Raw genomic sequence first — 144,179 nt, forward strand, 5'->3', positions numbered from 1 at the left:
CTCTAAATATGTTCCTGAGGTCAAAATATTTTTAGAAGCATTTTTTGATAATGCATTTTTCAAGGCAGAAAGACCTGGCCAGAACTTCCGGACCCCCGTACCCGGAAGTTTCTATTAGAGCGGGGCTAAGCATATTCCTAGTTTTTCCAGCAAGCACATAACCGAAAGTTTCTAATTAACATCACAAATACCCTAAAATGCAAAACTCACTATATGCACATAACCGGAACATCAACATCACATCACAAATTTCACATATGCATATATCACCACATCACAAATTTCACATATGCTAAATATAAAACAGTAAAAAATGGCTTACCAGAGGAGGTGGTCGGCCAGCGGCTTGGGGAGGTGGTCGGGGAGGCCGGCGGTGGAGGAGGTTAGCGAGGAGGCGGCTTGGGGAGGAGGTCGGCGGCATCGGCGACTTGGGGAGGCCGGCCGGCAGCGTCGGCGGCTTGGGAAGGACGACGGTGGAGTCCTTGGTCGGGGAGGCCAGAGACTTGGGGACAACGACGGCGGTGGCGGAGGTCGGTGAGGCCGGCAGCGTGGAGAAGACGGTGGCAGCGGAGGTCGGGGAGGCCGGCAGCGTGGAGAAGACAGCGGCGGCGGCCCAAATCTAGACGGGGAGGGGGAGTAGAGGCGGCGGCGAGGGGGATGGAGGAGAGGGAGGCGGCTGCGGCGAGGGGGAGCGAGGAGAGATGGCAGCGAGGGGGAGCGAGGAGTGGGAGGTGGATGGCGGTGCCGGGGAGTGGGTGGGGGATAGGAGGCCGGTGAAGAGTTGGGGGTGGAGGCGAAGGGTGGCGGTGGCCCGGATCTGGCCGGGGACGAGGGGGAGGAGAGGAGGCGGCGGCGGCCTGTTGGTGGAGGAGAAGAGGCAACGGCGTTGGGGGAGGAGAACAGACGGAGAGGAGGTGGCGGCCGGCGGCGAGGGCAAGGAGGAGAGGAGAGTATATGGCGTGGCGGTGTGAAATTTTTCGGCAGTTTGGCGGCGTGAAATTTTCGTCCCCCCGCCCTCCCTTATATGCGGAACACCGCGTGCGGGTGACCTAAGCCGCCCGCACGGGATAATCGATTATCCCATGCGTGCGGGTGAGGTCACCCGCACGGGATGAGCTCATACCTTAATTTTGTTTCAAAAAATATAATTTAGATTAGAGTTATTAATTTTAAAAGTTAATATAGCGCAATTAAATCTAATAATTAATAAATCTTATCTAAATTATAATATTTAATATTCACAAAGAATTAACTAGATGTGAATTTTATTCGCATCTAATTATTCATCGATATGATTAATATAAATAAAGTATTTGACCATATAAATTGAGAACGACATATAGTACGAATAAACATGGAACTACATTCATTCGCAAAATAAGTTTCATCCATTAATCGTTTACAAATTAAGTTGTACACACCAACATATGTACTAATGTTTAACAATTTTGGAAACTTCAAATTAAGTTGTACACACCAACATATGTACTAATGCATGGTCAAAAACTTCTCTTCGTCAAGGGTTGTCTCAACTTGCTTGATCCGATTAGGCAGATCTGTGAACAATGGGACGTCATCATATTGGTTGTAATCTGACGCGTCTTCAATGCTATCAATGCTAACAATGTGTTGCTTTCCTGGCACAGCAATGTCCATCTTATTGTCGGATGGCTCCTTCACATAGAAAACCTATGCAACACGCTCAGCAAGAACCCACGGATCATCCTTGTGTCCTAGCTTGTTGCGTTCTACAATCGTAAGGTCGTAGTTATCGATGGATACGCCTGTTGTGTCTCTGACCCATTGGCATCGTAGCACCGGGATCTGGATGTTAAGGACATAGGCAAGCTCCCAAATGTCTTGTGTGATCCCGTAGTAAGACTTCTTCTCGCTTGATGCGTCAAACGCCTCCATCCGAACTCCGCTATTCTGAGCTGCGCTTTTCTTGTCCTTGCATATCGTGTAAAACCTATATCCACCAATATCGTACCCTTGCCATGAGGTCACGAGGCTACTTGGGCCATTTGCTAGCCTGTGCAATGTTTTTTCCTCGAGTGATTCACCGAATGTCAGCTCTTTCTCCTTCAACCATTCAGGAAATTTGCGTTTCTGTTCCTTAGAGATCCAAGTGGCCGTTCTTCTAGGATTGTTGGCTCTTATCTCGTTCATGTGTTCCTCAATGTACGGCTCAACAATGGCGAGCTGTTGCAACACGCTGCTATGTGCTTCTGCTACAGCTCTGTAGTCCTCATCATAGAACCTTTTCTTGCCTATGATCCCCGTCCCAGCTAACCAACCCTCATGTACAGGGGGGTTATACCAATGGGTTTGGCGTCCTTCATGTAATCTATGCAGCATTCAACCACCTCCTCAGTTGTTTACCCCTTTATCATTGATCCCTCCGGATGAGCTCGGTTACGGGCATACCCTTTCAGAACCGACATGTACCTCTCATACGCCCACATCTGGTGTAGGTATAGGGGACCAATTTCGATAATCTGAGGGACGATGTGGACAATCAGATGCTCCGTCATATTGAAGTAAGCTAGAGGGAAAAACATCTCAAGCTGACCCGCTGTCTCGATTGCAAAAGTTTGAAGGGGGCCTAACTCTTCAGGATCAAAAACCTTCTGTGATACTCAATTGAAACAGTAGCACAACTTTGTTATCACTAACCGAGTGTGAATTGGCTTGACCGCTCATATAGCAATCAGTAGGAAGACTGTTAACATCTTGTGACAGTCACGAACATTGTACCCAGAGATGGTCAAATCTTTCAAAGATACAAGTTTTCTGATGTTCGATGAGAAACCAGTCGGGACTTTCACACTATGCAAGAATCTACATAAAGTTTTTTTCTCTTCTGGTGTCACTGAGTAGCACGCCGGAGGAATTTCGATCTTCCCATTTGCCAGCTCTTTTGGGTGAAGCTCATGCCTTATGTCCAAATTGATGAGGTCGGTACATAACTTCAACCCATCTTTCGGGATGTCCAGTAAAGTGCCAATGGTGCTGTCGAACACATTCTTCTCGAGATGCATTAGGTCGATGGCATGACGAACCTCCTGGTCTTTCCAGTATTCCAGATAGCTGAAAAATATTGAGTGCTTATTGAAAGGCAAGGCAGTTTCCTCATACGTTGCGTCTGTATTGTTCTGATCCATCCGTTTCATCCTCCTGACGGCCTTCTTCTTTCCCTTCCTGAACACGACCTTAATGTTCTTTGTCAGCTCGAACACTTGTGCACCAGTTCGTGTTTCAGGAGCTAGATCGTTCTCTACTGTCTTGTCGAATAATCTGTCCTTCGCACGCCACCTGTGCCTCTGAGGTAAGAACCAACGATGACGCATGTACACTACCTTGCCTATGGAGGTGAGGTACTTGTACGACGTCTTGTCGATACATATAAGACATCCGAACTTCCCCTTAAACTGGTCCTGAGAGCGAAAAGTTTGCCGGTAAGTCGTTGATTGTAACGAATATGATGGCACGCAGAGTAAAATGTTCCCTACAGTACTCGTCCCATAGTCATAACCCTTCCTTCCACAGTTCTTGCATGTCCTCCATCAATGGTTCCAGAAAAACATCTATATCAATCCCAGGCTGTTTTCGACCTTGTATAAGGATAGACAACAGAATATACTTTCGCTTCTGACAAATCCATGTAGGCAAGTTATACCCGGTGAGCAGCATTCGCCAAGTGTTATGTGCGCTGCTTAGGTCACTGAATGGGTTCATTCCGTCCATGCTCAAGGCAAACCTTACATTTCTCGGCTCCTTTGCAAATTCCGGGTGTAATGCATCAAAGTTTTTTCACTGTTGAGCATCGGCGGAGTGTCGAATCATACCGTCATTTTTCCGACCCTCCTGATGCCATCTCATCAACTCGACATCGGTATGGTTCAAAAACAATCGCTTCAGGCGATCTTTCACGGGGGGGGGGGGGGGTACCACATCACCACAGCCGGAACATTTTTCTTTGAATCCAGCGATGTATCTTGGTCTACCACCTCTCCGTCCGAGCCTCCGTCGGCCATCTTGTACCGACTTGTCCCGCATGTTGGGCAACTGTCTAGATCCGCGTATTCCTTGCGGTAGAATATATAATGATTTACGCATGCATGAATCTTTTGGACACCTAGAGATAAAGGACATATGAGTTTCTTGGCTTGATATGTGTTCGTCAACAACATGTTCGGCTTAGGAAGCATAACTCGCAAAAGATCCATCAAATCATTGAACCTAGTGTTCGACCATCCATGTCTGGCGTTCAATCTGAGAAGTTCAAGCACAGAGTGCAACACCGTATAGTCCTTGTCGCATCCTTTCGCTTCGTCGTAAAGAAGTTCCTTCACTGTTTTTTCCAACACTTCCCAATTGTCCAACCCTCATCTGCTACCCGTTAGGACCTCTGGTTCAACGTGCCGCAACATATCTTCCAGATCAAAATCAATATATGCATCATCTATACTAGAGCCACCACATTCCGGGGTCGTTCCCTGTGACATGTCTTCGATTATAAAATTTTCTGCATCATGAAAGCAGAAATCCTCAGCCTCTTCGTTCCTACCGGCGACATCGCCATGAAAAGTCCATGTCTCGTAACCCTTCTTAAATCCACGCTCTACGATGTGCGACAATACATCATTCGGTTTTTGCAGCAACATTTTGTTCTTGTAATCAAAGCATGGACAAAAAATGCCCCTTATATTCTCCATCACAGCATGTGCCTTTGCTAGCTCAAGAAATTTGGATGCTTCCTTCAAGAACGTCAGAAGAGCTCTTTTTGTGTTGTACATCCATGCCCGATCCATGACCTAGAATACATCTTTTCATGAGTATATTTAATCATATGAAAAAACGGTACAACTTAACCGGACATCACGCTCCTGGCGAGGCTCCTCCGGCGACGTGTCCTGCGTATCGCGCTCATCGCTGGAGGCACAAGGCCCGGGGGTGGGCAAACCATTGGCGCCGGCCGGCTTCCGAGTCGCCTAGCCCTATATCGAGCGACAAAGCTCCGTATCGACCGTATTGGTCCGATTTCGGCGTCAACACACATCTAAAACTTTGTATTTTAAAACAAATTGAAAACTTTATAATTTCAAAGTATACATTTTAAATTTAGAAACTTTGTACTAACATATTTAAGTCTTTGTAAAGCTTTGTAATTTCAAATTTTATTTCTAAAATTTAGTAACTTTATACTAACAGAATTAAAAAATATTGTATTTTAAGATTTAAAACTTTGTAATTTCAAACTTTACATTTCAAATTCAAAAACTTTATACTAGCAGATTTAAAACTTTTACATTTTAAGATTTAAAACTTCATAATTTCAAACTTTACATCTGAAATTCAGAAACTTTATTTTAGCACATCTAAAACTCTATATTTCAAAAAAAAGATTTAAAACTTTGTAATTTTGAAGTATACATTATAAATTTAGGAACTTTAGAATTTAGTAACATTATACTCATAATTAAAAACATTGTATTTCAAGATTTAAAACTTTGTAGTTTCAAACTTCACCCCTAAAATTCAGGAACTTTATAATGGCACATTTGAAAACTTTTGTAATGAAAACTTTACACTCCAAATTTTGGAACTTTGTACTATCACAGTTGAAACTTTGTACAAATACGCACTAAAATTTATAATCCTGTAAATTGTTTCGAAACGTATCCAACATAGGTCTAGTTTTATAGATATTGTCATAATGAACGTAATGGAACAAAATTAAAAATAGATGTTTAAAGTTTGTATATCATTTACTGTAAAAAAATGTGATAGACTGACACACATCAGATGTGTAAGCACCAAGCTTTATAATCCTATAAATTGTTTCGAAAAGTATCCAATGTATCCTTAAATTGAATTGTTAACATGGGTCTTGTTTTATAGATCTTGTCATAATGAACGTAATGGTGAAAATGAAATTAAAAATAGATGTTTAAAGTTTGTATATCATTTGCCTAAAAAAACATGTGATAGACTGACACACATCAGATGTGTCTCCCTCCTCCATGTCCATTGTCAGCCCTGACAAGCTCAGACCCGCTATTAGTGTCACGCGTCCATGCGCTGCTAGGTGCGCGCAGCGTACGCACGCCAAATAATAATTTGATGTCCTAACGTCCGCCAGGCTGCCGTATTTCCTTTTTTATTTACTATTATTAGTAGTAATTAATAAATTCACAGAAAGTACTATTAGGTGAGCAATATTCCAAACGCCAAACATGCATCAGCCCAGGCCCACCGCACCCCACATCCTGTCATCCTACTCCTACCGTTGTCGGAATAAACGATTTACTCCTATCGCGCGCCTCTACCTCCACCTTTATTCAAGTAAACGATTTACTTCGAAAATAAAACAACTCCCCTGCTTCCGATCCCACCCCACGACCCGCATCGTACTCCCACCATTATCGGAGTAAATGATTTACCTCGAGAAAAATAACTTCTCTGCTTCCGGTATATATTCTATTTTTCCCGTACCCAACCAACCACTCTCACCCCCACTTCATTTTTTTCCTTTTTTCGGATCTGAATCGATCCACCATCACAGCCCACAGATCGGCGACACACCATGGAGGAGGACGACAACACCGTGGCGGTTGATGGCGGTGGCCGGCGAGCGGTGGCCGGCGGCGGTTGAGGTGAAGGCATTGCTTCGGGCCTCGTTGCCGGACGCTGGTAGCACCTTAACCAGCAAGGAGGTGTTCACCTGGGCCAATAGCAACAACTAGCGGCTGCTCCACGTCGGTGACATTGATAGAACAAGCATGTAAGGAAATAACACTCTAATTTGCATCTGCATACTCTCCTTCAACTTCACGTATGAAGTCCCAATTTTTTTTTGCAAATCAAATTAATGTGTAATCTCCAATATTACCTGATCTCAATTGATGGGCTGCACAGGTCCTACATTTGCACATCGTGCTCCATGTGGCTGGCCGCAGAGGATAGGGTGGAGTCCGCCAGTGATGATGGTTGTTTGCTATTTTTCTTTTGCTCGTCATCTCTATTGACATGAGCGAGAATGTTTTTGCATTTTTTTGGTGCTTGCTACATGATGGATGGCTGCTACTGCACAACGTCGAGCTCATCTCTATACCATACCACTACATCCTTCCATGATTCCATCGTCAACTACTGCTCGCCACCCGGTTGCCCTCTCCGTTACCAGTCACAAGACATAGACCATCCTCTTCATCCTTATAGCAAGATCCAGCAAAGCCACCAGATGGATTTTTGGCTGAATCATTTTTTTTCTTTTCTAGTTTGATTCACATGTGTGTAATTTTCTCGCTTGTGTGTGATTGAGGCTGTAATTTTTTCATTCAGACGACTATTTTTGTGAAACAGATCAACAATACTCTTAGTATCAGTTTGTAGTCTTATACTGCATATTGAACACGTCAGTAAACATATTACTACACTATGGCTACGAGATCATGGCTATATCGAGAGGAAGGTGGTAATTGTTTTACTCGCAGACCACGAAATCTCAGTTTTTACTCTTATACTGTGTATTGAACACATCAGTAAACATATTACTATACGGTGGCTACGAGATCATGGGCTATATCGAGAGGAAGGTAGTACTTGTTTTACTCACAGACCACGAAATCTAAACAATATTTATAATATTAGTAAAAGAATTACTAGCGTCATAAGCTGGCAGTAATTCTTTTACGACCATCTAGGTATGGCGTCATACTATATGGAGGCATTCATGCGAGTAAATTTATTACTTTTGAATGAGCAGATGCGGGAGACTGGGAGTAAATGAAAAACTCCACGGAGTAAATTCGTTACTTTTGAAACGTGCGGAGATACTACAAAAATGGAAAACTCGGAACAAAAAACTAGACGGTAAATATTTTACCAAAACGCAAAAACAGAAAAACTACAAAGAAGGAACGAAAAATAGAAAAATCTGGATGGTTAATATTTTACCGGCCCATCCGGATAAGATGGAAATGATAAAAAAGAAACACGGGAGGTGGGGTGGTAAAAAACGAAAAGAACGAACCGAGAAAAGGTGGTATGCGGAGGAAAGGCGAGGTAGTAAAAAATGGGAAAACCGGAAGGAGAGGGAGTTGTGCAGCTCTCAACTAATATTCCGCGCTGCAGCGCGCTGATTAGCGCTACCGTAAATTCTCATAATATTTTTTATTCAAAATTAATAATAGTTTTTATATCAATTTACTAAATAGCTTAGCTATACATAGGAAATAAGCTGTTGACGGTAGCGTCCACATGTGGACGTTGTTAGAGTTAGAGATATTTCTGGAAGGATTCACATGCAATAATACATGTCATAACAGAATAGGAGATAGAGTTAGGTTTGGATTGTAACCGAAATCTCTAAATATCTAAATATCCGTAAGCCACGTTGGTGCTGTTTCTAACTCATATCAATATACGTGCAGCCTCGAACAGATGTGATAACGCTTCCTAAACAATTATTGACATGACGTGAAGAAGATGAAGGTCCTGTTTAGATCCCCTGGCAAAATTTTTACCCTGTCACATTGAATGTTTAGACTTACACATAGTATTGAATATAAACGGAAAAAATAACTAATTACATAGGTCGTGTGTCATATGCGAGACGAATCTTTAAGCCTAATTGCTCCATGATCTGACAATGTGGTGCTACAGTAAATATTTGCTAATAACAAATTAATTAGGCTTAATAAATTCGTCTCATAGTTTACAGGTGGATTCTGTAATTTGTTTTGTTTATCAATCTACATTTAATACTTAAAATATGTGTCTGTAAATCCGATGTGAACGCCAAAACTTTACACCCCTGGATCTAAACACAGCTGAAGACGCTATCCCAAGAAAGCTTGAACAGCTACTGTCTGAACTTAATTACCTTGCGTGACCTCTAGACAACTGATCAAAACCTAATTCGAACTTGTTTGCAGACAGCGACTCGTCCGGTCGTTATCAAGTGCATGAGCATCGCAGATGTGTGATAACTGATCAAAACCTAATTCTAACTTCCTTGTGTCATGACAGGAACTCGTTCGGTCGTCATCAAGTGCATGTGCATCGCAGGTGATAACTGATCAAAACCTAATTCTAACTTCCTTGTGTCATGACAGGAACTCGTTCGGTCGTCATCAAGTGCATGTGCATCGCAGATGTGTGACAACTGATCAAAACCTAATTCCAACTTCCTCGTGTCATGACAGTGACTCATTCGGTCGTTAGATGTGTAGGCATTGATGTGTGGCAGTGACTCGCTCGTTCAATCGTCATCATGCAAGTGCATAACACAAGGAGCTATATATTAGCCTATCCAAACACTGGCACCGGTGCAAATACGGCCATATACGTCGCAATGCTCGCAGTGCAAAATCTTTGTCGTCCCGGCCGGTTCCTTTAACGTGAGCATGCAACTGATAACCGGCAGAAAATTAATTAAGATGCAAACTAATGACACGGCCGGACTGACCTGCCAAACCTGATGAACAATTAATGGCGGCGGCGCAATAATCCGATCAATATTAATCCTAAGAGAGCAGCTAGCCAGCGAGTATATATAGAAGCGCAAAGTCGCAAGGAAACTGGGATTTGGGTTTTAGTTTTGTCTAGAGTGATGCAAGGTAGGTAATAAGTTCAGGTTCATGGCTGCATAAGCGGTTCAAGCCAGGCAAGGGGCGTTATTCTTGGGATAGCGTCCATAGCTGTCTCATCTATTCCTGGGATAGCGTTCATAGCTGTCTCATCTATTCTTGGGATACCGTCCCTAGGTGCGCCCTGATCTATTCAAGGGAATAAGAAAATATATGGAATATATAGAATCTGATAAGCAGAATTTCAGAACAAGGATCAAATGCTAAGAAGTTTCTGCAATCTGCTGGATGGAAATTATGGCTAAAGCTGAAATCTAGAAATAAACTTGGATTGAGGTATAGTACTCCACATGGGATGTCCTACAACTCTCTAGTGGCAGCCCGTAAAGCATATACCTAGAAAAAGGGTACCAAGACAACAGTGATGATTGAGGGTCTGTTTAGATCCCGGTAAATTTTTACGCCCTATTACATCGAATGTTTGGATACATGTATAGAGTATTAAATATACACGAAAAAATAACTATTTACACAGATAGCATGTAAATTATGAGACAAATCTTTTAAGCCTAATTGCGCCATGATTTGATATGTGGTGCTACATTAAACATTTGCTAATGACAGATTAATTAGGCTTAATAAATTCGTCTCACGGTTTACAGGCGGATTCTGTAATTTATTTTATTATTAGACTATGTTTAATACTTTAAATATTTATCCGTATCTCATATATGACACGCTAAAACTTTACACCCTTGAATCTAAACTTTACACATATATGGTTCAAGACTTCAAGTGGAACACAGGATATGCTTGTTTCAGTTGCAGACAAATGTAGTCGCGTGTTTACCTTGTGTACACGTCATGGTAAATCGAAGAGAAGAAAATCATCTCTTCCCTTCTCCTGTGAACCATATATGTGCGGGCCTTCATTCAAGACATGGACAGGGCGCTTACGTGTCAGTTCGTGCTAAGACATAAGAAGTGATGGGTCTGGGATATAAAATGCATGTAATGGATTAATATTCACCCTAGCGAATTTCGAGGTTCATGCTAGGAGAAGTAATCCATTACTTTCTGTTCGTATGTTTCTAAAGGTTGCATTGAAAGATCCCTATCCCAGTGTCTGAATTCATGGGTAAAAAACATGCAAAACCAGAGGTGCACTGCATAATCGCTTGAAGGGAAGATACTCTGATCTAGAAACTGATTAATATCATAAGATTCGGCAAAACTTCTCACCTCCTTGAACACAAAAGAAGCTCCTTGACCCATAGTTAAAGTTTAAGAAATACCGAATCTATAAACAATATGCTTTAAGATAAAGTCAATTACCTCCGTATATGTAATATTTTTGAATAGCACGGCTTCGGCCCACTTAGTGAGGTAATCCGTTGCAACTAGCACAAACCGATGCCCGTTTGATGACGAAGGATAAATTTGACCAATGAAATCCAAAGCCCAATCTCGTAACGGCCACGGTTTGATGATAGGATTCAATACAGCGGCGGGCGTCAATTGAACATTGTCGAACCATTGACAAACCTCACACCCTCTATAGCACTTGAAACAATCATCAATTATTTTCGGCCAATAGAACCCAACTCTTCTAAGCAACCAATTCCTCTCATGGGCCGATTGATGAGTTTCACAAATCCCTTCGTGAACTTTTCCCATTATCAACTTTAGATTGATCATCATCTAAGCACTTCAACAATACTCCATCTATATTTTGGCGATATAGCTCTTCATCAAGCAAAGTATATTTAAACGCTTGCCGCCGAATCTTCCGATCAACCTAAAGGCTAGGATTCTTTCAAATATAGAATCAAAGGAATTCTCCAGTCTTCTTATTATTCCTGGGCACGAATGTCTGAATTTACAATTAATTCGGCCTTTGAACCATTTGTAACGTGCCCCCCAGCTTCCTGTGTAATGCCCTAGAAAAAAATAGAATACCGTAGAGAATATATTGGAAGTCCATAAGGTTTTGGTGTTTGAAGTTAGAAGAAAAACAATATGTATATGCTAGCTGGGCTAGCTTTTGGCCAGCCCAAGGCCCAGCTGCCCCCGGACATCCCCAAAACCCTAGGAGATCCAATCCACCTCCCCCTAGCCGTCATTTGGTACCCTGGGGCGCCCACCTCCCTCTCTGGTCGATGTCCCCCATGCCTGCCCTACTACAGACCTGGGAAGAAGAAGAAGGGAAGGAGAAGAAAGGGAAAGAAGGAAGCAAAGGGAATCGAGGTGAAGATGGAAATGAGGGGTTTGATTACCGCCCATGGACGCCAAGGTATCAATACATCATCTTTTCCCCCTGTTTTGGTTTTCTATTAGGGTTTAGATCAAGTGTTGGAAGCGAGTAAGTGTGGGATCCACCGATTTATTCCTCAGCCAGGTTTTTGCTGATCTGCCCCCCCGCGCAGTTTTGTTTTGGATGCCTTTTCGGCCAACATAATGGGATTTCCTACGAAAAGTCTCTATACAAAAGTTGTAGATAACGTGTAGACCTATCTTCTGACCAAATGGCATGATTTTATATCAAGTGGTTTAGGAGGTATCAATTTCTGAAGTTGGCTGTCTGAATGTCGATGCATTTATCTGTAGTCGAGGTTCAGAGGGATTTTAGTGGATCTTAATGATGGAATCCAAGAATCTTGTGTTTACAGAAGTTGTAGCATATGTTGTGATCTACCTCCTATAAAAAATTGTTTGGATTTATCTTGTTGTTTGTCGTCAGTGCTCTTTTGAATGGTTATTACACAGTTTTCTGGGCAGATGCAGTTCTCTGTTTTGTGCCATGTTTTAGGCCAGATAAATTGAAGAATTCAATTTTGTTATCTAAATGAAAGTTGTAACTCTTGTTCTGTAGATGTCAGAAATGATATATTTTGCTGTGTTATGTGATGTAGAATTAGAGGTATCGAATTGTTAATCTATGCTGCTTTTATAGGAAGATTATCGGTGATTTGCGTTATGTTGTTTGGGTGGGATCCCAGTGTAGGAAGCGTATGTGTGATTCTTGAATGATTATGCATGTTGTTTGAGTCTGAGCCGGTGTTTATTCAGGTGATGCCACTTCGGAATGCAACTAGTGTTCATCTCATCATCAGTGAAGGCAAGTAAACGTAGCGGTGGTTTGCTACAGCTTTGACTTGTTATTTGATTCTACCTCCACGTTGAAATTATATATCATCAACCAAGATTATTATATGTTACACAGTGGATTTACCTATCTGAATCATACTTATTGATTTTACAATGTTTATGGTTATACTTTATGCTCTTGGTTATAATAACCTTATATTGATTTCCATCGAAGGAATGTGGTTCCGATGTTATACTCTGGAATTTGTACTGCATTTGCATCACACTTGCATTGCATTTGAAGTTATGTCGTGAACCTATGGTTGCGACCGTACCGGTACAACATCGTATATTGTCGTAATACGATGCAGCTTCATACCTTGTTGGGTGTGAAGGCAGGAGTACATATCATTGCACTGCATATGCACATATTCCACTTGTTGGGTGTGAAGGCAGGAGGATATATTATTGCATTGCATATGCACATATTGCAGGATGTTATGAAAATTATCGATCGAAGATGTCTTTGAGAAGTGTTTTCTTCTGGGATTTGTGAGTATATGGATTTGATTGGTGACATCATGATGTTTTAGTCCACGGATATTGAATTTGACTTATGTGAATCACAACTTGGTATTTATTTAGCTATACAATAAACATGTGGTTTAAATAGCTTGTTAAAGCCGTTTGCTTGCTGAGATTTATTCTCACCCCCTTATAGTCTTTTCAGGTACTTGATGAGACATGTTTGCATGAAGTGATGGGATGAGCTACACTGTCGCACGACATGATCTCACATAGTTATGATTATTGTAATATGTTGATAAGATTGTGTGTGTTTAGACATCACGGGTTAATTAAGTACTAGAGTTGGTGACCATTGATTAACTACTTTTCTCAAGGCTATCCCTACGTGTCAATCAATTGTTGTATCATAACCTTAATCTCTATGCTGATGCTTCCGCGATGTTTTCTTGTCTATGGTAGTTGTTGCCGAAATTTGCTTGTTTTGGCACTTTTGTATGGCTGTTTAGTGGTATCCCAAGCTTGTGTAGTTTTCTGGGGTGTTACATCCTGTCTGGGACCTGTCAAACCGCCCTGTCTACCCGGTCAGACCGGCCATACAATGCCGGTCAGACCGTCGGTCATCCGTGGTTAGACCGGCTATAATACGCCGGTCAGACCGCCCCCAATCTGGAACTTCGCCAATTTTGCCCAAAGATTTAAAATCAAGCACCGGATTTTGTAATATCAAAAATAATCCTTTCTTTGAATAATAACCAGATGCTTGGTGTATCAAATTATTGGATTAAAATTCCTTCTTTCTAGACATATGAAAAATTATAACATCCAACTAATATGTCTTAGATGAATACTAATTCAACTGGTTTTTGAAACAATAATCATCAAGATATCAAAACCACTTAGCCACTTAAAGTATGATCAATAATGAATCACTAGAGTCATATGTGTCATATGCATAGATTCCAATAAAATACAAATGTAAGTAATCGGCTTGAGCATATATGCAAAATATTAACAATGCCAATGTTCCTAAAGAAAACAACTCTAGAACAAATGACCATTGACATTAGCCGAACTACTAATAAGCAAAACTTTCATGGTGCAATAAATATGAAATCTATATATTATACGGTGATCCATAAAAACACGTATAATTTGGCTTTAGATAAATATCAAAGACTCATGAGCCAAATCATACTTTAAACAAATTATATGCCAACTTACCAATTCCACTACTCAGAACTGGCATTTGCAACATGTATATCTAATATCAATATGTTGAGCATACACATGTGCTAGATAGCAAGCAAAAATTTTGACATGGCATAGGCATATCATATAACGATTAACACCATAAACCCATACCTTGCCTTAGCATCCAACGAACGGCGGTCCAAAGATGTAATGTTGTATCCATCGCCGTTCCCATCTTTTGATTTCCTCATAAGCATATTAATGTCTTGCCCCCCGAGCAAAATAGGCTTTCTTGATTGCACGATTTCGAAGGCAAGATGAATACCACACTAACACCCATAGCATCATGTGAAGGAGACTTATCTCTAATGACCGATGATTCTTCTTTCATCAAATTGGATTTATCACTACTTCGGGAAATCACCGATCTCTTAACTTTTACCTCTTTGGGTCTCCACACTTGCCTAGGTGCTGTTCGAGGCTTCAAATCATCACATGTTTTGTCCTTCACATCTTCGGCCTCCTTTTCTTTTTTGACCTATGGCTCGAAGGCGCTGTAGCCTCCTCTTCTAAGAGCAAGATAAGCCAGAAGGTATCTACTTCGGCTGTTGTTGTTTTCCAGGAGCCAAGCAAAGATTCTTGATATATTTAATCGAAGTAGAAGCTCCTGTGTCGCCCTCAATCTTCCCACTCATCTCTAATGCCCCCCGGTCTAACCGGCCTCTGGGCCCGGTCAGACCGGCTACAAGCCGTCGGTCAGACTGTCCAGTAGGGTCGGTCAGACCGGCCACAGGTTGGCGGTCAGACCAGCCAAATGCCTCGGTCAAACCTCCGCTTTTGACATTCATAGTGTCGGCTTCGATCTCCTTTGCTTGTATGGTTTCCACCGCATCTCCAGTAGGTACTTGAACATCTTGAGACTCCTCCTTGATAGTAACGACCTCTAGAGCTTTGGCTTCTTTTCTCACCCACACCTTCTTCACCATTTTCACCTTTGATCCACCGGACCAATTCTTTTGTGGGAAATGGTCTTGTCTTGAGTTAGAATGACTTGGTACTGTCCTAGGTGATTGCTTCCATTCTTGATGACACGGCATAGGTGGTTGAGGCATCCACAGCATGTAATACATAAAAGGATAACCATATAGTGACATTGGATATGGATACCATGGCATCACAACCGGAGGTTTATATGGAGTTGATATTGTTGGTGTCTCCGATTGCTTTGGTGTTTGACCAAATCTCTTCCTACGAGATGATCTTGGTCTCTTCGAATCACTAGTTTGATTATCAAATCGTTGACCGGCTAACCTTTCTTGTACTTAGCCATAAGCATCTCAAAAGTGAGCTTCGGCTTTTTAGTCTTGTTGAAACTAGGTGATTCATCTTTTGCAACTTTATGATCTTCGGCCTTAACATTATTGATCCTAATTGTCTCGGGCCGAGGATCCTCAATAATAACACCTTTCCCTTTCTTGTTGTCAAAATCAATAGGAGCACTAGGGAGAGAATCCTGAACAATTCTGGTCTTAGCGATGTGTGTAACCAAAATAGTATCACAAGTGACCAATGAATTATCAATCGATCTTTGCTCCATCAAGCTTGCATCTTTGAAATAATCATGAAACTCATGCTCCATTTGTGACCATGTAGAAATTGAATTAGGAGCAAGTAAACTAAACCATGTAGATGCAGAGTTTGACAAAGAAAGAGGAAACAATTTTAACTTAAGCAAACCATCACTACCGGCTTCACCACATTAATCAATAAATTGGCCGATATGCTCCATTGTTGTTCTAGCATCCTCACCTGTGAATTTCGTGAAATTGGGCACCTCAAATCCTTACGGGTACGGGACCGAATCTATGTGTTTAGGATACGGCCTTTGATATGTATGCATGGTTACTTTGGATTTTATTTCAGTACTATCCCGCGAGACATTGTCACTATCTTTTCCAACATCCACATGACCGATTTGTGACTCGGTCTTAGGTGACAATACTATTTCACTTTCGCTTGTGATATAATCCGAACCGTCATTTAGTTCGGCTATATTTTCAATGGTGCTATTGTCTAAACTAGCAACACAATCCGAACCCTCACTTGGTTCGGCTATTCCATCATTGTCTAAACTAGTAACACAATCCGAACCAACACTTGGTTCGGCTATATTGGTTATTCCATTATCATCCAAACTAGTAAAACAACCCAAACCAACATTTGGTTCGGCTATACTCGTTATGGCATCACTGCAAAAATTATTAACACAATCCGAACCATCGCTTGGTTCGGCTATACATGATATTGCATTATCATCTAAACTAGCATTTAAGCTATTGTCATCCACTCGGCTTTCCTGAGCTAGAGCTTCATGCAACACTTTACAAATATCAAGAAATTGTTGGCCTTCTAATCTTTCTTTAATAGGAGGAATTAAACCATTAAAAGCAAAATAAGCCAAATCTCTATCACTTATATTCAAGTTATAACATCGGTTTTTAACATCCCTAAATCTCTTGATGTAATCAATGACAGATTTATTGTATTTTTGCCTAACCGATGTCAAATCACTTAGCCTAAGTTTAGTTTCACTAGTATAAAAATAATCATGGAACCTTTGTTCTAATTGAGGCCAGTATGAATAGAATTTGCCGGTAAAGAAGAAAACTACGTAAAAGCTGTACCGGACAAAGATAAAGAAAATAAACGCAATTTATATGTATCCACATTACTAGCCTTACCACGTTGCGCTAAAAATTGACCTACATGCTCCCAAGTGGTCCTACTATCCTCACCACTAAACTTGGTAAATTCGAAAACTTTATAACCACGAGGATATGAGATATTGTCATAATAATCAGGATACGGCTTTTGGTACTCCCTAGCACGATTCTTTTCTTCAATCCCAAATTTATCCCTAATAATGATACTAATCAACTCCTCCATATTTTTAGGCCTATGTTGATTTAGTGGTGGGTTTGGTGGCCTAAGAGGTGGTTGTTGCGGCACAATATTATTATACTGGCCATACCCAGTGTCATGAGGATATCCTCTATTAGGATCATTGTAAGCATTAGGGATATGTGGAGTAGCATGACTAACAGTATTAACAGGTGATGAATAATAATTAAAATCAGTACTGCTAGTTGTAGTATGAAAACCTGGAGAAATTCCCAGGGAATCGGTCTGACCGGCTATAGATAGCCCGGTCTGACCGGCCAAGCACCCGGTCTGATCGGCCCATGGCCCGATCTGATCAGTGGTCAGTGGTGCGGTCAGACCGGCCACAGGAGGCACGATCAGACTGAAACAGGGCGTGGTCTGACCGGGTGGGCACGGTCTGACTGGCCATGATGGGCACGGTCTGACCGGTATAGGATGCGGTTAGACCGGTGTCACGACTGGTCATACCGTTAGCTAGGTTTTGCATATAGCCGATTTCTGCGCAATTGGCTGTATAAACACCCATTGATCCCTCCGTAGCATTATAACCATATTGTATAGAAACAAAACGAGAAGTAGTAGATGTATCTACATAACGATCATTAACTTTTTGAATAGCAAGGGATGGGTTGGGCGAATCGGAGATTATCTTCTCAAAGGAGAATTTAGGAAGAGGTCCAGGCTTGAGAATCACACCATGATGGGTTCCGATGCACGATCTCATCAACATCTCTTGTGTAGCCACCTTGATGTGCTCCTCCATGATTTGACGTTGCTCCTCATCAAGATCCTCCAATGTGACATTATCGATCTCGTCCCTACTCGTCATGGTTGATGAAGAAATTCCTTGATTAATTTCGGCTATATAGTTTATAACCGAAATCGTCGACCGAATATATTAATATACTGTCCTGATTTCTTGCGTATGTATCAAATAATTTAAAGAAATCGAAGCTTCACAGAAATAGCCGATACAGTAGGAATCGACTTTGTTTTTTGAACACGTAGTAGATCGGCTTGGATAGCCTGATCTTTTTTAACACGTGTAAGCAATAAAAGGAAACAAAGCTCCTGCTGCTTGTCTCTCGGCAAATCGATCTTTGATCGAAATTTTTTTTTCTCCCTGTTGCCGTGTGAAGCAAAAGAAATTGCCGAGCCGGCTGCTGCCTCCTGCCGATTAGATTGGCCACTACCCCGGTCAGACCGGAATAGGTACGTCGGTTAGACAGGCGCAATGAACAGTGAGATCGGCGATCAAAAGAACAATGTAGCCGATCTAAACCAATCAACCGAGTGATCAATGTATTTGCTTGGTGGCAGTAAATTGATAGATTAATTTCGGCTGTTTAGCCGAAACTCTCGATTTCGACGAAACAGTAATTACTAGATTAAACGAAATTCGGCCGTGATATAGCCGATTAGATCGTTCCCCGGCGGAGTCATCAAAAATCGTGTTGGCAACGTTTTTGACAAGTCGACAAACACGATCGCAACACCTAAAGCTTTGCGGTGATATGGAGTCGCCAACCACCTCGATCTAGCCAAAAGGCTAAATTAAGATGGGTTTTTGTAGAAAACAGCTAAACCGGCTAGCGAAGCCGATTTAGAGATCAAAATCAGCCTCTAGGCCGATTTAGATCGATATGAGGATAACTACCTGTCTCGTGGGCAAACGGAAGGTTTTCAGAACAAATCTACAAAGAAGTGTCGCACTCTCGTAGTGGCGGCGGACGGTTTACGGCGCAAACCGACAAAGATGGACTAAAACTAGGGTAAAATAGAAAACATAGTAAAAGAACGATTCAAGTAGATTGGGTTACAATTGAACCGGTCTTATCCCTTAAATAGGGGTTGGTCTTGCCCTTTACAGACCCTCCTCCATGTCCAACTCGGGATAGAAACCAAAGTAAACCCGAAACATGCCTTCCCAAGTAAGAAAACCCAAGACCCGATGAAAACATACTCGGGCTTAGACTCTGACGGTCTGACCGGCCACATACCTGCGGTCAGACCGCCCACATACCTGCGGTCTGACCGGCCCTCTCTGGAGGAAACCGACATAGCTCCAAACTTTGGCAATCTTTTCTATTTCAATCCTAGGTGTCAAATTTGGGTGTAAACAGATAGCATGGTTCCTCATTTTACATTGCAAATACTGTTTTCGTCAATGTAGATTGGTATTTTAAATCGAGAGTGAGCCGTTCTACCTTTTGGTAATATTAGCTGCTGGACACCCACGATATTATTTTATTATATTTGAAGGACATGGAGATAGAAATATTTGTTTTAGACAGGTTTGCCCATGGAGTTCGACACGTTCCTCAATCTCCTGTTGGATCAGAGCAGCAACCATGTGGGCATCGACGTCAACCCCATCAGCTCCAAGGCCTACACAAACGTGTCCGATGGTCTGGTCTCGGAAGACGCCATTATGGCTGCGAGCATCAGCTACATATATACAACAACCTCACCGGCTTCCCGGCTTCCTAGCTGTTCATCTCCAGATCGGCGACGGCAAGCCGTACAACGTCAGTGCGCCAGTGGACATCTGTGACGGCATACCTCTGATGGGCCTATGAACTGGTCAGAGATGACCGTCACCTTTGACGGGTCGCTAGGTTTGCCGTTATCGGTGGGGAATTCGGCCGCGACCCGTCATAGGTATCCCATCACCTGTGACGGGCCGGAAGGAAAAGCCGTCATAGGTATACTAGTGACGAGTTTTGCTTCCAACCCGTCATTGGTATCCCCTCACCTGTGACGGGCCGGAAGGAAAAGCCGTCATAGGTATACCAGTGACGGGCAACTCAATCGAAGCCTGTCAAAGGTATGACCAATACCTTTGACGGGCTTTTTTTACCTAACCCGTTTAAGGTGTGTTGGGTCTATAAATACTCCCCAAACCGCCAACTGCTTTCCATCCCGACCAGTTCACTGTTCACAAATCGGTTGGGAGGGCAAGAAGGTGAATTTTTGCTAAAATTCAAGGTAAAAAACACATTATTCTTCCCTTCATTCTCAATATATCAATCATCATATATTTTTCTTCCTATGTTGTTGATTTCAGATGGATCGCAGTTGGATGTACCATGTTCATCGTTCGTCTACAGAGTATAGAGAGGGGGTCACTGAATTTGTCACATTTGCGGAGAATGACAGAAAAAGTAGGATGAGCATGTACATATTGTGTCCATGTAGGGACTGTAGGAATGAAAAGATGATCCTTGATAGCTCAAAAGTGCATTCTCATTTGATAACGAATGGATTCATGAAGAAATATACCTGCTGGACTAAGCATGGAGAGCAAGAGGCGCCGGATGTCGCAGCTGAAGAAGTGTTGGATCTGGATGTAGAGAACACCGCCGCAGCTCGAGAAGGCATGTTTGTACCTTCTCCGTTAGGTGGAGAGACCATAGATTTGGACACTCAATGTCTATCTACAATGTTGCATGACATTGAAGACGCAGAGGATAACGACAGAGATTTTGAGAAGTTTAGTAAGTTGGTGGAATATTGTCGGATGCCCTTGTATGATGGATGCAAGTCGAAGCACAGCAAGTTGTCATGCGTGTTGGAACTCATGAAGCTTAAGGCTAGTAATGGCTAGTCGGACAAGAGTTTTACCTAGGGTTGACCTAGGGTTGGACCTCTTCTAGATCCAGATCGACCACCACTCTCTCTCACTCTCACTCACTCTCTCGACCGCCGCCCTCCTCTCCACCGCCGCCGCTCGCCCTCTCCGCCCTCCTCTCCACCGCCATCTCCTCCATCTCCGTCCATCGAGACCGCCGTCCTCACCGCCCTCCTCTCCACCGTCGCCGCCTCACTCTCTCCGCCCTCCTCTCCACTGTCACGCCCTAAAAATCGTCTAATGTAAAAATACATTGTTTAAATCATTCTTTAGAAATTAAATTAAAAGCCTACAAGCTAAACTCTAATAATCTAGGAAAATTTTCAACATAAAAAGGAGCTAGATAAAATTTTATTAAATACTTTGCTTGTTCCTCTATTTTCTAGAATTTTCTGGGAATTATTTGAGCAAGGGAAGTATTTTTAATAATTGGAACAATATTTCACAAAATATTTTAATTAAAAAGTTCAAAAAAACCCTTCCTTAAGTTGTTGGGCCGTTTTTGGCCCAACACTCCCTCTCTCCCGCGCGGCAAAGCCGGCCCAGCCCGCCACCACCGCCCCTCCCTCACGTGGAGGCCGACAGGTGGGGCCCACCTGTCGGTGGTGTCTCCTACCTCCGGCCGGCTGCAAGCCGAGCCCGAGCCGGCCGAGCCGCCGCCTTCCGCCTCTGATTCCGCCCCGATCTCTCCACCCCGAGTCCGGGTTTTTGAGGGGTTTTTATCCCTACATCTTCCTCTATCTTTCCCCTCAAGAATCGGAGCAAGAGGTTGAGTATTTTGCCCGAATTGAACTCGTTTTCGAGTTTATCTCCAAAACCGAGTTTTTGATTTCCCGAAGCGATTTCTTGCGGGAGGAGTCCGATCTCTTCAATCCATGGCTATAAATAGGACCCCCTAGTCCTCCTCTTCCGTTTGCCCCCTCTCCCGTGGTCTCTCGTGCCTTGTAGCGCCGTCGCCACCCGCCTCAACCCGCCGTCGCCGCCGGTCATCCTCCATCCGCGCCGCGCCGCCGCCTCCGCCGTCGCCGTCGCTTGCCGTCGCTGCCGCTGGTTTCGCCAAGAGGTGGGGAAGCTCGGCCGCCTCCTCCCCTTCGCCGCCGGCCGCCGTAGCCTCGTCGCCGCCGGTCAACCCGAGCCGCCGCCGCCGCCTTCTCGACGCCGGCTAAGGTCGGTGGTCGTTCGGTGTGTTGGTAAGTACCGTTGCGTTCGTCTCGTCGTCCTCTACGTGTACATGTCCTCCAAATTCGCAGCCGACCACCCTAGCTCCGGCGAGGGTGCAAACCGAGCCGGCCACCATTGATGATGTCATCATGACATCATCATCTTTTCCTTTTCCCGTTTTTCTAATAGATTAAATCTTTGGAAAATCATAACTAAATAACCGTAGATCCGTTTCAGGTGGTTCAAGTTGCTAAATTTTTCTAAAATCAATATCTACATGTTAAAAATATCCACATGTACTGTTTATGCTTGTTTTTGTACTGTTTTGTTGATTTTTGTTTAATTGCTTTAGTTTCCGACGTTCCGGAGGAGAGCGTTTCCGTTGAGGAAGGTTCCGAAGCGTTTGCGGAAGCCCAAGGCAAGTCACACAGATCCCAAACAACCCTTTGAGCATGTTGAACCCGTTTAAAGCTATTATTTTATTTCAACTATGCATTATTTTCGAATGTCATCGGGTGGTGAACCTTTCCCAGTTAGTTATTGGCCGAAGATGACTTTATTTTCCTATGGGTTATAATTTGATTAGCGTGAACCTTATATATTGGATTGGTTCAGCTAAATGCTATATGTATGTTTGCTTAGCCATGCCTAGAAACATTAGCTAACTAAAGGGGTTAAATATAAATTATACTATACTGTGATTATTAATGATGGTTATAATAAATGGTAGCTCACGATGGTTAATCGTGTGATGTTAATTAATTGATAATTAAAACCTGGTTAAGGTGGGTTGTGAGCATATGGTTTTGATGGTTGTGCTCATGACAATTAAGGACCGGTTCGCGAGCTACTGTTGTGAAACATTTATCGTGCCAACCACAAGCCAGCGTGGGCAACGGCTTTATCTTTTGTATAGCATGATTCATTATAGTGTGCCAGACTGTGAAGCGGCGAGAAGTCCGTGGGGGTCGCTGGGGAGTCCATTGCCTCTGGTTTTGAGGGGGAGATTATGATCCAGGAACGGTGCACTGTGGTGAGTTGTGTTGTGCAAGAGGTATTGTCACAGTTCCTTTCCGAGGTACCGTGGTGGTACTAAGGCGCATGGTAACATGTTGTGGGATTGTGTCTTGTGGGTACAGTGGTACACCTCTGATCAGAGTTTAATCTATTCGAATAGCCGTACCCGCGGTTATGGGTGAGTTGAGCAATGTTTTTCGTGATTAGTCTCATATTACACATTAAATGGTAACGGTGTTAGTTAATGTAACTCCTGGTTTGGAATGGTATATTCCTAGTTTGGAGGTTTAATTTGTTCAACTGGGGTTGGTTGTTCAAATGAGGTTGGGCCTATGCAACACGGGTGTGTTGTATGGTGTTTATTTAATATTGATTAATTATACAACTGTTTTACTATTCTCTTAAATATTTGTTAAATGCTGTTATGCAAATGAGCTATATTATGCCATCCTTTGTTATCCTGTGCACTTGCATATTTGCTGTGTGGCTTGTTGAGTATGTCATATGCTCATTCTTGCAATATTCAATCATCAGAAGAGGAGTATTTTAGCGAAGGTGATGATCTGGAGGATTGAGCTTGTTCTGGTTAAGATGCCTGTGGAGTGGAGTCGCCATAGCTGTTCCGTAGTTTGTTATAGTTTTATTTTTTCCGCTGCATAGAATGTTATTCTTTGAGAGGAACTATCTACCTCTGTGATAATTTATTATTTGCGAATATTAAATAGTTATTTATTTGTACTCTATTATCAATTTGTTATTGTGTGCCTCGGTTGATTCCTGGACGAGGGTTTAACACACATGTAAGCGTTTGGAATTTTGGATAGAAATTCCGGGCGTGACATCCACCGTCGCCGCGCGCCCTCTCCACCGTTCGTCCTCGGCGCCGCCCCGCCCTCCACGACGCCGAACCTCGACGTCGCGTCTTCACCGCCGAACCTCGACGTCGTCTTCGCCGCTCTCCCTCTCCGCACGCCATCCCCGCCACGACATCGGACGTCGGCCGCCACGACGCCGGGATCCACAACGCCGGGATCCAGGACGATCGGGATCCACAACACCGGGATCCACAACGCCGGGATCCAGGACGACCGGCGACCAGCGCCGCCATCGCCTCTCAGACCTCTTCTCCTCGGCCAGTTCTCCCAGACCAGGTACGCCGCCACCCCTCCTCCTCCTGATGAATGGATTGATTTGAGTCAGTGATGGATGATTTTGGATCCATGTGTATGATTCGGATGAATGCAGGACTAGATGAATTAGCTTCTTTGTATTATATGATTTTGAATGAATTTTGATGCACTGGATGAATTGCTGCTGCTGCTGCTGTTATATAACCCTATGTTATAGAATGAACTCCTGTTATAGAATGATTGTTATATACACTTGTTCTTTTTTTTTTTTTGATGAATTGCTGCCCCTGCTGCCCCTGATTGCCTGATTTTGATGATTGTTATAGAATGAATTTGCTGCTGCTGTTGCTGTTATAGAATGAGTGTTATTTTTTTATGCATAAGAACAGATTATCTACACTTGTTCATTTTGTTATGTACACTTGTTCGAATTGCTGCTGCTGTTATAGAATTGTTATATGATCGAATTGCTGCTGTTGCTGCCCCTGCTGCCCCTTGTTCAGTGATGGATTATTGCGATTTGATGCATGAATTGCTGCTGCTGCTGCCCCTGTGCCCCTTGTTCAGTGATGGATTATTGCTAAATGGCCAGTGATGAATGCTCAATAACATTATGTCTAGACTTGTTCATTTTTTTATGTACACTTGTTCTTTTTTTTATGAATTGCTGCCCCTGTGCCCCTTGTTCAGTGATGGATTATTGCTAAATGGCCAGTGATGAATGCTCAATAACATTATGTCTAGACTTGTTCATTTTTTTATGTACACTTGTCCTTTTTTTTTTTGATGAATTGCTGCCCCTGCTGCCCCTGTGCCCCTTGTTCAGTGATGGATTATTGCTAAATGGCCAGTGATGAATGCTCAATAACATTCTGTCTAGACTTGTTCTTTTTTTTATGCATAAGAACAGATTATCTACACTTGTTCTTTTCTTATGCATAAGAACAGATTATCAACACTTGTCCTTTTTTTATGCATAAGAACAGATTATCTACACTTGTTCTTTTTTTATGCATAAGAACAGATTATCTACACTTGTCCTTTTTTTTATGCATAACAACAGATTATCTACGATTGTTCTTTTTTCTGGATTGATAAGAGACTATATACACTTTGGGTCTTTTTCATCCTAAGAGACTATATACCATATCTTTCATGGTATATAATGCTAATTAGTATAATGATAGAAAATTTATAAGCTTTTTCGGAAAAATTAGACCATGACAACGCCCGGCGCAAACCCGTCTTCCCTGACACCTGCGAGGATACAAGAAGAAGCAAACCCAGCCACAGAGACTGTTGCCGAAGGTCATCCCTCGACAACGGCGGTCGAACAACCCGAAAGTCATGGTAATTTATAGGATAAATTTTCACTACATGACCACATAAATTTTAGCTAGCACCCCTTAGCATATGTTGCCTTCTGTGTGCTGCAGAATCGCCCCAGCAAGAACATACGTCAATGTTGGGCGGGACAAGTGCGAGTAAATCGAGTAGAAACCCCCCGGACACAAAATATATGGCCGACCACAGTGCAAGTTATAAGAGAGGTTGACGCTAGTGGTAGGCCCACGGCGCCGAGGACTGTCATTGGAAGATGGTCTAACTGCTACGGGCTGGCGGCACGTGTGAATTTCGGGATCCTCCATAAAGATATCGGCAAGGTCACAGAAGCCGAGAAGGAGCGAGCTTGGACGGCAATGGAGAAATGGCTCACATTTACGGCTAAAGCAAAGGATAGGCTCAAGCGGAAGTCATTCCATAAGATGGGCAAAGCTTGGAAGAATTGGAAGTCGAAGCTCTTCACCGAGTTTGTCAACCCGCCCGGCAATCATACGCCGTTCGATGTTTACCCTCAAATAACCGAAGAGGTGTGGGAAGAATTTTGCTCTCTGAAGAACACCCAAGAGTTTAGGGAATCAAGCGAGAAACATCACCAACTGCAACAGCGGAATGAGCACCCGCATCGGCTGGGCACCGCAGGGTACATCGGCAAGGAGCCAATATGGGCCCAAGAGGATGCTGCCACTGCAGCAGCGAATGTCCCTGCCCCGTTTTCGGACATCCCTGAACACAGAGCTCGCAACTGGGCGCGGGCAAGGGGTAAGGTCAACCCGGACGGCTTTGTCACATTTCAGAACAAAAGTGATGTCGTCGTCTATCAGGAATTGGTGAGTTCACTACTTAACCTAACTAATTACCATTCGTATGAAGTAGAAGTTTGTATAAACGACTCTTGTTGTTTATAGTTGGGGTTGGTTGGTGAACAAGCTTCACAAAGCGAGGTTGAGTCCGTGCCGAAGAGGCGCGAAGATGACATCCTCACAAAGGCGCTCGGAACCAAAGAACATACTGGCCGGACTCGGGGAATTGGCAGCGATGTGCCCTGAAAGCACGGACTCTCGCAGTACAACTCCCAATACAGGAAACGGAAAGTCTCCAACGAAGAGAGGGACGCTCGTTTCAAGGCCGAGCTTAAGGTGGAGGTCATTCAAGAACTACAAGCTAGCATGGAAGATAGGGTGGAAGAAAGGGTTAACAAGGTCCTCGCCGACATGAATATACCCCGAGGCACAACACCTGCTGTGCATCCAACTCCTCGTGCACAACACGACGCGAGTCTGTCATAGCGTAGGAGTAGTTGTGCATCCACAGAGGTGCCGGCCCCAGGTCTCCCGATCGCACCACTAGCTGCAGTGGACCACATAGAGGTAATTGATGTTATCCGATCCATATCTAATCAAAAACATTTACACATTCCAATATTAAATTCAAACTTTTACATATGCAGGGCGTAGCACAGTGTGTCCTACTGGCGAGGATCCACCAACTTTCGCTCCTGAAGTCGCTGAGGGCATGGCTTTCAAACCCTCGGTTACAGATAAGGTCCACGGCGCAGACCTGCTAGCTGGGTATGCCAAGGTGTCCATCGATACAGTAAAGGACACCTGGTCAGGCTATCCGTTGCCCATGCCCCCCAATGATGAAATCATGACTTTGGGCGTTGGGCGCAAGACGTTCATACAATGGCCCAAAGAAGACATAGTTGTGAAGATGACTTCTCGTCCAAATCGACCGACGGAGCTTACACCTCCCAAATCTAAGCTATCAATTGAGGCTCCCCGTGGACCGGCATTGTCAGTACCTCCTTCTCCTGATGGAGATGATATGGACTTGGGAGATATAACTCAAAGCTTGGCTCCAATAAAGACCACAAGAAAGGCCGATAGCTCCCCACCACTTGTGAAGGGCCAGAAGCGTGAACGCGTCAAGGGGAAGGTCGGGGAGTTAGCGCCGGTGCCAAAAAGGGGCAAGGCTGCGACGTTGATGCCGGAGAGCAAAGCGGGGGAGGTCGTGAGGGCGCCTGCCCAATTTGAGCTAGGCATGCCATTGGTGGAGGACAATGTGTTAGCCGTGATGGGTATTACTTGCCGAGAGCTACATAAACAATACATGGAGCTAAGCAATGCCTAGCGAAAAATGAGGGAGTCATCCATAGTTGGACATCACAACCACCAGCCGTTCCTATCGTCGCCTGCCTATGTAACTATAGGCTTTGATGACCTCTCCAACCTTTTCAGGATCCGGAAGTTGGACACAGGACTTCTAAAATGCTACTCCTTGTATGTGCTGACCTTCCATACTTGTGATATGATTGGACTATATCTCCTAATTAAATTAGTTCTAATACGTAAATGTTTTTAGGTTGTGTTGGATCGAGAGTCGTTGCCATGGTAAATAGGTTGGGTTCCTTGATCCATCCATGGTGAACGAGGTCAATTTACGCCAGAGCTTCACTGATGTGGTTGACTATGTCAACCGATGTTTATGGGCCCACCAAGACAAGGAGTACATCATGTGCGCACACAACCAGGAATAAGAGGACAATACCCTTCGTGTATATTGTTTTTGAAGTTAAGGTTCTTATTACTAACGCTACATAACCACCGCGCAGGCGACATTGGATTCTCTTAGTCATCGTACCTAAGTAGAGTAGGGTTTACTACCTTAACTCCAATAAGACGAAAGATTATGATTTCACTGATATCACCAAGGCCTTAAATATGGCTTGGGACCCATATGTGGAAAAGGGTGGTAGGCACAAGGAGGGCAAGGACGAACTCTATTATGACACTAAGTTTGCATGCGCACAACAGATCAGAGACCAGTGTGGTTTCCACGTGTGCACAACATGTCAACACTACTAAGAGAGGTGAAAGATTTCGACCCTGAGATTGTTACTAATGGCGAATAAGCTCATTTCAATACCAATATTGCTATTCTAAATGTGAAAACATCTGATTTATTAAACAGAAAGGTAGAGCTGGCTTCAAGATCTCACCCATCAACCCCCCCGCTATCAGAGGCGAAGTGTGCGCCTTCATTCTTGCAGAAATAATGAACAAGAAATGACGTTTTCACGTCAAATAGACTCATGAACTTGGCTAGATAATTTATTGTGATATAAAAAAATTGTTTTTATTATGGAGTGCAATGTAATTTACTTTCATATGTGCAATATTTATGGTAGTTCGCTAATTTGTCATCAAATTTGATCAACTACGATTTACGTTGTACTATTCATTTGTTTTCTGCTTTTTTTTTTCTAATTGACAGGTCATGGAGGTCGAGGACATTATGACTTTAATCCATTTGGTAAGTATATATGCAGTTCTATGAGCAACGACCGAAATTATAGCTTTCAATGGGTATGAATTTGATGTGCAAAATTGTGGCATTTGAACTGCATATGTGAATGATGTCAATTTTTAGGATGGATCTGTGATGTTATATTGGGGGGTGACTAGAATATATCTGTGATGTTTCTGTTTTTCAGAAGGCATGGCTAGCAAATCCTGAGGCTAGCCAATATTTAGGATTTATTTTTTTTCTGTGATTAACTCATCAGTGACGGGTCGGAACCAAAATCCGTCACAGGTGACCTCACATGTGACGGACTCGCAAATAAAGGCCCGTCAGAGGTGACCTACCTGTGACGGGCCTTTACTTTCGGGGCCGTCACAGGTAGATCACCTGTGACAACTTCTATCTACGGAGACCATCACCTCTGACGGCCTTTATTTAAAGGACCGTCAGAGGTAAATCACCTGTGACGGGTCCTAACTGGCCCTAGGCTAGCGGAGACCAACACCTCTGACGGCTGTCTAGTAACTTGCCCGTCAGAGGTGGGTGTCACCTGTGACGGCCGACCACCCGTCAAAGGTGACTGGACTCACCAGTGACCACTGATCACTGACCATGCTCAAAGCCGTCAAAGATGAGGGTTTGGGCCCGTCACAGGTGACCTTGGCCAGTGTAGTGTCTGCCCGAGGAAGTAGCGGTCGGCTTCTCCGCGGTCACCGACGCATGCGTCGAGTTGCATCATGATCAGGTGCTGTCCTGGTCGTTCATCTCCACTCTAGAACCAGCCACAAACTCAACTAAAATTTTCCACCCTGTCACATCGAACGTTTGCACAGAAGTATTAAATGTAGACTAAAAAAATAACTAACTGCACAGATTGTGACTAATTTGCGAGACGAATCTATTAAGCCTAATTGCTCCATGATTTGACAATGTGGTGCTAAAGTAAACATTTGCTAATGACGGATTAATTAGGCTTAATAAATTCGTCTCGTAATTTACATGCGGATTTCATAATTTGTTTTGTTATTAGACTACGTTTAATACTTCAAATGTGTGTCCGTATATTCGATGTGACACGACGAAATTTTTCACCCGTGGATCTAAGCCCAAATCTCGCGACCATTGCAGCTTTGACAGACACCTCCTCTTGGCCAGATAGGTAGTACAAAATAATTAATTACTACTCCCTCCGTCCCATAATATAAGGGATTTTGAGTTTTTGCTTGCAACGTTTAACCACTCGTCTTATTCAAAAAAATTTTGAACTTATTATTTATTTTATTTGTGACTTACTTTATTATTTACAGTACTTTAAGCACAACTTTTCGTTATTTATATTTGTAAAAAAAATTTAAATAAGACGAGTGGTCAGATGTTGCAATAAAAACTTAAAATCCCTTATATTGTGAGACGGAGGGATTGTGAGACGGAGGGAGTAGCAAATGACGATGATAATCTTAGTATTATACTCATTTTGTTCAACTTGGTTGATTAACAGATACAGGATCATCCTAGGTCTCGGCTCTGCGCTACGCTACCTCCACACGGAGTGGGATCAATGCATATATATTGCACGGCGACATCAAGCCAAGCAACATTCTTCTTGACTCTTTCAGGCAGCACCAAGCTGGAGGATTTTCGGCTGGCAAGGCTCGTCGACTATGGCGCCGACCCACGGACTACGATGGGCACCACAGGGTATATTGACCAAGCATCGAGCTTGACGTCTACAGCTTTGGTGTCGTCATCCTGGAGGTAGTCTCTCTGGCCGCTGGCCGGAGATGGAGCAGACGGACCAGGTTATCCCGCTACTACAGTGGATTTGGGATCTGTACGATCGGGACGCAGTCACGGATGTGTACAATCGCAGTACGATCGTAGACACGAAGCTAGCTGCAGGAGGTTGGCCGAGAGTGTGGCACCGTAGACCGTGACTGCGATTGGCAGCTCCAGCGTACGGTCACCGTCGGGCTCGAGTGAACGGCCGTCCATTACGAGAGCCATGAACGTGCTGCAATCAGACGATGTGACTCTGCAGGTCCTGCAACGGCGGCAGACTTCGTGTCCCGACGATTTTTGCAGATTGCATAGCGGCGGCGACTGGTTGTCATCAGCTACTACTAGCACGGGCAGGTGACAGACGTGTAATGTAGGGACCTGGGCTAGATAAGTACTCCTCCGTTTTTTAATATACGCCGCCGTTGACTTTTTCTCACATGTTTAACCATTCGTCTTATTTAAAAAATTTATGCAAATGTATAAGATAAAAATCACACTTAAAGTACTATGAGTGATAAAACAACTCATAATAAAATAAATTATAATTATATAAATTTTTTGAATAAGACGAATGGTCAAACATATGAGAAAAAGTCAATGGCGTTATCTATTAAAAAACGGAGGTAGTACTAGATAGCCAGCTGCCAGCACTTGCACATTCTAATTTTATTGGCAACTATACATTTGTGACGCCATTTTTTTACTAAAAATAATCTATTCGTTTTTACTTTACGCTTACACTGTAAATTTCAGTAGTTATATGCTATAAATTTTCTAATACACATTACACATAAGAATTATGATAGTAAATCAATCCAATATGGGATATAACATATTCTACTATTACGAATGTGTTAAAGAGCTAGTGTTATTCAAACTTCAGAGCTGTACAGGCTAACGAGTAGGATTCTAATCGACTAAGGGTGTGTGTTTAGTTCTTTCGGTGTAAAGTTCTTAAAGTATACGGACACACATTCGAAGTATTAAATGTAGACTAATAATAAAATAAATTACAAGTTCCGCCTGTAAACTGTGAGACGAATTTATTAAGCACAATTAATCCATCATTAGCAATTTTTTACTGTAACATCACATTTTCAAATCATGGCGTAATTAGGCTCAAAAGATTTGTCTCGTAATTTACATGCAAACTATGCAATTGGTTTCTTTTTTCTTACATTTAATGCCCCATGCATATGTCCAATCATTTGACGTGACATTTTTTGCCAAAATGTTTCAGGATCTAAACTAGGCCTAAACTAGGCCTAAGTAAATAGTTATTAAAAAAATTGACCAAATAGATTAATGTGTAATATATCACTTGACAAATTTGCAAGTTCAAAATCGACTTCTATAAATTGTAACAAAAATGACAAATTAAACTCTAACTAGTATAAGTATATTTATAGTCAAATCTGTTATTTTTGTTACAAATTCCAGTAGTTGAATTTAAACTTACATTACATGTTTGTAGAGTGATATATTATTATTAGTATTCTATATTGTCATTTAAAGAAAAACATAACCAATTAGTTCATATGCAATGAACAAGTACTCCAAATTTGAATTCTTTTGATACTGCTTGTTATCACTACTTGGATCTGGACCATTTTGTTCGGTCTTGTAAGATGTAGGTTAGATGCAATATGTGTTTTGAATTGGGCCACATTAGGTAGTTTTGCTCTCAAGCTTGTTCTAAATGGGCCTTTTCTGTTACATCCTAATTTTCGTTTTAGGATTTATAAATTATATTTATAATTTATATTAAATGTTCATTAATTTACAAGTGAAGTTAGATGTGGGAAATAAAATTTTCTAAATATAAAGCATGATTGGATTTAATTTTTATTAAATTCTCCATGATTAATTATACTCTCTGAAATTTTCTCGGATTTTTCAGAGCTCAATTCTTAATTTTAATAATACAAAGAGCATTTCAGAAATTATTTAAATATTAAGTTAGTAATTAAATGGTTTGATTATAATCTTGTTAAGTACTTTGAGTGTTCAATTAGTTTCAGGATTTTTCTTGAAATTATTTGAGCATTGGAAATATTTTAACAATTCGAAGATCATTAATTTAATTACAAAAGTAAATTAAATCCCCTTTTCCTTTTCGGGCTGAAACTGGAAAAGTTCACCTTTAGTTCTCGGCCCATTCTCCCTTCCTTTCAGCTGCCTTTATTCCTCCTCCGAAGTCCATTTCTTGTCCCTCCTTCAATCGGGCTGGATAAAAGAAGCCCAGACAAAGTCTAATTAGCCTTCCTGCTACAGTGTCGTCTTCAAGCTTGGACAGAGCCCGTGCAGCCGCCGAGCCGTGTGTGCCGCTGCCGATTCCTCCGCCCGATTTGCTCGATTCTCTCAGCCGTTTCTTGAATTAGTTGAGGAGATTTGTTTCCCTTATCCTCCTCTAACTCTTCCCCCAAAAATCCTATTTTATCCCTTTGAATTCGACGCGAATTTGGATTCGTTTTCGAGTTTATCTCTCCTTTTCCCGGCGCGATTCCATCCGTTCCCGAGCCGATCTCTCCCTCTTCCGGCTATAAATAGCAGCCCCTAAACCTCCTCTTTCGTTTTCCACCCTCGCCCGAGCTCGCCGTCGCCCGTAGCGCCCTAGCCGCCTCCACCCTAGCGCCGCCGCCATCGCCGTCGCCGAGTCTCCAGCCGTGCCGCTCGTCGCCGTCCATCGTCGCCTTCGGTCGCCGTCGCCACCACCGGGTTCGCAAGGAGGAGCTGCACACCGTCCACCCCTCGGTCGAAGCCGAAGCCTGCCGGAGCGCCACTGACGCCGTCAACCCGAGCCCGTCGCCGCCTCAATCTCGTCGCCGGCCGTTTTCCGTCATCGATTGTCGTCGCCGTCACCATCAGTGAGTTCCTCTCGTCGTCCTCATCGCGTAGATGTCCTCGGTTGGCCCGGCCGAGTCCTCCATCGCCGGCGGTCATGTGGTCCAGTGCCTTGTTCCGGCAATGATGTCATGCCGACGTCATAAAGCCCCTTTTTCCCTTCTAAAAATAAATCTTAATTGTGTCATAAATCGTAAATCCTTTTCCGTATAAGGCTAAAATCAGTTTAATCTTGTAAAATTCATAACTAATTCATATGAAGTCGGAATGAGGCCGTTCAAGTCTCTAAATTCATCTAAAATCATGATCTACATGTTTGTTTACTTTTTATGTACTGTTTATTTAGTTTTTATTAGTCTTTTTCTTCGTTTTGCGTGTTAGCTTGTCGTTTCCGTCGTTGCGAAGGTTCGTGAGTGCGTCGGAAGTGTTTAAGAAGACTAATTGAAGACCGATTATTGCAAGGCAAGTCACACAGATCCCAAACATAATCCTTTGAACATGTTGATCTCATATTTAAATTCTCTATTTATTTCAACTGTGCATTTATTTTCAAATGTCAACGGGTGGTGTGAACCTATTCCTTTGTTATGGCCAATTTGCATTGAATACCCTATTACTTGATACCTTGGGTAATAAATTGATTAGCTTGAACCTTATATATTGGTTTGGTTTAGCTAAATGCTATATATATATATATATATATATATATATATATATATATATATATATATATATATATATATATATATATATATATATATATATAATTGCTTAGCCATGCTTATAAACATTAGCATATGATTGGGATAACTAATGTTACACTACCACTTATGATTATATTTAATGGTAGCTCACGATGGTCAATCGTGATTGGTTAATTAATTACGTGCCAACTAAAACTTGACAATGGTGGGTTGTGAGCACATGGTTTTGAAGGTCGTGCTCATAACAATTAAGGATCGGTTCGCGAGCTACTGTTGTGAGACATTAACCGTGCCAACCACAAGCCAGCGTGGGCAACGGCTTTAGCTTTTGTATAGTATGGTTCATTGCGGGGCACCAGACTGTGAAGCGGCGAGAAGTCCGTGGGGGTCGCTGGGGAGTCCATGCCTCTGGTTTTTGGTTTTTGAGGGGGTGATTATGATCCAGGAATGGTGCGCTGTGTGGATTATGTTGTGCGAGGGGTATTGTCACAGTCCCGTTTCGAGGTACCGTGGTGGTACTGAGGGCATGGTAACATGTTTTGGGGCTGTGTCTTGTGAGTACAGTGGTACACCTCTGGCCAGAGTAATATTTTTCGTGATTAGTCTCACACCTCTCACAATAATTATTGATGCTATAACTGGTAATAATTTGCTTAGCTCCTGGTTTGGAGTTAGATCTGTACAGCCGGGTATGGTTGTTCAGGATGGTTGGGCCTGTGCAGCATGGCTGTGCTGTTCAGTGTTGATTAATATTGATGATTAATTACTCTACTGTTTTACTACTTCTAAATGTTTGCTAAATGCTGCTTTTGCAAATGAGTCTATATTATGCCATCCTTTGGTATTTTTGTGCACTTGCATATTTGTTGTGTGGCTTGCGGAGTATTCCATGTTCTCACCTTGCAATAATCAATCAACCTCAGTTGAACAAAAAGGATCCAGAAAGAGAAGACGTTTGGCTTATACCCCAGTTGAGCTGCCTGTGGGAGTGGAGCTGAAGCCATCGCTAGACCGTTTTTTCCGCTGCAGTTTTTTTCTTTACTTTTGTAAGTATGTAACGTTATCATTATGATGGATTTGTATATTAAATTGTCAGTTTGTGTACCTCGGCTGATTCCTGGACGAGGCTTTTATGCACAAATAAGTTCGAAAATTACTAGTGAATTTCTGGGCATGACATTTTCTAAACCTAAGCCCACTAGCACGGAGAAGGGAGGTTGTTATTGGTTAATAAATCTGCTGGGTCTCAGAATAAATAGTTTGGGTAAAAGAAAAGCTCCCCTCTTCTCCTAGTGTCTTTCCTCCTCCTCCTGCAATAGCAAAACCCCAATCCAATCTCACCTGATCGCCGGTGAATGCTGTTATGGCGAATACCAACGCTACTGTAGAAGTTATCTTTGCCGGGATGGCGAAAATCACACTAGTCCCGGTCAAATAGGAACTGGGACTAAAGAACATTTTTAGTTGGATAAAAAAGGGCAATGGAGCTTTATGATTTTTAGTCCCGATTGGTGTTACCAACCGGATTAAAGACAGCCGGGGCTAAAGATAAAAACATTTTTATACTTCTTCTTCCTCCTCCAGCCCGAGCCATTGCTACAAAGGTTTGGAGGAAGAAGGGAGGTGCTACCAAATTTTTTTGTGAAAGTGTTTCGGTGATAATATACAAATCGAAGGAATCTAAAAGGTTAGCAACTCCATCCTCTGATAATGTATGCTTAGTATATTACATTTATAGTTATGGTTATATACATTATTGTCTCTGAAAAGGTTTATGGAAAATGACAAGAGAGAAAATTTGTTAGGATAAAAATAGGTTACTTTTAAAATTAGAAACATGTGGATAAAAATGTTATAAAATAGATGACAAAGGAAAAATATAGAAAATTAAGATAAAAGAATAGAAAACAAAGTTAATTTAATAAAATAGTTAGAAAAAGTACAATACATTAAACATATCATTAGAACTTTAAAAATAATTAATAATATTAATAATATGTGGGATTATTGTATGATTATTTGTATATAGTTATTGTATGATTATTTAATTAGCTTGACTTTCGTGGATTTTATTTTTACGATTTTTGTGCATTTCAGGTAGATGGATCGGCAATGGATGTACACCGCGGAACGACGGTCGACAAAGTTTATTGAAGGCTTGCATTATTTTTTGAGTGTTGCCAATGCTAACAAGCATAAGGGTTTTACATGTTGTCCATACAAAAAGTGCAAAAACCAAAAGTAGTATTCTATATCATGAACTATTTATGCCCACTTGTTTCAGTCGAGGTTAATGCCTAGCTAAAATTGTTGAACCTCGCACGAAAAGTTAGGGGTTGCGATGGAGGAAGATGACGTAGAAGACGAGAACATTCCGGACTGGGCTCAATACGGTGGATTTGATGAAAATACAACAAACGAGGCGGACGAGTGTTGACGAAAAATACGAGGCCTGAGAGATCTGCTTAACTCCAGTGCAGGTCCAAAACTCGCCTTCGGGTATGCTAGCGTGCCAGTTGATTTGATCCTGCAATCAACAAGAAACAAAGACAAAGAAACCGTAGTTAAATCCATAAATGATAGCCGATCGGCTGAGTGCCGATGACATATCATTTATCTTTGGGCTGATGTCATATATGAATCGATCGGCAGTCCTTAATAAATAAGAAAGAACTACATCTACTCGATCGGCTGTAGATATCACCAATATATAATCCTGACGTCGATATATACTTAAATCAAGTGATTGGGATAGATCGGTTGCCATGCCGAGACAGTATAAATCACTTAGATCGAAATATGTACTAACAACAAGATTATATATGTTCATAGCATAGCCGATCAAATAGATCTAGCATGTATCGGCTAATTCTCCGATACCACTCTATATTAAGATATTAAAGCAAGTAGAATATACCAAACAGAAGCCTAATATACTTAAATGCAATAAGATCTTGACATAAAGGGCAGATTTAATATGTCAGTAAAGCACATAAAGCAAATATAGTTAAACTAGGTAAGATCGGCTGAAACCCTGATACTACCCTAATCGGCAACCAGAAGACAGGGTAGAGATTGAAATTCTAAGCACGACTTAATAGATCAAACTCAACTGATGCAGTATTAAGTATGAAAAGAAGAGCAATATCTAGACAATCAAGTCGTTGGATGTTTCATAGAGTGGTGGATATCTTATATAATCCAAGCTAACGTCGCTATTTAACCTAATCGGACGCCTTCTATTAACAGATGTTAGCCGATTGTAGGTTAGATGACGATATTATCGAAGATTATATAAGATATATGATAACTCGACGAATTACATAAACAAGATTAGAGTGTCATAAAGATGGAAGCACTAATCCCGAGAACGCAAGCCGCCATAACAAGTTTTACCTCTTGTTGAAGATCGAAACCGATGCAGCTCAACCCGAAAGCAAGAACTCGCCGAAATAAAACGAAAGCAAAAAGGGTGGCGATGCGCCGAAATTGTATTGAACGTGTGTTAGTTTGATTACATGAGGTTCGGGGCTATTTATACCCGAGAATTACAAAACATGCCCATACCGGACACGACTCTTATCTCTAACAAACTCTAAGATACCATAAGTCTTTACGGCAGACATTTGCCCAAGCATATCTCTAAAGAAATTACATAAAATATCCTAATTAATAGATACAATTGCCTTCCCAGGACTCCATCCATGTGTGGCAATCATCTTGAAGCACTTCAACCCAACCCGATGTTGTACACCAAGTCGTATTGTCGGAATCGGCTGCATCACCTAACCAAGTCTGACTCCAACTCAGCCGATCCAATCGTAGCCGATCCGGACTCCAGCCGATTCTTACTCTGTTTCTGCGACAATCTTCATCTTCGATTTCGCTTCAATCTAGTCTTCATCTCCGATACTGATATTACCAAATTTGGTCGTTAACACATGCCCCCCAAGTCCGGAATATTCGATAATGTTTCGGATTTGCCGCATATCGACTCCGAGCAAGTTTCGCACTCCGCCGTTTTCCGACCGTTATCCTCCGTGCTTTAAATACTAACCGCCACCCTGAAAAATCTTTACCCCGTTACTTCCGTTTTCACCGCCGAAGCAAACCCCGTCCTCTCTCTCTCCGGCGATTTCCTCGGTGCGCGAGGCGATCCCCAAGCGACTTCATCTCCGGTTAGATCTCCGCCCGCGACGATGTCTTCTTCCGCCAGCCCGTCTACCGCACCGTCAGCTGAGTACGCTGAGGTAAGTTCCCGTCGGCTAGATCCCCTTTCTCAGCATCAGATTGATCTTCCAACACCTCATCTTGTTTTCCCCTTCTTGGTTCTTTTGGATTTGTAGCATCTTTCCAACCTAGTTGCAATTCCCAGCCTGTCGCACGAAAATTATTACTTTCTCGGCCCAGTCGGCAACCCTGATCCCACCGAGTTCATTATTGGCGAAACCAATAGGATTACTTTCGGATTGACCAACCCAGATTTAGGTCACTAGAAAAACACTTTCAAATCCTGGCCATCCCTTGAGAAAACCTCACCCGAGAAAAGTTGGATCACATGGTTCAAGCGCATGTCGGCTAGCAAAAGATTTCATTGGGATGAAATTGGAATCGGCCAAGCACTTGATCTCACCATAGCCAACTCAGCTAAAGACGAGCCCCTAATGGCAGCTGCCTCCTATTTTTGGTCCAACCAACACCATCAATGCCTTCTTGTTCAATCAAGGGCCGATGACTCCAACTCTCATAGATATCATAATGATTACGGGTCTGGATGTCACCTCATCGGCTAACCCTATGAGCTTGAACACGAAGAACCAATATGACTTTAGGACCAAGAGCATAGGCGGCTGGTCAGGCTATGTAGCGGCATATATGGGCCAAGGTTCTGTCACTCCTCGAGAACATGTAGCTTTTCTGCTAATGTGGCTAGAAAAAATCCTCTTTTGTGGATCAAGTTGTGGCCCTACAACCAACTGGCAGTTCGCAGCCAAAGCCTTGGAGACAAAGAGACAATTTCCTTTAGGCAAAATCCTCCTCGGCTATTTGTACCAAATGCTAAACAATACATCGGCTAAGTTGGCCGTCGGCTCAGTAGTCGGAGCAGGTGGACCATGGTGGCTATTGCAGTCTTGGCTGAATCTAGTAGTTATGAAGTTTGTCAATCGGCCATCTGTAACAGAAGCCGAATTCCCAAGACTGGAACCGACTGTAGATGATGATGGAGAAGAACGCACTTATCGTAGATGCACATCTTACGGAGAATATACCTCCACACCAACCGATGCAGGAGCAAAGCTATCGGCTGAACTGCTCAAGGACTGGTTCTGTAGTTTTTATGAGGGTTTCCAAAAAGACACTCGAGTTTGGTTCCTCTACGAAGATTCAACACTTCTGGAGAATCCATTGGACTTTAGGTTCGAAGATATCAATCATGAAAGATATCAGAAACCCAGAGAAATCTTTTCAGCTGCAATCAGTCCATGTATCCTCCCTGTTGGCATTCATCATGGATGAAACATCCAAGTTTCTTATGAGTTTTATCACCCAATGAGCTCAACCAGACAACTAGGAATGGGCCAACTCCCAATCGGCTTATTCTTTGCTGATAAGATCCAGTGCCGAGGGGAAATTTCATCAACCTTAATGATGGATCGGCTGCTTAATCTCCAAGGACCCCCTCTAGGCAGCATTGACAACATAGAGCTGGCAACCTTCAGGAGCAAAGCATTTGACAGATGGTGGGGCGAGTGGAAACTACACCTATTCCATCAATCGGCTTCTATGTATATGACAGACCTCTTTCCAGATGTTGTCCCTCAGGTATGTCTTGACTTGCTTAATTTCATTTGAATAATTGTTTAACCGACTAATCTTGATTAATTTTCCTTTTAATTTGTAGACAACAGAGTCATCTCCTCCTCACTAGAGCAATAGTGGCAGAAATATTGAGTATGCCCCGGGGCTGATTCCAAAGGGGGTGGACCATCTCCTCCTATTATTGGTTATAATGCCCCCAGGACTTCAACTCTCCTTCAAGGGCTCGTCAGAGAACCAGCCGATGCCGGTAAAAAGAGAAGAACCAGATCATCGGCTGTGGACACATCGGCTCCAGCCCCAAAGAAGAAGGTTAAATTAAAGAAGCACAAGCCAACCGATGATCTGCCTGCCCTGGATCCGTCCATCGAACAAGCTCTGGACGAAGAAGAGATTGAAGAGGACATTGATCAAGCGGCAGCCGAATTGAGTGATATTGGAGGAAAAACACCGTCAGCCTCGCCCAAGCAAACTCCCCCAACTCCTGTTGCACCGGCTGACTTCTCAAGGGTAAACATCTCTCCTTAATTACCTTTTGCAGTTATCCTATTCATAGCCGATCACTCATAAAACTTGTTTTTGCAGAAAAAGAAGACTGCTGTGAGAAAGAAATCGGCAGCGACAACACTTAAACCGGCCCCACCAGTAAGATTCCCTTATATAAATTCTTTCACTAATCTGATCATGGCCGATGTTTATTCAACACTTTGTCTTTTTGCAGCCTCCTCCTCCTTCTTCACCTCCTGTGCAGCAAATGTCAAGTGATCGAACTCCATCGGCTGCAGGGAGTCACAATGTCGAGGAAGAGGAACAACCCGCTGTTCCTAACATCCCAGTAAATGTCACCTTCAAAAGGTTTTCAATCGGCCGTACCGTGCAATCTGATCTATAATTATCTTCAATTTTCTCTTCTGCGGGTCTTAGCCGATCTGTTCTCATTTGATATCAAAGACTATCTTGATGAAGAAACAGAAACTGATACCACCAGCAAAGCTCTAGCTCCCTTGTCCGATGATGTGAAAAAGACTCTTGAGGATATCTCTCATCGGCTAGAGGCATCATTAGACAACTTGGTGACTAACTGTGGTTCGATCAGGGCAAGGTTTGCAGATATTCAAGCTCTACTCCCAGATGAGCTAGCCGATGCCCTCACTCCAGCTGTCTACCTTGAGCAACACCGATTCAAGCTGGAGAAGGCCAAGCAGAGATTAGCCGATTGTCGGGAGCGAAAAGACATCGAGGTCACAATCCAGGCCAATCGGCAGCTTGTTCATGAAGAGAAGGCCAAGCTTGATCTGTTATCTGAAGGACCAATCAAAGCCAATATTGATCGGCTCGAAGCTCGCAAGATTGAGCTCTTGGCACAACTTCAAGAATGCAACACCGAGCTGGATCTGGAACACAAGAAGCTAGCCGATCTCCCACGAGTTGTCGAAGGACAGAAGGCAAGATTAAAATCAGCTATCAAGAATGTCGCTGATATGACCAAGTCCTTGAAAGTCATCCCTAGAATCGATGCTCAAGATGCCCAGGCCATCGAAGAACTAGAACAAATTAGGCAGAGGGCTGTATCGGTTATCCAGCGCTATTTATCTCAATGACATTTTGTATAGTAGACTTTAGGAAATTTTTGTAATCGGCTAAGATACTACGATACTTTACTTAACTTGTCTTGATAATCCTTTGTGCCAATTAATACAACTTCTGAATTCTGCTCAAAAATCTTCAAAATTTTGCAACTGTTGTATGCATGTGCCCCCCTAATTTTGAAATGACGAAGGCACTGATAAAATTATAACCTAGACTAAGGGCGACGTAACCATATCGGCCATTGAACATCGGCAAAACACAACCGATTACAAAAAAACAACTAAGGGCGATATAACCATATCGGCCATTGTACATCAGCAAAACACAACCGATTACAATAGAAAAACAACTAAGGGCGATATAATAATATCGGCCATTGTACATCGGCAAAACACAACCGATTACAATAGAAAAACAACTAAGGGCGATATAATAATATCGGCCATCTCAAGGCGATGAGAAGACATCGGCTATCATGCATCGGCAACACCAGCCGATCATGCATTAACCTAAACACTTGGGTAATATTTCTTCAAGTACTTGCCATTCAACGCTCGTCCATAAACTTCTCTATCAAGTCCTAGCAGCATATAAGCTATCTTAGACACGACCTTATAGATTTGGAACGGTCCTTCCCAATTCGGCGACCAGTTGCCGAATTTGCTATCCCGAGCTCCTATCGGCAAAATCAATTTCCAAACAAGTTCACCTTCAGAAAAAGACTTAGGCACCACTTTCTTGTTATAATGCCGAGCAACACGTTCCTTATCCTTGATAACTTTTGCAAGGGCTCGCAATCTTGATTGAACGAAGTCCTCCCTTTCATCGTCCATAAGGTTATAATACTCATCGGCTGTCAAATCATTTTGCAAATCCGTTCTCCTTGAGCCGATTCTAACTTCCCAAGGCAAAACAGCCTCGTGCCCAAAAACAAGCTTATAAGGAGGAACTTGGATTGAACCATGACAAGCCATCCGATAGGACCACAATGCTTCGGCCAATCTAGTATGCCACTGCCGAGGATAATCGGAAATCTTTCTCTTAATCAATTTGATCAAACTCTTGTTAGATGCCTCAGCTTACCCATTAGCTTGTGCATAATATGGTGAACAATTCAACAATTTGATACCCATGCTATCGGCAAACTGAACAAACTCATCGGACACGAAGATCGATCCTTGATCAGTTGTAATGGTTTGAGGAATACCAAATCGATAGATTATATGCTCTTGAACAAATTGTATAGCATCCCCAGAATCGACTTTCTTCAAAGGAATCGCTTCCACCCACTTGGTAAAATAATCGGTCGCCACCAATATAAACTTATGTCCTTTACTCGATGGTGGATTAATCATGCCGATCATATCAATTCCCCAACCTCTAAATGGCAATGGCTTAATGATAGGATTCATAGCCGACGCCGGTGCCCTCTGAATCGCTCCAAATTTCTGACAATCTTGACATCCCTTGTAATATTTGAAACAATCCTCCAGTATCGTCGGCCAAAAATACCCTGCACGCCGAAGCAACCACTTCATCTTATGAGCCGATTGATGAGTGCCACAAATTCCTTCTTGAACTTCACCGATTACAACCTTAGCTTGATCGGTACTCAAACACTTAAGTAACACCCCATCAATCGTGCGATAATAGAGTTCATCATCCAATAAAGTATACCTCAACGCTTTATATCTTAATTTCCGAGAAGCTGATTGAGATGGATTCTGTAAATATTGATGCACATCATATCTCCAATCATCGGCTGTTATTGCAGCGACTTCAACCTTAACATCTTTCATCATCGGCTTATACCCCGATGCCCCTTGGGCCAAATCATTAGCTTCAATATTTTGTTCTCGAGATATATGCTTCAAAGTAACCAGCCAAAATTCCTTCATTAATTCTTGGCACTTCTCGTTATAAATTACCAATGTATCATTCTTGCACTCATATTCTCCTGCTAATTGACTGATTACTAGCAAGGAATCCCCCATAATTTCAATAGCATCGGCTTCAACTTCCTTGAGTAACTGCAACCCTTTAAGAACTGCCTCATACTCAGCCTGATTATTGGTCGCATAAGGTTTGATAGTATAAGCGAACTCAAAACTTGCCCCCCGAGGGGAAATAATAACCAAACCGATGCCACAACCATGAGTGCATACTGACCCATCAAAAAATAAAGTCCACGGCACAATCTCAACCGAGCCGATTGAATCATCACGATGATCGACAATGAAATCGGCTAGAGCTTGCCCCTTGACAGCCTTCAGCGACTCATACCGAAGATCAAACTTTGTTAAGGAAAATATCCACTTTCCGACCCTTCCTTTTAAAATTGGAGCCGACAACATGTATTTAACAACATCGGCCTTGCATATGACAGTGCATTCATTGGACAATAGATAATGCCTCAACCTTGTACATGAAAAATATAGGCACAAACACAATTTCTCTATAGGGGAATATCTAGTTTATGTATCCAAGAGTCGACGACTTAAATAAAACACAACTCTTTCCTTCCCTTCAAGCTCCTGAATCAAGACCGAGCCGATTGACTTTTCACCGCCCGACAAATACAACCTAAAAGGTATCCCCTTCTGTGGAGGAATCAAAACAGGAGGAGAGCTAAGATATTCCTTAATACTATCCAATGCTTTTTGTTGTTCTGCCCCCCAAGTAAACTGTTGATCGGCTTTCAATCTTAATAATGGTGTAAAAGACTCTAACCTTCCGGACAAATTAGAAATAAACCTTCTAACAAAATTTATCTTGCCGATCATCTCCTGCAACTCTATCTTGTTCCCTGGAGGCCGAATCTTCTGGATTGCATTAACACTCCGCTGGGTTATCTCGATCCCCCTCTCATGAACAAGAAATCCCAAAAATTGGCCAGCCGATACACCAAAAGTACACTTTGTCGGGTTCATCTTCAAGCCATACTTCCTGGTTCTCTCAAAAACCTTCCTCAGATCGGCTATGTGATCGTCTATCTCTTTGGACTTGACAACCACATCATCGATGTAAACTTCCACTAACCAGCCGATCAGGTCATGATAGATATAATTCATGGCTCTTTGATATGTAGCTCCAGCACTTTTCAAGCCAAAAGTCATCACAACCCAGTCAAACAAGCCGATTGCACCAGGACACCTAAAAGCTGTTTTATGGATATCTTCTTCAGCCATAAAGATTTGGTTGTATCCTGTATTACCGTCCATAAAACTTAAAATCTTATGTCCTGAGGCAGCATCAACTAACTGATCGGCTACTGGCATCGGAAACTCTTCTTTTGGGGTGGCTTTATTCAAATCCCTGAAATCAATGCATACCCTGATCTTACCGTTCTTCTTGATAACCGGAACTATACTAGAAACCCACTCAGCATATCGGCACGGACGAATAAAACCAGCATCATATAGACGTTTGATCTCAGCCTTCACAGGTTCTAGCATATCGGCTTTGCACCTTCTCGGAGGTTGCTGGTGCGGTCGAACCCCTAGTTTGATAGGCAGCCGATGCTCAACATTCGATTGGCTGAGCCCTGGCATCTCATAATACTCCCAAGCGAAGCAATCTCTGTATTCTTTTAAGAGCTCTATCAACTTGGTTCTAAATTCTGGAGATAAGTTCTTACTGATATATGTCGGCCTTGGCCGATCGCCTGGTCCTATGTCAATTTCTTCCAAATCATCGGGCAACATGAAACCCTGTCCTTGCTTGTCATCGAGATCATCCATTGTGTCCTTGGCGTAGACTCCTGAGCCCTCCACAACGCCCTCAAAATAACAATTTGGGCTCTCCATCTTCAATTGGCCGTATATCACAATCGGACACTTTTAGAAAATCTCCATCCTAGACTTTTCCAGATAAGCAATCAAGACCATCCATCTCCCAAAGAGCTAAATCGGCACTGGCACGTTGACTGACCTATCGGTTGGCACGATCTCAATCTTGTCGCCTTGCCATTGAATCAAGCATTGATGCATGGTCGAAGGAATACAACAATTGGCATGAATCCAATCCCTTCCAAGCAACAAGCTGTAGGAACCCTTCCCATCGATGACAAAGAATGTTGTAGGGATAGTTTTGCTGCCGACTGTCAGTTCCACATTCAAAACTCCTTTAGTTTCTGATGGATTGCCACCAAAATCTTTGAGCACCATGTTTGTCTTCATGAGATCTTCAGCATTCCTGCCCAGTTTCCTAAACGTAGCGTAAGGCATCAAATTCACTGCAGCCCCATCATCGACCATCATCTTAGACATCGGCTTCCCATTGACATAGCCATTTACATACAATGGCTTAAGGTGCCGATTCTCTATCCCTTCCGGCTTCTCAAAGACCGCTTGTTCTGGTGATAAAATCAACCTAGCCGACTCCTCTTCAACTTCATCAACGTCGGCTCGTTTAACCCCAAATTCGGCAGGCAACGTGAAGACCATGTTAACTGATGCAGTCACAACACTTTTCCTTTTAGCCAATCTCTTTGCTTCATCGGCTGCGGCTACATCGGCTGTAGGAACTTGATTCTTAACCCGCCATTCTTGCTTCGGCTTCGTCTTCTTCTGCCGATGATTGATTTCTTGCTCAACTTCCTGAAAACGCTCCATGTTCCTCAATCTCTGAACCCTCCTTTTCTGATTCTTTGTAAAAATACCAGAAGGACACCATTGAATCTTCCTGTCTTCATTGTCCTCTTGGTTATAATCTCGATTTACTGAGCCCAATCTTTGATGAACAGGCACTCTTGTTTGCCTTGGCCGATCACCTTTATTATGCGATCGGCTTGGACTTTCTGCAATATTACCGCACCCAGGGCAGTCCTCGATAGATGGCAGCCTCATACCCTCATTCCAGCAAAATCTAAAGAACTCGCAGCCCCAATGAGGATCAAAACCACCATCATCTTCCTCATAACGCCTCTCCTGTTGCTTGTCATATTTCTTCTGGTACTTATTGATAATCTTAGCCGAATTCACCTGAAAACTTCTAGATCTTCCTCTTTCGGCTGTCCGGCCGGATGTATGCACCATATTGACAGGAAAAGGGTTGCCATCAACCTTCATCAGCCTCTTGGAATCATCAAATTTGATTTTGCCTCCCTCAATGGCTACTTGGATCTGCTGCCTGAAGACCTTGCAATCATTGGTAGAATGAGACCCAGAGTTATGCCACTTGCAATACCTTCTTTTGCCCAATTCCTCAGCCGACGGAATTGTATGACCAGCAGAAAGTTGAATCTGTTTCTCCCGAAGTAGCAAATCAAAGATCTTGTCAGCCTTGGTAATATCAAAGTCATACCTCTCCTCTTTTCCAGAACTCTTCACCCATTGGCACGGTACAACCTTTTTGCTTCTCACCCATTCGGCTGCTGCTATTTCGGAATCATCCTCATCTTCACCATCCGATCCATATATGTAGGGACAGACATGATTAACCTTTCTAGAGTTCTTCCTGGCCTCTGCAAACCTCTGTTCATGCAAGGTTACCTTCTGTGTAAGATGTGATAAGCTATCGAAGTCTTCAGATGAGAACTTCTCCCTGATCGGAGCAATCATACCCTGAAAAGCCAAATCGGCTAACTGGGCATCGGTCAAACTCAAGCTGTAGCACTTATTCCTCATCTCTCGGAACCTCTGAATATACTCATGCACGGGCTCATCGTGTCTTTCCTTGATTGCTGTTAGATCGGACAGTTTCATCTCATGCACCCCACTATAGAAATAACTGTGGAAATGCTTCTCCAAATCGGCCCCACTGTTAATTGACCCATATGGCAAAGAAGAAAACCAAGTAAAAGCCGATCCAGATAAAGACAATCGGAACAACCTAACCCTCAAGGAATCCACAGCCGGTGCTTCACCGCACTGGGCCAAAAACCGGCAGATGTGTTCATAAGTCGATGTACTATCTTGCCCTGAGAATTTTGAAAAATCTGGAACTTTGAACCGGTTAGGGAGAGGAACTCTCTCAAACCATTTAGGGTAAGGTTGCCGATACAAATTTCCAGCATCCTTCGGCCTGAGCCCAAACTGCTCCTTCATCACATCTGCAATCATATCGGCCTATGGTCGTTGTTGAGGTGCTCCTTGAGGTTGCTGTGGCATGGGCTCGAATTGATTGTATTGAGGAGTGAACTGAGGTTGAGCCGATCCTCCCTGCTGATATTGAACTTGTGGCGAAGGAGGCTGATACCGATAATTCAAACTGCCCCCCTGGTAATTCTGGAAGTTCGGCTGAATATTGTGCACCAAATGTTCGGGAACGACTTGAGGTATCACTGTTTGATCTGGCTGCACATGGTGAACTAAATGCTCTGGGACAACTCGATTCACAGCGTGCTGCCCTAGCTGACTGTTAGGTGTTGCGAATCCAGCCGATGCATTCATCAAACCCTACTGGTGAATCGGCTGAATAGCCTGTTGCCTCAATGGCGTTTGCTGAATCGGCTGCAACACCTGTTGTCTCAGTGGTGTTTGCTGAATCGTCTGCACAACCTGCTGCCTCGGTGGTGTTTGCTGAATCGGCTATTGCTGGACTGGGTCAACAGTAGGTTGAGGTGGTAAAAACATAGCTGCAACCTGATCTTGTGTTAGCCGATTCACGTTCTGTCCACTATGTTGTGGCTGTTCTCTCACCAACAACCGAGGATTAACTAATTGACCTGGTGCTGACGATGATGCAGCGGGTGCAGGGGCCGATACTTGTGCCGTCGGCTGAGCCGATGGTGCGTTAGGAGGGACTGTTTGAACGGCTTGCTGATTGTCAGTAATTAAGGGTCGATAATTCGGGAATGTACCCCCTTGAAGATACACCGGCCCCGTAGTCTGATATTCAGCTATTGAACCATCAACCATCGACTTCAACATGTTTGACAAAGTATTGACTAATATCCCAGATTGATTGATCAAAGCATGATGCACGGCATATTTTACCTGATCCTGGAAGTTGTTAAACTGTAGTTGTGCCGCAGTGCCACCTTGATTAATACCATCACCTTGAACTTCTTGAGAGCCGACGCCCTATACTCCTTGAGAGCCATCACCTTGATTTTCTTGGAGGTCGTCTGCAGCACCCTTATCACTGGGTTGAGCCACACCATCTGGAGTTTGTTTCACTTCTCCATCCTTGGGAGAACTTGTCCCAAGGACATCAGCAACCACCTTTACCTTGTACTTCTACACAAGTGTCCCCTTGCGGGTCTCCGTGAATGAACTCAAGAACTAATTCCGTGCTTGCTACATCATTGCGTCAAGGTCCTTTTGCTGCTCAGGTGTCAGTTTATCCTGAGTGACGGGCACAATGTGTTGACGTTTGATGTCGCGATTCCGATATTTGCATGGTATGGGGATCATTGATGCTAGGATATATGCGAGACTGAGGTAAAATAGATGGAGACGAAGATTTTTATACAGGTTCGGGCCCCTGAATTGTCAGGTAATAACCCTACATCCTGTTGGTCGGAGCCGGCGTTGCTTTTATTCACCATAATCACACCAGTACAATATTTGGGGTAGCCTATCAAACTGTTGTCGACGTGGCGGTCTGAGGTTCTGACTTGTAGTCGACAACAGGGTAGCCTTCCTCCTCGAGTTCGTGCCCGGCGAGATCAGAGATAGCGCTTTCGTCTCTCCTAACGGTATCCGGAGACACCGTAGGGGACTAGCCGTGCTTATCCCTGAAGTCGATATCCGGCGTCTTGTCTTGGCGTATGTTAGCTTGTATGTTGTGGCTTCTGTTGTTCCGTAGATTATGGTGGTTGTTGATTGAGGTGGTCGTGTCCCCTCTCCTCCTAGGGGGCCTTGTATTTATACACATAGGTGTCCCCTTGTCCAAGTAGAACTAGGGAAACCCATATGGATACAATCCGAGTAGTCCTTGTCGTTTCCATATAGAACTCTGGTTGTCTTTCCTTATCCGGAACTCCCTCCATATCTGAAGTCAGTTTCCGTATAAGACATGGTATGTGGTGGGTCCTGCCGAGATGTTGTCGACTACTATTAGGTATGTGGTATCCATAACCCTGACAGTAGCCCCCGACTTCAATGAAAATGAACAGGTTCATATTCTCAACTGCAGACCTTGGAAGAACTGTTATCGAGCTCAAGTGACCGTTCTCTGTGAGTTCAAAGATAATGTTAGACTTTCTTTATCAGCCTCGTGCGGGAACCTAAAGGGTTTGTCTGAGTCCATCTCCGACGTCAACCAAGAAAGTACAGAACATACGACTAAGTCTCCCGTCTTGCTGTAATCGAGAATTTGGATTGAAGTCAAGAAATTTTATCTCGGCGGGTACACCATCTCTTCATTCTGTATTCCTTGTCGAGATCCACCAACCGTTCTCGAGTGATCGAGAAGGCGCAGAGTCTGCGACGGAGCCTTGTCAACATTTGTCGTACTCGCCTTAGTCGATCTTGGTGTAGAACCATAGAGACATGGAGTCTTCCACAATGTCGAATAGAATTTTCCTGAAATCAATACTCAGAAAAGAATATTAGATAGAAATAGCCCCCGAGCGAATGCTCAAAGGGTGACATGCTATAATATGTATGGAAAACTGAAAATGAGTTAAATTTACAGACCAATGTTTTGTATATGAGCGTCTTCTCTCTTACCGACTTCGATCAGTCAGTTTGTTGAGTTATACACTCTCCCTAGCCCCCAGCCTTGTCGTCAGAGAATCATTCTCGGAGGAGAATGCTCTTGGACCCTTGACCTGCCTTGGTTGAACAAGCACTGATCTTAGCCCCCAGCCGTGAAGTTGGAAAACCCAATTTCCGATTACACGGCTTGGTTAATACGGACGGCGAGAACTCTTACACGACCAGATCTTACATGGTCTTTTGTCTCTACAGGATCCGACAAGGCCTTATCGGCTCTGGGCATCCTCAGCTGAAGTTCCCTTAGGTTCCTTGCAGGCCTTGACAAGACGGCGTAAAGGGACATGAGGATAGGTTTCAACGCTAGGAGTCGTCGTAGTAAGGGATCTCTGGGTAAAACACTTGGCAATATTGTCTACCTGATACCAACTTTGTTGGAGTAGAGGTAGTGGGAGGATCGCTACACCTCTGGTAGTAGTCGTAACTCGACCACTTAAAGTAAATGTACGAGAGATCGCTACGCTTAACTGGTTGAGAACCAGTGAGTAGGTGTCTCTCGATCATTTGGAGTCGTGGTACGAGGACCACTACGCTGCCGATCGAAAACCAGTCATAGCTGTTCCTCAACCATCTGAAGTCATGGTGCGAGGACCGCTGCGTTATTGATGTAGTCGTACCTCGACCATTTGAAATTGCAGTGCGAGAGATCGCTACGTACTGGTTCGAGAACCAGCAAGCGAGTAGAATTATCTCTCGAACACCAATGTAAGTTGCGGTGCGAGAGATTGCTACGTGCTGGTTGGAGAACCAGCGGGCGAGTAGAACTATCTCTCGAACACCAATGTAAGTTGCGGTGCGAGAGATTGCTACGTGCTGGTTGGAGAAACCAGCGAGCGAGTAGAACTATCTCTCGAACACCAATTGAAGTTTGCGGTGCGAGAGATTGCTACGTGCTGGTTCGAGAACCAGCGAGCGAGTAGAATTATCTCTCGAACACCAATGGAAGTTTGCGGTGCGAGAGATTGCTACGTGCTGGTTCGAGAACCAGTGAGCGAGTAAAATTATCTCTCGAACACCAATGGAAGTTTACGGTGCGAGAGATTGCTACGTGCTGGTTCGAGAACCAGCGAGCGAGTAGAATTATCTCTCGAACACCATTGGAGGCGCTAAAGTTGGTTTATTACATGTACATCTCATGTGGCCAGCATGACTCACATACCCAACTTATAGCATATCCGGATGTCCGTTCGCAATCATGTCGGGTGATCAAGCCGACGACGTTCGCGAGGAATTATCCGTTAACAACCTTTTCTTGAGAAGTCCAGCCATGGCCGGTGCTATGAGATAGGTCGTCGGTCTTCGTTGGTAGGTTGGGCGCGACAACTCCGCATTTGTCGAGAATGTTCTCGATGGTGGGGTGTACTCGACCACAACCTACTCGAGTGCTCGATTGTTCCTGAAAAATATTTTCTAGAAGGCAAGACATATAGCAGAGAATATCGAGTATGTACTCAAAAAACTGCATAAATCTTCTAGTATTATCAGGATATAACGAGCAGATGTAAATATCAGGGATTATGTAAACCGTAAACAAGCATGATTCATACAAAAGAGAACAGAGCGAGCCCCCAGCGTTAGACCGTGGTTGGCCTAACATCGGAAGCACTCGCACAATAAATATTGTATAAAAAACATGCTCTAGGTAAACATAATAAATTATAGATCTGACAATGCTGTATGACCTGAATAGGTACGATAAATTGCATATAAAATATTGCGTACCTTTGTAGATACATGCCGGATGTATCTACGAAATTAGTAGATCAATTAAGTTAATTAACCTACCAATTACCTTGATTAGCCTAGGTAGCTGATTTGAATTCGTCCTCTGGACACACAGTAACTAGCACGTATGGGTGGCCTACATGGGCCCCACAACATGCATGCTAGTATACGTGTAGATGGCAGTGCAGTCCGCTGGGTTCTTGCTCTCTTCGGCTGTCCTGCTGCTGCACGCCTGCGCTTGATGTCGGGGCACCGTCGTCTGTCGACCCGACTTGTCCACGGTAAGACAGGCAGGGTGACGAGTTGTAGTTCTCTTGTGAGTTATCTGCTCTCCGTTCCCGAGAAGAGGTCATGTCTATACAAATAGACGATTTGAAAGTTGGCCTCGAAATAATCGGATTCGATGCAGTTGTAACACGACAGAGAATTTGATGACGACGTCGTGGCAGGAAACATTGAATTGATGTTCTCCGTGGCGGCAGCGACATCTTTGGAGACTGGATGATCTCAGTAGATCAAAAACCGTTGACGATGATGGTTTCGATCTCGTCGGGAGACATACTTTGGTCAGGTTAGATCTCTCCATAGCCGAAGTCATCGAGTAGCTTGTTATCGGAGAATCCATCTCTTGAACCCATCTCGTCGAAATCCTAAAGCACCAAAATCCCCCTACCTGGCGCGCCACTGTCGACGTTTGATGTCGCGATTCCAGTATTTGTATGGTATGGGGATCGTTGATGCTAGGATATATGCGAGATTGAAGTAAAAGAGATGGAGACGAAGATTTTTATATAGCTTCGAGCCCCTGAATTGTCAGGTAATAACCTTACATCCTGTTGGCCGGAGCCGGTGTTGCTTTTATTCACCATAATCACAACAGTACAATATTTGGGGTAGCCTATCTAACTGTTGTCGACGTGGCGGTCTGAGGTTCTGACTCGTAGTCGACAACAGGGTAGCATTTTTCCTCGAGTTCGTGTCCGGCGAGATCAGAGATAGAGCTTTTGTCTCTCCTGACGGTATCCGGAGACACCGTAGGGGACTAGCCGTGCTTATCCCTGAAGTCGATATCCGGTGTCTTGTCTTGGCGTATGTTGGCTTGTTTGTTGTGGCTTCTGTTATTCCGTAGATTGTGGTGGTTGTTGATTGAGGTGGTCGTGTCCCCTCTCCTCCTAGGGGGCCTTATATTTATACCCATAGGTGTCCCCTTGTCCAAGTAGAACTAGGGAAACCCATATGGATACAATCCGAGTAGTCCTTGTCGTTTCCATTTAGAACTCTGGTTGTCTTTCCTTATCCGGAACTCCCTCCATATCCGAAGTCAGTTTCCGTATAAGACATGGTATGTGGTGGATCCTGCCGAGATGTTATCGACTACTATTAGGTATGTGGTATCCATAACCCTGACACAATGTTGCTCTCATCAACCTCAGACAGACCCAGCTTAAGGATCTTAGCTTTGACGGAGCCAGGCTCACCAGCCGATGACGGCGATGCTGGTGGTTTCTGGGCCATGGGGAAAAACTGCTATTGTGATTCTGACTTCTAATCGGTCCCACCAGGCGTGCCAAAAGCGTGTTGATGAAAAACACGAGGCCTGGGAGATCTGCTTAACTCCAGTGCAAGTCCAAAACTCGCCTTCGGGTATGCTAGCGTGCCAGTTGATTTGACCCTGAAATCAACAAGAAACAAAGACAAAGAAACCGTAGTTAAATCCACAAACGATAGCCGATCGGCTGAGTGCCGATGACATATCATTTATCTTTTGGCCGATGTCATATATGAATCGATCGGCAGTCCTTAATAAATATGAAAGAACTACATCTACTCGATCGGCTGTAGATATCACCAATATATAATCCTGACGTCGATATATACTTAAATCAAGTGATTGGGATAGATCGGTAGCCATGCCGAGACAGTATAAATCACTTAGATCGAAATATGTACTAACAACAAGATTATATATGTTCATAGCATAGCCGATCAAATAGATCTAGTATGTATCGGATAATACTCCGATACCACTCTATATTAAGATATTAACGCAAGTAGAATATACCAAACAGAAGCCTAATATACTTAAATGCAATAAGATCTTGACATAAAGGGCAGATTTAACATGTCAGTAAAGCACATAAAGCAAATATAGTTAAACCAGGTAAGATCGGCTGAAACCCCGATACTACCCTAATCGGCAACCAGAAGACAGGCTAGAGATTGAAATTCTAAGCACGACTTAATAGATCAAACTCAACTGATGCAGCATTAAGTATGAAAAGAAGAGCAATATCTAGACAATCAAGTCGTTGGATGTTTCATAGAGTGGTGGATATCTTATATAATCCAAGCTAACGTCGCTATTTAACCTAATCGGACGCCTTCTATTAACAGATGTTAGCCGATTGTAGGTTAGATGACGATATTATCGAAGATTATATAAGATATATGATAACTCGATGAATTACATAAACAAGATTAGAGTGTCATAAAGATGGAAGCACTAATCCCGAGAACGCAAGCCGCCATAACAAGTTTTACCTCTTGTTGAAGATCGAAACCGATGCAGCTCAACCCGAAAGCAAGAACTCGCCGAAATAAAACGAAAGCAAAAAGGGTGGCGATGCGCCGAAATTGTATTGAACGTGTGTTAGTTTGATTACATGGGGTTCGGGGCAATTTATACCCGAGAATTACAAAACATTCCCATACCGGACACGACTCTTATCTCTAACAAACTCTAAGATACCACAAGTCTTTACAGCAGACTTTTGCCCAAGCATATCTCTAATGAAATTACATAAAATGTCCTAATTAGTAGATACAATTGCCTTCCCAGGACTCCATCCATGCGTGGCAATCATCTTGAAGCACTTCAACCCAACCCGATGTTGTGCACCAAGTCGTATTGTCAGAATCGGCTGCATCATCTAACCAAGTCTGACTCCAACTCAGCCGATCCAATCGTAGCCGATCCGGACTCCAGCCGATTCTTACTCTGTTTCCGCGACAATCTTCATCTTCGATTCCGCTTCAATCTAGTCTTCATCTCCGATACTGATATTACAAATTTGGTCGTTAACAACGAGGATGTTGAAGACAACGACGGTGCGGATGATCTTGGTCAGATGTTGCATGACGTAAAGGAGGACTGCAAAAGTGAAAAGGAGATGCAGAAACTAGAGCGCATGTCAGCGGACCAAACATCGTTGTACCCAGGTTGCGAATAGGGGCACAAAAAGTTGGGTACCACACAAGGCATAAAATTAGAGCGTATGTTAGCGGACCACAAAACATCGTTGTACTACGCTGGAATTCTTGCAATGGAATGCCAAAATTGGTCTGAGTGACTAGGCATTTGGCGAGTTATTGAAGCTCGTAAAGAACATTCTTCCTGAGGGAAACGAATTGTCCGAAACAACGTACGAAGCTAAGAAGGTAGTCTTCCCTCTTGGACTGGAAGTACAGAAGATACACGTATGTCCGAACAATTGTATCCTCTATCGCGGTGAGGAGTACGAGAACCTAGAAGCATGTCTGGTTTGTAAAGCACTACGATACAAGATTAGACGAGATGATCCAGGTGATGTTAACAGACATCCTTCGAAGAAGTGAGTTCTTGCTATGGTGATGTGGTATTTCCCTATAATACCATGGCTCGGGCGTTGGTTCAGGAACAAAGCACATGCTAGAATGATGCGCTGGCATGCAAAATAATGTTAACAAGACAGGGTGCTGAGACACCCCACCGACGGAACATTTGAAGACTTCGGAGAGGATGCATGAAACGTAAGGTTCGGTTTAAGTATGGATGACATGAATCTATTTGGAAGAGATGAGCAACAGCCATAGCACCTGGCCTGATGAGTACCTAAGACCATTGGTTGACGATCCGAAACTGCTGTGGAAGAAAGAATGTGTCCTCATGTGGGATGAGGTCAAACAGAAGCAATTCAACCTACAAGCGTTGTTGTTCGTTACCATTAACGATTGGCCTGCAGTTAGCAACCTATCCGAACAGTCAAACACGGGGTATAAGGCTTGTACCTTGTTGACGGAAAACACGGCGGCCTGTGAGATCTGCCTAACTCCAGTGCAGGTCCAAGGCTTTCCTCGAGTGCTCCAAGGGCGTGCCAGCTGGTTTCATCCTGCAACCAGCAAGGAAACAAGAAACAATGTGAGTTAGCCGATAGCCGATTGGTCGATAGGCCGATGACGTATCATTGATGGTCTCAGCCGATGTGGTTAGACCAAATCGGCTATAGACTGAGTAGATCAATGAATATAAAACCCTAAATATTATCTGCTTAGTTTGATAATATAGATTTAAGACGATATCATGAGAATAGCCGATGGAACAATATTTAGAGCAAGATAGGTAAATAAAGATAATGGACTAACTAATAGTCTAGTACAAACTTATATAAACAAATAAATTTATAGAAATATATCAAATATAGATCAATTACCAGGTTTGATAACCTAGCTGATTATTGATCTAGACTTGATGTATTTATATATGGTGATCTATCTATATAAGTGGCAAATACACATAAAACATGTAAAAGTAGCATGTATATTAGGTAAGACTCTGATACTATCTCTAATTATAATTAATTTCAGGTTAGTTTCTAGGGTTCTAGACAAGACTAGGGATGATGCATCTCAAAGTAGGTAAAGAAACCTAAAGTCTAAACAATTAAGGAATTAATTACTTTTCAAGATGATAGCTACATGTCACGCTCAGAAATTCACTACCCGAATTTCAAGCAGAATGTTTATTATAATCTCTGTCCAGGACCAGCCAGGGTACACAAACGACAAGTTGATACACAACAGAAATAAAAAAATAACCTAAACTTAATCTTCACGACAAAAAGCGTAGCATCTTCCGTAAACCACAGGCATCCTCAACGTCCGGAACAAGCTCAATCCTCATAGAACTCACCATCTCAGCCACTCTCTGCCTCTGGGGTTGGGAAAAATAAAGCAAGACTGAGTACCAACCACCGTACTCAACAAGTCACACCAACGGGAAGGTATGATGCAAGATATTCACAAAGGAATGGTTATATGATATTTGCAATAAAAGCAGCATTTATAAACCATAATTTGAATACAGTAAAACAATAATTGTAATTAAGCAATATTAAATATCACTACCCAACACTAAACCACGTTGCAACAGGCCCAACCAAACCACCTGAACTACACCAGTTCATTAAGTCATATTATTTAAAGATGAGACTACTCATGGTGAGCTGGTTGACCGCCCAATAACTGCGGGCACGGCTATTCGAATAGTTTTAACTCTGATCAGAGGTGTACAACTTTACCCATAAGACACGATTCCACACATGTTACCATGCCCCGAAGTACCACCGTGATACTGCAACGGGGGACATCGTGACAAAACCCTTCATATAACCCTCCCTAACCGAACATAACCACCTTAGGTTTCACCCCCTCCTTTTTAGAAAAGCCCGGCAGTCCCCTCTCGTGCCTAGGTAAATCCGAAAACAGCAGAGACCAGAGCCAAGTCCAAACTGCACCATCGCCTCTACCCTTGCCATGGTATGTCAGCTAGGTTAAGTTGTACTCTAGATTTAGCCTGGAGCCCACGCTGGCCTGTGGTAAGTACGATTATATCTTCCAGGGATTCCCGAGAACCGGTCCATAATTGTCATGGGCACGACTTTCCAAAACCATACACCCACAACCCACCATTAAAGCATATTTTAGTTTAATTAAACCATAACCATGGTGGTACATCATCATATAATTAAGGACTAAATTATAATGAATCCCATTGTGAGCTAATTGGTCTAAGCATCCCTAAACCAATCATCTAATCAATTATATCCCAAGCTATCAATGGCATAAGGTATCAACAGGCTGCGTACGATAGGTATCCATCACACATGACATTCTAAACACAATGCGATTTAATAGAAATCAGGGGATTTTATAAAATAGGTTCAACATGATCAATGTTGTATGTATGACTTGCCTTGCTCTTGAGCTGACGGAACCTCGGCAACCACTTCGAAATAAACTGGAGCATCGGAACTGCCAGAATCTAAACGACAAACAAAGCATACAATAATATACATCCAATAAGTCTATTGAAACAGCAAAAGAAACCAATTTTAATGGATTCTATACTTTTTAAAGAATTCACTGCAACTTGAATGGGTTAAAACGGAGCTTGGATAATTTAGATATGAATTTTAGAATATGAGCTGTGTAATTACTATTAACCGAAAAACCTTATTAATTATTACATATTGATGCCCAAAGGCGAAATAGATCAATGGAAATATAACAACATTAATCAAGCCCCATGGGTTATCAACTCAACGAGTCAACCCACCGTGACATGGGACCACTCAAACGGTCAACCAAACCAACGAACGGAACCGGTGGCTTAGAATGACTCTATTACTAAAGAACGACTCGGGATGACCGAACGAACGAGGCTTTGGACTATACTTCGTGCGAACGAACGATTAGCGGCTAGCGAATGGCTGCGACATGACCAGTAGACTTAACTTGGTTTGCGGCAATGGCCCGGTACGGCAAACAATAGGCCGGTAGAGACTCGGGTTTACGACTGCAGCTAGGCAACTCAACTACCGAGCGACAAGCAGTGGCTAGGCAGCGACAGCGACGCAGGACAGCGGCGGCGGCGCTCGGCTGCAGCACTCAGCAGTGGGCGGCAGCAGCGGCGGCTGGCGCGGTAGGGCGGCACACGGCAACGGCGACGCACGGCACCCGGCAGTGGCGGCATGGCTGGCGGCGCACGGCTGCGGCAGCAGCGACGCTAGGCGGTGGCAAGGCTTGGGAGCGACATGATTAGGGTTACAATAACAACGCTAAGAAAATTAAAACCTAAACCAGGAGATCACGGTTAGGAGCCTCACCAAACCAAGATGATCGGAGAGGAGGAGACAGTGACGACGGTCCGGCGGCAACACACGGAGAGACGGCGACGCTAGATCAAAGCAAGATTAATTAGGTTAGACGGATCAAGCGGAAACTACGGAAACAACCATGCCGAGGGAATCGAATGGGAGCTCACCGGCGACAGCTAGCAGCGGCGCGGCAACAAGGCGGCAGCGGCGACTAGGGTCAGCTAGGGTTTCACAACCGAGGGAAAAATAGGAAAAATAGAGGGGTATGAATAATTATATAGGGGGAATTAAGATGGATTAGGTGGGCCTTAATTTACTCGGCAAAGGAGAGAGAAGGGGAGTCGGATTGGGAGAGAGGAGGTGGCGCGCATGACATGGGGAGTAGGAGGTGGTGTGCGGCGGCTAGGGGAGAGGGAGAAGGGGAAAAACTTAATAGAATAGGGTACCAAAAAGGGAAAGGAAAAATAAATAGATGCTTTGCCGTTTCGGGAAAGGAAAAGGGAATGGGACCCGAGAAAGAATAGGACTCGGCTCGTTATACAAAACGAAACCGCGGCAGCAACGGGATTGGCGGATACAGCGTACCACGAACAGGGAGAGTGAACCGGGGGCGGTTCACGACCAAAGGAGAGAGGGGAAGGAATTATTAATTCAACTCCTGACATTTTAAATTAACATTAGTACTTCCTCTACTCTGAATATTTCACTGAACATCCTGTTAGTGATTTCAAGCAAAGAGAATTCGAAAAAAAATTCTCCCCGACAATTTTGATTATTAAACACATTGTTATTTAAGGTTTCCTCCTGGTTAACAGAGTTTTTTCTATAGACGATTTAGCAATGATTTAGAAACTAAGGGAAAGGGGGAAAAACTTCGGGTGTGACAATGCCTTAGTTAATCTAATATAGTAAAACGATTTAGCCAATACCAGCAAGAACCCTAAAACGAGTACCAGCCGATAGAGTTCAATTAAGATACTAAGACTAGATTAACTAAGACATATGATAGCAGATGGTTATGATAAAAGGACTAAAACATCTAAAACGACATAGTAACCCCGATAGCGCAAGCCATCGAGACGAGTTACCTCTTGTCAAGAGAACTTGACGAAAAGTAGAACAAAAAAGGATGATGATGCGCCGAAGTTGTATTGGATTGTTTCCCTTATTAAAATGGTTTGGGGTTCATATTTATACCCCAAGTACAAACTTAGTCCATGATAGACACGACTCAAACTTTCCTAAAGATAAGATACAAACAAGACCATATGGTGGTCTCTTACCAAATCTCTAACAAATTGACATAAATATCCTATCTCTAATTGGCAATGACGGTTATTCCAATCTAGCCCCAAACCGTGCCCAATTTATATCCTATCGACCACTTGCCATATCGGCTAAGCCAAACTTTTATTCTGTCTCCAGCCGATACGATGCCCAGTAGATGTTGAGTCAGACCTCAAATACAACTTGCTCCTTCATCAAATCCACTTTGATCTTGTTCCTTCTTTTCTGAATCTAATGCAAAATTCCATTGTTAACACACCCACTGCATGGATGAAACTAAAAGTACATATCTAAAACATTGTAGGAAAGTTATGCACATGGGCCATTGTCGATTCCTTTTTGCAAGCCACTCTATACGGAAGAAAGGCAGGCACTTCGAATAGAAGGCAGACCATCGTACTAAGCCTAAACATCGCAATGGAAAAGTCGTGTTTCCTATGGTGAAAGATCTGAAAGTAGTATTTGGAAAGGGACTTGGCAGCCAACCTATAGAGAGCGAAGATAGTCACGCGGCGATGTGGAAGAAGTCTATTTTTTGAGAGTTACCCTATTGGGAAGTCTTGGACGCCCATCACGCAATCGATGTGATGCACCTCACTAAGAACCTTTGCGTCAACCTGCTGGGCTTTAGGTGTATATAGGAAGTCGAAAGATACATTTGAAGCACATAATGATCTCAAGCATAAGGAACAACGCGAGGGCCATCATTCGGAACCGAAGAAGAAAGGAAGCCATTACTTGAGTCCAGCTAGCTACACCCTGAGCAAGGAAGAGAAGGAAAGTATGTTTGAATGCCTGAGAGCATCAAGGTACCGTCTAGATATTCCTCGAATATAAAGAGAATAATAAGCATGAAGGGGAAGAAGTTCACAAACCTAAGCAACTCACGCAAAAATTGGCTAGTATAGTCCTGACCATGTACTACCTTGCTACGTAGCTTTGTCAGAATTGAAAGTAAATTTTATTGCCCATCCACACTACAAGAAATGTGATCTTCTATGACGAATTCCTCGTGACGACGGTGCTTTTTGTCACTATGCCATTTCGTTTTATGACGTTTGATAGGGGGTGGTGCTGGTTAGTGACAAAAATAGGGTGGTCGTCACTAAGATCAAATACAGATCGTCATAAACTAGTCTAATGGTGCATTGTGACGAATATTATTTTGTCATAAGAGACCTACCAACAAACGTCACAAGTTCCTAACAATGCTGGTTTATCATAAGTTTTTTTCTTTTTAAAATGATGAATGCTTGAACTGCCCTTTGTAACGCCCTAAAATAATTGTCACATCCGGATAAATTCACCCAAATTAAAAATTATTCTCTAAAATGAATAATATAATTAAGTAAAATCCTAAAAGAAAATGGCAAACACTAAAATACGTGCAAGAAAAAATTTGAATGTGGCACAAAGTATTTTTCATAAATTCTCATCGGTCTAAAATATGTCCTGGATGTTTACTTGAATTTTCAGAGCACCGAAATATTTATTAAGAGAAAAACAATTAATAGAGTTTATTAAAAATAAAAACTAAAAACAAACCCTCCTTTGTCATTTGGGCCGAATCCGTCCCAAAGTCTTATTCAAATCCCCGCCAGCCCGCTCGGCCTTTTTCCCTCTCCCTCCTTTCTCCCTCGGCCCACCTCGGCCCGAGCCGTGAAGGCCTCCTCTACTCCTCCATGGGCCGCGCCACTCAACTTGCCGGCCCAGCAGCCAAGCTGCCCCTTCCCCTCCTCCCTCCAACCAGAAGTTCATTTTGGCTCTCTCCTCTCAATTAATTTCAAACTATTAAAATTTCAAATCGAATTTTATCATACTAAATGAACTTATGTGAAAAAGTTGTCAAAAACAAGGTTGTATAACTTATTAAGATCTACCAATTTTATTTTGGTTATTTCTCCATTTGGGTTTGATTGACCTATATAAAATTTGAATTTCAAATTATAACAACTACAAACAATATTTTCAAATACTAAATGAGTTCAACTGAAAATGTCATCAACAACAAAGTTGTATAACTTATCAATATCTACAACTTTTGTTTTGATCATTTTGCTATTTGACTTTGTTTCAATAATTTAAATTTGAATTTCAAATTATGACAACTTCAAACAACATTTTCAAGTACTAGATGATTTCAACTTAAAATGTTGTCAACAACAAAGTTGTATAACTCATCAATATCTATAACTTATATTTTGATCATTTCTTTATCCGATAAAGTGATAGTAACATTGTTCACAAAAATTACATCTCTCTTATAGTTTATAAAACCACATAAGAGATGTGTAAAATTTGTGAACAATATTACTATCAGTTTGCTGGATTAAGAAATGACCAAAATAAAAGTTATATAACTTTGTTACTGATGACTTTTTCAGTTAAAATCATCTAATATTTGAAAATGTTGTTTGAAGTTGTCATAATTTGAAATTCAAATTCAAATATATTGAAACAAAGTCATATAGCAAAATGACCAAAACAAAAGTTGCAGATATTGATGAGCTATACAATTTTGTTGTTGATGACTTTTTCAGTTGAAATCATTTATTATTTGAAAATGTTGTTTGATTGTTATAATTTAAAATTCAAATTTAATTTATTGAAACAAAGTCATATAGCAAAATGACCAAAACAAAAGTTGTATATCTTAATAAGTTATACAACTTTGTTGTTGATGACTTTTTCAGTTAAAATCATTAACTACCTGAAAAAAAATATTTGAATTTCTTATATTTTAAAATTCGAATTTTATATTGGTCAATCAAACTCATACGGAGAAATAACCAAAATAAAATTGGTAGATCTCAATAAGTTATACAACTTTGTTTTTGACAATTTTTTCACATAAGTTCATTTAGTATGATAAAATTCGATTCGAAGTTTTAGTATTTTAAAATTTTCAGGTTAAATGACCATTTTATCCAAGTAACTTGTATAATAAGTTTCCAGATACCAGGGTTATTCTGGTAAAATCGCATCAAAATTGCTACTTCCCTCAGCCACGATTCCAAATCTTTGTCCAGATCTCGTTCCTCCTTTCCCCAAACCCTCGCGCTCGCGGCTCTGATCCAGCGCTCGCTGACGGCCGCGTCGGCCTCGGCCTCCTCGGTGGCGGCGGCGCCGGGCGTGGGCCGGGTGGAGCCGGCCGTGACGCTCGACCAGGTGCCGTGGTGGAGCGACCCCGACCAGCGCCTCTCCTCCTCCTCTTCCCGCACTGCCATCGGATTCGTCAAGACTCCCTCCCCCCCCACCGCGTCCTCTTCGGTTTCACCACCACCACCAGCACCACCACCCAGCAGAACAGCGCCTCCACCACCACCATCGACCTCTCCTCCGACGAGAGCCGCCGTCGCCTCATCAACAGGTGCGCCCATCCCGTTTTTCTCTACTTGTTTCTTTCCCCCTGATACTTCGTCGTCGGCGGCGGTTGTTGATGGCTGGGGCGTGTTGTGTTCGGGTGGGTGCTGCGCAGGCTGCTTTACAGGAGCAAGCAGCGGGGGTTCTTGGAGCTGGCCTCATACAAGCAGCGAGGACGACGGCAAGCCAGACCTCGGCGTCACCGGCACCGGCGGCGGCTGATTACTGCTGCTGCTTCACCATGTCCTCTCTTGCAGCAGCCTGTCTAGGTCTGTTCTTTTTCCTATCTTTTTTTCTTTTTTAAAAAATGAGAAGTGCAAAGACTTGTAATTTGTAACCTGTAATGTAGTAGTACCAACATCAATTAGCACGACATTGCAGCATCAGACATTTAGAATTTCAGATGCATGGAGCAAAATTTATTCAGATGTTTAAACACATCAAGGGCATATCGCAAGGATAAATCTATTAAAAATCCTATTTGTTCAGATATAGGAGTACCTTTCTTCAGAGGGAGGGCAACTGCATTAGTTCTCCCAAACTGATCAAACTGGGAAGTTCTCTTGGCATTATTTCTCATGCAGATGAAAGAAGATTGTGATACCTTTTTCTTGTGCAGATTTCTTGGCTCATCTAAACTCTGGATCTCTGCATGCTGACGAGGTTAGTAGGTTGCTCAAGTAACTGAGCATGGAGATGAAGACCAACAAAGTATGCTTCAGAGAAAAGGTTCTTTGAAAAATCTGTCTTTTTTTTCATACGAGTCTGCACAACTTTCTTTACCCCCTTTATGTTCCAAAGTTCTTCATAACCACTTTTATCATACATCCCAAGAAAAAATAAGCTTACATACTGATGATTGCCTTGAAAAAACTTACTTACTGAATAATATTTACAGGTATATGCATTCTGGATTAGTCCTGTTACTAAACATGGCCACTTAAAAAACTTTTTTGACAAGAACATGCCAATTAACAGTTACAAACTTACTGTAAAAGCTAAGCTTGTTCTCATCTTCTTATTATGGGCTCAACTCGACTCGTAAAATTAATTAAACGAGTCGGTGTCTTCTTAACAAGCCAAGATCTAGCTAGCTCATGAGCTCTCAGAAGCTCTTTTGGGCTCAAAGCCCATAGCTCTATCTAATAAGAAGCTCATAAGGCTCAAATCCTGTAAATATATCGAAGATGCAATATTAGGTTTGTTTGCTGGGCGCCTGGGATTATGAGCACCTCAAAAGTAGTTTCATGGTTGAATATAGTATGTTGTTTGTCAACAATCTTATGTGTTTCTCATATCCAGCGCTGGTGTCCGGCAGCACGGCTACGCGGCAGGGACATGCGCGTGGCAAGTGGCGAGGCAGCAGGCAGCAGGCGGAAGGCAAGCAGCAGCAGCAGCATGGTAAGTAGAAGCAAGTGACATTCCTCCTGATTCAATCCTCCGCAGTCCCTAATCAATCCTTGCTCTCCTTTTTCCAGATTCTATGTATATCTATCCTCCCTGATTCATATATGTGATTTATTGCTGAAACTTCATTACTTGAGGTATTTTTCAATGCCTATTCTTCTATTTAGGCTTGTTTGCAAATGGATAATGGAGCCGTACATTATAGCGCGTTCTGAGCTGTGCACAATTTTATCATGTAATGAGTCAATCGGTGCCTAATCTGTTGCACTTTGTGTATTTGATATAGGGGTTCCTGAGCAAGCTGAGGCCGGCCCTGCCGCAGTTCAAGCACTTCTTGTCCCTGTCCCTGCCGCAGTTCAAGCACTTCCTATCCCTGCCACAGTTCAAACACTTCCCACGAGTGGCCAACCAGTTGATTTGCTGATTTGCTGTGTTGTAAATTTTGTGTTGTATTGGATGTTTGTCGGGTTGTGTTGGATGCTAATTGGGCTGAAACCTTTGTGCTATATGGGTTGTTATTATGTTTGATTGTTGGGCCTATATGGGTTGTTATTATGTTTGATTGTTGGGCCTATATGGGTTGTTATTATGTTTGGGCTTAGCCCACTTGTTATTTGATACTAATATAATGAATATAATATGACGGGCTGAAAATAGTGTGGTATAATGTTTGGGCCTATATGGGCTTTTGCAATGGACTTGGCCCATTTATTATTTGATATTAAAGCAAATGGATATAATAGAATTGGGCTGAAAATATGCTACATCATAGATGGGCCAGGCTAAAATCTAGTCGGGCTTGCCATTGGGCTAAAGCCCATAAACAGAGTGCTCAATACATTGATTTTAATGGGCCATCAGATATTTTATGACGTTTTTTAGCTAGATAATGACGAATATGAGCATCACAAAGTTACGATGACAGAAGGATCGTCACTAGATTAATGAAAAAATAAGTTTTCGTCATAGAACGCCATTAGAGACGCATGATAGGTGACGAATGAATTTTCGTCACGTGAGCGTCACATATTATGAAACATGACAAAAAATTCAATGTTTATAACGTAAATGAAGCGTCATCTATCATAAGATCTCTTTTAGTGCCATAAAGAAGGCCCATCAACCCGCGCTGGGGGGAGGGGGGATGGATCCGCTACCCTCAAACTCCACCCACTGCAGTCGACACCCTCTCGGGGCCAGGGGTGGCTGATCCGCCCATCCCAAGGGTGGCGCCGTCAGATCCACTGTCGCTACCCAATGTCGTGGTCACCCCTTTCGTGGATGAGGGTGGTGGATCCGCCCCTCTCGAGGACGGCGTGGCTAGATCCTTCGCCATCGAGCTTGTCACTCCGGCCAGACCCCACAGCCGAGGACACCGCCGTCGTCACCTGATACCATCACCGTTGCTCCCGCCGTCCTCTGTATCAAATCCCGCGGCCGAGCTCCACATCCTGCAACCGAGGGCACCACCATGCAATCCGAGGGCACCGCCGCCGCTCCCACCGTCGTCCGCGCTGAATCCCTAGTCGAGAGCGTTGCTACCGCCGCCCGAGCCCGCCGTCCTCACGTTAGATTCCGTAGCCGAGGGCACCGATGCCCAATACGAGTGTGCCGCCACCGCCGCTCCCACCGTCCTCCACGCTGGATCCCACATTGCCGAGCTCACTACCACTCCAGCCCGACGTTGGTCGCTCCTGCCCGCCACCAATCGCCGACCCTCCCGCTGCTCCAGCCGCGCTCACGAGAGGGAGATTGGGGAGAAGATAAGAGAGGAGAGGTGGAGGAGTGGAGTGGATTTCGTTTTTATATTTAGTTTGCAGTGATTTTTCCAAGTGGACCTCTTAAGGAGGCGCTTGTGAAAATCTGATTTTCGCATGTAGCCACTAAGGAGGCTCACCTGAAAAGGTTAGTCTATTTGTATATGTGGATCTCTTAAGAGGCCGCATGCAAATGTTATTTTGCATGCAGCGCTTTGAACTCACCCCGTGTGAGGGATTTTTGCAGGCAGAAGCAGTTATGGTCCGTCTACAACCTAAAAAGGGTATCGTCCAGAAAAATCAATTTATGAGATATCCTATCTCACATGATTAGAATTAGGAAGAAATCCACCTAAGTAAAGATCTTCTTACCTTGACTTTGCAATGTGTTATGCAACTACGCCTAACCAAAATCAACGAAACATGTCTTTTAGATTTGTAAGTTTCATAACTGCATCGTTGGAGCAGTATGAATAACGACATCTACATAGGTTTTACACATTAGAGAAACCACCCCTCCCCCCCCCCCCCCCCCCCCCCCCCCAAAAAAAAAAAAGGAAACGGGAATAACGAGATCATTCGTTCTTGCTTGATGGTCGAGTCCTGACATGCTCCTCAGCTCTGTCATGAGGTGCTGCCCTTTGCAGTTGTGCTGAATTATCCATGAGGCTGTGGAACATTTCGATCAAATTATAAAATGGCAGAGGATTCTAGTACATAATCTTTGGTTGTAAACAACCACCTTCTCAGCATTTGGCTGATCTACTCTCACGAATAGCTTACTGTTGCACATTGAAACAAACAGCTTACTGTCAGCTCTGTCACGAATACAAACTGTATAAATTATTGTGTCTTAACACAAAACAAATCATCTATGCAAACCAGTTTTTTTTATTTTAGACTTGAAGCAGAGAACCCACTATATGTCCCAAAGCTAGTTATCAATGGTTAATTCTTCATCTTGGCGATGGACCGAACATGGACATCAAAGACTTGTTATCTCTTGCTACATTTTCCATGTCGCCCATGTCCCCATGAGCTTCCTCCAATTCCAGACTTTCCTTCAATTGCATGACCACGACCGACATCATTGGCCTTTGAGCAGCTATCTGCTGTGCACATCATGGCAGCATCTAGAACCTTCCACATGGAGTTGATGTTATAAGAACCTCCAAGACGTGCATCGGCAACTGAGTTGATGTTACCGGTGACCATCTTCTGCCTCACACGTTCAATAATGTGGCCATTTTCAGGTATTATGGGAGGTTTACCACTAGTTACCTCTAGTAAAACAACACCGAAGCTAAAGACGTCACTACTCTCAGTGAGCCTACCGGTGATGTAGTACCTAAAAATGGCCCACATTGTTAAACACAATGATTGCACCAAGTGATTAAGGATAAAATTGAATAGAATCATTAATATATATGAAACACAGCACAAAATTAGCATTAATTGCGTACAAAGAAGCTCATACTCAGGGTCAATGTAGCCCATAGATCCTGCTGCAGTGGCTGATATGTGAGTCTGGGAGTCGCTATGGTAGGTTTTTCAAAGCCCAAAATCTGCTATTTTTGCTTTTAAATTCCGACCCAAGAGAATGTTATTTGTCTTTACATCCCCATGAATTATTGGCAGGTTGCAACCCTTATGCAAATAATCTAGACCTACACACAAGAAAACTACAGTTAGATCAAGAGATGAGCGATAAAACATAGAATCCATTCTATGTCACTGAGTTTAGTCTAGTTCGATGATTTGTCATCAACTTTGTCTTTCCTTATAATATGCCACTGACTTTGTCAATTTTTTCTACAATATACCATTAGGGGTGGATACTTTTAAAAAATACCTAAAATGCTCTTCAAGACTTACAAGAGGTTACAGTTGACGAACTTACTAGAAGTTTTGAATAAATATGAAATTTTTTATGCAGCCTCCTTGCTTAATATAACAGTGTGTATATTTCAAGATTTTTCATTTTGCACGTATTAACTTCAAAAAAATATATTTTATGTTTTATATGCCAATATAAATACTCTCGTGTTAATATTCTTTTATGTATATTGTTGGAGGTATACCACAAAGTGCCTTCGGCCAGACCTGCCGAAACCACCCGCTCAGGCGATAAGGCTCAGTCCGAAAGCAAAGGGCCAAGGCCGAAGAGGAAACCGTACGGGCGAAGGCTGTGGCTCGGGTTAACGCGGGCTTCGCCAGGCAAAGACCTTGTCGAAGGGCTCCGCGGGCGAAGATGGTGAGGCGAAAGCCTTAGCACGGAGACACGGGCTTCGCCGAGCGCCGAACCCCACCGCGAGGAGGCCTAGCGGGCCGTTACACTCTCGAGGAGGATTCGCCGGATGAATGGGCCAAGCCATCTAAGCCCAATAAGGGCCCATACATGTAAAGGACACTGTGTACCCCCAATAATGTTCCTATCATAAGGGTAGCCATGTAAATTGCCTTGTAAAACCTAAACCCTAAAGGAAGGAACCTGTAATAGGGCTATAAATAGCCCCCTTAGGCCTTGTAATGGGGGGATCCAAAAAATTTTACAAAGCAATACAATTGTCTTTATTTCCAACCACTGTTGAGAGAACCACGCCTTTCGGCGTGACGCAGTTGTCCATTCGACAACAGCTGGCGCCGACCGTGGGGACCTCCGAGCGAAACCACTGATGCCACCGAAGAAAACCGTCAAGGAGAGAGTTGTCAGGCGAAAGGAAGGTGACGTCGAAGACGAGATGTTACCCGAAGAGGGAGCAGAGCCTTCGGCCTCCGCGGGCGAAGCCGGAACGGTACCAACTCCGGTGGCACCAACTCTCCCGTCTTCGGCGCCCACATCTTCGATTGAGGCGGAAGCGGTGAAAGCGGAAGCAGCGGCGAAGGCCGACGTAATCTTTTCATCCCAAGTAGCGGGGGGCCCTTCGACCGCCGTTTTCGCACAACCAGCTTCGACATCAACAGCGATCACCACCTCGCAAGCCAACGCCAACCTTGAAGCACAAGCCGAAGCTGACATGGAGGCCATGCGTCAGAATATGACAAAACTCCAAGACACGCTTCGCCAGATGCAAGAGCAGCAACAAGCGTACGAAGCAGCAAGACAAGCCAAGGCTTACACCCAACAGTTCTACGCTCAGCCCCAAGTTCTTTCTCCATACGCTATGCAGGCGTCGGTGTACTTCGCCAAGCCCGCCCCGGCCGTTGCCGCGCGTCCAACGCCTCAAATGATCCCGGCACCGGTTCGCCCGGCGGCACCTCAAGCCCAATACCCGAAGCCTGCTACCACGCTTTTCGGCGTGACGCCGCAAGCTATGATGGAAGCAGCTTCGACCTTGCAAGCGCAGTTTCAAGCCTTCTTGCAACAACTCAATCAACCCCACAACAATATACCAAGAAATTCATCTCCGGCCACGGCCGAGGGAGGCCCAAGTCAAGGTGCTTCGACGGGACAGCTGTCCAGCCAGTTCGCTTTGCTAAGTCAAGCTCAAGGCCCACCGCCATAGTTCGACCCAAGCACAGCGGCCCAGGCACCCATGACTTTCGCATAGGCCGTACCCCATGGGTACGGAACAGCCCCACCGCAAAGCCAAGCCTGGAATCAAGCTATGTTTGACCCTGCTACGGCGAGGCAAGCTACTTCGACAGACCAGCAGAATCGGGCAGTGATGTTCGGCATGGGACATCAATCTACGGCTCAACCTCAAGTGCAAGCTGTAGCTTCGCTATTCACGCCTCCGTACCCACAACTGAACTGGCCTTCCCAACAAGGGGCTACAACCAAGCCAGGTGGCGAAAAGGGTTTGCCCCTCAGCTGGGGAATCAAAAGTCACCCCATCCCACCCCAGTTCAAGTTCCCTCCAGTCCCAAGGTATTCGGGTGAAACGGATCCGAAAGAGTTCCTGTCCATCTACGAGTCCGCAATTGAGGCGGCTCACGGCGATGAGAACACTAAGGCAAAGGTAATTCGCCTCGCACTCGATGGCATAGCCCGATCTTGGTACTTCAATCTGCCTGTTAATAGCTTTACTCATTGGAGCAATTGCACAGCGTTTTCGTCCTTAACTTTCGAGGTACTTATGAGGAGCCGAAAACTCACCAAGACCTTTTGGGCATTTGCCAAAGGCCGGGGGAATCGACAAGGGAATACATGCGCCGATTCTCGCAAGCACGGTGCCAAGTGCAGGATATAACCGAAGCATCCGTCGTCAACGCAACTTCGGCCGGCTTGCTCGAGGGTGAACTCACAAGAAAGCTCGCGCGCAAGGAATCCAAAACTCTCAAACACCTCTTTCGCATAATCGACGGATACGCTCGAGGCGAAGAAGACACCAAGCGAAGGCAAGAGATACAAGCCGAATATGACAAGGCCGCCGCAGCTGCAGCAGCCACTTCGCAAGCCAACGCCCAAGCTCAGGTTCCGCCTCAAGTTGCAAGTTCGGCGCCTGTCCTGGTTCAACCAACCCTCCCGGCGAATCAAGGACAACACCCAAGGTCGAACCAAGCCCCGATAACCTGGAGGAAATTTAGGACCGAACGAGCTGGCAAGGCAGTAATGGCGGTCGAGGAAGTGCAGGCCCTCCGAAAGGAGTTCGACTCCCAGCAGGCGGGTGGACAGCAGCAGCCCTTCCACAAGAAAGTCAAGAAGGTCTTGTACTACGCCTTTCATGGACACTCTTCGCACACAACCGAGTAATGTCGAAACATCCGACAGCAATGTAACGCTCAAGCGCCAAGGCAGCAACAAGGAAGGGTCGAAGAGGCGCCGCGCGAAGCGATCCCTAACCAAGCACCTCAAGTAGAACAACGCCAAGACGTGCGGCGAAGAGTGATTCAAGTCATTACAAGATCTGATCCCCCCTCACAAGTGTCTAAATGGCAAAAGAAGATGCAACTTCGAACAGTGCACAACATCGTTTCGGCCGAAGATGGGGCACCAAGATACTTGTCACAGCCAATATCCTTCGGGCCAGAAGATGCCGAAGGAGTTCTTTTCCCGCATCAGGACCCGCTGGTTGTTTCTGCAGAAATGGCTGGTTTTGAAGTCCGGCGCATCCTGATCGACGGAGGAAGTTCGGCTGATGTCATGTTCGCCGGGACATACGCCAAGATGGGTCTGCCGACATTGGCGCTATCCCAAGCACCAACTTCGCTCAGAGGATTTGGAGGTGAAACAGTGCAAGTTCTGGGACAAACCCTCGTCAAAGTCGCCTTTGGCTCGCAAGAGAACAGAAGAGAAGAGGAGATACTCTTCGACATTATTGACATCCCATACAACTACAACGCCATCTTCGGCAGGGGCACTATGACCAAGTTCGAAGCAGTCTCTCATCACAACTACCTCAAGCTCAAGATGCCACGCTCGACCGGTGTAATAGTTGTCAAGGGTTCCCAGCCTTCGACCGCTACAGTGGCCCCTTTCGGTAGGGAAGTCCACACCGTAGAGGTTGAAGGACAAGAGAAAACAAAACCAGTTCCGAAGCCAACCCCCACGGCAAGGTCATCCAGCGACAAATAGATGATTCCGACCCCACCAAGGTCATATCGCTTGGTGGAGACCTGAGCGAACAAGAAATTGACAACACCATGGTTGTGCTTAAGAAGAACATCGACATCTTCGCTTGGGGGCCAGACGAAGTAGGGGGTGTCTCGCCAGACCTCATAATGCACCATCTCGCAGTCAAGCCTGAAGCAAGGCCGAAGAAGCAAAAGTTGAGGAAAATGTCGGCCGATCGCCGGGAGGCGGTGAAAGCAGAAGTGAACAAGCTGCTAAAAGCGGGAGTGATACGAGAGATCGACCACCCAGAGTGGTTAGCAAACCCAGTACTGGTGAGGAAGTCAAATGGCAAGTGGCGAATGTGTGTCGACTTCACGGACCTCAACAAGATGTGTCCGAAGGATGACTTCCCGTTGCCCCGGATCGATCAGCTAGTCGATTCGACCGCCGGGTGCGAACTCATGAGCTTCTTGGATGCATACTCAGGATATCACCAAATTCACATGAATCCGGCTGACATCCCGAAGACAGCCTTCATCACGCCCTTCGGCACCTTCTGCCACTTCATAATGTCTTTCGGTCTTAGAAATGCAGGGGCTACGTTTGTCAGGCTAGTGTACAAAGTCCTGGGGTCCCAATTGGGGCGAAATGTTGAAGCTTATGTTGATGACATCGTCGTAAAAAGCCGTAAGGCCTTCGACCACTCATCAGATTTGCAAGAGACTTTCGACAATCTCCACGCAATCGGCATGAAACTGAACCTAGATAAGTGTGTATTCGGCGTTCGTGTTGGTAAGTTGTTGGGATTTCTTGTATCCGAACGGGGGATCGAAGCGAACCCCAAAAAAATCGATGCCATTCAGCAAATGAAGCCACCATCGAGCGTACGACAAGTACGAAAGCTCACGGGGCGAATTGCGGCACTTAGTCAATTCCTGTCAAAAGCAGCCGAAAGAGGCTTGCCTTTTTTCAAGACCCTTCGCAGGGTAGGAAAATTCTGTTGGACACCCGAATGCCAAAAAGCTTTCGACGAGTTTAAGCGGTATCTCCAAAGCCCTCCAACTCTAGTTAGCTTAGTGGCAGGAAGCGAACTCTGGCTCTATCTAGCGGCTTCGCCCGTTGCTGTCAGCGCAGCTTTGGTACAAGAAACTGAAGTTGGCCAAAAGCCAGTTTATTTTGTCTCCGAAGCGCTCTAGGGGCGAAGGTCAGATACATCGAAATGGAAAAACTCGCTTACGCCCAAATGATGGCTTCAAGAAAGCTCAAGCACTATTACCAAGCCGACAAAATCGTGGTACCTTCGCAGTATCCTTTGGGCGAAGTGCTTTGAGGAAAAGAAATCACGGGGCGTCGAAGCAAGTGGGCTGCTGAGCTATCACCCTTCGACCTACACTTTGTCGCTCGCACCGCAATCAAGTCCCAACTCCTTGCCGACTTCATGGCTGAATGGACACCCGCATCCGTCCCAGAGCCCGAGCCCGTCGAACAGCCATGGGTCATGCACTTAGACGGCTCGTGGTCTCTCACAAGGGGGCGGGGATCGCCGCAATCCTGACTTCGCCAGGGGACGTATTAATTTGCTACGCAGCTAGACTGCAGTTCGACACAACCAACAACACGGCTGAATATGAAGCAGTGTTGACGGGGCTGAGAAAAGCAAAGTCGTTAGGCGTTCGGAGGCTTCTAATCCGAACAGACTCAAAACTTGTCGCTAGCCAAGTCGATAAATCCTTTGAAGCAAAGGAGGAAGGAATGAGAAAATACCTCGAAGCCGTTCGATCTATGGAAAAAACTTTCGCCAGCATAACGGTCGAACACTTGCCCCGAGGTCAAAACGAAGAGGCTGACGCATTGGCAAAATTAGCCGCCTGTGGGGGGCCGCATTCGCTAGGGGTCTTCTTTGAAGTCCTGTATTCACCAAGTGTGCCAACAGAAAGCCAACACATTATGGCAATCGACCAGGCTGAACTGGGCGAAGACCCAGATGACTGGCGAACACCCTTCGTCAAGCACCTCAAAGAGGGATGGTTGCCAGATGACGAACCAAAGGCAAAACAGCTGCAGATCAGAACCGCGAAGTACAAGATAATCTCTGGGCAATTGTACCGAACTGGAATACTACAGCCCATGCTTCGCTGTGTATCTTTCTCCGAAGGTGAGGAGATGGTAAAGGAAATATACCAAGGGATGTGCGGAGCACACCTGGCAGCAAGGACCGTCGCGTCAAAAGTATTTCGCCAAGGCATATATTGGCCAACCATACTTAAAGTATGCGTTGAACATGTCAAAAAGTGCGAAAGCTGCCGGAGACATGGCTGAAGCCAAACGGCACCACAATACGAACTACAGCCAATCGCGCCAATCTGGCCATTCGCAAGGTGGGGCTTAGACATCATCGGCCCATTCCCAGTGGCGCGAAACGGCTACAAGTTCGCCATAGTAGCCATCGAGTACTTCTCTCGCTCGGTTGAAGCTGAACCACTAGGCACAATAACCACAGCTGCGGTTCAAAAGTTTGTCTGGAAGAACATTGTTTGCCGATTCGGGGTACCAAAAGAGTTCATCACTGACAATGGTAAACAATTCAATTCCGAGAAATTCCGAGAAATGTGCGAGGGGCTAAACCTGCAAATCAGATTCGCTTCGGTCGCACACCCGCAGTCGAACGGGGCGGCCGAACGGGCAAATGGAAAAATCCTCGAGGTTCTAAAGAAGAGACTTGAGGGGGCGGCGAAGGGTAAATAGCCAGACGAAATGCTATCCGTTCTCTAGGCCCTTCGGATGACCCCTACAAGGCCAACAAAGTTCAGCCCTTTCATGCTTCTCTACGGAGAAGTGGCGATGACGCCGGCAGAACTAGGGTCTAACTCACCAAGGGTGATGTTCTCCGGGGGCGAAAATGGGCGCTAAGTGTTGCTCGAACTCTTGCAAGGGGTACGAGTCGAAGCTCTACAACACATGAGCAAGTACGCGGAAGGTACTTCGGCAACCTACAACAAAAAGGTTTGACCGACGGAACTTTGGCCCGGCCATCTCGTGCTAAGAAAAAAGGCGAACCCCGTGGCAGTTGGGAAACTGGACTCTAAGTGGGAAGGACCATACCTAATCAAGCACAAATCTCTAACAGGTTCTTTTCGGCTGGCAACTTTGGAGGAAGAAGAGTTCGACCACTCCTGAAACGCTGCTTCCCTTAGACAATTTTATGTGTAAAACGGGTGGCACCCGATTCGCCAATTGTACAGTTGTACATACTATGTAAGCCGTTCGGCACAAAAAAAGAGGAAAATGAAAAAAGCAAAAAAGAAAAACTGGACGTAGGGTTATTATCCACCTTGGAGGCCCGAACCAATATAAAATCTTTCTATCTTTTTCATCCTCCCCTTTTGTGAATAATGTTCTCGTGGAAAAACCCCAAGGCAAACGCTTGATCAGCGAAAACGCCAGGGGGGCGAAACGAATCGGTCGAAGCATAGCTCACCGAACGTTGAAACCGCGACAGCTCGATTTTGAAAATAAAAGTCAAAACACCGTTGCATTCAGCTTACACACAGGCCACGATGCTCGACAGCACGCCTGCCACGAGCCGAAAACGGAAGAAGAGAGCTGAGAAATAAACATATCTTTTCGCTATAGTACGCAGAGGGGCCGACATGTTTTGACCTAACGAAAGCACGACAGTGACTATGCGAATGATAGCATGAAGATGTGTTCCAAAATTTACAAAGCATAAACTAAACAAAATAAAAAACATGTTGTATTCACGTGAGAACCTCACAAAAAGATTACATCATCGTTTACACTTTCGCCCTCATCTATATTACAACCCGGCGAACCAGTTTCGTCGTCACTACTAACATTATACACAACCCTTAAAGGGGATGGGGGCCAAGCACAAACCAAACTATAACGGCGACGAGCGATCGCCTCTTAGCGAATCGACCTCTTAAAGTTTCGCCAAAAAATTGTGCTATCTTCGCGACGCACCACATGATAGCGGTCATAATCCTCCAGGGTTCGGCTCGGATGTGCTCGCATCCATCCTGCAACCTTTATAACCTTGTAGCTGTTGCCGTTTTTTAACATTTCGCGATAAATGGGCCAAAAAGGACATTTAGTCTTGGGTATGCCCTTCTCCGCCATGAACTTCTCGTTCTTATTTCGCCAATCCATGAAGGGAGGCCGAACTCACATTTTCCGGCTACAACCCTGCCAGCAAGGCACAAAGGAACAGTGCAAAAGGGAGAAATGCTAACGAAATCAATCCCACATTCCAATAAAAACGCACGATTGGCGAAATACAAACTTTTCATTAATAAAGGACAGCCCATAACGGCTACAAGGCGATAGCGGCCATTAGCCAAACATGCAAAACTATATACATAAACAAAAACTACAAAAAGCCTAAAAGGCAAAAGGAACACGAGAGCGAACGGCCTCACACCTCAGGGTGGTCTTGGCCTTCGTCTCCTTCGCCCTCACGCTCAACAGCAGGCTTCGACGGCCCAGGGTCTTCCCCAGCGTTGGCGGCAGCGGCGTCTTCGGCTTTCACCATCTTCTCGAGTTTCTCACGCAGACGTGTCTTCGTGCAGACTTTACCGCCATCCTCCCAAAAGCCCTTTCGGAAGGCCATCAAAGCCGCTCCGGAAGGCTGGGAGTTTTCGGGCCAGTCCCCTTTCACGAGCTCGGAAAAATTTTCAACATGGCCGCAACCATGCTCGTGAAGCAAGCTGAGCACGAAACCCGCAGAAACGCGCGCGCAGCAATCTCCATAGGCGCTAGCCACTTCGACAACCGAGTCGGCCGCATCCTGCGTCCACTCGGAGAAGTTGAACGCCGTCCCATCTTCACCCGGAGCGCCTTCCGCACGCGCGCCGATGTCATTGAGAGCCAGCCGAAGGGTGTAGCAGGCTTGCTTGGCAGACTCCGTCGCCGGCGCCAAAGCCTCAGTAGCAGCTTCGGCCGCAATAAGCCGGGTCTCGAGGGACCTAATCTTCTCCTCGGCCGCGGCAAGTTGACGCTCCTGTTCGGCGGCCCTCCCGTTCGCCCTTTCCAGGTCGACGCGAAGAGACTTGTTTTCCCCCGTGAGGGATTTGTTCTCCGCGTTCGCCTTCTTCAGGGCGTCCGCCACGACCCGGCGTTCGTCCTCTTTGTGGTGAAGGTCCTCCTCAGCTTTCCGAAGACGGAGTCGGTACCCGTCTAGTCGCTCCGAGGCGGACCGTTTCGCGCTTAGATGCGCCGCAAGACCCTGAGTAAGAGAAGCCGAAGCCATTTATTATAACAAAGGCAAAAAAGGATAAAAGCATTGCGCAAGTGAAAGGGAACACAATAATAATAGTCCATACCCGCTCAAAAAGGCTCTCTGTAACTGCGCAGTTTTTGCCGAACTCGTTGAGCTCGGTGAAAAGACTCAAACCGTCGGATGGGGCCACAATTTGGCACACCCCATCCACGAAGGGGGTAATTTTGGGCCGAGAGGCGAAATCGGCGGAAACAAAATGCGGGGCGGAAAGTGTCATGTCAGACACAGTCATTTCGACAGCCGGCCCCTTTCCGTCCCGCCGATGGCTCGTCGAAGGAGCTGCAGCAACACTCCCGGTACCTGGGGCATTCGCCGCCGCCGATTCGATCACCCCAACCGGAGCCGGCAGCAGGGGCCGAAACATTGCCACCTGTTGGCGCTTCGGCGTCGCTAGCGGGCGGTGGTGACCGGCGCCTCCGAGGACCAGCGCGCCGCAGCACGGGCGAAGTAGGCGTCCCGTCGGAAGACGCCTCGCTGTTAGAAAAGCCGGCGGCGATTTGCACCACCCCCTTCTTCTTCCTAGCTGGCGCCCCTGGCTTCGCCGCAGAACTGGAGATCGCCAGGAGCCCATTCGCACCAGCGACGTCTCGCGGACGCACGGGCGAAACATGAGCACCCGCTCCAACCTTTGCCTGGACGGGACTGGGGGTGTAGCCGCGCGATCCGCCATCCTCGTCTGACCCGGCCTCTTCGTCCTCGTTATCCGCGTCGCTGTCGACCGTGTCCTTGCTGGCGCGATGAGCTTGTGCTCGCACACCCTTCGCAACGGCCCGCTTGCTTTTTTTCGATGTCCCAGCGTCGTCATCGGTGGCGCTCGAAATAATCGACCGAACGGCCAGGTCGCTGACATAGACGCGGTTCGCCCTCCCATCGGCTTGGCGCTGAAGCAAGCAGCCGAATTCGGTGGTGGTCAGAGCTCCGACCATCTTTGCCGCTTCCGCTTCCATATCTTCCAATGTGCGAACTGTGTAAGAAGGGAACAAGGAAAAGCGGAGTGAGTCGAAACATATCTTCATAAAAGAAAATGACGATGACGTCGAAAAGCATGTCGAAAATCAAAAGAAAAACTCACGCTGGGTGTCGGAAGGAAGAACGAGGCGTGGAAGCCCAATCACCTCTTCGCCCTCATCCACGGACACCCTGTTGATGTGAAAACCACGAGGCCTGGGAGATCTGCTTAACTCCAGTGCATGTCCAAGAAATCTTGCCTTTGGAACTATGAGCATGCCAGTTGATTTGATCCTGTAATCAACAAGAAATGAAGACAAAGAAACCGAGGTTAAATCCATAAACGATAGCCGATCGGCTAGTTGCCGATGACATATCATTTATCTTTGAGCCGATGTCATCTTTGCATCGATCGGCATATGTTAATAAATAATAAAGAACTAAATCTACTCGGTCGGCTATAGATATTAACAGTATACAATACTTATGTCGATATATACTTAAATCAAGTGATTGGGACATATCGGTCGCCATGCCGAGACAGTATAAATCACTTACATCGAAATATATACTAACAAGGAGATTATAAATGTTTATAGCATAGCCGATCAGATAGATCTAGCAAGTACCGGCTAATACTCTGATACTACTCTATATTAAGATATTAAAGCAAGCTAAATATATCAAACAAGAAGCTTAATATACCTAAAAGCAACAAGATCTCAATATAAAAGGCAGATCAAGCATACCAATTAAGCACATGAAATATAAGGCTAAATCAGGTAAGATCGGCTTGTACCCTGATACTCCTTGGGCCAAATCATTAGCTTCTACATTTTGCTCTCGAGACACAAGCTTCAAAGTCACCAGCCGAAATTCATTCATCAATTCTCGGCACTTCTCATTGTAAACCATCAATGTGTCATTTTTGCACTCATATTCTCCTGCTAATTGACTGATTACCAACAAGGAATCACCCATAATCTCAATAGCATCGGCTTCAACCTCTTTAAGCAATTGCAACCCCTTGAGAATCGCTTCATACTCGTCTTGATTGTTAGTTGCATAAGGCTTAATAGTATAGGCAAACTCAAAACTTGCCCCCCGAGAGGAAATTATAACCAAGCCGATACCACAACCATGAGTACAAACTGACCCATCAAAGAACAATGTCCAAGGCACAATTTCAACTGAGCCGATTGAGTCATCACGATGATCCACAATAAAATCGGCTATAGCTTGTCCCTTAACCGCTTTCGGTGACTCATACCGAAGATCAAACTCTGTTAAAGCAAATATCCACTTGCCAACCCTGCCTTTCAAGATTGGAGCCGATAACATGTATTTGATCACATTGGCTTTGCATATCACAGTGCATTCATTGGATAATAGATAATGCCTTAACTTAGCGCAAGAGAAATACAAACACAAGCACAAATTTTCCACAGGAGAATACCTTGTTTCTGCATCTAAAAGCCTTTGGCTTAAATAAAATATAGCCCTCTCTTTCCCATCAAGCTCCTGGATCAGCACCGAGCCGATTGATTTTTCTCCAGCCGATAGATACAATTTGAAAGGAATCCCCTTCTGTAGAGGAATCAACACTGGTGGGGAACTAAGATATTCCTTAATATTATCCAAAGCTTTCTGTTGCTCTGCCCCCCAGGTGAATTCTTTATCAGCCTTTAACCTTAACAAAGGTGTAAACAGTTCTAATCGGCCAGACAAATTAGAGATAAACCTTCTGACAAAATTTACCTTGCCGATCAACTCTTGCAACTTCTTCTTATTCTCTGGAGGTTGAATTTTCTTGATTGCATTAATACTCCTTTGAGTTATTTCAATCCCCCTTTCATGAACTAAGAATCCCAAAAACTGACCAACCGATACGCCAAAGGCACACTTCGTTGGGTTCATCTTTAAGCCATATTTCCGAGCCCTTTCAAAAACCTTCCTCAAATCGGCTATGTGGTCCTCTATTTCCTTAGACTTGACAACCACGTCATCAATATAAACTTCAACCAACCAGCCGATTAGGTAATTCATAGCCCTTTGATATGTAGCTCCAGCACTTTTCAAACCAAAAGTCATCACAACCCATTCAAACAAGCCGATTGCACCAGGACATCTAAAAGTTGTTTTATGAATATCTTCTTCTGCCATAAAGATCTGATTGTAACCAGCATTACCATCCATAAAACTCAATATCTTATGCCCGGAAGCAGCATCGACCAATTGATCAGCAATCGGCATTGGGTATTCATCCTTCGGAGTGGCTTTATTGAGATCTCGAAAATCAATGCACACCCTAATTTTACCATTTTTCTTGATAAATGGAACTATATTGGAAACCCACTCAGCATATCGGCATGGACGAATAAAACCAGCATCATATAGACGCTTGACCTCAGCCTTGACAGCTTCAAGCATATCGGCTTTGTACCTCCTTGGCGGTTGCTGGTATGGTCTGACCCCCGGTTTGATAGGTAGCCGATGTTCAACAATCGATCGGCTGAGTCCTGGCATCTCATAATACTCCCAAGCAAAGCAATCTCTATATTCTTTCAAAAGCTCTATCAACTTGGTTTTGAACTCTGGAGATAAGTTTTTCTTAATAAAAGTCGGCCTTGGTGTATCACCTGGACCTATATCAACTTCTTCTAAATCATCAGCCGACATGAAACCCTGTCCTTGCTTGTCATCGAGATCATCTGCCGTGTCCTTGTTGTAGACGTTTGAACCCTCCACGACGCCCTCAAAATAATAACTTGGGCTCTCCATCTTCAATTGGCTGTATATCACAATCGGACACTTTTAGAAAACCTCCATCCCAAACTTTTCCAGACAAGCAATCAATTCCATCCATCTCCCAAATAGCTAAATCTGCACTAGCAACGTTAACTGACCTGTCGGCTGGCACAATTTCAATCTGGTCGCCTTCCCATTGAATCAAACATTGATGCATGGTCGAAGGAATACAACAATTAGCATGAATCCAATCCATTCCAAGCAACAAACTATAGGAACCCTTCCCATCGATGACAAAAAATGTTGTAGGGACGGTTTTGCTACCGACTGTCAACTCCACATTCAAAACTCCTTTTGTTTTCGATGGATTGCCACCAAAATCTTTAAGAACCATGTTTATCTTAATGAGATCCTCAGAATTTCTGCCCAACTTCCTGAATGTAGCATATGGCATCAAATTCACAGCAGCCCCACCATCAACCATCATCTTAGACATCGGCTTCCCATTGACATAACCGTTAATGTACAATGGTTTGAGATGCCGATTCTCTGTCCCCTCTGGCTTCTCAAAAACTGCTTGCTCTGGTGAAAAAACCAATTTTGCAGAGGTTTCCTCAACTTCATCAACATCGGCTTGATTGGCCCCAAATTCGGCAGGTAGTGTAAAAACCATGTTCACCGATGCAATTACGACACTCTTCCCTTTAGCCAACCTCTTTGCCTCATCCGCTTCAACCTCATCGGCTGTGGCAGCTTGGTTCTTAACACGCCACTCTTGCCCTGGCTTTGTCTTCCTCAGCCGATGACTGATCTCCTGCTCTACCTCTCGAAAACGTTCTCTGTTCCTCAACCTTTGAACCCTCCTCTTCTGATTCTTTGTGAAAATACCAGAAGGACACTATTAAGCCTTTCTATCCTCATCATCTCCTTGATCATACCCCTGGTTTACTGGGCCTAATCTTTAATGAACAGAAACTCTTGTTTGTCTCAGCCGATTACCTCTATTGTAAGATCGGCTTGAACTTTCTGCAACATTACTGCATCCAGGACAATCTTCAATAGATGGTAGTCTCATACCCTCGTTCCAGCAAAATCTGAAAAACTCACAGCCCCCCCAATGAGGATCAAAACCACCATCTTCTTCATAATACCTCTCCTGCTGCTGCTTGTCATACTTCTTCTGGTATTTGTTGATAATTCTAGCCGAATTCATCTGAAAATTTCTATTCCTTCCTCCATCGGCTGCCCTCCCAGATGTATGCACCATATTAACTGGAAAAGGATTACCATCAACTTTCATCGGCTTCTTGGAATCATCAAATTTGATTTTTCCTCCTTCAATGGCCACCTGGATCTGCTGCCTGAAGACTTTGCAATCATTAGTAGAATGAGAGCCAGAATTATGCCACTTGCAATACCTCCTTTTTCCTAGCACTTCAGCCGATGGTATGAAATGACCAGCAGGAAGCTGAATCTGTTTCTCCCGAAGTAATAAATCAAAAATCTTGTCAGCCTTGGTGATATCAAAATCAAACTTCTCTTCTTTTCCAGAACTCCTCTCCCATGGGCATGGCACAACCTTCTTGCTTCTAACCCATTCGGCTGCTGCTACTTCGGAATCATCATCTTCATCATCCGAATTATACATGCATGGATATACATGATTGATCTTTTTAAAGTTGTTTTTAGCCTCTGCAAATCTTTGCTCATGCAGAGTCACTTTTTGTGCAAGGTGAGATAAGCTCTCAAACTCCTGAGATGAAAATTTCTCCTTAATCGGAGCTATCAAACCTTGAAAAGCCAAATCGACTAACTGAGAATCTGTTAAAGCCAAGCTGTAGCATCTATTCCTTGTTTCTCTAAACCTCTGGATATAATCCTGCACAGATTCATCATGCCTTTGCCGAATGCCTGTCAAATCAGACAGTTTCATCTCATGGACTCCACTGTAACAATAGCTGTGAAACTGTTTCTCCAAATCGGCCCAACCATTGATAGAATTGTATGGTAGAGAAGAGAACCAAGTAAAAGCCGATCCGGACAAGGACAAAGGAAATAGCCTAACTCTCAAGGCATCAATAGCCGATACTTCACCACACTGAGCTAAGAATCGGCTAATATGCTCATAAGTAGAAACATTATCTTGCCCTGAAAATTTTGAGAAGTCTGGTACCTTGTATCGGGCAGGCAATGGAATTCTTTCAAACCACTCAGGGTATGGATGCCGATACAAGTTCCCAGTATCCTTCGGCTTGAGCCCAAATTTCTCTCTCATTACATCTGCGATCATATCGGCCCACTGTCTATGCTGAGGTGCCCCTTGTGCTTGTTGCGACACAGGCTCGAATTGATTGAACTGAGGAGCAAACTGAGGCTGAGGTGATCCCCCTTGATGAACATGAGGTGAAGGAGGCTGATATTGATAATTCAAGTATCCCCCATTATAGTTCTGAATATTCGGATGTATATTACGCACCAAGTGTTCAGGTATAACTTGAGGTATCATTGTCTGATCTGGTTGCACATTATGAACCAGGTGCTCCGGGACAACTTGAGTTGTAACATGCTGCCTTAGCTGATTATCAGGCGTCCTCATCCTAGCCGATGCATTTAGCAAGTTTTGTTGCTGAATCGGCTGGGTAGCCTGCTGTCTTGATGGCGTTTGCTGAATCGGCAGTGCTGGATCGGCAGCTGGTGGATTTGGCAAGAACATGGTAGCCACCTGCTCCTGAGTCAGCCGATTGATGTTTTGACCGGCATCCTATGGCTGTTCCCTGGTCAGTAGCCTAGGATTAGTCATTTGTCTTGATGCCGATGATGGTGCAACTTGTGCAGCTGAAGCGGGAGCCGTAACCGATGCCATCGGCTGAGTTAGTGGTGCACTAGCAGGATTTTGCTGATTGCCTGTAACCAAAGGCCTGTAATTTGGAAAACACCACCTGGCAAATACACTGGTCCTGTAGCTTGATGCTCAGCTATTGAACCATCGACCACAGATTTCACCATGTTTGTTAGAGTATTAACCAGCACTCCAGATTGGTTGATCAAAGCATGTTGCACGGCATAATCGACCCGATCCTAGAAATTGTCAAACTGCAGTTCTAGTCCATTGCCATCTGGTCCAAGATCTTCGACCATCCCCTCCTGAAGACCATCACCTTTATCACCCGAGCCAGCTGCAGCACCTTTATCGCCCTGAGACGAGCTTGAGCCAACCTCATCAGCTGTAACTACCTTCAGCTTGTATCTCTGAACGATGGTCCCTTTGCGAGTCTCCCGAAAAGAATTCATGAACTGATCCTTGACATTGCTGATCATCTGTTCGAGCTCGCCCCTTTGCTCGGTCGTCAGCTTATCCAATGTGATCGGAACAATGTTGCTGGGATCCACTTCAGTTGACGGTTGTTCGCTTCCCGTTTTACCCACGGGAGGCTTGACTCCTGTCCCCGGTGACGGTGGTGGTTTCTCAGCCATCGGGAAGAAGTTGTCAAAAACCCTTGTCCCACCGGGCGTGCCAAAAGCGTGTTGATGTGAAAAACACGAGGCCTGGGAGATCCGCTTAACTCCAGTGCAGGTCCAAGAAATCTTGCCTTTGGAACTATGAGCGTGCCAGTTAATTTGATCTTGCAAACAACAAGAAATAAAGACAAAGAAACCGAGCTTAAATCCATAAACGATAGCCGATCGGCTAGTTGCCGATGACATATAATTTATCTTTGAGCCGATGTCATCTTTGCATCGATCGGCATATGTTAGTAAATAATAAAAAACTAAATCTACTCGATCGGCTGTAGATATTAACAGTATACAATCCTTATGTCGATATATACTTAAATCAAGTGATTGGGATAGATCGGTCGCCATGCCGAGACAGTATAAATCACTTAGATCGAAATATATACTAGCAAGGAGATTATAAATGTTTATAGCATAGACGATCAGATAGATCTAGCAAGTACCGGCTAATACTCTGATACTACTCTATATTAATATATTAAAGCAAGCTAAATATATCAAACAAGAAGCTTAATATACCTAAAAGCAACAAAGATCTCAATATAAAGGGCAGATCTAGCATACCAATTAAGCACATGAAATATAAGGCTAAATCAGGTAAGATCGGCTGAAACCCCGATACTACCTTAATCGGCAACCAAAAGCAGGCTAGAGACTATGATTCTAATCACTACTTATAAGATCAAACTTAACTGATACAGCTATAAGTATGAAAAGAAGAATAATATCTAGACAATCAAGCTGTTGAATGTTTCATAAGGTGGTGGATATCCTATATAATCTAGATCAACATCGGAATTTAACCTGATTGGCTGCCTTCTAGCAATAGATGTTAGCCGATTGAATGTTCGATAACAATATTGCTGAAGATTATATAGAATATATGATAACCTGACAAATTACATAAACAAGATTAGAGTATCATAAAGATGGAAGCACTAATCCCGAGAACGCAAGCCGCCACAACAAGTTTTACCTCTAATTGAAGATCGAAATCGATGTAGCTCAACTCGAAAGCAAAAACTCGTCGAAACAAAACGAAAGTAAAAGGGTGGCGATGCGCAGAGATTGTATTTGAACGTGTGTTAGTTTTTTACATAGGGCTCAGGGTCTATTTATACCCGAGATTACAAAATATGTCCATGTCGAACACGACTCTTATCTCTAACAAACTCTAAGATACCGTAAGTCTTTGCGGCAGACTTTTGCCCAAGCTTATCTCTAAGGAAATTACATAAAATACCCTAATTAATAAGTACAATTGCCTTTTCAGGACACTAGCCATGTATGGCAATCCATATGAAGCACTTAAACTTAACCCGATGACGTACACCGAGTCATATTGTCAGAATCGGCTCAATCGGCTAACCTTGTCTGACTCGAACTCTGTTGATTCAATCGTAGCCGATTCGGACTTTAGCCGATTCTTGCTCTGCTTTCAGCACGATCTATCTCTTGGATTCTGCTTCGGTTTCATCCTCATCTCCGATACTAAAATTACCAAATTTAGTTGTTAACACACCACCCATTCGTGAGCAAGGAGAAAGATTAGAAGAAGGCAGAACTCCTCACAAAGGTCGCGGGCACTTAGCCTCCGTGCAACCTTGCGAAGGAGGATGAGCCTGGACTCGAGTGTGCGGTCGACCTCCACACTTGGCTTAGCGACGATGGAAACAAGTAGCCGTCGAAAGCGAAGCCAGTTCGCCTTGTCGTCCTCAGTAGGGTACGGGTTGGCAACGTAGAACCACTTCTGCATTCAGCTGCGGTCCCATTTCACCATCAACGCAGGCACCGGCCATGCATCCGAACACTCCGGCCGAAGCATAAAGTTGACGCAGCTGAAGACCGTTTTCCTTGAACCGGCCGGTATGTTTACGTCTTTGGTCATAGCGCATGCCGTGAACAAGATGGCGAACAGCTCGGCGGTAGGAGCGAACCCGCATGTTTGGCACATCCATGTGAAGACGGCCAGCTTAGGGAACGCCGAGGGACTGAGCTGGGGTAGCTTGAGCTCGTACATCTCCAGCACGGGCGGAAGAAAATTGTCGCATGGAAGGCGAAGCCCTGCGGTGAGGAAGGCGGCGAAAACAATCGTTCGCCTATCACCAGGCGAAGGGACAACGGCCTCGCCCCCGCACGTTGCCTGGCCCCTTGCAAAGGCGCCGGAGTGGACGAACTCAGCCAGGTCGGATTCCTTGACAAGTGACTTGCCAAGGTAACACGACCAACCTTCGCCGAGGCCCCCGGGGTCTTTGCCAGTTGACCCGGCTTTGGTGGGTTTGCAAGGAGCCATTAAGTCCGTGTCGAAAGGAGGGGTCGAAAAGCGAAAGGGAGTGAGAATGTCCAAGGAGCAAGTGCGAAAGCAAAAGGCAGAGAGCGCGGAGATGGGGCAGCGGTAAAAATGGAAAGTGGAGGGGGAGAAGCGGTAACCAGCGGCAGGGTTATATAACCCCGTCACGCGACGTTTCGTCTACCAACCAATCAGAGCCCGACACGTGTCCAGTGGTAGACGAAACGATAAATTCCCATCGGGCCGAGGCCAAACAGTGAAAAGCCGAAAGCAGAAACAGCAAAGCCCATGGAGCCCATCACTGTTCAATAACAGCATGACGGGCAATCTAACCCCTTCGCCACCCATTTGCGAACATAGTAAGGAAATTTCCTTCAAAATTTTTCGTTAACACAAGAGCAAACTTTTTACTATCGCAGGTGCGTAGCATAGGTTTCAGCATGAACATCGGCCGAAAGGAGCGCCTCGCGGTATACCACATGACTTGCACGGTCTCGGCCGAAGCTTCCTACTCACCCTTTCCCGTGAGGGGCTTGTTGGAGGTATACCACAAAGGGCCTTCGGCCAGACCTGTCGAAACCACCCGCTCGGGCGATAAGGCTCAGTCCGAAAGCAAAGGGCCAAGGCCGAAGAGGAAACCGTATTGGCGAAGGCTGTGGCTTGGGTTAACGTGGGCTTCGCCAGGCAAAGACCTTGTCGAAGGGTTCCGCGGGCGAAGATGGTGAGGCGAAAGCCTTAGCACGGAGACACGGGCTTCGCCGAGCGCCGAACCCTACCGCGAGGAGGCCCAACGGGCCGTTACACTCTCGAGGAGGATTCGCCGAACGAATGGGCCAAGCCATCTAAGCCCAATAAGGGCCCAATACATGTAAAGGACACTGGGTAGCCATATAAATTCCCCTGTAAAATCTAAACCCTAAAGGAAGGAACCTGTAATAGAGCTATAAATAGCCCCCTTAGGCCTTGTAATGGGGGGATCCAAAAATTTTTACAAAGCAATACAATTGTCTTTATTTCCAACCACTGTTGAGAAAACCACGCCTTTCGGCGTGACGCAGTTGTCCATTCGACAACATATATCATCATTCACATGTTGTTCCTTTTTTATTGTGATGTGGCTATCTTTTGTGTATATGATTCCTCTTTCAAACACTATATGAAATTATTATTTAAAAAACTTGAAAGAAAAATTAGAAATATACACACAAACTTCTATATTTTGTAAGAAGGCTAAGTACACAAAAACTTTCATATTTTTTCAAAACTTCTAGTGGGTTAAACAATTGTCAACTCTTGGATAACTCGAAGGGCATTCTAGGCATTTCAGAAAAGTATCCACCACAATAGCATACTGTAACACTACTACAGGATTGATTTTTCTGGACACCACCCCATTTTGTTTCTATGCAGTCCGTAAGTTAGACCGCACGGAAAAATGAGGGGAGCGAAGCTGGGTCATCGCCCGCACACAAAAATTAATTTTCTTGTGCGGGTCACTTAACAGGTCCGCACGCGAAAATAACCCTATTTTCACGTGCGGGCCTCCTAATCCACCCGCACAGGAAAATAGACTTCTCTCCCATCATATTAAAAGAAAATTAACTTCCTTCTCTCTCTCCCCCCAGGCCCCCTTCTCTCCTCTCTCTCTCTTTTATCTTCTCACCTTCCTTCTCCTCCTCTCATTTTCCTCTCTCTCTCACCTTCTTCTCACCATATGGCCGACGCCTCCTTCTCCACACGGCGGGCTCGACGGCGGCTGGCGGGAGAGGCGGGCAGGAGCGGCGTGCGTGCGGCAACGAGCTCGTGGCAGCGGGCTCGCGGCGAGCGGATGTGAGGAGGCGGCGGCGGGCGCAGGCGGCGGCGACGATGGGCGGCCGCGGCTCCTCCCCTCCCTCTCCCCTCCCATCCCCTCCCCGGCAGCCGCGGGAGCGCACGGGCGGCGGATCCGGCATCAGCGACGGTAGCGGGCGGCGGATCCGTCGCCGGCGACCGCAGGGGCGACGGCGGCAGGCCTCGGCTAGGGTGGCGGTGCCGGCGGCGGTGGCGACTGGATTAGGGTTAGGGTTTGTTTTTTCTTTTTTTTTTGTTTCGATTTTTCATTTTCCCGTGCGGGCGGCTTAAGCGCCGCACGCGACTTTCGCGTGCGGGTGCGTCGCCCGCACGAAAAAATCATGATTTTTGCAGACGATACCTTCCAGACAGTCGAAACCTGCGCACGCAAAAATTGAATTCATCCGCACGGGAAAATGCTTATTGTAGTAGTGTAAAGTCAGTGCCATATTATAGAGGGAGATAAAGTTGATGACAAATTGTTAAAGTAGGATAAATTCAGTGGCATATAATAGATTCTTTCTCTGTGTATTTGTCATTGCCTTCTTACTGTAGCATACCTTGTGCAGCTTCAAGCACAACTCTTATGCGTGTTGCCCAATTCATGGTTCCACCCATGCTAGTTTTGCCTTCATACATTACTTATACGCAATTAGAAGGTGGGGGAGGGAGGGGAAGAGGGGGGGGGGGGTGTTATTTGACAAGTCAAAACAGTATTATTCCTTTAACAAAAGGATAGAATCAATGTAATGATTTATTAGATAGATACAACCATGTCTTGATATTACTATGTCTGCACAATCAGTCGAGATAGACTATCAATAATGCAAAAACAATTATTTTGTATACAATTTTAAACATCCACACAATTTATTATTGTGTTGTCTTAATGAGATGTCTTGATAATGAGATGATGAACAATTATGACAAAAAAATGGTACTGCAAGATTAACATATTCCATACGTGAGGGCAGAATTAAGGGTAGTTTTTTGTTTTCTATCGTACTAAATAATTGGCACTATTAGAACCATGGAAAGTTTGGGTACTACTAATTTTTTTTTTAGGGTAGAGTTGCATGGATCATCTTTGGTTAGAACCAATTTAGAGTCAAATTTGATTGGTACATGTAGAGTTACCATATTAATTTAGGCATTGCTAATAGTTTAGCTTTAATGCGAACTACTCACATCTACTATTCAAAAAACCAATTGATTGGTAGGGCACATTTTAGTATCCAAAAATTGCTCTAAATATATTATGATATCTTTAGTGAGTTTAAGCGATGGCCATGAAGCCCCTTAGGTAGAGACTAACTATGCTCTCTCCATCCCCGCAAAAAAAAAAAAAAAAAAAAAAAAAAAAGAAAAAAAAAAAAAACTATGCTCTCTCCAGTCTTTTTTTTCCTCAAAAAGTCTAACTATGCTCTCTCCAGGTAAGCAGTACTACTTGTCATAGTTCTGCAAACTGTTGTGCAACATGAGTCAACTAGTTTGTCTGCGGGCACACGCGGAGTATTTAAGTTGTAAAGAAGGAAAGATGACTATAGCCAACTAGTTTGTCTGCGTAATGTATATGTCCAATATCCTCCCTCAGCACTACTACAGATCCGGGCTTCAGTGACGGGTCATCTGTGACAGGCCAACGCAACTCGTCAAAGATGAGTCATCTCTGACGGGCCGAAAAAATATCCTCTTCAATATATGGCTACCAGGGAGGACCCGTCACAGATGTGAGGTCATCTGTGACGGCTTGCACTTGTAACCCGTCACAGATCGTCTGTGACGGTCACAACCATGGCTCATCACAGATGACATGTCATCTGTGACGGGTGTAGTATTATGAACCATCACAAAAGAGACCACTCAACTCTGACGGGTCTTTAACTAACACGCGTCACAGATAACGTTATCTCTGACAGGTGGTAGTTATGACCCGTCAGTGATGAGTGAAAATTCAAATTTTAAAATTTTGCAAAAAACCTCGGATTGAGACATGTCTTACATAAAAGTTGTAGCTCTCGATGATATCCACAACTTTATAACTAACAACATTTCTATTAGAGATCGTTTACATCCCCGAACATGCATTACAAGTTGATCAGATCTACTTTTAAAAACAAAATTTTGAGTTTTTTTCAAATGACATGGATGGATACATGCCCCGTATCAAAGTCATAGAACTCAATCAGATCTACAACATTATAATTGAAAATATTTTCATTTCACAAAGTTTACATGTTCAAAATACATGTTATAAAGTGAGATATATTTTGAAAAATGAAATTTTGAATTCTTCAAACAACATCGGATGAAGATATTTTCTATGTAAAAGTTATAAAACACGATGAGATCTATAACTATTTAGTTGATAATATTTTCATTTGAAGTCATTTAGGGTGTTAAATATATGTTAAATGATTCAGACAAGCATAGACAAAATAACAACATTGGGTGAGTAGTCAATATGTGCTGAGTAGGTGTATTGGTAAGGGAGCTCTATATGGAGGTTGAGGTCTTGAGTTCGAATCTCACGTGTAGCATGCAAGTTATATTGTGTGAAAAATTGTGAATTTGTAGGTAGTGACGTGTAACCATGTATAGGATGGCTATTAAAATTCAAAATATTTTTTTGAGGTTTTTTTTGTTGCGTTTAAAATTCAAAAATTGTATTTCTTGCTTTGTCATCAGTGACGGGTCGTAAGTTACAACCCGTCAGAGATGAGTCATCAGTGACGGTAGTTACGACACGTCACTGATGACTCATCTGTGACGGGTGACAAGTTTTAACCCGTCAGAGATGACTTATATACCGGTCAGAGATGGGTTATCTGTGACGGGTGTTTCACCCGTCACAGGTGATTTTGTCATCAGTGACCACTAATCAGTGACCAAGACCAAACCCGTCAAAGGTGAGGGTTTGGGCCCGTCAGAGATAACCTGGTCCGGCGTAGTGCAGATTTCCCAAATATTCAATACTTAAAGATTGCAATGGACAAACCTCTCAGATAATCACTAAGATTGCCACTAGACATGTACTCGTAGACAAGCGCTAAATGATCCTTCTCCCAGCAGTAACCAATCAAAGAAACAAGATTCCTGTGATTCACCTTGGTCAAGCTCTGAACCTATGTAATGTGATAAAACAAATGGTCAAATCTCTTGATGGGTACGAAACCTCACAGTGGATGTGACTAAGGCTGTGTTCGTTTGTGTGAGATAGGGTGAGAAAACACCTCGTTTTTCGCGCGCACGCTTCCCAAACTACTAAACGATGTGTTTTTTGCAAAAATTTTCTATAGGAAAGTTGCTTTAAAAAATCATATTAATCTATTTTTGAAATTTAAAATAGTTTATACTCAATTAATCATGCGCTAATGGCTCATCTCGTTTTACGTATCTTCCTAATCTTCTCAATCCCCTGTCTCTCAAACTCACCCTAAGTTTACATGTACATATATGCCATTCTAAATATTGAATATTTTTTACTGAAAAACTGTAAATATTGATTTTATTTGTGGTTAAACATAATACTAACTATATTTGGCACCTCAGCTAAGAACTCATCAAGCCCGTGGGACGATGATTCGGTTCGCATCTTGACAGCAACCTCAGTACTGTCTTCTAAACAGCTGTAATAGACATTTCCAAACCCTCCATGTCCAATTAAACGTTTGAAGCTATCAGTGAACTTCGCTAGTTCCTCATATGTGAATCGATGATTCTTAGGTTTTTGTAGATGGTCCCAATGATTTATCCAATGTCTGGGAGGACCTATCTGTTCTGGTACCATGGGAGAATCATCTGTAGAAACTGGTGCAGAAAGAACAGATTTAGCAGTATTAAAATGCAGATATTAAACAATGTGTTTTTCAATGCAGATTATAGTAGTACACACAATGGGGCTTTCTTTTGGCTCTCCAGATCAAATATGCTACAACAAGCATGGCGACTACAAGCACTGGAGCCACTACATAAACAGCTAAGGTAGCTGCTCTTTTTCTTGATGAGGACGAAGTTATTGGTTTTTTGCACATATCTTCGTCAGACTCGTAGCTGAAATTACATAAAACAATCAGTCCATGGTTTTAAATTGGTATGCTCGTCAAATTGTGAAATTATTGTCATGATTAATATTTGTGATAAACAATTGGCTGTGTAAATGATTTAATCAATGAATTGGTTTGAAAAGATGTGTGGATGTTGGTGTGAGTGCGTGTGACTAATGTGGGTCATGTTGTGATATCTGTGCCCAGAAACGGTTGTTTTGTCTGATTGTGTGCAGGTGACTTGAGGTCAGCCTTGGTCAATGGTGAGGACTGGGACTATGCTCAGGGAGGAGCAGATGTCTAGTGCGGTCGGGATACCATGTGAGAAGGTGACTAGAGTCAGGATTCTTGGAGGTCAACTTCGGTCAACGGTGGGGATCAGACGGTCAAGGATACCGGATGACGAAGTTGGATACGAGATGGCATACGGTGGATGGACACCGTGTGGGAGAGATCTTCACAACGGGCTTCACGAGGTGTGCGTGCAACCGTCGGTGTTCATGAAGGATAAAAGATGTGCTACAGTACGTGGAGGTACTGTAGCGTGCAGTACGTACATGTATGTGTATGCGTACTGTGTGGGCTAGCATGTACATGTGGCTGTACATGTGCAGCTAGTAGGTTGGCATGCGTGTGTGTTTGTGCGTTCTGTGCAATAGCAGCATGCAGCGGCTCGGTTGGATGGAGATCGAGTCGGCCGAGGAGGCAGTCCGAACTGGAGACGATTTGCTTGCGTTGGATGGAGTCCGCTGAGATCAGGATTCCGGTTTAGATGAGTTTGGAGATTGTAATTTGGATAAAGTCCTAGTGGAACTAGGAGTTATGCTCCTAATTTGAGTAGGAAGTTTTCGGTATAAATAGAGGGAGAGGGTGTGGCCTTCCTGTATCAGTTTTAGGAAGCCAAGTTTGAGATATTAGATAGGGTTTTGTGAGAAACTTTTGAGGGGTTCTCTGGCTGCACCTTGTGAACAATATACTTTAGCAATAAAGATCATATTCAATCGTCAAGGCATCGACGATCTATTCCGGTTTCGTAAGTTTTACGTTTATGTTTGGTTTTGGTATTAACTTGTGATTGTTCGTGTTGCTGTGATTTTGTTCAAGTTAATTCATCCAAAACCTTTCTAATACTTCATAGATCACATCTGGAAAGTTTCGTTGATTGGTTCTGGTTAGATTTGAATTTGCTTAACTTTTAGGTTTTGTTCAGATTTGCTGCAATTCTGATACATCTAACTTTCAAGGGTGTTTTCTCTTAAACCGTTTATTAATTTGCAAATCCCTCCAGTGAAGTTGTTCCTTAGTTTGTCTAGTTTATTCTGTCAAGTTTTCAACTCGATCCAACGGTTGGTTTAAGAGAAATCGTGTTTTTACCGAAGCGCTGTCGTGCTGTTTTCAGGCTGACGGTCAGACCGCGAGAGGACCTGCGGTTAGACCGGTTAGAGTTCGGTCAGACCGATCCTAGTAGGTCGGATAGACCGCCAAACGTGTGTTCCATTGGCTTTTGAGGTTTGTCGAAACAAGATTTCGGCAATACTAAAAGGGGGTGGCTATCAAGTTAGAAAAGTGGATGGGTTTGGAGACAAAGGATTTATACAGGTTCAGGCCTTCTTATTCAAGGAGTAATACCCTACTCCTGTCCGGGGATGAATCCGCCGAGTGTATTATTGGATGTATAATCTCCAGAAAAGTTGATGTCCCAGGAAGGACTCGGACCCCTCCTTATATAGGGGAAGGAGTCCGTATTACAAGGTATAACTCATATCCTTATCAGAATATGAGAGTACAGATAAAATACAATCGTAACCGACTAAGTCTCAGGGTATTTCCTTGACGTACAAGTTAAGAAACAAACCCGAGATACAGATAAAGATATTCTATCTATATTCGGTATCCTATATCCAGTCTAAATATAATCGCCGTGTAGATATGGGGTATCCATAATCTCCACAGTAGCCCCCGAGACCTTTGCAGTCAACAATCATAGCTTTCTCAAAAATAATAATCCGAGTGCTTTAATTTCTTCCTGCTAAGGCCTGCCGAGTAGCGAAGACAAAGACTGTAAAGGGCGAAAAGATAAAAAACATTGTGCATCGAATAGATGCACCTAATAAGGTGTAGCCCCCGACTATATGATTAGTTAACAAACGAAACATGTAGTCGAGAACAAAATTATAGCATAATCATGTATCATATGACAAAAGCATATGCGGCGCCCAACAAGGCATTTAGCCGACTGCTTTCCAGCCATAGTAAAAAGAATCTGAGTGAATAACACTCTAAAAAGTTCACAAATGAACACATTTGACAGGCATCCGAGTAGAAAACTCTAAAGATAACCCATCAAATATTATAAAAATTATGATAATTAATAAGTCTAATAGCCTAGGCTATGACTCTTCACCATAATTAAAATAGGCATATAACACGCCAAGGGAATGACCATTGTAAAAACAAGTCATCCCAAATTAACCCAGACAACTTTTGCAGCCTAAAAAAGCTTACAAAAATAGTATAACACTTTTCTGTCGGGTACCTTTTAATTTGCATTGCAATAATTCCAAAGAATTATATAACCGCATTAAAAAGGATTTTATCAGCATTGAGCCACACCATTGTGAGCATAAATTGCCAAAGCAAAAATGCCTAAGTCCCTAAGGAGCACAACGGGCCACGCTGTTAATAATATTGGGCTGAAGTACTGTTCAGGCCTAGGCCCATTAGCACCCCCGAAACCCTTAACAGAAAATCCCGAAGTCTAAGCTGCGCTTCGTCTTCCCCGCCGGGACTCTCGCCATTTTCCCCATTCCTTGCTATAGTATAGAACTGCGCCGGCGAAACTAGGGTTCACCATTCTGCTCCAATCCACCTTCAAAAAGTTCACCAAAATCCTCCCCGCGACTCACCGCTTCAATTCCACATCTCTCCCCAGCCATCCCTCGAATCAGATCAGCTCATTCGGATCAAATCGATGGCGGAAGAAAAAGAAAGCTTTGAAGGCCAATGGGCGTCGTCCGACGTGACAGAGGAAAACTTGAAGGAGATGGTGGCGCACGGCGTTCTCCCAGCCAAGGAGATCATCGGATGGCGGCCAGCATGTGGTGAAGCTTTCCCAACCCCCGATACACATGAGGTCGTGGTTTTTTCTCACTTTTTCTATGGCGGATTTGCTCTTCCAACCTCAAAGTTCTTCCGTGGGATATTGAACTTCTATGGAATCAGTTTACATCATTTGAATCCAAACTCCATAGTCCATATTGCAAATTTCGTCCATGTCTGCGAAGCTTTTTTGGGCATTAGGCCTCATTTTGCTCTGTTCCGCCGAATCTTCTTCCTTAAGCCCCAACCGAACAAAAACAAACCATGCGTAGTTGGAGGGGCTGGATTTCAACTGAGAGGGACCTTGAGCCAAAAGTATTTTTCTATGCCCTTCAAGACTTCAAACAAAGGATGGCACGCCAACTGGTTTTATGTTCAAAATCCCGAGCCCGCTCTTCCCGAGTACTCCTGTCTTCCCCTAGTATACCAAGATACCTGGAACTCTCTTCCCATGGGAGATGAAGCTGCCCAAGCCTTAGAACTGATGGAACGCATGTTGAAGCTCAAAGAGCAAGGCTTACAGGGAGAGCAAATCACTCGACATTTCATTAAGTGCCGATTAGCTCCAATCAAAGAGAGATCTCGCACAGCATTCGAGTTTGACGGCAAGCATGATCCAAACCGTGAAGACCCAGATTCTCTGGACTTTAAGATCATGAAGGAGAGGATGTACAAGATATTCTCAAACGCCATTGTCGTCAGTTATTCGCATCTGCTGCCAGTCGTGCCATACAATGCATTCAATCCACCTCCGCTGGTATGTATCAGAACTCTTCAAACCGTGATCAAAACATAATTTTGTCTTCTTGTTGAATTAACTGACCGTGGAGGCATTTCATTCAGGAATTTGCTTTGATAAAGTCTGACCCCCCAATCGCTTAACGCCGATCTCCTCGTCATTAGACCGGTCAGGGGAGTGGAGGACCAAAAATCAGGTCAGACTCCCAATCCCAAACTCCCAATCCGACTGGGCAGACAGATTCTCGCAAGAGAAAGCTTATGCTGAACGACGACGAAGGCGACGACAATAATAAATTTGGGGATAAGGGATCACCCAAAAAATTACCAAAGCACACTGCTCCGAAGAAGAAACTGTCTAGCCGCCCCATGCCAAAGTTTAGAAAATCCTCCAGGTATAAACCATCCGGTACCGTTTCACTTCAACATGCTTCTCTCATGAAGATAATATTGAAAACTGGAAGGAAACTTTGCAGGAAACCGTCCGACATAGATCCATCCGGGAAGGATTCTGATCCGGCTAACACAGAAACAGGTTCATCCAAAGAAGCTGGGCCGACTACTGAGGACCAGCCGACTAGCGCCCAGACTTCAGCTGATAAGGTCAATCCAAGCGACCAGCCCCCGACTGGAAACCAGTCGGCAGAAGCAGAAACCGCAAAAAACCAAGAGCCCCCGACTGGCAATCAGTCGGAAGTAGGTCCAGATCAAGAAATTCCTGAAGTTGAAGTTCAGGCTACAACTTCCCAAGGACCGGACGCTGGTAACGACCCAACGCTTGGGTCTCCAGATAAAGGGCAAGGATCACCTCACGCTCAACCGGAAATCACCTCAGGTAACCCATCTTCTCAAGTAATGCTAATCTGAATAACTCCGATTCACTTGTCTAATGTCTGGGAATACATCAGGACCACTAGGCGGTGACGGAGAGGAAATCCCTCGCATAAAGGCAGCTGCTGACTCTCGTCCCCCTATCTTAATCAAATGGTGGGACGAGAACTCGCAACCTGCAGGCATTGTCATAAACCGACAGAAAGAAGACGAGGAGGTGCGCCAGCTGAAGAAAGCACTCGGAGAAGCTACCCGTATTGTAAATGTAAGTCTTCCAGGTGGCTGCCCTTGGTGACCTTGTTTTTTCTCAGCAAGACTAAACCGTGAATCATCGCGCAGAGAATCCATCTCCGTAATGAGGCCAAAACCACAACTTTAGAAAAGCTGGTTCCTCATTTAGGGACCCTTGAAGCAGTTAGGGATCAGCTACACGAAGCCAAAGAGCTTGCCAAAAAGACAGAGCATGATCTAAGGGACCGGATTACCCAACTCCAGGATTCGAACTTTGAACTGAGTGGCTCATCAAAAGGTAACCTCAGGATCTGCCCCATTAATTTGTGCTGTTATAATTGTATCCTCAACCGTCTGGAATCCAAACAGTGCAAGCTGCCAAGATAGCTCAACTGGAGAAACGAATTGAGGCCTTAGAAAATAACAAGGCAGAATTGGCTGCACAAAGGGACTCGGCTTTGAAGGAGGTTGAAGGTATTGTCAGCCAACAACCTAAGTTTCTCTCTTTGATGCAGCAGATCATTGACATAAATTTGTTTTTGTAGACCGCAAGATCAAGTCCCAAGCCCAGTTCGACGTCCTGGTTGGCAAGATCAAAAGACTTGAAGGAGCCAGGGACGAGGTCGCCAATGCCGCTACCCCGCTTGTCCAGGCGATATTCTATAATAACAATGGCCCGAGTAGACTTGATGCTTCCGAAGTGTTTGACAAGCTGAGAATCGCTCCGGACACCTATTTCAAGAACATTAGAGAAGCCGGAAGCATGGGAGTAGGCTTAGCATTAGCAATGACCAAATCCCTGTACCCTAAGATCGATATTGATACTGTTGATGGTTTTGCGGACGGGACAAGCGAAGAGGCTGCCCTTAATCTTATCAACGACGCTCAAAAAGCAGCCGACAAGATTGCTGGTGACGTCGTAGATCGGTTTCAGGATACCGACCTTCGGCCGACTGGTAACAATAACTCTGATGATGAGAAGACTGATACTGATTAAATGTAAATGTATCGAATGACGAATGATGGAGGCTCAATTTGTACAATACCGGTATATTTATGCTGTGCTTGGTGTTTCTGGCTTAGCTGTTGATTTCTTAAAAGCCTTTATCAAGCTTTGTTGAGCCTAAAACCCGCAAAAGCTATTAAAAACTTTCAGTCCTCGTAAACTAAGTAGAAAAATCAAACAAGGCAATGATAGACCAAGTAAGCAAACTAAATTGATAAAAAATCACACTCCATTATTATTATGGTAGCCCCCGACTGACAACCTCAAGAAGGAAGCTTGATGTTGACAGTCAAGATAGGGAGATACATGGATAAACTTAAGCGTAGAAACGACGAAGATGTTCGATATTCCAAGAATTGTCAATGAGTGTACCATCTTCGCGCTTGAGTCGATAGGAACCTGGCCGGGTGACTTCAGAGATGATAAATGGCCCTTCCCATAAAGGAGATAACTTGTGCCGATCTCGTGTAGTTTGAATTTTCCTCAAAACCAGGTCGCCGACTAGGAAAGCACGAGATCGAACATTGCGATTATGATAACATCGCAACCCTTGTAAATATCGGGCCGACTGAATTAAAGCTGCTTCGCGGACTTCTTCCAATCGGTGCAGATCATCCACTCGGTCCTCTTCGTAGCGTTCTTCGCGAAAATTGCGAAAGCGCAAAGATTCGAATTCAACTTCACTAGGCAACATTGCTTCTGCCCCGTAGACAAGGAAAAAAGGTGACTGGCCTGTGGCCCGACTGGGTGTAGTACGCAAAGACCAAAGTACTGATGGCAGCTGTTCCACCCATTTTCCAGCATAGGGTTTTAGCCGGTCAAAAACTCGCGCTTTTATCCCTTGAAGTATCATGCCGTTGGCTCGTTCGACCTGTCCATTGCTCATGGGATGCGCTACTGAGGCATAGCAAATTTTAATTCCGAAGTCTTCGCAAAAGTCTTTAAAAACTCCGCCAGTGAATTGTGTGCCATTATCGGTGATAATCCGATTAGGCACTCCAAACCTATGCACAATATTGATGAAGAAATCTCGAGCTTTATCTGCTGTGATTGTGACAACCGGTTTAGCTTCAATCCACTTGGAGAATTTGTCAATGGCCACAAAGAGATGCGTGTAACCGCCGACTGCCTTTTTGAACGGGCCAACCATGTCGAGCCCCCAAACCGCAAACGGCCAAGACAGTGGGATTGTTTGCAACTCTTGAGCTGGTAAATGGATTTGTCTGGCGAAAAATTGGCAACCTTCGCACGTGCGCACAATTTTGTCGGCGTCGGACACTGCAGTAGGCCAGAAAAAACCCTGCCGGTAAGCTTTGCCGATAATGGTGCGTGCGGCGGCATGGTTTCCACATATTCCAGAATGTATGTCTTTCAACAATTGTCTCCCTTCCTCTAGAGATACGCAGCGTTGCAGAATTCCTGAAGGGCTTTTCTTGTATAGCTCGGCTTCATGAATAACATAAAGCCTGCTTCGCCTTGAAATCCGCTCGGCTTCATCTTTATCTTGGGGGAGTTCTTGAGAAGTCAAAAATCGTATGAGGGGCTCTCTCCAGTCGGCTTCAATCATAGCTATGTTATGAGTGTCCGCAACTTGAGCTGTTTCTTTCTGAGGTACGGTCGGCTCATAAAGGTGTTCGACGAATACATCAGAAGGCGCCACCTCGCGCTTGGATCCAAAGTTGGCAAGTCTGTCGGCGGCTTCATTGTTGTGTCGGAGAACGTGACTAAGCTCAAGTCCGTCGAACTTGTCTTCCAATTTGCGTACCTCTTGTCGATATGCCGTCATGTTGTCGTCAAGGCAGGACCACTCTTTCATAACTTGGTTGACGACCAGCTGTGAATCGCCTCGAACTATTAGACGCTTTATCCCTAGGGAGATTGCGATCCGTAGTCCATGGAGGAGCGCCTCATACTCGGCGACGTTGTGGGATGCGGAAAAATGTATCCAAAGCACATAACTTAATCTTTCTCCAGTTGGGGAAATTAAAACCACTCCCGCTCCAGTGCCCGAAAGCCTTTTTGATCCGTCAAAATGCATGGTCCAGTGCTCCATCTTTTCTGCGGGGGTATCCTCCTGGCACTCGGTCCATTCGGCGACGAAGTCGGCTAATGCTTGAGACTTGATTGAAGTTCGGGGCTTGAAGGATATGTCCAAAGACATCAACTCCAAAGCCCATTTAGCAATCCGTCCGTTTGCTTCGCGGTTGTGCAGTATATCGCCGAGCGGAAACGATGTGACCACCGTTACCGAGTGACATTGGAAGTAGTGAGATAATTTCCTGGTAGTAATCAGAATACCATATAACAGCTTCTGAACCTGAGGATATCTCGATTTGGAGTCGGCTAGGACCTCGCTGACAAAGTAAATCGGTCGCTGGACTTTCTGGACGTGGCCTTCTTCCTCACGCTCAACGACCAAGACTGTGCTCACAACCTGGGAGGTGGCTGATACATATAGTAACAACGGCTCCTGCGGGTGTGGTGAGGCCAAAACTGGTGGCTCGGTGAGGAGTTTCTTGAAATCTTCGAAGGCCTTCTGTGCCTTGGGTCCCCACTGGAAATCGTCTGTTTTCTTTAATAGCTTGAAGAAGGGCATCCCCCGCTCGCCAAGTCGTGAAACGAATCGGCTGAGCGCCGCCATGCATCCAGTCAGCTTCTGGACGTCTTTCTGGGAGCTTGGCGGTTTCATGTTGAGGATAGCAGTAACTTTCTCCGGGTTGGCTTGTATGCCTCTATGAGACACCATAAAACCAAGCAGGTTCCCTGACGGTACTCCGAAGGTGCATTTTTCAGGGTTTAGTTTCATCCTGAAAGCGCGGATGCTTGCAAAGGTTTCTTCTAGATCCGAGATTAAATCATCCTTCTACTTAGTCTTGACGACTACATCATCCACGTAAGCTTCGACATTGCGGTTAATTTGCGTCGAGAAGCATCTCTGAATCATACGTTGATAAGTTGCTCCTGCATTTTTTAGTCCGAATGGCATGGTGATGTAGCAATAGGCCCCGAAGGGTGTGATGAATGAAGTCTTCAAGCAGTCGGATTCCTTCAGTCGGATCTGATGATACCCTGAATAGCAATCCAAAAAACTGAGTAGCTCACAGCCAGCGGTCGAGTCGACTACCTGGTCAATGCGAGGCGACCCAAAAGGATCTTTAGGGCAAGACTTATTGAGGTCGGTATAATCGACACACATGCGCCATTGCCCAGTTTTCTTCCGAACTAGAACCGGGTTAGCCAGCCAGTCGGGATGAAGGACTTCTTTGATGAAGCCTGCTGCTAACAGCTTGGTTAATTCCTCCTTGATCACGTCCTTCCTGTCTTGTGCGAAGCGGCGGAGTCGTTGTTTAATAGGCTTAGCGTCTTCTTTGACATGTAAGGAGTGCTCAATCACCTCTCTAGGAATACCAGGCATATCAGATGGTTTCCACGCAAAGATATCTTTATTATTTTGAAGAAAGGTGACGAGCGCGCTTTCCTATTTACAATCTAACTCGGCGCCTATTACAGCAGTTTTAGTGGGATCAGAAGGATCTAGGGGAATCTTTTTAGTCTTGGCTTCGCTTTCTCCGCTCTTTAAGATCTTGGTCGCGGGCACTTCTCCTTCGCTTGCCGTGGTTGCAGCCAGTCGGATATCTTCTCGGGCAGACGCCATCTCGCGAGTCTGGGCCATCTCGCAACTTTCCTTGTCGCATGTGACGGCTTGCTTGATGTCGCTCCGTAGGGATAGGACTCCTCGGGGACCAGGCATCTTCATCATCATGTAAGTGTAGTGCGGGACGGCCATGAACTTGGCTAACGCCGAGCGTCCGAGTATGGCGTGGTACGCTGTCTCGAAATCGGCGACTTCGAAGCAGATATTCTCCGTGCGGAAGTTTTCCCGAGTGCCAAAGGTGACCGGAAGGGTGATCTGGCCGAGTGGAGTTGCAGATAACCCTGGAATGACTCCGTGAAAAGGCGCATTGCTTGGTTTTAACTCGGAGCGAGGAATCTGCATGTCATCCAAGGTTTTGGCGAAGAGGATATTTAGTGCGCTGCCACCGTCGATGAGGGTTCTGCGAAGCTTGACATTACGGACCACTAGGTCTAGTACCAGGGGGTACCGCCCCGGGTGGACCACTCGGTCGGGATGATCCGAGCGGTCAAACTTGATTGCTGTCTCTGACCATCGAAGATATTGGGGTGTGTCCGGCTGAACGGCGTTAATCTCCCGTTCGGTCAACTTTTGCTTTCTTTTAGATTCATAAGCCAAGGGGCCGCCGAAGATGTGGTTAAGCTCCTTGCGGTGGTCTTGAAAACCTGCCGGGGGGTCGCCATCGTCCTTCTTCTTCGACGTGCTTTGTTCTTCGTCGGAGTTCTTCCGTGTAGTCTTGGTGTATTGTTCCGCGAACTGTTTGTAGACGAAACAATCTTTGGCCGCGTGGTTGGAGTTAGGATGATGCGGGCATTGGGAGTTCATGATCTTGTCGAATGTGTTGACGCGCGAACGCTGTCGAGAAGAGTGAGTAGCAGTTGCAACAAGTTCCTCAGGCTTACGCTTGCGGTCCTTATGATTGTTACTTCCACCCCCTCCCGTAGCCGGTGTATCCTTTTTTGGCTTCCAACTGGAGCCCGACTGCTTTGATGCGATGACGGCGTCTTCAGCCTTGGCGTACTCGTTGGCTTTTTCAAACATAAGTTTGACTGTTTTGGGAGGCTTACGCCCGAACTTGCCGACCAATTCTTCGTGGCGAATTCCTTTGGTGAATGCAGCGATGATAACATCGTCGGTGATGTCAGAGATCTTGTTGCGTTGTTCAGAAAATCGCCGGATGTAATCTCGAAGAGATTCTCCGGACTTCTGAATAACGTTGTAGAGGTCAAATTGTGTGCCGGGGCGCTCGAAGGTGCCTTGGAAGTTGGCGATGAAGTGGTCGCGTAATTCGGCCCAAGATCCGATTGTACCACGGGGCAATCCATGGAGCCAGGACCGGGCGGAATCTGCTAAAGCCACTGGTAAATAGTTCGCCATGGCCTTGCTATCTCCTCCTGCTGCGCGGATCGCGAGACCGTAGACGGTAAGCCATGATTCCGGGTTGGTGGTACCGTCATACTTCTCTATTCTAGTCGGCTTAAAGCCGGCTGGCCAATCCACTCGACGCAGGTCGTTGGTGAAAGCGGCTACTCCGTCAAGGTCGTTGTCGTGGTGATCCGGCGAATGATGATGGCCTCGAGCTGCCCGGCGTTGTATGATCGTCTCGCGAAGATCGACGGGGCGACGACGAGGTGGCGAACGAGGTCGTTCCACTCGGCGCTCCCTATGATGGTCGGGAGGCGAGTGGACAGATCGCTCGTCGTGACCCCTGCTCCTGCGATTAGATCCTGCGCCAGCGATGCTGAGGCTTGGCTGGTGGTAGTCGTGAGATCGAAGATGAGGGACTCGGCTGCCGCTCGGCGTGCGGACGCTTCCGGAGTTAACTGGGACCGAAGCCGCAATCATGGTCTTTGTCTGGTTCAAGATGTTGACGACGTGGTCAGATTGATTGAGCTCGTTTTCCTTGAGGAGGGTGTCGAGGAGGGTGATCGCGGCAACAGCATTCTGTTGTGGGGTGCGGAAAACCGGTGTCCCCTCAACGTCTTGTTGGCCGATAAGATCTCGCGCTCGGCGCCCTGCTTCCAAGGCTCGTAGCCGCCGGTCTTCAGCCTCCTTTGCAGCCCGCTCACGCTCCTGTTGCTCACGCCGTAGCCGTTCTTGTTCTTGTACTTGACGCTCCTCCTCCAGTCGGCGTCGCTCGGACTCGCGTCGTGCTTCGGTTTCCCGGGCTTGGCGTTGCTCCTCCGTCTCGTTATCGGCCATAAAGACGCCGAAATAGAGAGGGGTGTAGTTGTCTTCTAGGCTTTCATCGAAGTCATCGAGATCCGGGTCGTTGTTGCGAAAGCCGAACTCATTGTACTCCACGATCTCGGTCGGACGCGAGTCGACGGCGGGAGAGCTCCAGTAGCCATCCAGCTGGTCCGTCGAAACTGAGCCGAGTGGCTGGAGGATGACGCCGACTTCCCTGGAGCTAGGCGAGATCGGTGTTGAAGCCGATTTCCGCCTAGGCCTACGGGATGGGGACGCTGTGGTGGTGAAGACGGCCGCCAAATCGTCGGGGAGCTTCATTAGGATCGGTGGGTAAGCCCCATCATCTCGATCTGATGACGTTGGAGAAGATGCAATCTCGCCCAAGTGGTTTGAAGCCGACTCGATTGAGATGGACTTGGAGTAGATTTCAGCCGCGTTTGGAACTCCAAACGGGACTGAGATCCGGCTCTCTCCCGACTGGTCCGATTCCGAGTCGAGGAGAGAGATCTTGCCGAAGTTATTGGTGACGAAGTCGAGGCTGCCGAACCGAAACGCCTGCCCGGGTGGGAAGACGAGGTCGTCGATGCCGGAGACGGAACCCATTGCACTGATCGGCGAAAAGCTTGACGCAACCCCTACCTGGCGCGCCAACTGTCGAAACAAGATTTCGGCAATACTAAAAGGGGGTGGCTATCAAGCTAGAAAAGTGGATGGGTTTGGAGACAAAGGATTTATACAGGTTCAGGCCTTCTTATTCAAGGAGTAATACCCTACTCCTGTCCGGGGATGAATCCGCCGAGTGTATTATTGGATGTATAATCTCCAGAAAAGTTGATGTCCCAGGAAGGACTCGGACCCCTCCTTATATAGGGGAAGGAGTCCGTATTACAAGGTATAACTCATATCCTTATCAGAATATGAGAGTACAGATAAAATACAATCGTAACCGACTAAGTCTCAGGGTATTTCCTTGACGTACAAGTTAAGAAACAAACCCGAGATACAGATAAAGATATTCTATCTATATTCAGTATCCTATATCCAGTCTAAATATAATCGCCGTGTAGATATGGGGTATCCATAATCTCCACAAGGTTGGGGTGTGTTTTATTCTATTTAGATTCGATTATTTGACTTCCGCTGACGTAATCTACCATTCACCCCCCTCTGGTTGGCTTGGTTACTTGAATTCGATCCTACGCAAATTAAAACCGACACGAAAATTAAAGCACATCAATGGTGGGAATTAGAAAGGGGCAATTTTGTCCTTAGAAAAATCTGAGCCCGTATTCATGTTGGTCCCATTGATCGAGCGATGGATTCACGGTGCAGGCGGCAGTTCGCTCGCGCTGCCATGGCCGCGATCTCCCGTGAGCAGCGGCCGCCAAGCTTCATCCACCAAGGCAACGAGCAAAACCGCCGCCTCTTCCTCTACCAGGCTCCTTCCGCCTCTCTGCTGCTACCCCTCACGCTCCCAACTAGCTATGGAGCAGCTTCACGACCACATTGAGCAGATCATCCCACATGATCACAACCATAAGAGGTTGTCTTCCTTGTAAACATTTTTCGAACGATTCTTCCTTCTAAACATCAATCAACTGCAACTCTGCAAGCAAATATCAACCCTCAAGGACAATCGAACTCCTGACCACCTCGACCGGCCTTTCCCTAAATAAGCAATGTGGGACTATTCCCAACAGCCAAACAGGGCGTTCGTCCCAGCGCATGGCCCCGATGACGGCAGCTGGCATCCCTACTCACCGGAGCTTTGCTGCCACCCCGAACGCAGAGGCGCTTGGCAGCCTGCAAGGAGCATGATGGGTGGCAGCGGAGAGGTGGAATCGTAGCGAATTAACCGCCGCGAGTCGGTCGCTCGATCGATATGGATAGGGGCTCAGTTTTTCTAAGTATAAAATTGCCCCCTCGCTAATGGGAGGATTACTCTGTTAATCCACTTTTAATCTCCACCATTGATGTGCTTTAATTTCCATGCAAGTTTTTATTTGAGAAGCATAGTATCACTTCCCTTCCCTACTTTCTTTTAGGATGTCCAAAGATTACAGGAAGAACAACCCCACAATCTGGAAAATACTAAAAGGGAAATCAATAATAATGAAAGTAGGCACACCTGAAAACAATCGATCCATTGCTTTTGCGGAGGTAGTCTGGAATTGTCCCGGTTAGTTGGTTGCATGACAAGTTTCTGTATAAAGTGGGATACAATCTGGCATTAAACAATAGACATCCTGACTTGGTAACAATCTGCAAACAAATTTATCCACTAAAAATTTTTATATGAAGGGCCGGCAAACATGGTAATGTATCAGGAATCATGCTTCGAACCACTTTAATTACGGAATAATTAACTATTTGCCACTCTTATGAGTAGTTCTAAAGAATTTCCCACTGAACGGCCATATGTCATAAACACATGAGGGCCCACATGTCATAGACAGCGAGTGGCAAATCATTAACACTACTGGAGAACCCCATATCTCTCCCGGTTAGCAACCCCCTCTACTCCCGGGTAGCGAACCGGGAGAAAGAATCCGGGACTAAAGATGCCAGTCTTTAGTCCCGGTTCAAATACCCGGGAGTAAAGACTCATCTTTAGTCCCGGTCGGTGCCGACCGGGACTAAAGATGGCAGAGCCACGTCCCGGTTGATCCCCTTTTCTTTTTTTTATTTTCATTGTTTCTTTGCTACTTGCCAGGGTTAATCCCTGTATTTCCTCCCAAATCAATTGGTTGCATATCCCAAATCAAACCCCAAATCCCCAAATCAATGTAACACCCCAAATCCCAAATCATTCACATCACAAAGCCTAAGTTACTTATACAAACAAATCAACTACATCACAAATCCTTAAAAAAATTACACACAAATCAAATACACCACAGATTATACATCTCAGATCCATGCAATGAATCACAAATTCTATAAAAAGAAACTATACATCACAAAATATCAAAAAAGGAAAAAAAAAGAAGAAGCCGGCCGCCTGGCATGCGCGCCGGCCGCCGCCGCCTGCCCGCCACGACAGCCTTCTGCGCCGCTGGCCGCCGCCGCCGGCGGCCTGCCCGCCGGCCACCGCCCCCGCGCGGCCCGCGCCGGCCGCTGGCCGCCTGCTCGCGCGCGGCCGCACCGCTCGCTGGCCACCGCCGCCGGCCGCCTTTCCGCCGACCGCCGCCCCCGCACGGCCCGCGCAGGCCGCTGGCCGCGCCGACCGCCGCTTGCCCGCCGCCGGATGGGAGGGGAGGAGGGGGAGGAGAGGGGAGAGGAGGAGAAGGAAGGGGAGGAGGGGAGAGGAGGAGAGGGGAGTGGAAGAGGAAGAGATAAGATCGGATCTGAGGGAAGGAGAAGAGGAGATGTTCCGATCTTATCTAAATATTTCGTCTGGGACTTAACCGATTAGAGATGGGAGAAAATATTTACTCCCGGTTGGTAGTACCAACCAGGACTAAAGATCTAAATGATCTTTAGTCCCGGTTGATAGTACCAACCGGGACTAAAGTTGTTATCTTTAGTCCCGGTTAGTTGTATCAACCGGGACTAAATATCCTCGGCCCCCTGGCAGGCTTCTGACAGGGGGATGAACCAGGATTAAAGATCATCTTTAGTACACCAACCGGGACTAAAGATCAAAAATTATTTAATCGGGACTAAAGATTATCTTTAGTCCCGGTTCTTTTTGGAACCGGGACTATTGTGGAAATCGCCCGACCCTCCAAAGATCATTTCTCCAGTAGTGTAATTGGCACATCTTAAAAGTGGCAAATAATTAAATGTCCCCTTTAATTACTGCCTGATATATTTCAAATCTATACTTCTCCGCAGAGGGTGATACAATATAAGTGGCAAAAGCGTGATGATTGTTGGCTTAGTGCCAATCGGACATGAAAGAATTTGCTCGAATTTTTTTTTTTTTAAAAAACAGTAAACAGGTATACTCCATCATGCAAGTGGAAATCTCACATAAAAGAATTCGTTTATGGCAAAAATGAGATGTGTAAAAGGAGAATTCTTTTAAACTTCAGTGCTTCATTTTACTTCAATTCAATTGTAAAAGGAGATGTGTCGATAAGTATGCTGCAGCAGAAGGTACATTTTCCCTTTTGTGAGGTGCCATAAATTTCTGGTGTATGTTGAAGGACAAAAATTATAAATACACTATTGTGTTCTCCAGTGCCACCCTCTTAGGTAGGTAAAAGGAATTTATACATGATTTTATGCAACAGACAATGGAAGTATGGTCACGCGCTTCTCATTAGGAATTTTTATTATTTTTTTGAACATTTAAAATTTTAAATTTAAAAATAAACCATCTCGATACTTATTTCTAAATCTGAACCTTCTTACCCATTGCGCCTCGCCTCGCTTGGCGAAACAATAGTCACACCACCCGCACTTGCGCGTGGCAAAAAAGGAACATATTTGAAAAACTAAAAACTAAAAGGTTCAAAAAATTTAAAAAAAATCTCTGATTGGTCATATATTATATTTTTTATGTTGGATTTCATATTTCTTACGAGCACAGAGCTTTTCAACATGATTAGTCCAATTCCCTGTTATACTACCTTGGAGTTGTACGCTTGTGTCATGCTCAAACAGCTAGATTGTTCAACTCATCCAATTTTCAGATGATCTTAACGATTGATTGTTGCAGGGTAGTGGCATACAAAGAACAAACAATAATTTTGTTTCTAAAATAGCTCAAAAGAATACTTAGTGCAATTTTATCGGGGTGAATATATATGTTGGGATCATGTGTTCCCAGTCTCAAATTCCCTCGCCGCACCAACTGTGCCCCTTTTCAATCACCGGTTCTTAAAAATATATGTTTGTGTGTTTTGGGTGACACAGCAGGAAAATGCAATATTTTTTTTAGTGTTTTTATATGTCAAAAACGTGTGCATGTAGCAGGCTAAGGATGAAGCCTGCCGAAACACGAGCACAGCAATCCCCGTAAGCACCGGCAACTTCGACAACTGAGCCGGCCACCTCTTGCGTCCACTCAGAAAAGTCGAAAGCTGTCCCGTCATCTCCCGGGGCGCCCTCCGTGCGCGCGCCGAGATCGTTGAGGGCCAGCCTGAGCGTGTAACAGGCTTGCTTGGCGGATTCCGTCGCCGGTGCCAGGCCGAAACGAGGTGGGCCTCAAGAGACCTGATCCTCTCTTCGGCCGCAGCAAGCTAACGATCATGCTCAGTGCCCCGCCTGTTCGCCGACTCCAGTTTGGCACAGAGGGACTTCTTCTCCCCCATCAGGGACTTGTTCTCCGCATTTGCCTTCCTCATGGTGTCCGCCACGACGCGCCTCTTGTCCTCCTTGTGGCGAAGGTCGTCCTTGGCCTTCCGGAGCCGAAGCCGATAACCATCCAGCCTTTCAAAGGAAGACTTCTTCGCACTCAGGTGCGCGGCAAGACCCTAGAAAAGGGAGACTGAAACCATTACGGCGTGACATAAGAGAAAAGAGAAAATTTCGCACAAAAAATAACACAAACAAACATACCCGAACGGACAAGCTCTCCACAGCTGCACAGCTTTCGCCGAACTCGTTCATCTCGGTGAAGAGACCAAGGCCTTCGGAGGGCGCGATAACTTGGCACACCCCATCCACAAAAGGGGCGATCTCCGGCCGAGTGGCGAAATCGGCGGGAACGAAGTACGGGGCGGTAAGCGTCACGTCTGACATAGTCGCTTCGACCGCCGGAGCCTTCCCTTCCCACTGGCGAGCTGGCGAAGGAATCGCTTCAACCCGTTCGTCCTGAGAGACGTTCGCCCCGGCCGCCGGCGCCGAAGCACTCCCGCCTGTTGCCGCTTCGGCGTCACTAGCAGGTGGAGGTGACGTGCGCCTCCCCCGAGAAGGAGCGCGCTGCAGAACCAGCGAAGTCGGTGTCCCGTCGGACCCGTCGCTGTCCAAAAAGGCACAACCAATCTGTACGACCTTCCCCTTCTTCTTCTTCCCTCGAGCGACTGATCCCGGCTTCGCCGCAGTACTAGAGATCGCCAGAAGGGTGTTCGCCACAGCAACGTCTTGCTGGCGAATGGGTGAAACGTGAGAGCCCGCCCCAGATTTTGCTGGGGTCGGACTAGGAGTATAACCGCGGGAGCCATCGTCCTCAGACCCGGCCTCCCTGTCGTCTTCCTCCTCCTCACCACCGCTTTCGGCCGTGTCCTTCGTGGCACGATGAGATCGCACTTGGCCACCCTTCGCGACCGCCTGCTTACGCTTTCTCGACGTTCCGACGTCGTCGTCACCAGCCTTGGCGGGGATCGATCGACCTGGTAGTTCGCCAAAGTGAACTCGGTTCACCGGCCGTCGAGCTGACGCGAAAGCAGGCGGGCAAATTCGGCCGAGGTAAGGCCCCCAACCATCTTCGACGCCTCCACTTCAGCCTCTCCAAGTGTGCGAACTGGACAAAAAAAAACCGGAATGAGTCGAAAGATGTCCACATGCATACAGAGGGCGCTGATAAACACGAGGAACTTACGCTTGACTCCAGGAGGAAAAGCGAGGCGGGGAAGCCCGAGCACCTCTTCGTCCTCACTAACGGACACCCCCCATTCGCGAGCAAGGGGAGAGATCCGAAGCAGGCAGAACTCCTCGCAGAGGTCGCGGGTACATAGCCGCCGCGCAACCTTGCAAAGGAGAATAAGCCGAGACTCAAGAACGCCGTCGACCTCCAAACTCGGCTTAGCAGCGATCGAAACAGCAACGCGTTCGAACCTAAGCTAGTTCGCCTTGCTATCTTCGGCGGAATATGGATTATTGATATAAAACCATTTTTGCATCCAGTTTCGCTCCCATTTCGCCATCGAGGCAGGCACCCGCCAGGCGTCTGAGCGCTCAGGGCGGAGTATGAAATTTACGCACCCAAACACCGTCCTCTTCAGACCGGCCGGTGTGCTCACGTCCTTCGTCGTCGTGCACGCCGTAAACAGAACGGCGAACAGCTCAGCAGTGGGATCGAACCCACACATTCGACACACCCACGCAAAAACAGCTAACTTCGGGAACGCCGATGGGCTGAGCTGGGAAAGCCTGACCTCGTACATCTCCAGAACGGATAGCAGAAAGTGGTCGCAAGGGAGGCGAAGAAGGCGGCGAAGACGACAGTCTGGCCGTCACCGGATGAAGGGACGACGGCTTTGCCCCTACAGGTCGCCTGCCCTACACGAGAACGCCAGAAAGGACAAGCTCGGCTAAGGCGGCCTCCTTGACAAGTGATTTGCCAAGGAAGCACGACCACCCTTCGCCAAGGCTGCCAGGGTCTTCGCCAGTCAACCCAGCCTTCGTAGGCTTGCGAGGAGCCATCGAGTCTGTGGCGAAAGGAAGGGACTGGTCGAAAGGCACGAGAGCGCGCAAAGGCGAAGGTATCAAATCCTAAGGGCGCGAGCGTGTAGTAGCAGTGAAAGTAAAAAAGCGAGGGGAGAAAAGCGGTAACCCGGGGCGGGATTATATAATCCCGTCCCACGACGGTTCGGCTTCCGCCCAATCAGGGCACGACACGTGTCCAGGGGCAGACGAAACGGTAAATTCCTATCGGGCTGGGCCGCACAGTACAGGCCGAAATCCAAGAGGAGCATACCGGCCCACGAAGGGCCCCTTACTGTCGCATTTCGGGCCAAAATCAAGGCAATGCAGTCTCGCCCTTTCCGAAAGGGCGAATGCTAAAGTTTTCTAACCAAACCATGAAAACACCAAGTGTTCACGTTTTTTCTGCAGGACTCTAAGAAGAGGTTTCGGCAGGTACGTCGGCCGAAACGGGGCGCCTCATACCATACCACATGGTTTGCATGGTCTCGGCCGAAGCTCCTTACTCACCCTTGCCCGTGAGGGGCTTGTTGGCGGTATGTCATCAGGCCCTTTGGCCGGGCCTGCCGAAACCTAAGAACCAGCGAGGATTCGAGCCAAAGATATCAGAGCCAATTGGGCGAAGCCCTATGGCGAAGGCCATGGGCGGAGATGGCGAAGGCTGACAAGCCGCGTTGGGTCCATGCGAAGCAAAGGCATCTTGGGCGAACGGCATATAGCGAAGGGCATATGGCGAAGCCACGAGGCCTCCATCAGGACGGGTTCAGGCTGCTTCGGCCTGACGGGCCCATTCACCATAGGCCGGGCCCAATCTATTGGCCCATTAGAAGCCCATGTATGCGAATGACACTGTGTACCGATGTAAATGTCCCTTTCATAAGGGCAACCATGTAAATTCCCCTGTAAAACCTAAACCCTAATAGGGGGACCTGTAACAGGGTTATAAATAGACCCCTAGGGCCATGTAAAGCGGGGACCCAAGAAAAATTCTCAAAGTTAATACAGTTTATTGCTTTCCAACATTGTTGAGCAACCACGTCCTTCGACGTATGCAGTTGTTGTTTCGACAACAACGGTACTTTCCTAACTGGGAAGTACCGAGGCTAGATATTAGCAGCCGTTGGTGCGGATGCGAACAACCAGATAATTCTAGTAGCTTTTGCTTTTGTTGAAAGTGAGAACTATGAAAGCTGGTTGTGGTTCTTGCAACATCTAAAGTGGGGAGTGGTGCAAAAACGCACATCGATATGCATCATCCATGACCGGAATGCCGGTCTGTTGAAGGCAATCAAAGAGCTCCAGGAGGATGCTGATGGTGCATACTACTGGCCTGACATGCACAGCTGTTGGTGCATGCGGCACATGGGAGCCAATTTTTTCAAGCAATTCAACAGTCGGCGGCTGATGAACATGTTCAAGCGGTTGTGCAAGGAAAATCAGTCTACAAAGTTCGATGAGCTTTGGAAACAACTTTTCGAGGGGACAAGGACACACATCTGGTCAAAGCAGAGCAACAACAACCCGCATGATGTACATGTCCCCCAGGCCCTGGAACCAATGGATGATCTTATTCCATCAAATGGAAATAAGCATAGGTCGTCAAAGAATATCAAATGTTTTACCCATTGGATTGAGTGCGAGCCGAATGATAAATGGGCACTCCTGCATGACACTAATGGGGCTAGGCATGGCATAATGACCACTAATCTTGCAGAGGCGTACAATGCGGTTCTTCCCAAATTAAGGCCTTTACCTCCAACTGCTATTGTTGAAGGCATTATGCACAGGACAACGATGTGGATGAGGACGAGGCAGGCCGCGGCGTTGTAACAAATGTCTAACACACAAACACCTTTCTGCAAAAAAATGGCAGAGTACCTCCAAGAGAAGGCTAAGAAGGCAAGATTTCACACGGTCATTACCACTGGGAACGTCAGACGAAAATGGGAAGTCACATGTCGCACTAAAGGGGGTTTTGGATCTTCTACTGGGGTCATGACTCATAAAGTTACTCTAGGGCACGAATCTGATAACACATGTTCGTGCTCTTGCAATAAGCCGAAGCTTCTTCATAAGCCATGTAGCCATGTCCTGGCCGCGTGCGCTAAAATTAAGCTTGATTCAACATCATACGTGTCGATGTTCTACCTAAAGGATAGAGTGTTGAATGCATAGAGTGCTGAGATCCTCGGGTGGAGGTCCCTCCAACACCTAGTTGAAAGTGGGGGTGATAAAAGGATCTATGTGCCAGACTTGGATTTGTTGAAGGCTGGTAAGGGTAGAAGACAAACACGATGCTTAAGAAATGATATGGATGCATCCGAAGCGGGAGGGCCTGTGCGGCGATGTGAGGACTATCTTCAGTACGAGCACCGCACTAGAGACTGCAAGAATAACAAGGAGGGCACATCTTCTAGCATGGAATCTAGGCAACAACGTGCAAGGAGGAATAGAAGGGGCTCTCAAGGGGCTCACGATAGGGAGGAAGGAAACCTACTGTAGTTATCATCTACACTGTCTGGTTATGTATGTTCGGTCATGATATATATGTTGCATTACGTTGTAGTTCAATAAGTTTGTAATATGTGTAATATAAGTATGTGTAATATTTATGTTATTCTGGTAATGTTGTAATATTTGATTGTAAGGTGTTACCAAGTTTGTAACGTTTTTAAACCTATTTCGTAAGGTGTGCTCGAGTTTGTATTCGTACTCTGAGAAAATTGTATTCCTTTTTTTTATGCATTATGTACTTTTTCATATATGCACTTGATGAAATTTCTAATTTACCTTTCATGATGTACATGCAGATATGGAAGAGGAGTGGCCTTACCCGTTGCTTAGCAAAGAGATCGATGCACGACATCGTGCAAAAAAGATATCTGATGGAAATTCTTGTTCTAGTCTAGCTGTCCTGATACCGCGTACAGCCGGATGGTGGGTGATTGATCCACGATGGAAGCCGAGGTGCATAAATGGTTAAAGTTTACAACATAATGATATCGTACTATAACATATCCTAATGTGACTAATAAATTTCATCATAGGTTGTCAGCTGCAGGTCTTCTTACCTTCGTTCAGATGACGCAGGCAAGGATGCATTACGATGCTAGAGAACCTAAACAAAAACAAATGGGGGCACATAGAAAACGACGACAAAATATCGACAAGTCCCTACTTATGGCATTGGTTGATAGGTGGAGGCCAGAGACACATACATTCCATCTACCGTGCGGAGAAATGACCATAACTTTGTAGGATGTGTCTATGCTCACGGAGTTGCCCATAGCCGGCCAGGCAATTGTACTTCCAGACCCTTCGGAAGATTGGAGAGATGATATTGTATCACGATATGCCTGTATTCTGCCACAGTACGCTACCGGTGATACAGACGATGATGAGGATAAAATATTTTTCTCTGAAAAATAAACTCATGGCCCCACATTGAAGTGGTTGTCATAGTTTGAGGTAATTGAATATTTTTAATTAAGGCATATTCCATTCACATTCACATATCTCACAACACATTGTTTTTTTAGGTGCGATATATGCCTGACAATGTCCAGGAGTACCAACTGACGTTGTACCTTGAGGCTTATCTACTTTGGCTGTTTGGTTGAGTCATGTTCACCGGCTCGCACGGGAACACTGTGGACGCCAGGCTTATCCCCCTTGCTCACCAAATTGCTGAAGGTAATATAGTGCCATCTGCACAGTTTAGCTGGGGATCAGCCGTCCTTGCAGCCACATACCGTGGATTCTGCGACGCTTGTGTTAAGACCGGACAAAGGGAGGCGATTTTCACAGGGTGTCCACTTTTGGTCAAGTTGTGGTCGTACGAGCACTTCTCGTTCGGACATCCATACATGAGCGTGGCCGTGGCCCACAAGGACGATTACGCTGACACAGTTGATGATCGTCCTACCTTCGGTACTCGCTGGTGCTACGGACCGGTACGTATGCTTGCATTAAAGGAATATTTCTGTCAATTCAATGATACTGCATAACTAAATCTGCAATCTCCGATCGTGCAGCCACAGTGGGCGAGAATCCAGGTGCACAATGTGTACAAGTACTTCACCAAGACGTTCGAAAGCCTTAGGGAAAACGAAGTTCGGTGGACACCGTACACGAACGAAGAGGCCATTTTGCGTGGACCAAATGGAGTTAGCATCTTATGCTACCGCGATGAAGCGTACTGGATGACATGAAAAATGCTGGTGTACGACATATTCGTCGAGGGGTATAATGTTCAAAGGGTAATGCGTCAGATGGGACTGTACCAGCAAGTCCCAGTTCCTGTTGGACTTCACCTTCCACCAGATGTGCACACGTATGTTGTTATTTTACATCGCTTTAATTTCTGTGCTCTCCAACATTGTGAGATATAATTAACAGCTAATTGTTGTATTTTTGTTTCATGCAAAAGAGGCAAGCTGACAACAGGTATCGTCGATCTATGCACTTAAGGATGACCCCATGGATAGAGGCGTGGTCGCAGGCCTTGAATGATGTCGTCCACGAGACCAGGGCATACGATCACAACACTTACGAACAATACATGGCCTGGTACTCATCGCAGACTCGCATCCGGCTGCTTGCACCCGAGGATCCCGACGAGCGAGGTCCACCCACTATTGAGCAAATATATGATCTGTAGCTAGCACCCCCCGCTCACTTGACGGTACTACTCGCATTTAAATATTTTATTGCATCAGTGTCTCCTTATACATGGGGTTCCAATTTCTAACACTGTTGCTCCGTTCCATGCAGACCGACATTGCAGGGGAGTTAGTAAGGGATGCGAAAACTTTGTGGGAGAAGCTTAGAGATGGTATCGCGGGTACCAACCAGGAAGTTATGGCCACGGTCGACTCCCTCCGTAGAAAAGGTAAACGAATCATGCGGCTCGCGTCGTGCCGACATTCCTCGAACGTGTATACTCCGGCAACATCAATAAGGACGTTCGAGCAAATGCCGGAGCGTCCCTCTACCTCTTCCCGGCCATCCACCTCAGCCCGCCCTTCAGCCTCCGCGCGATGATCCAGTGATGTTCGTGCTCCAGTAAGGTCAACTTCGTTTCGTGAGGCACCTACTATTCCGACTATCCCAGAAATCACTCAAATGTCGGAACGCCTAGGAGGCTTCGGTTCAACTCAACGTAAAATACATTATTACACAATGCCAAATTAAGTGCCATTTATATTAACGACTAATTTATATGTTCGCAGCACAACCGGAACGGGTACCCCCACATAGCTCTGCGCCCATCACCTCTCAATGGCAGGGTGGGTTTGCGGCATTCGCTGGTACGGGATAGCTCATAAAAATGCTGATTTTTTTTCCCAATTGTTTATGTGAAATGACTAAATGATGTTTTCCAATTGATGACAGAGGGAACGCGAATGGTCCGTCCCGTGGCTCAGATGCCTCATGCAAGGCCACATATGATTCCTCAAATGCCTCCCGATGTGCCAACCTCACACTGGCAGGGAGGATTTGCACCATTTGCATGTCCGTGTACATTCAGTACCATATTGTCACGCATATGTCCACACGTAATTTTACTTGTTGCTAATTAATTGCATATACAAGGACTAGCCAAGGTATCCGTACCATACCCCGAGTGGAAGCAGAATTTATCGGTCAAGGAGGGTTTACGTCATTAGGCGGTCAGTATCCACTTACATCTAATTTCACATTTTTATTATTTCAATTTATTAATTTTTCATGTATAGGAATCTTATTGACTATTTACTTCCTGAAATTAACAGGGCCTACTCAGTCGGTTCCACTGCATGCACCTACATATGGCACCAACCCATGGAAAGCACAATCCATGGATTACGGTGGTACGCACAACCATCACTCTCTATACACATATATCGATGGCATTTTCCTGTCATACATGACTCCCACTTCAACAAACGATAATAACTCCGTGACATTTTATATGGATGCAAGGCACGTCGTTTGGTGGTGGAGTACATGGTTATATGGACTTGTTGCAATATTTGGTCAATATTCCTCGCATCGTAATGAAATTCCATATATGCAAGCACCGTCAACAGGTTTGGATTTTTTTTTTGTGTTATTGTTGTTTGCTCCAGCTTTGATAATTTCATTGATATCTACATTGCTTATGTAGGGTCATTTCGCCCTGAACTAATGTCAGGGTTTAGGCCTTACACTGCATCGTACGGTGACATTTCCAGCTTCGGTGGAGGGTCATCATTGGTACCCAATGAGCTTCGGGCTTCGCAAACTGATGATGCACCCCGGGTGACACAGCCCACACAACCAGAGGTTGACGATTTACAAGGAAACAACAATGACCCGCGTAGATCTAACCGTGAGCGCCATGAGCCAAACCGTCTGTCACTCTCAGGCCCTCGACATGCCGCAGGAGGAAAGAAAAAAACTACAAAAAAGCCCGCTGGCATATCTAGGACTATGACTGACCATGATGACGAGTAGAGGTTAACATTATGTCTTTAAGTTCACTGGCAACCCTGTCTGAACCTTGCTATGCTTTTGGCTTTCTATTACTAGCAGAGAACATTATTTATTTGTTCCGGTTATTCTTCATGTTATGTACGATGTTTCGTCGTTCATAAATATCTCATATTTTTACGCCCTATTTTGTACGCAGTTAACACATATGATTTTTGCTTAACTAATAATTTTTCGTACGAGAGCTAACAAAAATAATAGTCTCACAAACTAATTTATAGTGCAGTTTCGATGTTACTCGTGCGGTTAAAATTGGATAGTTGTATTACTTTTTACTACTGTGACTTAAATTACATACTAATTTCTTTTCACAGAGATGCAATCATACGCACCTAAAATGGCATCCTCTCTTTCCAATCATGGGACATGTCACAGAGAATCAATCATTCACAATTAAACAGTGAAGATTCCACTGCGCCGAAAGTGCCTTCGTCGCGTAGTAATTACTAAAGCAAATAGTTAAGCAGCATGTGCCGCCGAAAGTGACGGTGTCCCTTTGTAATTATTCACTTCACGAGTGAAACAGTCCGACGCGCCGTCGTCTCTTTCTAATAATTGTCACTATGCGCAGCTTCTTGCAATCCCCTATAAATAACAACCAAACCTAGCACACAACTACATCTCTTCTTCATAAACGTTCCGCAGGTTCCAACTTCGTGTTGCATATTCTTAGGCCCGATCTTGAGGCAGGAACTGAGTAGTTGGTGAACTCGCTCTATGTTGTTCATTCACTCGCGACACGGTTCCTGTCCCAAGATCGGGTCTGTGAATATACAAATGTGATTTTTTTTAATACATTCTTACACCCACTCTTTTTTTCAAGTTCCAGCATCCGTTTGTGAATATGACCTACTACTACAAATTCATAAACTCGGTGTTGCATATTCTTATGCCCGGTCTTGTGGCAAGAACTGAGTAGTTCGTTAACTCGTTACCCGGTTCTTGTCACAAGACCGAGTATATGAATATGCAAAGGTAATTTTCTCTGTGAATATGACATATTCTAAATTCCTATTCTTTGTCAACTTTGTAAAAATTGCTCCCGAATGATCTCTCTACTCCTTTATATATTTTTCCTATATTCTAAATTCCTATATTGTTTCTTTCCTATTTGTATTTGTAACTGACATCATTATTTTGCAAATTCCAAGATATTTATTTTTCTTCTCGTAGCCGCGTACACAATCTTTGCCTATTTTCAATATATACATATTTCTCATGTTCATTTATGTATATATATGTTGCACACATAATAAAAAAATATACTTTCTACTCCCTCCGTCCCCAAAAAAAGAATCTAGTACTACGATGTGTCACATCCAATACTAGGTTGGTTTTTTTATGGGACGGATGGAGTACTTAGCAACGGCGACATGAAATATTAGCGATTTGCACCGTGGATTAAAATATTGCACGGCACAATTAGCTGATCGCTCTCGCGCACGGGGTGTGCGATATCACTCACGGTCTCGCTCTTTCAAAGAGCGAGACCGAAGCCGTCGCTGTCGCCTCTGGCCCGCAACGGTATCACGCTAGGAAAGCGCGATACCGCTGGCGCTCTCGTTGCCGCGTACCGTGATACCGTTGCGCTCTCGCTAGAGCGTAGCGCGAGACCGCTCCTGTCCTGCCTCGGGCCCCACATGCGTCGGTCGGGCCACTCCGCTACGGTCTCGCGCAAGCCAACCGCGATACCGCATGCGCTATCACGCCCTCAAAGAGCAAGACCGCTTCGTGCCCCGCGTGTGTCAGTTGGCGTCGGACCGCCCACGGTATCGCTTTACAAAAGTGCGAGACCGCTGCGCTCTCGCGCTTTGCGAGCGCGATACCGATGCATTAGCGCTCCCTCACCCTCAATTAGCAATAGCGCCGCCGCTTTCGCGCATACATTACACGATATCGCGCTCTCGCTATTTCAAAGCGCGACGCCAGTATAATTCCGCAAATCCACCCCTAATCAGCTTATTCTTGCAATTCCGGTCAAAAACACGAATAATTTCAAAAAAATTTCCGTTGTTTTTCTCGTCTAGCGTTGGGCGCATCATGGACGGGAGGGCACCGCCTGGCCATCCGAGGGAGTCGCTGGCCCGCCGCCGCTTTCTAACTCCACCTGCAGTAGCCGCCGCCCACAGCCACTTCCAACTTTCTCGTCACGCTGGAGGCCAGTGTTGCTGCTCGCCGTGAAGGTATCTGCTTGGCATCCCAAGGCCATCATTTACAGTATTGTTTCAGGAATAACAACTAGCTTCAGATGTATGCTTCATTCAGCCTGCAGATAGGTGTATGTCAATTGGCATCGACTGTATGCTCATGTATAGTCAATAGTTTCAGGAATAAGGTCTATGATTCTTCTAGCCTGATAGTTTGAGATGTACAGCCTGACTGCCTGACTGTACATTCATATATAGTAATTATTAGTCAATTGCAAACATGGCCTCAGATCGATAGCTCCATCCTAATTTTAGAGGCTGCCTGCACTATAATTGATTGTGCGAATTGATTGCCAAATACTAAATTGTTCATTATATTTGTACACACACCACCTTTGCAGGTGAGATATATGGGGCGCAACATGGTTGGCAATTCAAGACTAGAAGAGCAATGGACAACAGGCTGCTGAAGAAATGACACACAATAATCAACGACAAGGAAATGAATGTAGCCTTTCTTTGTAATCTGTATTATGTAGTCTATATACTGTTAGGAGTTTGCAAAGATGGTAGTCCAGATGATATAAGTTTGAACCCCTTTTTGTTCAAATTGCAAGGAAACTCAAATCCCTATGTAATTTGTACAATGTATTTTTTTATTTGAAATACATATGGCGAGTTGGATGTTCTCAAATCTGCAACGTGATTGAGATGTTAAAAAAATATGATTGTTTCTCTGATTCCTTTTGAAAAATAAGATATGGATTATTGTGGGATCTGAAATCCTGAAGTTCCAATGTAGAATGTGAATTCTAGAAGCTGGTCTTTTTGAATCAATGTAGATAATTTCATCTCTCCTACATAGCTATAAAATTCATGGATAGAATTGACAGCATCAATGAAAATTTAGTGTAACATGATTCAAATGAAAATAATAGTGCTACATAGTAAAAGAGTACAATTTCATGGATACACCAAAATCCATTCAAAAAGCCTACTCATTGGTTGTGCCAAATGCTATTAATCGAAATGTAACTTTCTAGCAGATATGGCTGAATCTTGTTGAACTCCAAATAAAAGACTTGTGTATCCACCTTGGATTAAAGGAGCAGCCATAGTCAAGGATTGTCCATACGCATCATATGCAATCTGTAGGATCGAACACAAGTAACCAAGCTTACCAGATGGGGGGTTGAATGGTAGATTATGTCAGCGGAAGTCAAATAATCGAATCTTAATAGATCAAAACACACCCCAACCTCAAAAACAAATGGAACACACGTCCAGCGGTCTATCCGACCTACTAGGGTCGGTCTGACCGAAACCTGGCCGGTCTGACCGCAGGTCACTCGGCGGTCTAACCGTCAGCCCTAAAAACAGCCTGACAGAACTTCGGTAAAAACACGATTTCTCTTAAACCAATCGTTGGATCGAGTTACAAACTTGACAGAATAAACCATACAAAACAAGGAACAACTCCACTTGAGGGATTTGCAAACTAATAAAAGTTTTATGAGAAAACACCCTCGAAAGTCAGCTGTCTCAGAATTTCAGCAAATCTGAAATAAACCTAAAACTTAAGCAAATTCAAATCTAACAAGAACCAATCAATGAAACTTTCTAGATCTTATCTATGAAGTATTAGAAAGATTTTGAATGGATTAACTTGAACAAAATCGCAGCAAAACGAACAGTCATAAGTTAATGTCAAAATCAAACATAAACGTAAAACTTACAAAACTGGAATAGATCGCCGATGCCTTGATGATTGAATATGATCTTTATTGCTCAAGTATATTATTCACAAGGTGCAGCCAAAGCACCCCTTACAAGTTTCTCACGAAACCCTATCTAATCTCTCAAACATGGCATACTAAAACCGATACCGGAAGGCCACATCCTCCCCCTCTATTTATACCAAAAACCTCCTACTCAAAGTAGAAGAATCTATACCTATACTAATTGGGCACTTTCTATGAGCTTCCACGTTAATCAGAAAGATCTAACCATTGATTAGATTGATCGCTCTATCTTAACCGTACAATTAACGTGCAGCTAAAAGGCCCATTAATAAACGTGCAACTAAAAGCCCATTGAAACATGTAATTAAAAGCACGTGTACTCAAGAAGAAAAAAAGAAACACCAGTGTGGTACCGAATCATAACAGCGTAGACATAATAAAAAACAAAACCCTACTCTGTGCTCTGCCGAAGGACGACGAGAGGCTGGTCCAGGCGGTCGCCGCCGTCGCTAACTATGAGCCAAACTTGCCTTCTCGATAACCTCCCTATCACTCCCGATGAGTTGATTGGATTCCAGGCCAACCACCACTGTCGATATAACCTGGTAAGATTGATTCATTAATCAGATTAATGATTGATCTATTATGGCAAATCGCAAAAGGCAGAGTTAAACTAACGATCTTAATAGTCATTACTCATTATCATGTGATTTTCTGTTGGACTATTATGCTATCTTCAACAATCCTATAGCATTGCTTGGTTGCCTTCGATTCTGAGTCTCCTGTGTCTAATTCCGCTCGATGTTCTGTGCAGGCAGACTGCCTAAGTCCTCCGTTGACATAAGTTGATGTATTGATGAAGCAAGCAATTCAGCGATATCATCTGAAAATTCAATTCCCCAACTGTTTAGACAAGCGCAAAAGTTTCCAATGCCAGCACATGTTAGCAAAGGAAAACATCACCTCTCACCAAATCAAGCAAGAGCAATCTCTTGATGCGTACATGTCATAATTTGGGCAGGTAAATATGTTTTCTTATGGTGAATTAATTTTCCTATACTAGACACGACTTAAGTAATTGTTTATTTATCATATGAGAGGCAATTAGTTTATTAATTTTTTAATCCAAATGGAGTTCCCACAATCTGAAAGCGAGGTAATGACCGACAATCTTAATTAGGGGCAATTGTGAATTTTACCACTACTTTAAATCGTTAAAACTGCCACTAGAAAATTGCAAAAAATGCCACTAGAACTGTCATTCAAGTGGCATCCTTTCAAAATTGAAAAAACCGGTGGCAAATTTGCAAATGCCCCTCTTAATTACTACCTCAGTCCAATAAAACGTGCACACTATTTTAGATTCAACTCTTAAAATATATAACAAATAGTTAGTCTAATATATTTTTTTTTGCGAGGATAGTCTAATATAAATTAAATTTGTTTTAGAAAGTAATATCATCGATTGACATTTGATGTTATTTTCATATGCATGCTTATAACTTTATATAAACACTGCGGTATATATGACAAAGTGAAAGTGGGATATAGGGAAGAAAAAAATGTTCTCACACTGTAAAACAAGTAGTACAAATGGATTTAATAGCTTGATCCCAATAGAGTTTCTTGAGATGCCAATTCTAATATAATACATTGATTTACGGTAAGAGAAAAATAAGGTGCATAGGCTTTGTCATCAATCCATGAACGTCTATATTATATTCATGTGGATCGTATTTGACAATCCATGTTAATAAAACATGTTGTTCGTACAATATCATGGACTATTTAGGTTTAGCTTCTCCACAATTTAGTGTGTCTGAGACTCAAAATTAAGAATATGAAGCTGTACCCATCATTCGCTCTCAATATGTTACCTTAGTAATTTAATTTTAAAAGATGAAATTAATAAAGAGCAAGCTGCAATTGCATTGACATGTAGTACTCTTTCAAGCCAAACTACTATAATTCAGATAATAACGGACCAATTGATTTAATATATGACCAAAATTATAACATTTATAATATTTGTAATAGTGCGTTGCACGGGTTGACGGCTAGTAACTCCTAGTTTTACTAGGACTCTATCCACAATTACCAAACCAAACTACAATTCCCAATCCTGCAGCCAACCTGCCACAGATCCAAACTGAATCGGACTCGATCTCGCAAGTTGGCTGACGCCTCGCCAGCCAACCGAACAGACCTGCCGCTCCTAGGCCAGCTCCTGCTGTTCTCAGGCCGACAGTCACTGCTGCCGCCTAGCCTGCACACATGCATGCAACAATGCATGTATCGATCACACATACATGCATGCACTGCATGTATATGCATGCTGCACACAAGCACGCATACATATATGCACGCTACAGTATATCACCGTACTGCAGGACCATATATACGCCTCTTCAATTTCTTCTAATCCCCTTCGCGAACACCGACGCTTGCACGCATACCTTGTGAAGCCGTTGCGAAGATCACTCCCATACGATATCCATCCACCGTATGCCATCTCGTATCCAACTTCGTCACCCGGTATCCTGATCATCTGGATCTCAACTCCTCTCTGAGTCTAGTCCCGATCCACACCATTGACCGAAGTTGACCTCCAAGAATCCTGACTCTAGTCACCTTCTCACATGGTATCCCGATCGCACTAGACTTCTGCTCCTCCCTGAGCATAGTCCCGGTCCTCACCATTGACCAAGACTGACCTCAAGTCACCTGCACACAATCAGACAAAACAACCGTTTCTAGGCACAGATATCACAACCTGACCCACATTAGTCACACGCACTCACACCAACATCCACACATCTTTTCAAACCAATTCATCGATTAAATCATTTGTAAAGCTAATTGTTCATCACAAATATTAATCATGACAATGATTTCACACAGTCATGGTCGAGGATTGCTCATATACACCATGTGCAACCATGGTCGAAGATTGCGCACACACATCACTAGCATCTTCATCTCTATTTTCTGATGTATTGTTTGGATCTTCTCCTATAGTTCAAACACAAAATGTCAGAGCATAAAATAAATTAACTATACAAACATAGAATGGGAAAAAAACATGCTAGAATGGGTAGGATCAGTACCTTTCTTCTTAGCATTTTTAGTATTCTTCTGTTTTTTCTTTTCGGCTGCATCTTTTGATCGTCTACTCTTTGGGCCTTTGACCACCCGAAGGACTCTAATCGATATTGCACCATTAATGTGTGGACAACATAGTCATTTGAATTTAGAGGAACCTGACATGTTTTTTCTTGCATCTTGCTTAGAGAACTATCTACCTCCAAGTCTAAATTATTTATGGCTTTCTCCAAATCATCAAGAAATTCTTTCGACACTGAACATATCAACGTAATGGATGTCGCCTTTCGAGAGATACGTGCAGCATGTGTTTTCAAAGTTTCCTTCTCACTTCCTTCTTTGTCAATATTAAATCCTCTTTTCGCATATTTAGTCCATCTATTGAGTATATATTGAGATGGCATACTGAAAACTTCATTCATATTGAAGACTCTGAGGGCATGCTTGTACAATATATCTACAAGATATGGATGCCAATTTTCAGAAACTGAGGGGTCAATTATAACGTGATTTAAAGCGTGTATACATACCAATGGACTCGTACTTTATGCAAGAACAGGTAATGGTCATATCTACAGTGTTATACACAACTGTTGCTTCATGGTCTGATTCCATAGGCATAATCATGAACGTCAAGATTGACCCCCTCAGTTTGTAACAATTTACATGATAATGAAAATTGCTTTGTAAACTCCTCTTCAAACTCTGAATACATCCTCCGTGTAAACGAGTCAGCTGCGGTCTTCAACATAGGTAAATTTGGGATGCAAGTAACGGGGTTTGAGTTTCGTGACTTAAAATCTGCATCCAACTCATTTTCACGAAGACTGGCAGCAACCTTATCACATTCTACAAGGAGCTCCGAAAGACCAAGTTTCCTACGAAATATTTTCTTGAAGACATTATTGATACCTTCGCTTCTTTGGGTCGAGGTCATATCAGTTGAGAAAGAGTCATGAAAGACAATAGCCCACTTTTCCCTCAAAGCATATAGATTTGGCATCCATACGTTATCCTCAAGCTTGTATTCACTCAACAATTCATGCCACATTTTGTTGAAATGATACTTTGATATGTCCTCATAGACACATCTCTTAAAATTAGTTAGAAACTTGTTAGGATGCTTATGAATTACATGACCAAGATTTTTACCACCATTTAGATAAATATGCCACAAACAAAGACGATGGCTTGTATTTGGGAGTACAAAAGCAATAGCTGCTGCCATGGCAGCATCTTGATCAGTGAAAATTGTGCTTGGATGCTTGCCTGACATTGCTATTAGAAAGGTTTCAAAGAGCCAAACAAATGATTCAATAGTTTGATTAAATAACAATGCAGCCCCAAAAATTGTTGTCTGTTTGTGATGGTTGGTTCGAAGGAGTGGAGCAAAAGGCATTTCAAACTTATTAGTATCAAACATGTTGTCAAATGACACATCATCGCCAAAGCATGCATAATCCATGATAGATTGACCATCTGCCCAAAAGAAATTATCTACGCGATCATCTTCCTTGTCTAATTGAATGGCATAAAAGAATGCAGGATCCTCTAACTGCTTATTCTTCAAGTATTCTAGTAGTGTTTCAGTGTCATTGGATTCTAAGTACTTCTTGCGCTCACGACCAATCTCATTGTTGCAATCCATCTTTCAGAATGGCACTTTGTCAGCTCCTCCATACCACTCCTTCATAAACTCATACACTTGGGCGGGCTTCATCCCGGCTTCCCATATCTGGTTAATTGTCTATCCGTTTCTATAACATGTCGTTGGGACCTCAGCTTGTGTCTCTTGTTTGGACTAACAAGAGGATGGTTGTGTTCAACTACAACCTCTTGCACTGTCCAAATTCCCTTTCGACAAACACTAAACTAAACACGAGCATCACAACTCATCCTAGTAGTGTCCAATGATGAATTAGATTCTTGCTGTCCTTGGTTATTACAAACTATATATTTCTGGTATATAGTGCCATCGACTCGGCGCTTTGCCTAGCTATTTCTAACACTAAACCCAATCTTTCCAGCATATGTGTTGTACATCTCATATGTTTTTTCCTCTCAATCTACCCAATAATTCACCAATCAGGTCTTCGCATCCTTTATACTTCATTCATCAAATCTAACGGACGATATTTCATCAACGCCCGATCGAACGATCCAGAACATCCGCGCACGATCCTTCTTTCCCCACCACCACCCACGAGTCCGCGACCCCACCCCCGGCCCACGCGCGGCTGCGAACCTGCGACCTCCGTCCCCCTCTCCCGGCGCCTTCTTCCCTAACCCTATCAGCCGCCGCTCCCACTCTAGCGCCGCCGTCGCAATCGCCTTCTCCCCCAATCCTATCTGCCGCTGCTTCCGCTTTCCACCTTCACACAGTCGACCACCTCCCCCTGAGCCGCCGGTCCCTGTTCCCCCAACCCTAATCCCTCACAGGCTCACAGCCACTTTCGCCGCTAGCTTTGCCGTCGTGCCTCCTCCATCCCGCGGCGGTCTCCGTCGCCGACTCTCCTTCCCCGCTCTCAACTGACGTCCATGGCAGCAGTCCGCAATCGATGCAGCGTGAGGCGTTTGGATCTGCTCGTCTCTACCGCCGGCTACGCCGCTTCTCCGTCGATCTCTTACCTGGTCCCGTTTGCTCCATAGCGGACTCCGCCTGCAAGTCCGCCGGCCATCGCATGATCCTGACGGCAGCTAGATCTAGTACCTGTCCGCCCGTCTCTCCTTCATCACCGAGGGACATCACAATATAGAAAAGGTAAACAAAAAATCGTATGTGGCATTTGATTGCTGGAGATTCCTAGAAATTGTGTGTGAGGTTTGGAAGTTCTCAAGTCTGTTGGTAGCCATTCGTTTGTTTAGCAAGTACTAAGCAACATTTACTAGGAAGGGGCATTTGTCGTAATCAGGCTAGCCCTTGTCGCAGGTTGCAGCTTTCACTGAACATATATCAGTAAACATACTGTTGCGTTCAATCAACATAGTATCTTGTCATCTCCATATTTACACGAGGGATTAGTTAGCTTGTTCAGTGCTGGTATGCTAATCTATAGACGCATTTGATTTTACTTACTGCCTGCTGCATGTACCCGGGAATAATGAACATTATTTGCTGCCAATTTCCTTTAACAACCAATTTCCTTCCTTTAATTTCCTTCAATATTATAATTTTGTGTTTGTCTTTGATCTTAAATTAAAATCAGGCCATATGATTGCATGAAATCAGACCCATATCAATACTTATATGTCTCCATAAATTATATATGTATATATATGTTCTCTCAAATACTTATAGAAGATTAGTAAAATGCCATCTTAGAGTTAACCAATTGGATGCAATTTGGTTCTGCTAGATCACTCTCAAATATCTCGTTTGCAGCATTGTGGCACAAGTTCTCAAGTAGATCACAACAAGAGCGTTAAACAGGTGAGATTATTTCTCTTCCTTTCTGGCGTACTTTGTTTTATTAGAGGAAAGTTAGGAAATTAATTTTTCTACCATTCCATGTACACTTAGTTCAGTACCGATGATTGAATAGTAGTGCATCTGCATTATTTTATTCTTTCTGTTCATTTAATTCATATTATTGCATATCATTTCGGTACATGATAACTATTGCTCCTCGATGACTAGGTCGCTATTGAAGGCTTTCAATTTTGGCAAGTTCTGAATATGAGCGTGGTTAGTGTTGGATATTATTTTGATTATTTTAGGTCATTTCAGTGGTGCAAGTAATTCATCTGTCATGGGTGCAATTGATTTACTTAATCATTTTAGAATTCTGTCTGCAGCCATAGCGGGCTGTACTTAAACAACTACTTCGTTTAGCTGAAGCAAATCAAACAAACCACTCATCTAATTTCTTCTTTTTATCTTTTTTTTATGCAAATACTATGTTAGGAACGCAACTGTTTGTTTGACATAAGAAATCATTCATCTAATTTCTTCTTTTTATCTTTTTTATGCAAATACTATGGTATTTCCATTCAATAAAGGAATTTATGCTATCAGTGCAATTTCTTTGTGGTTTCAGTCGTACCTGAACTACACCTTAAAAGGGGCGCCCCTGCATGATTTGGTAATCGGTACAACATAGAATATAACTTCGAGTATTTGTGATACACTTAAGAATCTCGTCACTGCGGATTATGTTATTTGTTTTCGTGCCGACACAAATAATATTTTATTGGATTTATGATTTAGTCTAACTGTTTTTGTTGTCACGTTACCAAAAAAAATAATTGCAGATTTTGGTTATAGAAATTGCAATTAATGCAATCTACAATTACAAAATATATTCAATAACCATCGTCTAAGAAGAAGCTAAAATTCAGATACCCGACTTGCCATAAAATTCAGGTGCCTCGTCGTCGGGTCCAACATTATCCTTGCCAATCTCGTCTCATTCTGCCTTCATTCCCAAAAATGGTCATTCATTCTGATGACGCAAGAAAGTTGGGATTAGGTTTTGAGTTGTCTAGAAGTCATGCAAGGTAATTAAGTTAGGTATTCTGATGACGCAAGGAAGTTGGAATTAGGTTTTGAGTTGTCTAGAGGTCATGCAAAGGTAGGTTTTGAGTTGTCTAAGGTCATACAAAGGTAATTAAGTTCAGACAGTATGTTCAAGCTTGGGATAACGTGTTTATCTTCTTCACGTGACGTCCATATGTGGACGCTATCCTCGACCGTGTATTTACATGCGGCGAGCTGATTATGGCGACCGGGAAAACCAGGTCGTGGGATTCGTTTTCTGTTACGAAATATACAGCGTGTAGTCTAGGAAAAACTGGATCTTATGATAGCAGGGTAGGTATTTTATTTTTTTCTCTTTCTATTTTTAGCTGTGTTCTTACATGTGACCCTAACCGTATGGAATTTCAGGCATTTTTGTCCATTTAGGCTTGCAATTTTATTTCTTGAATATATTATATATTATCATATATCCATATTTTTCACTCAAAAAAATCTCATTTTGTTTAGAATGATTTTTTTAATGTTTTATTTTCTGTTACGCAGGTTGATAATTGTCCGTGTTGTAAAATAGGTACACGATGTCAATCTAGATGCATGTTATGTCATAACTAAAGAGTTAATGAACAAACTATTGGGTAGTATCGAGTATGTGTAGTATGTCTAAAGATGGAAAATTAATGTAAATTCATTGTTTTAGATTTGTTAATTAATTGTTTTAGATTTGTTTTTTGCTTAATAATTTGTCTTTACTATATAATTCTAGAGTTATATGAGTAGTACCGAGTAGGCGTGGTTATTTATAGAAGGCAAAAGTAGTAGAAGTTCTTGTGATTGGAAAGAGAGATAGTTTTGGAACCCTCTGAAATCCATATGTGATATTTTTCTCTAGATTTTGACTTATAGTAGTAGTACAAAGTAGGCGTGGTATATTTATAGAAGACAAAGAAGTAGAAGTTCGTATGATTGGAAAGAGAAGTTCGTCATAAAGCTGCCATAACAAGTTTTACCTCTCGTTGAAGATCGAAACCGATGCAGCTCAACCTGAAAGCAAGAACTCGTCGAAATAAAACGAAAGCAAAAAGGGTGGCGATGCGCCAAAATTTTATTGAACGTGTGTTCGTTTGATTACATGGGGTTCGGGTCTATTTATACCTGAGAATTACAAAATATGTCCATACCGGACACGACTCTCATCTCTAACAAACTCTAAGATACCACAAGTCTTTACGGCAGACTTTTGCCCAAGCATATCTCTAAGGAAATTACATAAAATGTCCTAATTAATAGATACAATTGCCTTTCCAGGACTTTATCCATGCGTGGCAATCATCTTGAAGCACTTCAACCCAACCCGATGTTGTACACCAAGTTGTATTGTCGGAATCGGCTGCATCACCTAACCAAGTCTGACTCAAACTCAGCCGATCCAATCGTAGCCGATCCGGACTCTAGCCGATTCTTACTCTGTTTCCACAACAATCTTCATCCCCGATTCCGCTTCAATCTAGTCTTTATCTCCGATACTGATATTACCAAATTTGGTCGTTAACACTAGCAGATTTAAACACAGTGTTCTTAGGCTCAGGTTTAATCAAAATTTCACCTCTTCTAGAAGCATCCAAAACAACAGGAGGATGTCTAGTATAATAATCATAAGAATCAAAACCTAAACCACGATTATGTGTGCTAACCTTAGATTGATCAAGAATTATATTGAGGTTCTTTTTACCATCAGGAAATCTTTGCAAGAAACTTTTCAAATAAGAAACCTCTTGAGTAAGAGTAGCACAATTTTTGCAAGCATCCAAAAGACCTTTTTATTTTCTATAAGTTGAGCAAGAAAGCACCTCATCTTGTTTGACAATTTCTTCCATATGCTTCACACGACCTAGAGCATCTTTTAGTTTCATCTCATTAGCAACACATGTCAAACAAGGTTTTGCACTAGATTGTTTAATCCTCTTAGAGCTAATCAAATTAAAAATCGAGCTAGCAAACAAAGCAACTTGACATTTATTTAAAGCTCTCTTAGTCAAAAACAATTCATCAACCAATCTGGTGTTCATGGCAAAGCTAACAATAAGACAATATTCAAATTTCCTAGCTATCTTAGATTCAACATCAAGCTTTTTGACATTAGACCAATTAACATCTCTAACCACTTTAATTTCATCAAATAAAACCTCACAAGATTTGCATTCATCATCATCAGAAACAAAAGATCTTATTCTACTATTTTCAGCATTAAGAGACTCAATAGTAACTTCATGTTGACTTATCTTTTTCTCAAATCTAGAAATTTTATAACCAAGTCTAGCAATTACTTCTTGAATATATTCAACACTAGGAGTAGGAGTTACCTCATTGTCATCGTCAGCATACTTTTCAATGCTTCTAGCCATGAAACAAACTCCAACAACGTTCTTGCCTTTGTCTTCATCTCCAACACTTTCAAACTCAACATTGCATGATTCTTGAACCATTGCAAATGCCTCATCGAGCGCCTTCTGGTAGAACTTCTTCATTTTCATGTTCTTGAATTGCTTCTTATTCTACTTAGTGTTCTTAGATTCATCTTGATTTTCCTCCTTTGCACCTCTTCCAAGCTTGGGACATTGAGACCGAATGTGGTTTAGTCCTCCACATTCAAAGCAACGAATTGGTCCTCCTCTTCTCCTAGACCTGAGATTACTTACAGCTCGAGAAATTCTGTTAGCAAGACAAACCAAGTCATCCTCACTGATTTCCTCTAGTTGATCATCGGACAAGGCATTAAAAATAGAAGGAGCCACCATAGGAGAAATATCCAAAGAAGATCCAGATGAAGACACCAAAGCAGTAGATTTCGAATCAGTTCTTTTTAAAGAATATTCATCTCATAAGTATTCAATTTGGTGTAAAGAATATCCAAAGTCAAGGTGTTCATATCAACAGATTCCTGAATAGAAGTCACTTTAACATCCCAAATTTTCATATCAAGACCATTCATAAAGTGATGAGCAACCTCAGATTGAGAATAGTTAACATCATAAGAATCATCAATAGATCTGAGATCACTCAAGATTTTATTGAAACGCCTCAAATAATCATCCAAGGACTCACCAAAACTCATCTCAAATTTAATGTAGTCCTTTTTGAAAACATCTTTTCGCAACTCCTTAATGTTTGTAGATCCAGTATGAAAATCATTCAAAGCTTTCCAAATCTCATTAGCAGTTGCAAGATGTGCAACACAATCAAAATCAGAACGAGAAATCCCATTAAGAAGAATATTTCGTGTTTTACAATTGTTTTCAAAATCAGTTTTCTGGGCAACCGTTTCAATACGATCAGGAAACTCATAAGTTCTAGCAACTTTCATCCTGATATCATAGCCTTGAGATGTAATGTAAGACTCCATCTTTTTCTTCCAATAATCAAAATCAACTCCATTGTACATGCATATATACTGCTCGCATGTAAACACACATATATGCATGCTACAGTACCTCACCGTACTGTAGCACCGTATACTCTTCTTGAATTTCTTCCAATCTCCTTCGCGAACATCGACGCTTGCACGCACACCTCGTGAAGCCTGTTGCGAAGATCTCTCCCACACGATGTCCATCCATCTTGTGCCATCTCGTATCCAACTTCGTCACCCAGTATCCTTGATCGCCTGGACTTCAACTCCTCCCTGAGTCTAGTCCCGATCCCCACCGTTGACCGAAGTTGACCTCCAAGAATCCTAACTCTAGTCACCTTCTCACATGGTATCCTGACCGCATTAGATTTCTTCTCCTCCCTGAGCATAGTCCCGGTCCTCACCATTGACCAAGGCTGACGTCAAGCCACCTGCACACAATCAGACAAAACAACCGATTCAGGGCACATAAATCACAACCTGACCCACATTAGTCACACGCACTCACACCAACATTCACACATACTCTAAACTAATTCTTTGATTAAATCATTTGCATAGTCAATTGTTCATCACAAATATTAATCATAACAATGATTTCCTACTCTTTTCCCATGGCGACGGACGACGGGAAGGCACGGGCAGCGGGAAGAAGAGAGGAGCTGGCGGAGAGCCGTGCCTCACGGCGCACTACTACAAAAAAGCCCATAGAGATCAGCACTACAGGTGCCGGAACAATTAAAACCGGCACCTATAGCGATTTTTCCTCCTCCACGGACTGAAAATAAAAAAAACGACACCTTTAAAAAACTATAGGTGTCAGTTTTTTTTTAAAACCGACATCCATAGTATAGGTGCCGGTTTTTTTAAAAAAAAACCGACACCTTTAATATATTATAGGTGTCAGTTAATTAAAAACCGGCACCTAATTTATTATAGGTGTCGGCTTTTTTAAAAAACCAGCACCTATCCAAACCGAGCCGAGCCGAGCCCGAGACGATCTAGCCCGACACGGCGACGTATCGGCCTTATCCCAATATGACGAGTCAACCTTATCTGCTCTCTCCCTCCATCTCTCTGCTCGTCTCTCTCTTGCTCCCCCCTCTCTCTCTCTCTCGGCTCTCACTTCTCGCGCGCACGGCGGTGGCTGGAGGGGAGCCGGCGGGCAACGGCGGCGGCAGCACCCTCCCATCCGCCGGATCCGGCGGGAGGGGAGGCAGCAGGCGGCGGCGGCACCCTCCCCTCCGCAGGATCCGGGGGGAGGGGAGGCAGCAGGCGGCGGCGCATGAGGAGAGGCGCCGAGCGGCGCCGAGCGACGGGTGGCGGCGGCACCCTCCCCTCCGCCGGATCTGGCGGGAGGGAAGGCAGCAGGCGGCGGCGGCGCCCTCCCCTCCGCCAGGATCTGGCGAGAGGGGAGGTGGCGGGCGGCGGGCGGCGGGTTGCGGCTGCGGCCTCCCCTACTCTCGCAGCCACCGCCATCGATCTCTTCTTCTTCTCTTCAGATCGACATGGATCTATCCAGCTAGAATTTTTGTTGATGTTTTATTTTGTGAATTTGTTGATGAATTTGTTGTTGGATATGTTCATTCTGTGATGTCAATTTATTTTGGTGACGATTTGGGGATGATTTTGGGTTTGGGCATATCGATGTGATTTTGAGATGGGCGCATGCGCGGTGACGGCGCTGGGTTGGGTGAGTTCGGCTCGGATTCGAGCGGGCTCTTTTTTTTTTTGGCTCGAGCAATGTTAAAGGTGCCGGTTCTATTTTCCATATAGGTGTCGGTTGCTAGTATTGACGCCGACCAATTGGTGACAGATGAAAAACCGGCACCTATGGCCTGTTAGGAACCGGCACCTTTGGCCATTTTTTAGTAGTGGCGGCAACAAGAGCATCACCGGGAATTTCCCCATGCTGCCTGCAGTGTCAGGCAACAGATTTGTTTCAGGTGATTTTTTTTCTCTCTCCTCGAAGTCTCCAATCAATCTCGCCCTTCTTGCACATCATTTTTTCAAAAGAAATTTGTTTCTTTGCAAACGAGCCATATGCCTTTTACAGTGAGACGACGTGTCGCGTGGCTCAAGCGTGCCAACTCGGAGATTTCCCTCCACCTCGGCTTTGGTCGCGCCTTCAGAAGATCGTTCGTCTCTGTTGAGGAACGGAGAACCTCGTCAAAAAATATCAGGAAGAAGGGTGAAGAACTCGAACGAGCTGCGTTGTGGGAGAGATGCGTGCCCCAGTGCGGTCCCCTAGCACAGCGTGCCCGTACGATTTTGGCCACGGTGCGGCAGGAGGTCGTAGAGGCGACGGCCAGAGGGGGGGAAAACAACGACTGGAGTAAAGGGAAAGACCGCGACTATGAGTGATATACCTGGGGCTTCTCCACCACTGCCATCGAGCAGATCCACCGGCGAACGGGAGGGAGAGAAACAACACCCGGATTTGGTCGCCGTTGACCTCCATGGCAGCTGCTGCCCCTCGCTCAGCGCTGCCTCGAGGACCTCCGCTGCCGAGGCCACCGTGTCGCCTCCTTGAGGCCTCTACCGTCGAGGCCACTGCGACGCCTCCTTGAGGCTTCCGCCGTCGAGGCCTCCGCCACCGAGGCCACCGCGCCGCCTCGAGGCCGACGGCTAGAGCTGTGTCGCCGCCAACGTGCATGCCCGTCGCCGCCGCCTCGAGCCCTCCACTGCGGGAGAGGGGAAGAGGGGAGAGGGGAGAGGGGAGAGGAAAGAGGCGGTGCCAGAGCTCGTCGCCAGTGCGGGAGTGGGGAAGGGGATTCAAGGCACGACCTCGATTTACGCCATCGTCGTGAGGAGGGGGTAGCTGGAGTGGGAAGGGGACGAGAGGTTGCCGGCGGTGAAGCCGCGCGGGGATGAGGAGAAGAAGCGGTGCACGGGAATGAGAAGTGGAAGCAGCAGATTTTTTGGGCGCGAGGATAAGCACGAAGGGGCACTAGTACTGTGGGGTTATGAGCCTGTATTGCCATTGGGTCACGAGCATTGTGGGGTGCATGACCTAGAGATGATTTTGAGCCAAATTTATCGCTAGAATGGGCCAGAGGCACGCTTGCCGTGGCTTGCACTGCTACTGCCCTAATGTGCTCCCGTGCAGGGAGGGTGAGTCGCAATGTCGTCGCTGCAAAGGCTGCGCAAGACAGTTCAGAACCGTCATCCGGGAGCATTATGAAGTATGTTCAGAGTTCGGTGAGTTCCCTATCTTTAGAGGATTGCCAAGGTAACATCTTTACACTAATCAAGTTTGTGCTTTGCGGCAGATAGTAAGTTTAGAGAAACCCTGATGACATTGGAGGTACCTGGTTATGTAAGTTCTGAATCGTGTTTCAATTAAGGCACCTGATTATGTATGGAGGTACTCATCAATCATCATACATTTTTTCCTTCCCTAAAAAAACTGAAACAGTTTAGCACTCCTATAAATTGTTCTGAATCGTATTTCAATTGAGGGCTGAGGCACCTGGTTATGTATGGGGGTACTCATCAATCATCATACCCTTTTTCCCTAAAAACAAAACTGAACAGTTTAGCACTCCTGATGACCTTTGCTCTAGGTGGTTTTAGGATTTGCAGGGATTGCCGCATTATGGTCTTCTTTGCGCATCGCGACTGGGGCTCACGCTGCTCGATCATGATGAGGAAGGCGACGGCGACGAACCGGTGGGTTTCTTGGGCGTGTCCCACCTCTCTAGCCCCATTGTTTGGTTTATTCATATAATTATCTTAATCGTTTATTAGCAAATAAAAGATCATTTATGAATAAAACTTTTATATATATGTCCTCAGTGACTCAAAAACAAATTTTATAAAATAAACTATGATAGAAAAAATTCAAATTCAAAATTAAGTTCTAAAATTCAAATTTTAGCTTATAAGTATAAGCATAAGCCAAACAATGAGGCCCCTCGACAGAGTCGGCACGGAAGGGGCTCCCGGTGCTGGAGTTTGACGACGATGATACCGCCTAACTGATGGGTTTTTTTTGTGTGTTCCACCTCTCGACAGCGTCGGTATGGCCAGGCTTGGGCGCCTTGAAGGCCGTCGTCGTGGTGAAGTTGACGGGGAGGATGATGAGGCACCACGTCAGAAGCGAGAACAGCAACTTGCTCCTCGGCAGGCTTGGGAGTAGCATAGGGAGAGTTGCCCCGGCCATTGCCGACATCTACTCCCTCCGCCACGCATCGGCTAATGCCCTTGTCCCCATCGCCCGTTGGCCGTCGCCGTGGGAAGAGAGGAGAAGAGAGGGAAGAGGGGAGAGAGAGGAGAAGAGAGGAGAGAAGGGGGGAGAGAAAGGAAGTGCTAGCCACTGACATGTGGGACCCATGTGGATCCCACGTTGACTCAGCTTGCCACGTCAGTTAAAGCCGGACATAATACTACTTAGAACCTCGGGTGATCCGATTTTGTAAATTGAGAGATATATTATATCCTGTACTCTCTCCGTTTCATATTATAAGTTGTTTGACTTTTTTCTAGTCAAATTTATACAAGTTTGATTATGTTTATAAAAAAATATATTAGTATTTTCAAAAAAAAAGTTATCAAAATATATTCAACATTAGATTGAATGTACTAATTTGATATTTTAGATGTTGCTAAATTTTACTATAAATTTGGTCAAACTTAATTAAGTTTGACTAGGAAAAAAAGTCAAATGAATTATAATATGAATCGTACTAATTTGATATTTTAGATGTTGCTAAATTTTACTATAAATTTGGTCAAACTTAATTAAGTTTGACTAGGAAAAAAAGTCAAATGAATTATAATATGAATCGGATAGAGTATTTCGGTTTAGGGATGAATTTCAACAATTTGAGGTATCTAAAGTGAACTTATTCCTTAAAATAACCAATCGGCTAAACCGGAAATCAAGCAGGCCTGATAGGATGAGTCAATGCATAGTTTCAGCCCACGAAAAGAACTACGATTTTATTTTTTTTCAGCCCACCATAGGCGACCATTCCCAAGCGAACTATTAGCCCACCTCACCCTGGGCTGGCCCAATCTAGGCAACCATTCCAATCGAATTGAGCCCGACTTTGGCCCACTCGAGCGGCCCCCAGCCTCAGGTTATCCCCTCCACGCGAAACACCTCCCACTCCACCCACCCCCCCCCCCCCACCCCCCCCGGGCGCCGCCGCCGCCGACAACCTCGCGTTGCACTCCCAGCCGTCGCCGTCCCCGATCAGGCCCCGTGATGGCGAGCTCCAAACGCGCGCGGAAGATCCAGACGAAGGCAAGAATCATGAAGCAGAAGAAGGAATCGCGGGCCAAGGGGAAGAAGACGCGGCCCGAGCAACTCGAGTGGAAGGAAATGCAGGACGTGCGGGGCAGAGTTCCGCTTCACCGTGCGCGAGGGACAGGAGCACACCGCGTCCTGCAAGGCGAGGGCGGCGGCGCAGAAGGCGACCGAGGACAGGATCGCCGAGGCCGAGCGGGCCCGGCTCGACGAGCTTCGGACTGAGAAGAAGACTCCAACGGAGGGCAACTGATCAAGGTTTGAATCCACAAAACCCATCCTTCTTACCTTTTAATTGGTTGGATGTTTGACGCAGACATGAATTATCGATCGAGATTATCAGTTCACGTGGAAATACGAACTAGCGATATGCCATTTCAGTACGACGATTTTATTTCATCACAATTTTAGACACCCAAAATCATGTTTAGATGGAGATGCACTGCATCCAGCTCTCTATAATTACTGTTTGCGTGGATGAGTAAAAGGTAGATATATTGTATTGTTAAGTCAAGGAGTGTCTTAATTACCTTTTGTGGTTGCTGCTTCTAACTTAACTATGGAAACAATTGGTATTATAATCAAATTTGCTCTTCTCATATGCCATGTGAAATGTTGTGTGCCTGGAAACATTCGGCCAAATCGTGTTACAATTAGCAACATTGCTTAATTATTGAATTTATCAACAAAAAAAAAGTTACACACTTAAGCATGCACAAAACAAAATTGGTAGCGGTGTGATTCTCATGCATGAATTGGTAGTGTTCACATGGCAATATGCAATACTGATATGGCATTTCAGGGCAAAATTCTAATTATTTCATCAATTTGGAACACTCTTGGATACAAGTGGAAAGATGGTCACCTGATGCAATGATTCTCATGTTTTTTTTCCCTCTTGCCTGTTCTTGCAAATATTATTTGAGGCCTCCTAGCTACTCCTTTCAAATGTTAGGCACTGTTCAGGGAGAGATTCAATGCGCCCAGCTACTACCAGCCACTGGAATTCCCAAACATGTTCGCATTTAAAGTTATATATCATGCAAAATAACCTCCCAAGTCATTGAATTTCCCACTTATATCACCATCTTCAAATGCTGCAAATACCATCCCAAGGGATTTCAGGGAAATTAAAAGTCACTAGCACTGAATGCATATCACCTTGCCAGTTGCCACTTGCCACTAAATAAAAACCTTCTCCCCACCTCAGATTGACCCTCCCAAACAGCATGGCCATCACGGTGAATAAGGCAATGATGACCCCAGTGGGGTGCCTGGACACCAATGCAACTAGGCAAGTGACTAGGCAACCTGAAATAGCTAGTGATTTCAGCGAGGGTTACATACCTTATTACCTTGCCAATCCCAACCAGTATTAGCAACAATCACAAGATCAGCTTAAGCAACAGCCACCAACCATCTGTCACCTCCTAACCCCCCTAAGTTTGAGAAATAAATTAAAATTAGTATCTAGAATTGTAAAGTTGTAAATAATATTTGGTTAAAAATCTAAAAGATTTGAACTTAACAGCAGCCATCAACAGTTAAAGCACTCATAAGTAACTAAGCCCATCACATCTGCATAATGCATGATTTTAAGGCGATCAACCATACATGCCACAAGTCAATACATTACTACCGATCCATAACTCAGAAGTCCACATGAGAACCCCTAGATTAAAGTCGTAGACAATAATACCAAGTAGAACAGAATAAGATAATCTTACGAACAACAAAAGGCATTATGGGCACAAGTCATCAAGAATCATCTCCTTCACAGCCCACGGTATCACTTTGTCCATTGGCATCAAGGCTAGGACTTGGAGATACGCAATAGTCATCTTCCATCTGCTCATCATCATTAAAAACAAAATCAATACCATTCTCATCATCACATCTGCCCCCTTCCTCTTCAATTGGATGAGATTGAACCTAGACCACAAAGTGCAAAAGAAGACGATTCGATATACAGAAACATAATGCTAGGTGCTATGTGCATTGTGCTGACCATCATGTTGCCAAAGCTGAAAAGAAATGGGCATTCCTAGGAAGATTGCAAGCATGGAGAGCACAGCCAAAGTCTACTGTCAGTACGGAAAGCACAGCATGGAGAGCACTAGCATTCATTGTAACTCAGATATATATTTGAGATATCACGTCCCCACATTTGTGTGTGTGAGGCATCTATTTCACTTCTTCTACATAGTGTCCCTGATATTATATACCCACCTTAATTTTCTTTGTGCTAAACTTGTTATTCTTTTTCCTCTACTTTCAGGTGTGGAGACAGGAAAACATAATAAGGCAAAGAAGGCCAAACTAAGTGAATCGTAAATGGTACCTTTAGATGCTTTTTGTTACTTCAGACTTTAGATGTAAATGGTGCCTTTAGATTGTTGCGTAAATGGTGCCTTTAGATGTACGTAACACTGAGATGAATCATGTACGGGTGCTTTCTGAACACTTGTAATTACTTCAGACTTGAGATTGTAGCACTGAGACATTAATCTTCAGATTTGAGATTGTAGCACTGAGACATTAATCTTGTCTGGGTGTTCGATATGAGATTGTTATGAAGCACTGAGATATTAATCTTGTCTGGGTGTTCGATATGAGATTGTTATGAAGATGGATATTGATGCTTAGAATTTGCTTGATGTGGGATTGTTATGAACTAGGATACCCTCATACGTCCTATAAGCAACGTATCCGTACCAGATACATGAGGGGATACGGATACGTATCCCCGATCCTGTCCGCTTCGCTCCGTCTCGCGAGAGCACCGATCCCAGCCGCGCCACACGCCCTCATCGTCAAGTAGGCAAAAGGAGAACCACCACTGCAATAAAGCAAGTGAACGGCCACGGCGCTGGACGGCCGGAGGTGTACCAGCTCCACCGCTGGGCGCAGCGCCGGCGACGACGTGCGCCCAGCGCCGCCGAAGTCGGGCACTGGGCACAGTGCCACCACGGTCCCTGTGCGCAACGCTATCACTGCTGAACAGTTAGATTGCTTCTTTCGTGCAGGTAGCTAGCTAGTAAATATTGACTGTTGAGGTTTTTCCATCGATCGATGTGCAATTCATATCTTGTTTTGTCTACGTTTTCCTTCCTTCTTATTTTATTAGAACAAACATATCAAATTTCATATATCTGATGGATTTTAGAGTTGGTAGCTGAATGTAGCATTCTTAGTGCTATTGCGGCTGGAGCTTCAAGGTAAGACCAGCAGGAGAAAGAACATCATTTTTTGTGATTTTGGACACCGCTTGTGGTCTTAAACTAATTTATACACTATCTTTGTTCTCTGTTTTCTTAGAGAAGTTCATCAAATTTCTATATTTTTATTAAATTTCTATATATATAAACGTATCCCCGTATCTGTGTTTTTTAGAAAGTGTCGTATCCCCGTATCGCGTATCCGTATCCACGTATCAGGGTAACATACCTTATGAAGATAGATATTGATGCGTATCAGGGTAACATACGTTATGAAGATAGATATTGATGCTTAGAATTGCATTTGGTTATGACTCATAAGAACATAAAAGTGTTTACCATGTCAGCCGTGTCTAATTGCCATATCTAATAGTCCATTATGTAGGGATGTAGGTTTGCCCACTCATCTAAAATACAATTTTCTTCTACTTAACATTTTATTGGAGTATAAAATTACAAACCAAATGGGCTAGGCACAGGAACCAATGGGTGGACTCACTTCCAACCCTAATGTCATGATGTTTCCTAAGCAATATTGTTGTGATGTTATAGTATAAAACAATAAACTTTATTCCATCTTAGAAATGACAACCTCTAATCAGCGAACTATGTTGTTTTGGGCATTAACGTGGTCTTCATGATACAATTTTTTGAGCACTAACCTTTGATTTCCATGTGTTGTTTTAAAAAAAAAAAGAGGTCTACAAGGCTGTATACAAAAAAATAGGTAACCCCAACCTTGTACCGCTTAAGCCACATAAGCGGTAAATTATACCGCATATATGAGCACTAGAAGGTGGGGTGACCAGTGACCACATGAATCCACATACCGCTTTTTAAAACATTATTTTCACATATCCAATATTCCAATCAGGGGCGGGCCCAGGATTTTCAACTTGGGTATTCGAAATTAGAAGAGATAGAAAAATTTTTTTCAGCCCAAGTCTAATAGTTGTATATTACATAACGGTATAAACATGATTTCAAAAATTGATAGATGGATGGATAAAATTGATCATAAATTGAATGTGTTAAGCATATTAGGGCATACAAAATGGCAAAATGATAAGAAATCTTACAATTTAGAGAAGAACTTTCCGTTTCTTGATATTTTGAAAATGATTGATGATGTCTTTATCCTTGACTTGCAAGAAGAAATCCCTTTCAATGAATGTAACCAAGCAATCATTCAAATATTCTTGTCCCATCTTGCTTCTTAACTTGTTTTTGATATAGTTCATTGAAGAGAAAACCCTCTCAACACCAGCAGTTGCAACAGGGAGAACTAACACCAATTTGAGAAGCCTGTAAACAAGGTCATAGCGAGAAACCTTGTTTGTTTTGACAAGCATCATAGATAGGTCTGCTAAACTTCTCAAATTTGTGAAATTCTCATCCTTACCCACATCACTAATATAGCGGTTCAGTTGAAAGGGGAGTTGGTTCATTTCTTCAACATCAAAATCACTAGGATAGAACTTGGCAAGCTTAACTAAGTTGTCAACATTAAAAGCAGAGAAGGATTTGGCTGGGCTAAATGATGCCATGCATCTAAGTAATTCTGTGTTTACCTCATCAAATCTGTTATTGAGCTCTTGAAGTTGCCTATCAATGACACCCAAAAACATATCGGCATGGAATCGATGGTAATTAATAGCATCTTTGAAGAACTTCTTCGATCTTTGTATAGGCTTATACTTCCCATCCATGTCAACAACTTTAACTTTGTGCTTTACACAAAAAGAAGTGACCTTTCCAAGAAATTCTTTCCATCCACAATCTTCTCTCAAAACATCAAGTTCTGCCTTTGTGAACTCAAGAAGATCCATTGCATTCACAATATCTTGCTCCCTCCTTTGCAGAGCATTGCAGAAGTCACTTGTGTATCCAAATATTTCATTCATCATGTGCAACAAGAAAACAAACTCAAATGACTGAAATACTTGTAGCATAGTTTGAGCTCCTATAGCCTCTGCCCCATTACACTCTTTACCAACCTTGAATAGAACTTTCTTGATTGAAGGATATAGAAGCATGACATGCATTACTGTCTTGTAGTGAGATCCCCAACGTGTATCACCTGCCACCATATGTTAATTAAAGTAGTGAGTACAATTTAGAGGTGTAGTAGAGATATGATAGAGGATTGGAGGTAACAAGGTTCTCACCTGGCCTTGCTAAGCCCATCTCTTGATTCAGACCTTAGCCACTCTCAATTTCACCCAACTTTAATGCTTCAATCATATACTCAGCTTGAGCTATACGAAGCATGCGGATCTTTTTACAAGACATCCCAAGAACATTCAACAAATATGCAAGTTG

At 44.3% G+C, this 144,179-nt stretch overlaps 2 protein-coding genes, 2 long non-coding RNA genes and 1 pseudogene across 22 annotated transcripts in view; 2 read left to right on the top strand and 3 right to left on the bottom strand.

The window, feature by feature from the left end:
• Positions 1 to 1,689: 1,689 nt before the first annotated feature.
• LOC127783744 (uncharacterized) lies at positions 1,690 to 3,854 on the bottom strand. Its single transcript, XM_052310917.1, has 4 exons — positions 3,849 to 3,854; positions 2,874 to 3,437; positions 2,420 to 2,630; positions 1,690 to 2,288 (listed from the first exon to the last, which is right to left on the bottom strand). Exons 1-4 carry the CDS (start codon positions 3,852 to 3,854, stop codon positions 1,690 to 1,692), a joined length of 1,380 nt encoding a protein of 459 aa, XP_052166877.1.
• Positions 3,855 to 63,283: 59,429 nt separating this feature from the next.
• LOC127783872 (uncharacterized) lies at positions 63,284 to 65,664 on the top strand. Of its 2 annotated transcripts, none has more exons than XR_008019374.1 (6): positions 63,284 to 63,624; positions 63,733 to 63,886; positions 64,107 to 64,346; positions 64,920 to 65,018; positions 65,096 to 65,161; positions 65,311 to 65,664. It is a non-coding gene; the product is annotated as an uncharacterized LOC127783872 (long non-coding RNA). The 2 variants fall into 2 exon arrangements; XR_008019373.1 differs by having other exon boundaries at positions 64,237 to 64,346.
• A 2,073-nt stretch (positions 65,665 to 67,737) lies between these two features.
• On the bottom strand, positions 67,738 to 110,375 carry LOC127783746 (receptor-like protein kinase At3g21340; annotated as a pseudogene).
• A 22,823-nt stretch (positions 110,376 to 133,198) lies between these two features.
• LOC127784522 (uncharacterized) overlaps positions 133,199 to 144,179 on the bottom strand; it is a 13,008-nt gene continuing 2,027 nt past the window's right edge. Inside the window, exons 2-7 of one of the 18 annotated variants that reach the window (XR_008019529.1) lie at positions 144,026 to 144,179; positions 142,937 to 143,937; positions 140,367 to 140,487; positions 139,987 to 140,078; positions 139,845 to 139,913; positions 139,418 to 139,736 (exon numbers count right to left, since the gene is read on the bottom strand). The exon at positions 144,026 to 144,179 is cut by the window's right edge and continues 1,407 nt beyond it. Coding sequence is in view for 4 of the 18 variants with exons in the window: in XM_052311850.1 (XP_052167810.1) it covers positions 142,940 to 143,937; positions 144,026 to 144,044 (1,017 nt within the window). In the remaining 14 variants the exon portion in view is untranslated. Of the gene's footprint in view, positions 133,817 to 138,937; positions 139,263 to 139,417; positions 140,572 to 142,936; positions 143,938 to 144,025 lie in introns of those variants that run through there. The other 17 variants (XR_008019522.1, XR_008019531.1, XR_008019527.1 and 14 more) reach the window with 17 other exon arrangements.
• Positions 136,117 to 137,997, top strand: LOC127784523 (uncharacterized). Its single transcript, XR_008019533.1, has 3 exons — positions 136,117 to 136,586; positions 136,658 to 137,057; positions 137,403 to 137,997. It is a non-coding gene; the product is annotated as an uncharacterized LOC127784523 (long non-coding RNA).

Source organism: Oryza glaberrima, chromosome 9 (genome assembly GCF_000147395.1).
Source record: "Oryza glaberrima chromosome 9, OglaRS2, whole genome shotgun sequence".
NCBI classification, from domain to species: domain Eukaryota; kingdom Viridiplantae; phylum Streptophyta; class Magnoliopsida; order Poales; family Poaceae; genus Oryza; species Oryza glaberrima.

Excerpts from the sequence above, each read along its gene's own strand:
- LOC127783744 (XM_052310917.1), bottom strand. Across the intron at positions 2,631-2,873 it reads TTCCTCCGGCGTGCTACTCA|AAGGTTTTTGATCCTGAAGA; the intron begins GTGACACCAGAA and ends TGAGTATCACAG. Across the intron at positions 2,289-2,419 it reads GGTTCTGAAAGGGTATGCCC|CTGGGACGGGGATCATAGGC; the intron begins GTAACCGAGCTC and ends AGGGTTGGTTAG.